The sequence below is a fragment of the Epithele typhae genome, assembly GCF_022376455.1.
Source record: "Epithele typhae strain CBS 203.58 chromosome Unknown BXZ73scaffold_58, whole genome shotgun sequence".
NCBI classification, from domain to species: Eukaryota; Fungi; Basidiomycota; class Agaricomycetes; order Polyporales; family Epitheliaceae; genus Epithele; species Epithele typhae.
In genome coordinates this window covers 1-102,073 of record NW_025954249.1, presented here as the reverse complement: position 1 = coordinate 102,073, position 102,073 = coordinate 1, and the positions used below count along the sequence as shown (strand labels likewise).

The following is a 102,073-nucleotide window of genomic DNA, read 5'->3' as shown; positions in this document are numbered from 1 at the left end:
TTGAATTTATGTACTGGCCAGCGCGCGCCACAGGGGCCGAGCACCGAGTCCGCGCAGCCCGTGCCGCCTCTTTTTCTTGCGCGGCGGCGGTCGTGCGAACTCTGGGCGCGGTGTTCGGGGCGGTTCGCGCTCCGACGGAAAGAAAGCAGGCGTACGCGTCCATGTGGAGTTTTCGGAAGTGCGTTCTGAGGCGGGCGTACGGTGCTGGGGTGTCAAACCACCGGGTGACGATTCGTGACTACGTACGCGAGTCGAACGCCCTGGGCGGGACCGCGGACAGCGATCAGCACAGGGCGATGACGACGGACGGCGCGCCGATCGAACGGCTCGTGTGCTGGAGCGTGAAGCTTTGAAGCGTTGGACGTTGAAGACCGGCATCCCGCCAAACGAATCGTTTTGGAGCAAGCGATGGGGCACCCGGGCGAGGCCTTGCGCGCGCGCGACGACACGTACGGCGAGATCTCTGTCGACGTCATCGCGCGCGATGACGGCCGCGGCGGCACCAGAGGGGCCACTTGGTGAGACGTGAATTCACCGAGTGCGTGCGCGCAGGGTCGGCACCACGCTCGCTGGTCGCAGCGGGTCGCAGTGGTCACGGGGGCGGCCGTGCCGTCGGAGGGGTCGCACGATCGAGAAACAGCGCGACCGTCTGGACGCGCTACAGCGTCCGAGGGGGACGGTTCCGGCAGGTTACGCGGCGTTCAAATCGCGAACCTAGTCCTGGCGTCATGCGGTGGCACTTGTCCCATTGCGGGGATAATCGTGGGGTCTGTCGGCTCGCTGGCGTGAGGCGCGCGAAGGTTTCGCAGCCCCGGAGAATACTGAAGCAATCGGTGCTCACCTGGCACGGAGGCTGCCTAGTGAGAGGGCACGGATCTGCGAAGCACGGTCCACGTGCACGCGCGATCGAACGTCCTTACGAGCTGCCCGGCCGGTTATAGCGACTTCGTGTGCGAGAACCCTGGAAGGAGAAGCTGCATAGAACGAGCGGCCGCGCCAGGCGACGACGCCAGACGACGCCACTCTCCGTCATCCCTGCCCGCGTTCGTCCTAGTCGTCATTTTGCGCACGGCGTGATGCGTGGGCGCCGTGCGTCGCGGAGATTCATCCTGTCGCTAGCTCCCGAAGCTTGCGTAGCGCGCCGTCGTGGTCGATCGGGCTAAAAGCGAAGCTTGCAGGTCGTAAGTTTGTCGACGCCCCGTATGGTGTCTCACCAATCCAAGTCGCCGCGCCGCAAGGTGCAAACCTTCGTCCACGCAGACCGTTCGGCTGGTAGTGCGCGATAGCATCGTCATCAGCATATCGCCCACCATCGACCGGGCGACCGTCTGTGTTTCCACGGCCCAAATCTTCATACGGTGACACAACCCTCACGGAAGCTTTTTTGCCTGGCGAGCCAGGCACCAACCCTCCCGAGTCCCGTCGTCGAGGTCGTCCTCCTCATTTTCCTGCGCGCACGGCAACTGCTCGGGTCCGCGCCCCGTCCCTGCGCGGCATCCAGGAGCATCCAGGGCTCCCGCACACCGCCCCGTCGCCACGCGACGTCGCCCACACGCGCGCGAGTGTCGGTCGTGCGCGGTTGGTTGCACCCTCGCCCGGGCGTGATGGAGGCCAATTACGCCTGTGATCGCGGCGGTGGATGGGCTGCGTTAGCACGCGTGGCTGACCGAGCCCGGCCGCGCCAGGCCGCCGGGCGGATGCTTCCGCGGCAGGGGGGGGGCGCGGCGCGCGGGCGTTGCCGGGCGACCGTCGCCTGCGCCGTCCCGCCGCGGGGTTGGGACACGGCTGGATCACGTCGTCGGGGCGGCGCGCGCGCGTGAGGGCGGGGGACGAGTGCAGGACGGCCTGAGCTGGGGTTCGCGCGCGAGAAGGCCCTTGGGTCCCCGGCGCGTGCGCGCAGACGGCCCTGCAACGTGGTCATCTGGGGCGCGGGGGCTCGGCCACACGCGCACCATATATGGAAGGCGCGGCCCCGGGCTTCGCGGGGGTGCACGAGCGGCGGGCGCACAACTCCCGGGCGTGGGCCGCGAGAAACGACGCGAGCCCATGCCGTACTCCCCCGCTGCGTCCTGTCAGCAGACCGGACTGACGTGCGAGACGAGTCTTGACTCTTGCGCCGTCCCCGCGCGCGCGTGCGGTGCTGGGGTGCGAGCGTATGCGAGACAAGATAGATCTTATGCGCGAATCGGCGCGCGAGATGGGGTTGAGACAGGAGCCCACCCCGGGATGAGGGCCTCGGAGCGGGGACGGGTGGCGATCATGCTGCGGTCGGAGGCAAGGTGGAGGAGAGTGGGAGGCAAAGGATAGCACATCGCCGTCACGCGTAAGGGAAGATGAGGGAAGATGGGCGCGCAAGGGAGACATGTGCATGAGGTCCATGGTTGTCGGTCAGGGACGGGCGTTGCTGGAGGCGGTAAGATGCGATACCAAATGACAACCTAATCCAACGTGGCGGGGGCTGCCGACGGATGACAACGGGGCGGGAGGGGCATGATTCGAACCTAGACTCAGTCTGGTGAGGGGCAGGATCGCGGGTCAAAAAGGAGTGGAATTGGACATTTGCGGTGGAAGAAAAGCTTACAGAGCGCGAGACAACGCAGGTTTGACATTGACCACGGACAGGGCGGCCACGCGGAGAGCTTCGCACTGAGATCGCTGGCGCACGCGATCAGATACAGTCGAGCCTGGAGGCGGACTGTCCAATTCCGAAGCGCAAAGGGCAGTTTGGGTCCTCCGCGAAGACGCGCACAGGCTGCGCTGGAGATCGTGAGCATGTAGCGAGCCTCGCCCATCGAAGAACGCACCCTGCAAGAAGCGGCCGGGGTCTGAAGGTAATGCTGAGGCTTTAGGCCTACCAGATACGTGCCCGATGACCCCAGAAAGTAAGCCTGCGAACGCGGGGAGGCATGTGAGCTGCCATGTGCACGCGGGAGAACGAGCATTCATGGGCGCGGCGGGAGACGTGCCTTGACAGTCAAGGTCGGGGGTCGTAGTCAGTGCCCCGCCGGGTTCTCATGAACGTGGAGGGAAACGCGCTGGGGAGGGCTTGAGGCAGGTGCTGGATTGGGAGTCGGAGCGCCGTAGGGTCTTGTGATGTCGAGGTTGGGAAGAGGACATCAGCGCGTGCGGTAGCCGGTGGCACGCCCGGCCTGGGCTGCGAGGACGCGCTCAAGACCCGTCTGTCGGACCAACGAACAAGTCAGATGAGAGCAGGAGAGGCGAGGCGCAGTGGGCATATGCTCACAGACATGGGCGTCCGTGCCCCGATCGTGGCCAGAGCATGGGCAGCAGACCTCAAGGCCCCAGCCTCAGTGCGCAGGCCTTGAGGCGAGTGTCAAGGCCAGACGTGCCGCGGGCGCGGGGGTGTTGTGGCCAGCTGAGTGTGGGCAGCTCTGGTGGAGCGGTCGAGGGTGTGTTATCGTAGGTTGCCGGCAGGGGTGGAAGAAGTGGCAGCCTGATTGGGGAGGTCGAGTCCTGTTCAGATTCCGCGACTCCGCCCGAATGAGCCAATCACCAGCAGAGGCACGAATATCAGTATCGGAGGGGGCGATCTGAGCGCCCGGCCTGCGTGCAGAGACGTCAGATCGCGACGCGAGATCGCTCGCGTCCGTGAGAGCCGAAATAGACCCTCGCTCTCTGCGCGGTCTGGGCCCGCTCGCGTATAAAGCTCCCCGCCCTCGTCTCTGATCCCTCTCATCACCCCGTCTCTCTGCGGTCCTGCACATTCTCCCCGCCGTACAGACTCCCTCCTCGCCTCCGTTCTCTCTCCCGCCGTCCCCTTCACTTGGCCCGCGCTACCATGCCTTCCCAGAAGTCCTCCTCCTCCTCCGCCTCATCCACGTACTCCATCCCTCCTCAGCAGCTTGTCGCGCTGCCCAGTCTCGCCTCCTCGCTCTGTTCGCTGCCCCAAGCGAAGAGCATCGACAGCCTCTCTCTCCACCCATCCATGCTCGCACAGCGCAATGCCGAGTCCCAAGCAAAGGTGTGTTCGGTCCCTACTTCTCATTGGGCGCGTCGTTGACATGGCGTGATCTTTTCCAGCTGCAGAAAGCTTTGTCAAAGTCATCAACGAGCACCAACCTCGCATCTGCGTACGCCGCTCCCCTTGTGCGTACCTGAACACCTGTCTACTGCGCGCATCGGTGGTTGACACGCTGTCTGCTCTGCCAGCCACCGACGCAGTACTCTTCCTCGAACAACTCGCCACCATTGATGATGCGGAAACCCGTAAGTCTTGGTGAACGCGTCTTGACTTGTCCAACAACTGACCTTGTCATCGCAGGCAAAGTCAAAAATTCAAGTCTAAGCGAAACCCCTCCCCCCGTAGACTTGACTTCCTCCACACTCCGTTCTAGGACTTTACAGTACCTACCCCGTCGGCTCGCTATCGCGGCCAAAAAGCTATCCGTACGCACTCGATCTTGCTTTGCATCACTAGACGATCCCTCTCCTACTCTTATTCCCCACATGGCATCGATATCCCTGCACTCTCTCAGCATATCTCTCTGTCTCATCGCATACACTCGTCGCTCCCTCATGCTCGCGCACTCTCGTATCCACTTCGCATATGGCTGGCGCCTTTGGGTTTCTAATCACCATCCTGTGACAGTACGCTCTTATGAACATTACACTCCGGGATGCCCGTGGCTAGTCCTTGAATACATTATACAATATGATTTGCCTCCGTCTCTCGCGCGTGCCACCAGTGGGATCCCGCCGCGACCGTCGCGAGTCCAACCAGGGTTCGGTCTCAGCGCTCAGCGCTCAGCCTTCTCCCGGAATTCCCGCCCCCGCCCGACCCTGCAATCGACCGTCGCCCGTCGCCTGGCCTCCCGCGTCTCGCGCACCGCCGCTGTCTGGCCACGCCATCGCGCACGCGCGTGCAAGCATTCCGCGTCGCGAACACCCGCGTCGGTCCAGACTCGCTTGTGCGCCGTTGACCTCACCGCCGCCCCGCCGGGCGCTGCACCGGACGCCTCCCCCGCGCGCTCCGCCGGCCAGGGGACGAGGGCGAGGACGACCGCGCGCACCTTGCAATAAAACACCACGTCCATTGCACGGTGGCGGGCGACCGCCGGTGGCGTCGACTCGGTCCCGCCGCTCGCCGCGCCGGTCGAGGGTCTCGGAGCCTAGAGCGTCGCCGGCCGCGCCCTAGATCGAGCACTGAAGGCGAAGCTGGAAGCTTTGGATCGTTGAAGCGTTGAAGGCTGCAGGTTGCAACGCGCGGAGCAGCGCGGGCTGCTCGCAAGATCGCCCGGGCGGACGTACTGCGCGCGAGGTGGTTGGCGGCGGCGGCGAGACCGTCCGCCGTCGGGGACGGGACGCCCCCGATTCGCGCGCCGGGTTGGCGGGCGCGGTCGAGCCTGGGCTGAGGACAGGACACAGGACACAGGACGCAGGGCGCAGGACACAGAAGCTACCCACAGAAGCGACACCCAGAAGGCAATCCGAACGAGAGCGCGAGCTTCCGATCTGGCCTTATCTCGCCGTCGGACGCGTCCGTACGTACGCCCTTCGCCTCGAGAACCCACCCACGGCGCGAGAGCCCTGCGGGTCGAGTCGAGAACCGGGGAGCCAGCTGGGGTCTGATCTCTCCGACCCCCCACCTCCGACTCACACCCACCGCACCCCTCGTGGCGGCGTGGACGCGCGTGAGGGCGAAGGCGCGCGCACACACACGAAGCCCTCCGCGCGCCCGTCTCACACAGCTAGCTCGACGCACGCACACACGCGGACGCACGTCCGGGCGAGTGCTCTGTCCATCTATGGCGCGCTCTGTGCGGGTGCTGGGGCTTATCGACGCCGCGAGGCAGCGGGCAAACGCCCACGCCCGCCCGCGCTCGGGCGCGTGCGGCCGCTGCTTTGTGTTTGCGTCTCGTCGTGCGGCGTCGTGCGGGGGTGCAGACGCGCCGGCGCCGTGCGCGCGATTGGACGGCGGAGGTGGGGAGGAGGCGGCCTGGGCCCGCGCGCACCCATGGCGCGGCGCGCGACGGCACGCAATGGCCACTGCGCACGTGGAGACGGGTTCGGGTTCGAGCGCTGCGACCAGTGGGACCTTGGACGGTCGGCACGTCCGGGCGCGGCGGCGTGCTCGGCGCGTCGCGGGGGTTGCTTGTCAGGCTCAAGATTTTCATATGAAGTAGCTATGCTGACGCGTCGCTCTCGGCCGCCGTCGAACGGCCCTGCAATGCGCGATAGCGTCCATCGCGGGGTGCGTGCGTGCATATTGCATTTGCCCCCGTCTCCGTCGTCGCGAGTCGCGACCCGGGGCGGGATGGCGACGGGACGGTTTCCAGCCCCGACGGGGATCCGCGGACGATCGCTGGGCCCTCCGGCCCGCGTCCGAGTGCACTTGAGTCTTGGGCCACCGCACGCCGCGTCGACGTCGTGTGCACCGCGGGCCCTGGCGCGGGTCCGAATATACGCCAGAGCTGTGGTGAACGATCACCTCGTCGCGAGAATCTCCGCCGCACGCTGCGGCCTGGTGAGGGTGATCAGGCCTTCAGGCCTCAGGGCGTAGGACCGCCCACAGATGGACAGATGCAGCGGACCGCGAGGCGTTTGAGTTTTGTGCGGACGACGCGAAAAGCCACGAGCCGGGGTGGGCGCGTGGCGGACGCGGCGACGTCAGAGCGAGACTAGGAATGAATATTTGAATGGGCGGACGCCTCGAGCCGCCTCGCGTCGGGCGGCGGGCGACGAACCAAGGCGGTTTGACGTCCTCCGACGCGCCCGGGCCCGCGGCGCGACGTCCTATCTCTAGAGAGTCTGACGGCGCGTTCGTCGGGGTCGCGCATCGCGCGCTCTCGTAACGACGGACGTGCGCGGTGCCCCGGTTGGGACATCGTCGCTCGCACGCTACCACCCCCGGCCTCTCAAGTGGGTCGCGCGCCCCGGCGCGGGCGGTCAATGTCGCTGTCAGCGGCTCGGGCAGGCATGGGGTTCCGTGCTTATCGCGCGCGCGCGCGAGCGCGACGGGCCCGGCATCATGATGATGATTGGAGCGCGGGCGGGTCGTGCACCCTCGAACGCGCGCGGCGCGGATTTTTACGGGCCATTTACGTGAGTTTATGCGCGGCCTGGTGTCCTGCGAGGGCTCGTGTCCGAGACCGACGCACCTGAGCGTGGGCGGTACCTGGCTCTCGTCGGAGCTGGAAAGTAGGTGCGCAACCTGCAGGAAGTAGGACGAGTCGGTCAATCAGCAGCGCTGCGGTCAACATCTGCATTCGATCAATTGGATTCGCAACAAGGAGGCTTGTGGTGCGGCGTGGACTGCACCCTCGGAGTACATATTCCGGAAACAGAGTCTGTCTTGTCAGCTTACTCCCACTTGCTCCTGTACTACAAGGGATGTGCTCCTGGGGTGATCGCGAGAGTGGGAGGAGTGTGCGTCATGGAACCTCTTGTTTTGTCGCAGCGCGCGACCCCGATCGCCATCGTGTGCTCTCCAGAGACGGTCGGAGGAACCCTAAATTACTGTTCGAACAGAAGACGGGCGCCTGCCCCTGGCGATTCTGCCGGGCGATGCGGGGAACGCCGCGCGCTTGACTCGCTCCAGACGCCCGCCACTGCTTGCTCCCAACCGCCATCTCGCGGACGATCACCCGGATCGGGCCTGCCTCGCCACGGGCTCGCGCGCTGCTCGTGGCCCACACGCGCGTCGCCCTGCGTCGCCCTCGGAAGGGTACGCCGGACCCCCCGAGGGCGTGGCCACGGAAGGCTTCTGGAGCAACCGTCCAGAGCTTATAGCTTATGGCCTCCCGGCTCCTTGCAAACGGAGCCTATGCTCAGCGATTACCCGAGCCCAGCCCTTGCACCCACCCACCGAGCTCATCCGTTTTCGTAGGCTTGCCCCCCGTCGCCCACCGGGACGGCCGCGTCCACGGGCGACGCGCTTCCAGAACGACTCGCCCCCTCGGACGCGGAGTTGAACGTCGACGAGCTGCGCGACGCGCACTGGACACGTAGCTATAGGACGACGCGGCTGTTCGCGGGCACGCCGCAGCTTCCAGCGCGCATCCCTCGTTCGCCGCGGCGAGCGCTCACAGGAGCTCGGTGCGGTCCTCCTGGCGAACGTCCGTCCTTCAGCCGCCGCAGGGCTTCTCTCCTGGCCACCGCTGTGCGCGTTCTGGCGCGCGTGATCGCAATCGACGCACGCCGGCGAGAGAACGAGCAAACGTGCGACGCGATGCGCGACCGCCCCCCGTCGTGCGCCCTCCACCGCGCTCTCGTCGCGCGCCGTACATCCTGCGTGTGCCCGTTCTCGCCTCGGATGCACTCTGCACGGGTTCTAGCACCTCCCGTCACGTCCAGCACGACCCATCGCGGCCGCATTCGCACACCAGATGTGCACGGTATGTCTGCGGATCGTATGTCGAGGCCCCGCTGACCCCCGTCCTGTCCCACCACCGCTCGTCCGCCCATGCGATCTCGGCGGGAGAAGCACGGGGGCGCCCGGGCTGCCGCGGCCCACGTCCCGCTCCTCCGAGCGCGCGTCCGCCACCGCAGCTATGCGTCGCCCGCTTGGGGGCATGCGAACATACCGCGCTCCGCCTCTCGCCCTCCCAGACTCTCGCCTTATCGGCCGCCGCCCGCGCCGCCGCCCTGCAATCTCCGTCCGCCCTCCTCGCGGCCAGTCGAGGCCCGCCTTGACGTCAGCGCTCGACGCTGCTGGGGCGCAGGGCACGGCTCAAACCGCGCAGAGCGCGTCCACCCTCGAAGCTTGCGCATGCGACCCGGCCGCACGACGACCTTCGCTGATCCCGGCACCCGGGCAGGACCTCCCTGCGTCGCGTCGTGGGCTCTCGCTCTTGTTTTGCGCCGCGGGCGGGTCACGAGGGGGCGGTGCGGGCAGGTAGTCGTTCGTGCGCCTGGGCTGGCGACGCCCCTGCACTCAATTCTTCCCTTCCTTCGGGACTCACTCGCGGCTGAAGCGCCGAAGTGTGACCAGCACGACGTGTGGAACGGAGCGGAGGACCGTATGTCCGGGAGATGTGACTCGCGCGCGACGGGCGATGCAGCGACGCGTCTGGGCGGGCAAACCGCGACCGGCGTGCTCGTTCGGTCATGCAGGGCTGCGACGCGACTTCGCCGCACGCTTCTCGCGTCAAGCAGCCGTAACCACAAAATTTCTGGTACAGGCGTCAGCAATGGCGTCCGCGCACAACGGGCTTCCTCGGCCATACCAGCTCCCCAGCATGCAACGCTCGAACTCGCCGAGAACGACAGCTTCCTCGTGAGTCATTCACGCTCGAGGAATACAGTCTTTGACGTTCTCCGCCTTGCGGTCCGGCGATGACGCACACCTCTCCCATGTCGCCATCCCGCAGCTTCCTCTACGGAGGCCGTCTCATCACGCGCACAGGCATCTCCCAACTGGACAACACGTTCTCAGTGTCGCAATCCATTCATGCAATGCACTCCCCACACGTTCGCATCACAAGCGCAGACCCTGCACGTACGCGCAGCACCCAGTGTCCCGAGACTTCCGCGCGCACCCTGCACGAGACAGCCAGGCCCCAGAATAGCCCGACCGACTGCAAGATCGGCGATGAATCGACCATGACCTCTCCTCGGCAGGGCAGGCTCCAGGCGCGAAGTTCCAACGTCCGGGACTTCCAGCGGACGCAAAACTTGCGCTCTGGCCCGACGATCCCCCGCACGAGACGGAGGTACACACGAACCACACAAGTGCGCGACCCGGCGCGAACCTTGGCGCGAGTTCTGCAATGATCCCGAAGATTAGCACGCCACTTCGAGCGCAGCGTTTGATTTGAGCTTCAACTTATCCGCATGCGGGCGATCGCCTCTGGGTCCTCGGAGCGTCGCGGGCCTTGAAAGCGGGCCACATGATTGCCTCTTGCTCCCGCACACAGCGCGAGGCCGCAGCGGTGCGGTGGCGTACGGTGCGCTGGGCGCACGACCGGGACCACCGCTGCCTGGTGGCGCGGGCTCCGCGCCCGCGCTGCCGTACGTCGCCCGCGCGGCGAGTCACGGAAATTCTCCCAGCGTTTTCGTATCCCCGGGGCTCTGAGTCTGACTATTGGGGAAGATCGCGCATGCAGCCCACCGGCGTCGTGCAGGGTCGCACTTCCGGTCGCGCGACGGCGGACGAACGTGCTCGGGGCGCCGCCCTAAGTCCCAGCTCGGACCGCACTGGACGAGCGCGGCGGGAACTCCGAGCCTCCTGCGAGAAAAAAAAACGCGCCTCACGTACGCACGCCTTCCCAGTCCGCGCAGACGACATTGTCGCGGCTGCAGATGATGACACACGCCCACACGCACGCCCCGCCGCCGCTCGCGGAGGCATTTCCGTCAAAGTCGAACCCAGGCTGACGGCAGCACTCCATGGGGCACGCCTCGCGCCGCCGCGCATTCGAACGTTCGCACTGGCCCGGATTGCGTGCGCCGCCCGCGTCCTTACGGCCGCGCGAGGAAGGCGCGTTGCGGTCGCGCATCAATGCGTCGCCGCGCGAAGACGGCGGCGAAGCGTGCGCGTGCGCGGTGCGCGTCGACATCGATGCCCCTTCCGTTCTCGGCCACCGTCTTCGTAATTTTAGGTTCTGCCTCTCCCGTTCGAGCGGGGCCTGTACGCACGCCTCCCGCGCAGAAAACTCCCGAGAACCACGGCTGCTGTGTGCGGTCGTTTCCGGCTCCGCCGTCGGACGTTGAAGAGATAAACCGTCGCCACGATCTCTCGTCATATATAATCATGTATTTCTGATCTCCTGCCGCGACGCGTTACCCAAACCGCGCGGTCGCGTGAGCGCGTCCAGACCAAAGTTTCCGTCCCTGCGGTCTCGCGCCCAAACAGGCACTGCGCCCGGCAACCCACCCGCCAATCGCGGACGCCCTGCGCCCCGCGCCCGTCCGCCCGCCTGCGACGCGTCCGCGGCTAGAACCCCTCCGCGGCGGCCGTCGCGCTAGGTACGGCATCGCGCGCGATGGACCCCGCCGCCCGCGGGCTCTCATCGACATCCAACTTCCCATCTGAAAACGGCTTGCGACTTGGCCAGGGGCCCAGCGGTCGCAATTCTCCGCGGCGCGAGTTCCCACCGCTCAGCCACGCGGGCCACGCGCAAACGCTAAACCCTGTCGGCTCGCGGCTCGCGTCGGCCCGCGGCGCGGCCCTCCCGAGGGCGCGGGCGTCGCGTATATTGGGGCGTGATCGCGCGCGCAGGGACGGGCGGGCGCGGAAAACATACGCGGCCGACGTTGTTCCGCGTACTCGAGGCCCTGGGCGGGGACAGGCCCTCGGAATATGTTGTCTCGATGGATGCGGTCCGGCTCTGAGGGACGAGATGGCGACCGGGACGATCGGGGTTTGTCTGGTGCTTGTGCGTGCGCGATCGTGATCACGTCCCAGTTTTCCGGGGCTTTCAAATTGATGCGGTCTGAACGACTCAGACAGAGTGGCGGTTCCTGGGGAGCCTCACAGGAATAAATCACCGAGGTGTTGACTTGTGCAAAACCAAGCGACAGACACGTCGGGCGTGTGTCGGGTATATCCATACATACATCCGTAGTCCATAGATCGCAACGCACCAGTAGATATGCCGCACAAGACCGTCTGATCCCACCGTCCCGGTCATGCCTCTGGCCACATTGCCACAACACACATCCGAGTCGGGTTTGATTCTAAGTCCGCGCCCGCGCCCCCCTGCGCGCCTTCCTCCGTCGCAGATCCTCCGAAGGCGGCAACCCCGAACGAAGACGGGGCGCGGGCGCGGGCACTAGAGAGGTCATGAAGACGTGCACCCGTCCCGCACTCCCGAAGCCCGCGCGACGTCGTCCGGCGATCAACGGCGGCCCGAGCGGCACGCCTGCGGGGGCTTTATTGCTTCTTCGTCTTGCCCGCGGCCTTGGCCTTGGACTGGCCGTTGAGCGCGCCCACGATGTCCTTTCCGAGGACATAGATGATGTAAGATGGGAGGATGAGCCACAGGCTAGAAGCGGCGCGGAGATTGCGAGGGCGTTATCGGTGGATGGCACAGGCGTGTGGGAAGGCCGCGGCGGAGGGCAGCGGCAGGGCGCAGGGCAGGGATGACAGATCGTTCGAGGCCATCATGCGACGACGTCAAAGGTACGCGGGGGAAGGAATAGAGGTTGCTCGTCAGACGGGAAGGCTTTGCCATGAGGCGGCGTAAACCGTTCACTCACCCGTTCGGGACGATCCAGTAGATGAAGAGGGTCTGGAGGTCGTTGTGGCCAACCGCGCATCCGCCACAGTAGTATTCCTGGAGCCAATACAGAACGGTCTTCGAGAGCGTCATGACGGCAGCGGCGAAGCCGAGCAGAGGAGCACCGGGAGAACCGGAGACATGAGCGAGGTAAACGTAACCAATGTTCATCAACGTCTCGACGATGTTGAGGGCAGCTGGGGGCGCGAGGCGCGTTAGGAACGCTGTTGGCGGGCACACGTTACAGAACTTCAACGGAGATGCACGTACACTGCGCGTTAGTGAAGCCGCTGTTCTCTTCCAACGCTTTGAGACCATAGACCTGGAATGGTTCGTGATTGGTGCGAGACCAAGACGGAGATGAAGAAGCCGGACGCACATAATCAACATTTTGGTAGATAGCATAGGGTTTCCATATCCAGTGCAGGTCGCCACCAACCATGGAACGAGGACTAGGTGAGGAGTTTCCACCTGCGGTTAGACTATGCACCCCCTCGTAGCGCGAGGGGCACTCACCGAAGGAAACAGTAGGACGCATCCCAGAAAATTACTGGTGCTGTCAGGATGAACCTGAAGGGAGGCGAAGGGAATGTGGGGGTAGGGCAGTGAGCACGTTATACTGCTGACCGTTCTCTGGGGGTACGAACCAGAGAGAGACGAGAGTGTGGGTCTTCACGGCCATTCTTGCAGCGAGAGAGCGTCCTATTCGACGGGCTTGGGGGGATTGAGGATGGGGGAGGGAGCAAAGGAAGGGCGACGACGCACCGTGCGACACGATCACCCCCGTCGTGCGACTGCCCGCCTGGAACCCCAGCCGAACTTCATCGACATCCTCGCGTGACGCGTGAACACGTCGGCGCTTACTCCCAGGCTGTGGTCGCATCGAGTTCGAATCCGCGGCCGCGCTCCCGTCCGCCTTTGTCCTCCGCGCGTCCCCGTTCGCCGCCGTGCTCGTGCTCGCGGCCGGCGAGGGCGGGTCCGGCGCGGGCTCGAGGTAGTAGCCCCACCCCGCGCGCCCGTTCTCGTTGTAGAAACCGCGTCGGAGGAGCATCTTGGGCTGTGTGTCGTCATGTTGTGTTTCTTGTCGCGACTGGCGGCCAGCGTCTTGGATTTGTGCGGAGTGCGCGGCGGAGAAGAACAGCGGGCGGTGTGGGTGCGAGTGTGAGGTCATCGAGGGCCAGGTGGGCAGGGAGGAGGGAGGACGCGGGGAATAAGCGCGGTGGTGGTGGGTGTCCGTGGTCCATAGCGTTGCCGGGTAGAGGTTGTCCGCCACACGAGGAGCGAGCGGCGTGTAACCCACGACCCTCACACAGCGTCTATACCCTTCTCTCCTCGTCCATGACCGCCCTTCGTCCTTTGCCTCGCATGCTCCTCGCCGCGCCCACAAGCAAGAGGAGTTCACAAAATCAGTGCGGGTTGGGTCAAGCCAGCGTCCGGAGGGCCGGGCGCGCCTGAGAGAGTTCGTGATCCCAATTTGTCAACGGCAGTTATACAGCCACTGCGGAGAACCGGGGGGTTGAAGAGAGCAGACAAGCGGGATGCAAGGTGGGATGTGGAAAAATGACTGTCCAGAGAGGGGTTGCCCAATATGGTCTGTGATGCTCATCTAGTTGGACGCAAGGCCTAAAGACCCGCGCTATCGCGGCAAACGTAGTGTTCGTTCCGCAATGAAATGTGCTTCCTCCGCACAGATTGTCTACGTGTTGAGTTCAGCGGAAAGGCATTCTTTGTGGATCGATATGTGTGTTCCAACATTTCCTTAAAGATCTCTAGGACGGGGCGGGTTCGGGCCCCGGGGACTTGATTGCATACAACGTAACGGACGATCAACTATACTCGGTGCATGAGAACGAGGTGCGGTAGTCATAGGTGTAAACAGCGAATATACGGTATCGATAAGGGAAGCTCTGCGAGGGGACAGGAGGAGCGCAAGGTATTTCAAAGCCATAAGGTTGTCCATAAAATACACCAGAGAGGCGGCGGTCGACAAGAGGCCGCAAAGATGTCAATAGCCGGAAGTGTTCATTGGCTTGTATTTGCCGTACGTTCCGCTTATTTTGAACTCACCCGTGTCGGACCAACGCACGTTGACATGGCCGCTCGTGATAAATAGGGTGTCGTATCTGCCGAATGCAATCAACAACTAGGCATCAGTGTTTGCATCGCTGAATGCCCACCGTACGGAGCCCGTGATCTCGCCCATGCATTTCTCGAAGTCCTCCAGGGGAACCTTCTTCTGCTTGAAGGTGGGTGGGCCACCCAACCCCAGCAATACCCCGAATACTTCAGGGTCGGGGCAGATGCCGTCGTACAGCCACTTTGCACTGCCTGTTTTACACGAAGGCTTCCACTGAAGAACGCGCAGAATGCGATTGAAGCACCGTCAGTGACTACCGAGACGGAGACGCCAGACTGGACGCACCGACATCTGCTTCTTAATACCACTGACCACGGCTCTCCTCAGCTTCTCAGCGTCCGCCTCGAGTTGCGCTTTGGTCTTCGCGGCGGGCGCGGGCGCGGCTGCCGACTTCTTCTTGGCTGCAGTAGCACTGCTGCCCGCGACGGGACCGTCTACCGCAGCGACTTGCGTCTCGAGCCATTGCGCGTACTTGGCGAGATCGACCAGCGACTTGCGCACGACGTCCTCGTTGGCGGAGATGGGATACCCCTTGGGGTTTGCGAGGATGGATTTGAGGAGCGCCTTGGTCGTGGTGTGGGCGCCGCGGGGCCTTTTCGTGGAGGTCTCGGGCGCGTCGTCGGAGTCGTCGGCTGCGCGCTTCATGATGGATTTGTGAGAATGCTGGCGAATACGGTGAGATACTGGTTCTTGAGAGTCGCGAAGCAGGGCTTAGAATGGGCGAGAATGAGTACAAGTAAGGTAGAGCACAAGGTCTGTGGGGTTACTACGTATGATAGCGCGACGCGTCGGGTCACAATGTCACATTTGTGCGTAACAATGGTACCGTGACACTACGCTTCAGCCAACTCGACGTCCTTCAAGGGCCCCTCGACGTTGTCTCCTCTCATCATGGCGATCCCCGACACCTCTGCACCCGACTCAGTCCCATTATTTGATCAAATAGGCAGCAACTTCTGCACTATCGTTGATGTTCATCTGGCGCCAACTGGAAGTTTGCCTCATTAAAATGACTTCTGAACCTTGGGCTGATCCCAATGCTCACAAAGGTGTGTGTGTCACGTATGGGCTTGGGTATGATTGAAAGCCCAGGGCATGCGCGTTCACCAGGAACATGTTCAACAAACCATGCTCCCTCGGACCAAGATATGATCACATGACCGCGCACACACGCATTCCATCTCGTGGAAATCAATAGACTGCATACAGCCGGCTTACGTGCGTATCCACATGGTTGCCTGCGCGGGAGTGGCGCCAAAAATATCCCGTCGTCGTCACTTCACGCTTGCGCCCCTCTGCCCCACCCTGCCGCGTTCTGAGGATCATGGCTTACGGAAGAAAGCTCTGTTCACTTCCTCACCACCACCACCACCACCACCACCAACATGCCTTGGGATCTCATCAAGCTTAACGACGGTGATACTTGCAGTATGCGCAAGTTGGCAATGGACTGACGCGTGCGCCATGCGTTCTATAGGAGCGAGCATTCCCAGCATCGCCTATGGGACCTGGACGCTGGGTAACGGCGACCAGGCCACTGGTCACGTAGACGAGGCCATCAATGTCGGATTCTCGCACGTCGGTGAGCGGCCCGTTGTCGTCCTTCATACGCACAAGCCCAATGTCCTCACTCGCGATCGTCGTCAGACACCGCGCAGTCGTACAGGAATGAGGTGGAGGCGGGAAAGGCCATCAAAGACAGCGGTCTGAGCCGGAAGGACATCTTCATCACCACCAAGTACTCGGGCGTGGACGGGCTGGACATTGAGACGTCTATCCAGAATAGCCTTGACAAGGTGCGCCCCGCGCGTTATCTAAACCACGAGCAGTCGAGGGACTCACAAGCCATGCCAGCTTGGGGTGAAATATGTCGATCTGTATCTCATCCACCATCCTCGCCTGGCTCAGCCGGACATCCCGACTGCTTGGGCAAAGATGGAGAAGCTGAAGGACGACGGGCTTGTGAAGTGAGTCTCGTGCCTCGGCCGTCGTGAGACTCCTTCCTTATGTATGCGCGCAGGAGCATCGGCGTGAGCAACTTCGGCGTGACGGAGCTCCAGACGCTCATCAACTCTGCGAAAGTCCTCCCGGCTGCCAACCAGGTGCGCACCCTCGCTTTGTTCCAGCCAACGTTGTGCGAATCCCCGGTTCCACACACCAGATCCTGCTTCATCCATACGTCTATGAACGGCAGAAGGAGATCATCGAGTTTGGCAATAAGCACGGTATCGTCAGCGAGGGCTACAGCACCCTCATTCCGATCACTCACCAGCCGGCGGGCCCGTGGACAAGCCGCTGCAGTCTATCGCGGACCGCCTGAACGCGAAGCCTGAGCAGGTCCTCCTCGCGTGGGCCAAAGCGAAGGGTGTCGTCGTCGTCACTTCGAGTTCAAAGAAGGAGCGCATGGAAGGATACCTCGACGCTGGAGATCTTGGTGCGTGTTTTTTTACACGGGGGCTAGCTCTGAGGCTAACCGTCGCAGCCCTCACGGTGGAGGACATCGAGGCCATTGATGAGGCAGGGGCGAAGGGCATGCGCCAGATGTCCGCGAGGACGTTCGTGCGCAGGGTGGCCGTGGTCGCACTTGCTGCTGCTGCTGGATTTGGCGCGTGCAGCTTTCTCGGGATCGACCTTCTTTGAGATGAAGGTGGAAATATTCATGTAAGTTTGATGTGTAGGGACTTGTAAGCTTTCTTGTACTCGTAGCAGACAGATGGTTTATGAAATCCATCAAATTTGTGGGTTCGCATTAATTGGCCAGTGTACATCGTTCTCCGACACTTCCGGATGACTGTACAGCAAATCAACAGGAAGAGCGGATAAACAAGAGAGAAATAGAGCATAAGTTAGAGCACCGAGGAGCGAAGATGGTTCTTTGGGTGAGGTGGGATCATCTCCAAGACGCATTGACCGTCTGCGACGAGGCCGAGGTTACGGTGTAGGAGCGGTTGGGGTCAGACTCCCAGACGACCTGCGCGGACGAGTCTGTTGTCAGCCGTGCAACGGTGCGCTCCAGTCACAGAACACTCACGCTGCCGTTCGTCTCCTTCCTGATAAATTTGAACTCGAAGGAGGTCCCCACCGGCAAGCTCAGCGACACGGTCCACGCTGGGTACGACGCCGACGACAGCGATATCTGGGCAACGAAGCAGCCCGTCAGCCTTCTTGATCGCCATCCCCGCATGGTGCGAGACGTGCTCACCGAGTTAGTCGCGGCCCAGCTCCCGAGCTGCGCGATGCTCCCGACGAGGTAGATGTTCTGCACACATGTACACATCTCAGTCAGCCGCGCCCCACCCCTGGCCCGGCCGCCGACGAACCTCGCCGAACGTCGTCGTCGCTGTCTCGGAGAAGGTGACGGTCGCGGTGCCGCTGCCCCCTCCGGTGGACGAGCCGGACCCTTTGGCCCCGGTGTGGATGGCGAGCGCGTCGAGGGGGTTGATCGTCGCGCTGAAGGACCCGCCCGAGACGGTGACGGACGCGCCGGCGCACGTCCCGTTCGACGCGGCGCCGGAGTGACGTCGCAGTAGGAGCCGTCGGGGAGCAACGTCGAGAAGGTGCCGGACCAGGTTGTGTTCGCGTTGTTGATCGCGACGAAGCCGAGCGCGCCTGCGTGCCGTCGAGGAGGACGAGGAGGGGATGGGGTTAGATGGGGAAAACACGGCGGGTTCGGTAGGAAGCGCGCACCGCGGCCGAAGGCGATCTGCGAGCTCTGAGGTGACTGCCAGTTGGTGAGCGCGGCGCTGCCCACGTTGTTCCGGAAGCCAGTCATGCCGGAGACGGCGACCCAGCGGTGCTGGCAGAGCCAGCCGTTCGCGCCGCTGGGCCGGAGCAGGTGCCGACGTTGTTGTTCGGCGCGCCGGCGTCGGTATTCGTGAAGCCGTCGTAGGAGGAGAGAATGGTGGGGGTGCCGAAGGGGTGGGCGAGAGAGAAGACCATCGCGAGCACGTATGTGTTTGAGGGCGAGTTGTTGTTCAGGGAGTTGCCGTTCTACGTAGGGCAAGAAAACGGTCAGCGTCCACCCGTCACGAGTGGTGTCAGCAGCTTGAGGAGGGTGCACGTACCCGTTCGGTGTCGTGGTTAGCCACAAAGACGTTCGCACTCGAACTTCCCACCCAGCCTGCAAGAGCATTTGAGTAATGCGCGTGGAGTGTGGATCAGCTTGCGTACCAAGGTTGTCGAAGCTCTGGAGGCTAGATATGTTTCCGCCCAAGAACGCGTTTTTCAAGGCGGTTGTGTAGCGGAACCTATCGGTCGCGTCAGAGACTTGAGACGAGTCCAAAACCAGATAGGCCGACTCACTCTTGCACGTCCCCTACAAGCCGACGTCAGCGATAGCTGGGAACAGCGACGATGTGACGTACCATTTCCGGTGTATTCGTTCGGCGTGATGGGTTCACCGGCACCGTAGATGACCTCTTGGGTGATGTAGGGTGTTGAAATCAGGCGAGACAGAATGTTGGCGATATCAGTGGCAGGGATGTCTGTTAAGACAGTCAAGTAGGAATAGAGTATCGACAAAAAAGAGCACTCACGCTTGGAAGCGTCAAGACGGAAGCCATCAGCGCCAAGCGATAACAGATCGTTGCCGTACTGAGCCAACCGTGCACGAATAGGCTCGGTATCCGTGGCGAGACTAGTATAAATATCAACCAGACATGTGTGGAGCGGAGGACGCGGACACTCACTCCGCAAGGTTTTCGAGCTCGCATGTTTGCACTTCGAGGCGATTATCGTAGTTGACGATGTCGTCGCCAGGCTCCAGCCCGCAATGATGGAAGCTTGAGTTATCGTAGATTCCAGGATAGTTGTAATGGGTGTATGATGAGCCCGCGACTCCCGTGCCAGAGTCCAAACCCGACATGTGGTTCCAGATAGTGTCTGGATGTGCAAAACGCCACGAAGATCATCGTTATGATACGGCATGCGTATAACCCGCATGGATCACTCACCAACAATGACGCCGACACCAGCGCTGTGGCAGGTAGATATCATGCTTGCAAATTGATCGCGATTCCCTCGTTTGGAGGTGAGGATGTACGACACGGGCTGATAGTCCGTCCACCATTGACTACCCGCCACGTGTTCGGCGGGAGGACTGACTGTTGATATAAGCCGCATAAGAAGCTGGAGCGCGTAAGAACAAAGTCTCGACGAACCTTGCACGTAGCCATATCCTGCTGGTCCCAAAAAGTTGGTGCATTCTGCCGCCACACTGTCCCAAGACCACTCAAACATCTGCACGACGACTGAGTTGGCCTTTGACGGAGAGCGTGGAGAGACATCGAGGGGGTGTGAGACGGCGGTGAAGGGGAAACCGAGGAGGACGGCGAGTGCGCCGAAGGAGGATAGATGGGCCAGCATGTTCACCAGAACGGAGGGAGAACACGGAGGTGTGGAAGAGTGTGGTCAACGACCCGATATATGGCTGCAAGCATATTCCTAGGCTTAAACTCGGTCGAAGGACCGGTCAAGTCTGTTTATAGTAGACGACGTACGGACCCGTTGGGAGTGAAGCGGGTCCGAGTCGGACGATCGATGACGGTAAAAGGACGCATCGAGCGAGTGGGCGGATCAGCCGAGATATTGTTGTGCTGGGGGAAGGAACGAAGATCAGCAGGACTGGTCGAATAGCGTCACCGGCCACTCTTCTTGTTGCGGACCGCGTGCAACATCGTCAAGTGACGACAAGTACTGGGTCTGCAACATCTGCACAGCTCGCACAGTCGTGGCATGCAAACGGACATCGGTGTCCCCGTGTCCAGCAGAAACGGGGCCTATTTCTTATCGAGCGAGTGCCCGTGATGAAGTGCATGTTCGGAGCGCGGTCAGTCCCTCCACCTAGAAAATGAGAGCCTTTGGTTGGGCCTCACCAAGCAAGTGAAGTTCCAAACCAGACGGATCTGCCCTGTTCTGAGCTGCGCAGGGCCTGGGAGAAGTGCCTGGTGCCAGTCGTTGGTGCAGCCCAATCTGGCACTGAGCATTCAGCGTTCGAGCGCCCAAGCGGCCGTGGCCGGCGTCTTCCATCGGCTGGTCCCGGGACGCGCGCTCGGCCGGATGATGGTCACGTCTAGTGGGAAAGCTTCCTCCTCGCCCGTGCCGACTCGTATGTACGTACTGGATCTGGGGCAACCGCTTCTACAGTCTACGCGCGTACGACTGCGGGGCTGTTGATCAGTTTTAAGCGTTCTAGCAGATACGAGCAACGTCGGCGATGCCAATAGCTCGTTCCTCACTTCAAATTCTACCTCTACATAAGGAAGACGCCCACTCATTTTCGAAACCAGTATTCTATCCACACGCGTGCCGAGGCGAGAAGAGCGAGAGGCCAATACACGAATCGTTGGGTTAGTGGACTCCGACTAGGACTGACTCGAGATGATTGAAATTGAAATCAAAATTGCACAAGGCGATCCACAAATCCAATCCGAGGGGTTCGAAGCACCCGAATGCAAATGCGCGAGGCTCAAACGTGAGCAATCCCCGGTCGGAACACACTGACGCGTCCACCGCGACTTCGGCCGACGGCGACTCTGGGCGACTACCTCCTGGAACTTGAAACAGGCGGACACCGACTACTCGGAGTCGGTAGATTCATATTCCCGACATCCGGTGCATTCGTGAACGTTGCTAGCACTTTGAGCTATGTACCCATTCCAACCTTGTCGTCGGGCTAGCGGTGGGTCCTCGATGATGTAGCAGGCCATAGCGAACCCATCGAGCGTACATAAACCACTCGTGTGCGTGCTGCCATCTCCATCGACCTACGTTTCCTCTTCAACTCGGCTCAGCCCACGCAGAGCACAGTCTATCCTACCATCTCTAGCTTTCAAGTCTCCCTCATAATGTTTTCACGCCTCACCACGTTTCTCAGCGTCGCCATGCTGCTGCCATCCGTGGTGCAAGCCTCTCCAGCCATGGTCAAAAACAGCTACACGGCCCGACGTGAAGCTTGACAAGGCTACAATCATCGGGACAACCACCGGCAACGTAACGAGCTTTTTGGGTATTCCGTTCGCACGCCTCCGTACGTCCCCCGCACTATTGACTGCACCTGCGGCAGGACTGACATCGTTTCGTTATGTAGGGTTGGCGACCTACGCCTTCGTTTGCCGGTACCGGTCGAACACTACTCGGGTACCATAAATGCCACACAAACTGCGGCGCAATGCATACAGCTCGTCCCTTTCCCCCGCCAGGACGAGCCTGCGGAAATGCAGCAGCTGATGAATGCATATGCGACCGCCTTCTCTGTACCTCTCCCCGAGAGTGAAGACTGTATGCTATTGCTCCCGTCTTATGGCATCGATGATTGACATGAAAATACAGGCCTCACCGTTGACGTACAAGTCCCTGCTGGGACGAAGCCGGGGCAGAAGCTCCCTGTCGTCGTTGTGGTGTCAATGCATTATTTCGTGTTTTTACTCGCGTGAACTCACGTCGGTATAGATGATTTTCGGGGGAGGGTTCACCATCGGCTCTTCGGCGGCGTAAGTCTCATATTTTATGCTGAACGCGAGATTTTGTGCTGAACCGCTTGGATAGAAACCCCGGCAACGCCTTTATCGCGAGATCCGTTGAACTGGGCGAACCCATTATTTATGTTGCCATGAATCACCGTTTGCACGGTATGACGCTTTTGCCAAACAGTTGCGCGATGTCAAGTGCTAAGATATTACTCACAGCTCTCGGTTTTCTGGCCGGTCAAGAAGTAAAGGATGCAGGCGTCGGGAACCTTGGTCTTCACGATCGTGCGCACAAATATTCTATGCATAACTCCTGTCATCCCTGACGACCTCCGCAGAACGCGAGGCACTGCGTTGGGTTCAGAAGCACATCTCTGCATTTGGTGGCGACCCTTGCCGAGTAACTTTGTACGTGCAGCTCCCTGCTACATACTACGCGAGACGGACTGCTTACTTTTTTGTCAGATGGGGGGCCAGCTCCGGCGCAATCTCCATCGGACTGCAGATCGTCACCAACGGCGGCGACTCGGAAGGACTCTTCCACGGAGCAGTCATGAACGCTGGCTCACCGATCCCACTGGCGATGTCACGTTGTACCAACCCTACTATGACGAGATCGTCGCGAACGCCGGCTGCGCTGGGCCGCCGACACGCTCGACTGTCTTCGCCAGCTCCCGCTCGACGTGCTGATGAACGCCACTGCGCCGCTGCCGAATCTCTTCGGATACCAGGGGTTGGCGACACCTTGGGCGCCGCATGCCGACGGCGTGTTTCTCACAGCACCCCGCAGCAACTGGTGCTGAGGGAAGTGTGGCGAACATCCTTGCTCACTGGGGATGCCCTCGACGAGGGTACGATCTTTGCGACGGGCAGCTTCAACGTCACGTACGTTCATGTCCTCCCTCGCTAATACGCACGCTGACTTTATGCGCGCACTTATTCAGGACTGAGGAAGCTTCCAGAGCTACGTCTCCGAGCTCTTTTTCCCGCAAGCTCCTGCGGACAAGCTCGCTCCGGTCTTCGAGCAGTACCCGAACGACCCCGCACAGGGCTCGCCCTTTGCACCGGGGACGCGAATCAGCTCGCGCCGATGTACAAGCGCATGGCTGCGTTCCAGGGTGATATCATCTTCCAGGCCCCGCGCCGCTTCTTCCTCGAGCAGCGCGCGGACAAGCAGCCCATGTACTCCTTCAGTGCGTCCCTCGCCCTTATCTTTCTCTGCAAGCGGCTGACATCGAGGTCTGCAGTCAGCTCCCGCGGCAGCGGCACGCCGCTCGGGGTCGCGCACGGTTCCGACTTCGTGCCCGCGCTCAGCCAGGGCGACGAGCTCGCGGACTACATCATCAAGTTTGCCGCGACGGGGAACCCGAATGGGGCGTCGAACCGGACGATCGAGTGGCCGCGGTACGATAAGGTCGAGCGGAAGGTCCTGTCGCTCCTGCCCAACAGCACCCTGGAGATCGGGAACGACACTCTCCGCCTCGAACCCATGACGACTTTGATGAACCTTACTGTCCAGTTCCCTTCGTAGAGCCCATATCCTCATAATCAGTACTATCCACTCGTTTGGGTTTTCAAGTATCGTACTCTAGTCACTCCTAATAATGAGAACGTGTGGTTCACCATATTCTGGAACTTTGAAATGCATTTGTGTGTGTTAATCAATGCCTCTTTACATGATGGACGTACGCACAACCGTGAGGCTGGAGAGGGCGAACCAAAGTCTACACCACGTAACCTTGATTTCCCAACGTTGGCGTCTAGCGTTCCTAGCGCCCAACATTTGCGTTCCTGACTTGCGTTCACCCGAGGACCCTCCTTGTTTGCTTCCTTACCGCTCCCCTCATCCCCCTCGACACATCCTAGGACGAGTCTTTCATTGCACTTTGGAACTTTGGGATAACATTTGACACAATGGACTCCAACGACCTCTTTTCATTCCTCGAGGACGCGCCGCCACAACCTGCGTCCCCGCCCGCCGACGAAGATGTCGTTATGAAGACCGAGCCTACAACACAACCAAAACCATCCGCCAAGAAGCGCAAGGCTGCGACCCCCTCGAGCGCCCCACAGAATGGCGCGAGCGTGCCAGAGGCCAAGGACGAGAAAGAGGCAGGCCCGTCGGAGCCCAAGAAGCCCCGCCTGGACTCGCCAAAGCCCATGGTCGTCGACGAGGCCGAGATCGAGGCGAGGCGCGAGGTAGCGGCGAGCGCAGGCCTGACGGGCGGAGTCGACGCGGGGTCGAAGTTGGAGCTGCGGCACCAGGTGCGTCCCGCCCGCCGCCGCCACACTGCATGCTGCTCACACGTCCGCGTTCGCATTCGCGCGCGCACAGGTGCGGCACCAGGTCGCGGTCCCGCCTGGGTACCCGTACGTACCGATCGCGCAGCACGTCCCTCCAGAAAAGCCCGCGCGCGAGTACAAGTTCACGCTGGACCCGTTCCAGCAGGTGTCGGTGCATGCGATCCAGCGGAACGAGAGCGTGCTCGTCTCCGCGCACACGAGTGCGGGAAAGACGGTGGTCGCCGAGTACGCCATCGCGCAATGCCTGCAGGCGAAGCAGCGTGTCATATACACGAGTCCAATCAAGGCATGTAATAGCACTTTGTGCATACCTCCGAAAATATATCAACCCGTTGCCCCAAACGCAGGCTCTGAGCAATCAGAAGTACCGTGAGATGCTTGCTGAGTTTGGAGACGTCGGTCTGATGACCGGAGACGTCACCATCAACCCAAGCGCAACATGTCTAGTCATGACCACAGAAGTAGGTTCTTGTAGCGGGCCACTTCCTTCCGTCCACGCGTACTCATGCTCCATCCTCTAGATTTTACGCTCGATGTTGTACCGCGGCTCAGAAATCATGCGAGAAGTCGCATGGGTCATCTTCGACGAAATCCATTACATGCGCGACAAGGAGCGAGGAGTCGTCTGGGAGGAGACGATCATCCTACTGCCCACACTGTCCGATACGTCTTCCTGTCCGCCACCATCCCGAATGCCATGCAATTCGCGGAGTGGATATGCAAATCTCACGAACAACCATGCCATATCGTCTACACAGACTTCCGCCAACTCCCTTGCAACACTACATGTTCCCAGCAGGGGCGAAGGCATCTACCTTGTTGTGAACGAGAAGGGAGAATTCCGCGAGGACAACTTCACGAAGGCGATGGGGATGCTTCAGGATAGACTGGGAGACGACCCAGCAGACCCCAAAGCTGGCGGGAAGGGCAAGAAGTGGAAGACAAAGAAGGGCGGTGAGAAGAAAGGTATGCCTGGTGTCGATTGTTTTTTGCGCATTTACCGACCAACCATGGGCAGGCCCGTCGGACATAGCCAAGATTGTGCGCATGATCATGCTGAAGAACTACAATCCCGTCATCGTGTTCGCGTTCAGCAAGCGCGAGTGTGAGGGTCTCGCGCTCCAGATGTCCAAGCTGGAGTTCAACTCCACAGAAGAGCAAGACTTGATTACCAGCATCTTTACCAACGCCATGGAAAACCTCTCGCAAGACGACCGACAGCTCCCCCAGATATCAAATCTCCTGCCTCTGTTGAAGCGTGGTATTGGTATTCACCATGGTGGTCTCCTTCCCATCCTCAAGGAGGTCATCGAGATTTTGTTCCAAGAGGGTCTCATCAAGGTGCTCTTCGCCACGGAGACATTCTCCATCGGTCTCAACATGCCCGCGAAGACGGTTGTCTTCACCAGCACGCGCAAATTCGACGGCCGCGAATTCCGTGACCTTTCGTCTGGCGAGTACATCCAGATGTCCGGACGTGCTGGTCGTCGAGGTCTCGATGACCGCGGTGTTGTTATCATGATGCTCGACGAGAAGCTCGAGCCCACCGCAGCGAAGTCGATGATCAAGGGCGAGGCCGACCGACTAGACTCTGCGTTTCACTTGGGTTACAATATGGTCCTCAACCTCATGAAGGTCGAAGGTATCAGCCCGGAGTACATGCTCGAGAGGTGTTTCTTCCAGTTCCAGAACAACGCAGAAATCCCAGTTATCATGGCCGGTACGTCGTCAGCCTCAGGAATCGCGAAGTCCCTCTTATACCATGACTTGTACAGAAATGGAGAAGGAAGAAGAGCAAGAGGCCGCAATTCAGGTGGAGGATGAAGAGCTCGTCGCCACCTATCACGATTACCGCCAACAGCTCGACCAGATGGCCGCCGACTTCCAGGAGGTCATCACACATCCAAACTATATCCTGCCCTTCCTTCAGCCCGGTCGTCTTGTGAAAGTGAAGCACCAAAAGTTCGATTTCGGTTGGGGTGTGATCGTGAACTACCAGAAGCGTGCCAATCCAAAAGTAAGTAAAGCATTGAGACTCAAACCCGCATGGCTAACGACGCACGCAGAACAAAGCAGAACCGAAAGTTGAGGACATCCCTGCCCGCGAGCAGTACATCGTCGACGTCCTCCTCTACTGCACCAAAGACTCCAGCCTGCCCAAAGACCGCAACACCACGACCCCCACCCCCGGCGGCATCCAGCCCTGCCCCTCCGCGCGCGGCGGCGAGCCCCTCGTCGTCCCCGTCCTGCTCTCCACCGTCGACTCGATCAGCAACCTCCGCATCTTCATGCCCAAAGACCTCCGCCCGCTCGACGCGCGCACGACGACCTTCAAGACCCTCCAGGAAGTCCACGCCCGCTTCCCCGACGGCGTCCCGCTCCTCGACCCGGTCAAGGACATGAAGATCACGGACGGCAAGTTCACCGCGCTCGTCGCCAAGATCGACGTCCTCGAGCGCAAGATGTTCGCGAGCCCGCTGCACGCGGACGCGCGCCTCCCCGCGCTGTACACCGCGTACGCGCGCAAGCTCGCGCACCGCGCGCGCGCGCGCGAGCTCCGCCGCCGCGCGCAGGCGACGCACGACGTGCTCCAGATGGAGGAGCTCAAGTGCCGGAAGCGCGTCCTCCGCCGGCTCGGCTTCACGTCCGCCGCGGACATCGTCGACATGAAGGGCCGCGTCGCGTGCGAGATCAGCACCGGGGACGAGCTCCTGCTCACCGAGCTCGTCTTCAACGGCGTCTTCAACCCGCTCTCGCCCGAGCAGTGCGCCGCGCTCCTCAGCTGCTTCGTGTTCGCCGAGAAGGTGCGTGGTCCGGGCGTCGGCGCGTAGGACGGATGGCTGATGACGGGGAATGAATGGCACAGAGCGAGCACGCGACGCGCCTCAAGGAGGAGCTCGCGGCGCCCTGCGCGTGATGCAGGAGGTCGCGCGGCGGATCGCCAAGGTGTCGCAAGAGTCGAAGCTGACGATCAACGAGGACGACTACGTGAAGTCGTTCAAGGTAGAGCTCATGGACGCCGTCGTGCAGTGGTGCCGCGGCGCGTCGTTCTCAGAGATATGCAAGGTGCGCATTGTGTGCTGAATCTGCTCATGGTTGAGACGCTGACGAGGGCTCTCGCGTGCTGTAGTTGACAGACCAGTTCGAAGGCAGTCTCATCCGTGTCTTTAGGCGGTTGCATGAGCTCATCCGGCAGATGGCTCAGGCAGCGAAGGTCATTGGTAACGAGGAACTCCAGCAGAAGTTTGACAAGGCGTCGGAGATGCTGGGGCGGCCGAACTCGGTCATCTTCTGCTCGTCGTTGTACCTGTAGACTTCGACAGTTTTTCCCACCTATACATCGCCATTCTTTGGCTTGTTAATTGAAGGAGTGTTTGGGCACTGGAAGCTATTCAACAGCAGACGCAAACGTTCGAGGGAGAAAAATACATGTTCATGGAATGCAGAGGCGTAGTTGCGTCATAAACCGTAGAAGAGTACAGGCGAACATGCGACAGTGGTGGGGACGACTCATACGACAGTACCTGCGTTGGAGGCGATACGCGGCCAGAGATCCGCCTAGTGAGGGGACGGTTGAGAGGACGCAAGCAAAGACAACGCGACAAGACTCACGCATTCTTTTGCGACCGGGCCAGTGATGGCGGAACCCTTCATCTCGCCCTTGGGGTTGACAATTACACCGGCGTTGTCCTGGGCACTTGTCAACGGGAGACGAGAGCCATAGAGAGACGACGTACCTCGAAGTAGAGGAAGACACCGTCTCGCCGACGCCATGCCTTGCGCTGGCGAACGACAACGGCGGCATCGCTGAAAGGCGCAGAGCGAACAAATGTCAGCGTTTTCGCTCTACGCGCAACCCAGTCGCGCCCCGTCTGTATCTCGCCCTTCCTCCACGCCACATCTGTTATCCAATCATGTACCGTCCACCTCGCCCTCCGGCGGCGCCCTCTGTTCGCCATGCTCCCTTCCCGCCAATAATGCTAAAGGGCAGAGAGACTCACTCTTCTTCCTCAACTCGGGCTTTCCCTTCTTGACGGACGCGACGACCATGTCGCCGACACCGGCGTCGGGGAGACGGTTCAGGCGCGAGCCGGTGCCGAACGCCTCGATAACGAAGAGCGACTTGGCGCCGCTGTTGTCCGCGCAGTTGAGCACGGCGCCGTGGGGAGACCCATGGTCATCCGGAACTTGTTGCCAGAGGCACCTCCGCCTGCCGTCGCCGATTTCGAGAGCGGGTTCGTTAGGACATCGTGGGCGGCGTGCCGTGGTGGGTCGGGGAGTGAACAGGGTTGCATGGGTGGGCAGGGAGGGCGCGCATGGGCAGACGGAAGGGGGGAGATGAGTGGGGCAAAGTCAGTTTCCCCGCATCCTACGGACGATGGAGAATACGAACCTGTGGGCCGGAAGACACGCAGTCAGCATCTCATCCATACACGCACGACGGAGGGGGACGTACCGCGTTGAGCCATTTTTTGCTTGAGGGACTTGCTGTTTGCTGGGGTTGCTCGACGGTCTACTGCAATCCACCACCAAGGCTCCCGGTCGGCAGTCGCCGGTGGTACTGTACAGTTCTCAGCCACCTTCCAAGCCACATGATAAACGCCGTTGTATCCGCGCCTAATGTAGGGCTGCGTGGGCGCCTCAATTGCGTCATGGCCGTCACTACGCGTGAAGACGCTTGCCGTTCAAGTTTACTTATTCATCTGATGCCGGTGGAGAACGCGCAGGCACTCGCTGACGGGCCAAACACACACGGCTAGTTTTGTGAGCCTCACTTGCAGTGCGAAGTGGCAACTGCTGGCAGGCAGCAATGTGGTGGGAACACGATACGCTCACGCGGCGATGTTTTACAACTCTAAAAGTACATATGCGACAAGTTTGGAATCATGCTACCTCCCCATATAATGCCTCTCAGCGATGACCACACATTGCAGGACCTCGTCTACGCCGCACGGCACTTGAAACGAATCGCCTCGGCCGCGGACTTGACCTTAAGGGGCGCGACCTTCGGCGCACCGATCTTCTCAGCAACACGGTCGGAGAGATCCTGGGACACGGCGGCGAAGACGGCGACTGCAACGATGTATCCATAAGCACTGGTTTCTCTTTCAAAAGCAACAAAACACGTACGCTGGCGGGCCTTGACCTCGGCGCTCTTCGCATTCCCAAGGTGAACCGAGAAGTTGTACACAAGGTGCTCGCGGTCCGTGTCGTTGAAGACCTTGGTCCACAGCGCGCGGGGCTGCTCGAAGTCGAGCTCGGTGATCTCGCTCAGGTCCGCCTGCGCGGACCCAAGGAAGATCTCGTGGTCGACGCTCTCGTACACCTTCGGCTTGTACGCGAGCGGGACGATACTGCTCTGATAGTTCGGGCGGGCGCCCTGCGAGTTGAACGCCATCGCGCCGTCCCGCTGGAAGTTCGCGACTGGCGCGACCGGCGCGTTGATGGGCAGCTGGTTGTAGTTCACCCCCAGGCGGTGCCGGTGCGTGTCCGGGTACGAGAACAGGCGGGACTGGAGACCGGGTCCGCGGAGGGCTCGATGCCGGGCACGAGGTGCGAGGGCGAGAAGGCGGCTTGCTCGATCTCGGCGAAGTAGTTGTCCGTGTTCTTGTTCAGCACGATCTTGCCCACGGGCCGGAGGGGGAACTCGGAGTGCGGCCAGATTTTGGTGAGGTCGAGGATGTTGTACCGGAACTTCTCCGCCTGCTCGGGCGTCATAGTCTGCACGTAGACGGTCCAGGACGGGAAGTCGCCCTTCTCGATGTCCTCGAAGAGAAGCTGAATGCCAACGTCAGGGTTTTCGCCCGACATCTTGCCGGCTTCCTGGTCGGTGTACGTCTTGCAGCCACCGTCCTTGCGGATGTGGACCTGAGTGTAGTGGAACTGGCCCTTCTCGTTCACCCACTTGAAGGTGTGGCCGGAGTAGCCGTGCATGTGGTGGTAGCCGACGGGAGTGCCGCGGTCAGAGAAGAGGATCATGACCTGGTGGATGGACTCCGGGTTTTGGAGAGATAGTCCTGCACACGAACCATCAGATGTAGGTATATGTGCTCGAGCCGTACTGCGACTCACCCAGAACATGTCCGCATCCTTGAGGTGCGTCTGCGGGTCACGCTTCTGGGTGTGGATGAAGTGGGGGAACTTGGCCGGGTCGCGGATGAAGAAGACGGGGGTGTTGTTGAACACCCAATCGAGGTTGCCCTCCTCGGTCTTGATCTTGATCGCGAAACCTGCAGTCCCAAACGTCGCTCAGCAGACGCGCGGTGGGCAAGCAATCACGAGTGCGCACCTCGGGGATCGCGAGCGGAGTCCGCGGAACCCGACTCGCCACCGACGGTGGAGAAACGGATGGTGAGTGGCGACTTCTTGCCGATGGTGTTGAAGAGCGCGGCGCAGGACAGGTCCTTGACGTCATGGGTGACCTCGAAGAAGCCGTGGGCACCGGCACCCTTGGCGTGCACGACACGCTCTGGAGGAGACGGGGAGGGATAGGCGCGATAAGCACATCTAACCACCCGGCGCACGCGGCAAGGCACGGTACTCACCCGGGATGCGCTCGCGGTCGAAGTGGGCGAGGAGATCGATGTGGTGGAAGTCTGATCAGCGCGGATCAGCCATCCATCGCGTGCATGGGGTCAATAGCACAGCGGGGTTGTGGGGGTGGGGTGCGCGGGAGGGTGTATGCGTACCTTGGAGGAGCAGAGGGCCGATCTTGCCGACGCGCTGGGCAGCGTACGGATGCGCGACGGGGGCGCCCGACGAGGTGGTGTAGGTCGCGTTGTCCTTCGTGCTGAAGACAGCCTGGGACGGCATGATTGCTCAGGTGCGGGGGAGGAGATGGGCGGAAGGAGAGAGTCGAGGGGAGAGACAGCTCGGGTGGGAGCGGGAGGGTTGGGGGAACGCAGCTATTTGTACTTGCGCAGACATGCTTGGGGAGCAACGAGGGCTTGTGCGGAGGGGCCACTGGCCTGGGCTCCACCGCCGCCACGGGCGTGCCCATGGGCGACCGCTCGCGCGAAGCACGTCAGCAGGTTCCGGAACCTGGCGATGCTCGCGCGCGAGGGGGCCGCCGCTGGGTAAGAGACCCAAACAGACGTGACTGCTTCCCCCGCACGTGCCGTGAATCAGCGGCCTCTCTCTGTCCGTGCGTTTGTCATTGGGGCCCGCCGATTCGACCCCGTCCGAGGCTCTCCGCCGATCGTCCTGGTGCGCCCGCCACTACGTCTATGACGCCATCGCGCCCGTCGCGGTGCATCCTCTGCGCCCGACACTGGCTAAGCTCGCAGGTCGGGCGTGACTTGCTGAGTGCTTCTGCAGGCCGCGTAATCAGCCTCGTGCGGATGAACTCTGGGGCGGTCGAGGGGCGCGGGGGGCTGCGCGCAGGCCTTCGAGAAGGCGGAGAGCGACCATGGCCAGCCCCGCGCAACCCTGCCCGCCCCGCACAATCACACAAGCCGGCGAACGGTTGGTAGCTCACAGGGTGAAGTCAGAGTCCCGTGTCCTGACCAGATGACAGTCCCGCCACCGCCCTTGACCAGATCTGCCCGCCCAGTGATCACGTTCATCTCCCCATCTCCATTTTCCCCCGCGTCCCCAGCTCGCGCCTCGGACGCCTGCGTGTGATGTGGGTTCTCTCCCGACCGTCCCATCCTATCTCTCCCGACCCAGGCCCATCTTCGCCCGGCCCGGCTCCTAGCTCGTCCTGGGTCTTCTTAATTCAGTAACCTCTGAGACCCGTGAACACCCTGCAATGTCTCTCCAGCAGGTGGGAGCGCAGAAGTCGGGCCGTCTATTCGCCATTCTGCCACGTTCACATTGAAGACGTCCATGTGAGAACAAGCTCCGTCTTCTCACCATCGTACCTTCTTCCAGCGCGCGCAGCTATCGGATGAACTGAACGCCATATCGATCTTCGTAGTGGACATGTATACCCTACTATCCTCGTGAGAACCATTCACCCACACGGCCACGACCGTCGGAATCGCACCTGAGAATCCTTCACGACAGCCGGCGGAGAACCCGCACTGACGTTCTCCCAAACTTATCGGCCACTTCAGAGGGCATCTCCCTCCCGTTGTCTGATGCACGTCGCGAACTGGCTTACCCTGCCGTCCTCTTACGTTGTCCGCGCGGACAACAATCGAAACGGATGGTCCAGAACAAGGTCCAGATATGCTGTAAAAATAGACAAAGCGAAGGGCCAGTACACGACCTTTGTGATCCGGGTTCCCCATCGAATGTACAGTCCTAGCCTGCAGGCACTCCGGTCAGTACCCCAAATCCTCTCAGCCACACTAACAACTCACCCAATCCCCTTGCCTTGCTGTTGCTGTTGCGGGCACAGCCTACTCCGCCGCAAGCTCGAGCTTCATCTTCGCGATGGCCTGCGCGGGGTTGAGACCCTTCGGGCATGTGCGCGAGCAGTTGAAGATCGTGTGGCAGCGGTACAGGCTCAACTCGTTTTGCATCTTCTCCTTGCGCTGCGCCGTGTACGTGTCCTGCGAGCCCCGCCACGTTAGGATGCATCCGAGGGAGCGGGAGACGGGGACGTACGCGAGAGTCGGCCATCCAACGGTAGGCAGCCATGAGGGTCGCAGGGCCGAGGTACTCGTCCTGGTTCCACCAGTAGCTGGGGCACGATGTCGAGCAGCACGCGCACAGGATGCACTCGTACATGCTACGACACGGTGCAGAAGTGCGTCAGTAAGCAGCGAAGGGTTGGAAACACAACCACGTGAGGGAAGGGGGATCACGAATACGAGTCGTGACGTATCGGCGAAAACGTATATAAACAGGGCCAAGAGAGGGAAACTACGCACCCATCCAGCTTCTTCCGGTCCTCTATCGACTGCAGGAACTCACGGCCCTCCGGTGGGTTGTCGTTCTGGAGGTAAGGCTCGATCGACTTATACTGCTTGTAGAACTGGGTCAGGTCCGGCACGAGGTCCTTGACGATGTACACTGTTCCACCAAAACGTCAGCACCGACTGGTCCGAGCACCCTGCGCCAACCCAACACGCCATAACAGCAATGGAGGTTGCATGGGACAGAGAGTGCACGTACTGTGCGGGAGCGGGTAGATCTTCGTGTCCTTCGCACCGCGGTCGATCCTGCACAGGCACGCCAGCGTGTTCTGGCCGTCGATGTTCATCGCGCACGAGCCGCAGATGCCCTCGCGGCACGAGCGGCGGAACGTGAGCGTCGGGTCGAGCTCGTTCTTGATCTTGATGAGCGCGTCGAGGATCTATCGTGCGCCGACGTGTCCCGCGCAAATAGGGGACGGAGCATCCGAGTGGACGTGGTACGAGGGTGCGTAGACATGCGGAAAGAGGCGGCGTGAGCACGGTGTGCACGCGACGGAGGAAAGCGGGCGAGACTGACCATAGGGCCGCACTGGTTGAGGTCGACCATGTACGACTGCAGAGTCGGCTTCGACGACGGCTCGTCGGGGTTCTGCGCACCCCCGACCACATCAGTCAGCTCTCTCGGGCTCACGCACAGGAGCCAGACACCTAACGCACCCAGCGGTAGATCTTGAACTCCTTGTTCAGCACTGGCTTCTGGAGGGGCGTCGCCTGCGCGCGTGCGGCGGACGAGGCGAAGCCCCGCACGGCCGAGCGCCTCAGTGTCCCGGTGCGGACGGCAGCAGCAGCGAGACTCTGCATCGTGTCGCTGTTGGTCGGATGAGGGTGAGGAAAGGAGTGAAGGAGGAAGAGAGAGCGGAGGTCGCCGCAGGGTCACCTTGCGCTTTGCACCGTGATTGCGCCGGCGAGTCCGCCAGCGCTGGCGGGCCTCCCCGCACTCCAACGGGCCCGTCGGCCGCGTTGCTCCGAGCCAATCATGCGCTTGCGATTTCCCGGACCGACGGAAACCCGATGGGTAGGCGCCCATCGTGGTGCGCATGCATACCAACTCTATGCAGCATTGCAGAGACAGCAAATCCGACCTGAGGAGCCCGTGAGCAGGGTGAAGCACACATGTGTTTCCGTAGAGGCGATGGATGTCCGGGGGATTATATTCCTACAATAAATGCATACTGTATCATGCCGCTCGTAATGGAGATGGGAAGGAGAAAACATGCGCTGCAAATATCCGAGCCGACGGAACAACGAGCTAACATAAGAGCACAGAAGAGCATCTAAACGCGTCCCAAGTACAATAAGATGAAGATTTACACGTCAGTTTCGCTGTGCGACAACGGACAATCGGCAATGGGTACAGCGGATAGCAGACGGAAGGGAGGTGGACGTTGGCAGAGGGGCTGGTAACGACTGCGGAACAAGGGAAAGGAAGGGACAGAGATTGGTATTGGAGGGAGTGAGACGCCTCGCGTGTAAATGCTACGGGAGGGCTGTCCAGGGTGTACTCAAGATGTAGTAGCGTGGATGGAAGGACTGTGAGCAAATGCAGATAAGAGGCATAACAAGGTGAGGATCAGATTCACCGCTTCCGTTTGCCGTGGAGGCCAGCATCGCCTGCGTGCCCGCTTCCGTCGCTAGAGCCTCCCTCGACCTCGACGTCGCCCTCACCAGGGTGCGTAACTGGGGACGCCGAACTCTCCCTGCCGTTCATCCCGTCACCAAAAACCTGCTCAACGGCAAGCATAGAGCTACTCTCCGGAAGAGGTGGCAGCGCAAACGTCTTCCATCTCCGCGTCGATGTCCTCGGCGACTTCATCATGCCCCAGATGACCATTCGCACTCGCACCAGGAACCGGGGGAGCCCGCCGTCGCGACGCTCCCAGTCTGTTTGCACCGGCGTCGGCTTCAACCTCGGTTTCCGCACCAACATCTCGGTCGTGGCCACGCTCGCGGCTACTTGCGTCGCCCGTGTTTGGCCGGTCCCCAGCGATAGTGCCTGCAATAGCGATCGCGGCGACATCCGCAAGAGAAGCCGTGTCGAGTTCGGGATCGATCTCGACCTCAACGTCCTCCTCGAGGTTGGCAAACGTGCGGCACAGCGGGCACGAGAATGCGGGATGGTGGTTTTCCAGGAGTGGGCGAATGCACTTGTAGTGGAAGGCGTGGGAGCAGGGGGCGATGAACAGCGCCTGATGGATGGTGACGCTGAAAAGGCCTGTTGAATCCGCATACAGCACCGATTGCGGAGCAGAGACAGGGACGGCGGATCGCTTGGGATCAGCACGATCCAGGGCAACAAGAGGCCAAACGATACGCACAAATGCAGCAGTCGGGAAGGGATGACTTGGCGGCCGCTTTCTTGCCCTTTGGGGCCCCTGCCACCGCAGCCCCTGCGAGCGGGAGGGCGATCGACTTGAGTTGTTTGAGGGCATTCACGCTACGTGACGATCAGCAACTTTGGCAAAAATTCGGAGAGGACTTCCAGGAAGACTCACTTGAAAGGATTGCTGTGGTTCTGCCACTCACGTCCGACTTCGATCTTTATCTTGACGCACTTGTAGATGTCCTCCGTACCGCCCTGGTAGTCCACTCCGAGTTGCAGCATATCTCCATCCTTGATCTCGTGCGCCCGAGATTCGTTGTTCGCAGTTGAGAGCCGGACGTGGTTGAGGAACGTGCCGCTCGAGGACTTGGTGTCGCGAATGAAAAATCGCCACCAGACTCGACCCATATCTCCGCATGCGCACGGGACACGACCTTGCTCTTGAAGGCGAGCTTGTTGGAGCCGATCGCGTTCGCGGCTGCGATGCCCATGCCCGAGCGGTCCGTAAAGCGGCCGATGCGCAGCGGGGCGTCGCCCTCGCGGACGTCGCGCGATATGGGGTCGAAGCGAAGCGAGCGGCGTGAGTCGAGGTGGGGGACCAACCTGATGCGGTGGGCGGGGCCTGTGCCCGCTGAGGCGGCCGTCGAGCCTGCAGGGCCGGTGACCGTGCGGGCGACGGCGACGGCGGGGGCGTGCGAGGAGTTTCCGGCGGCGAGGGTGCCTGCGGAGCGGCGTCTGCGGAGCATTTGAGAAAAGCCGGCGGCGGCGTTGGACTGGGAGGGGGCGGACTGGAGGTTTGAAGAAGCTGCTGCTGGGCGGCGGCGGTGGCCAGAGGGATTGTTGTCGAGGCCGGCGGAGGGAGGAGGGGAGTCGCGGGTCTGAGGGTCGTGGTGTGTGGTTGGAGAGGGATGTGACTGGGAGGTGCCGCGAGGTCTGCCGCGCAAGAAAGAGCCAAGGATAGACTGCCTGGCGGCAGTGGAGGAGTCGCCAATGGTCAACGGGTCCATCGAAGGGGCCGGGGCTAGTGCAGACGACGTCCTGGATCCGCTCGTCGTGGTCGTCGTCGAGAAAGACTGAGCTGGACGTCAATCGGGCCCTGTCTGTTTGGCGCCGTCAGCCGCTTCAGGCTTGCCGCCGCCCCTTGCCACTCCGACCACGGCTCCCTCTCCGGCGCTGCCCCTTTGGCCCCGCCTCGCCCCCCACCTCCTGTCCACAGCCGTCTCAATTGCCACTGTCGCCCCCCACTGCCCACGGCACGCCTGCCGCACGCTCCCGGAAGTCGCGATATCACTGTCAGGCTCCTCGCTCTCACACTATCACACTTACAAGTCATCATTCATCGGACTCGGGAGTTATCGCGCCCCGGTTCTTCGTCCCAGTCCATGTTCATCTATCCGTGTCACGTATGTACCCTCTCTTGGCTCGAAGCCAAGCCCTGCGATCTTCTCGATGACTGCAAGCGGTCTGCAGCAGATGATTGGACCGTATGCCGTACCATCACGAGCGACCACCTGCTTTTGCGCGAGCAACGTTCCTGAGAAGTTCCTCAATAATCGCGTCCTTGCCGACCTGCCGACGGCGTGCATCCATTGTCGCCTGTCGTGCTGCGCCGATCGCCTCTGGGCACGAGCATGTCGCGCGATGACCGCTTTCCTATGCTCCTTTTGGCTGTTTACTGCCACCGAGATAGTTGCCTCCGGGCTCTTTTGTCCAGCGGTCGCGGTCGCGGTAGCCTTGGCGCGCGATGCACAGTACATACTCCGACGGTGTGGTATGTCTTCATTTCTTCTCAGAGCCTCGTGGAGCCCTACGACATCGGGCAGCAAAACAGGCGCCCGTCGGTTGCCTTATGATTGAGCTCAGTAGCATCTCAAGTACTATCCAAACCCTTCTAACCTACTTTGCCGGCTCTTTCGTAGTCCCCTAGACGCACATCACATCTTTCCTACCTCTTTTGGTGTGAAGCAGCCCAAATGCGACGGCCCATGACGCAATAAGTCTGGTGTTCCTCCGAGAAGGGAAAAATGAACGGGTACGCGTAGTGAGCGCAAATGGTGGGCTTCAAGTGCACGATAATATTGTGTAAGTTTACTGTGTTGCTAACGCACCTCTTAGATCATTGCTAATGGCGGTCGTATGCAACGATCTCACGAGCAAGCTTCAGTGCCATCCGGGAACTCACAGACGTGTACTTACGTGAGGCGCTATGACAATCAAATAACCGTAGTAAACCGTGGGCCCTCGAGCGTAGAGCGTAACACCTCTCCGAGATGCGGCGCAGTACCTTACATCGACTTGCAACAAATCTCTGAGACACCTCGACCCCTGCCCTGAAGGCCCGACTACCCGCGTTTCTCCTGAAGTCCCCACCAGCAGAAGTAACCCGCGGGAGACTTCACCCGAATGGATGCCGCTGACCTGAAGTGACTTCTGGAGGTGGTTCCCCGGAATCGGTGAGCTGCGGCTGCCTGTGAAGAGCGAGGCTGACCGACCGAACGAACAGACGCACGCCGCAGTGTCCAAATCTATAAGAAGCCCTCCCAGACGGCTGGTTCATCTTCATCCTCGACCACCCCTTCGACCGCCGTCATCCTCAAGGTGAGTCTCCTCCCTCCCTCCCTCTGTTCGCTTCTAAGTCTCCTCCCCTCAAGCTCAGGAGTCAGTCACACGCCGCGCCCCACCGAAGACTCACGCGCTCGCGTCGACCCGCCAAACGTGCTGCTCTCGACGGGGTTCAGGTTCCGGCTTCAAGTCGTCCACATGTGCGAAAGGCTCGCTGCTCCGGTGTCGGGCAGGGACATCAAGAGCGAGATTGTGGCTCAGGTACGCGTGCAAGTCTGACCCCACCGAACGAAGCCGAAGAGGCCCGACGACGATTGAGCCTCGCGACGGTGACCGCACGACCTCACGAAAAGGTAGGCCCGAGGGAAGCGGGCGCGGCTGACGCGGCCCGTCCGGGTGCAGACCTTTTCGTGGTCCTCGGGATAAGTACCTCCGGCGCGCGCGCCGGACGGGAAACCAACATGCACCTTAATATTCTGCTCGTTCTGTCGTCATACTTGATTTTCATCAGCATTCGCTCGTAGTCTCGACGCCACAATATGTGAAATGTGTTGTACTTCAGCGAACTGGACAGACTGCGTGCCCAGAAAAACCAGTCATGCGCTTCCGATGGCTTTCATTGGGTATCAAGAGTCATTTCGGAGATACTAATACACTCGCCGTAGGTACCCATAAAACCTGTACACAGCGGTGAGTCCGCCCAATCCCTTTTAGCCAACAATAATGCTCGCGCATAGGCGCCCTCCCTCAAAGGTCCTTCAAGGTCCGCCAGAAAGCGCAAGCACCTTCGCGACGGCCTGCTCGGCTGTGGAGAGAATCATACCCGTGGGGTTCCCATGGCAGTGCCGGCACGATCGACGCATCGATGACGAACTGTGTGGGGACCAAGGTCAGCGCTGCGCAGTGCGATCCGAGCGCGGAGGGTGCTCACGAGATTGTTGTGTTGAACACCTTGACGTTCTGGTCCACGACCGCGGTCGACGAGCTCGTCCCGATCTTCGCGAGCCAACCCAGTGGTTGGAACACATCGTGCTCTGCGCCCGCGCCGGTCAGCGACTGTCCACAGCGGGGCTGCCCACAACTCACCGGGTCGTACGAGTCCACGTAGGCGTCGATCGTCGTCGTCACGTCCGGCGTGATCATCGTCAGGTTCGACACCGAGCTCATCGTGCTCACGACGTCGTGCAGCGCCTGGACGAGCACCTGCTTGTCGACGGGTCCGTGAACCACGGGTTCGTGAGCGCCGTCCCGCGCAGCGCGGCGTCGATCCCGATCCGCCCGCGCGAGGTGACCCCCTGGGAGAGGTACATGGTGATCGTGAAGATCTGGCTCGCGTTGTACGGCAGGTCGGTGTCGATCGAGGCCGCGCCGGACGGACGGTGCCCTGCGCGTAGCGCACCTTGCCGTCGGAGCCCCCGTATGCACGCCAGAAGTTCATCCTGGGAAGAGCGGGGTGAGTGTATGCTCCTAGCGATGAGGGAAGGAGCGGAAGGGACGCACTTGGGTGACGCCCCAGCGAAGACACCAGAGCGGTTGGCGAGGTACTGTGCGGCGTCAGCGGAGCGCGGGTTGGTGAAAACGTTCGCCCAGTTTTCGTAGGCGTCGATACTAGGATGCGTGAACACGAGCTGAAACGGCGGCCGTCAGAACGCACGCTCGACGCCGAAAGCCAAGAAGACAGACTCACGTTGATCGACGGGTTGTCAGAGACGCCCATGCCCACGGGGAGGTTGATCCACTGGCTCTGCGGGGGGAGGTTCGCCGCCGCCTGTGTGTTCCCTTGCACGACCTGGATCATGTCGTTCGGCCCGATCCCGCTCTGGAAGAGAATGCGCGCCGTGCCAAACGAGCCCGCAGAGAGGATGACGCGCCCCTTCGGGTTGAGCGGGATGACGCCGTTGGGCCCGAGCGAGGTGTCGTTTGTGCGCACGCCGGTGATCGTCGAGCCGTTGCGGACGACCTGAGATACTAGCACATAGTCCTTGTACGTGAAGTTCGGGCGCGCAAGCGCGGTCTGAAGGTACGTCGCGACGGGGCCCGCGCGCTCGCCCTTGAGGAAGTCGAACGCGGAGTAGCCGTATGCGTGGTCCTTGTAGTTCGGGTTGTCGTTGATCGTGATCTGGGAGTATCCCTGGGGGGTGAGGAGCGACTTGACAACTTGAAGGATTGTTCAAGGTAGCGCTTGCCGTCGGTCGAAGGGGCGTCAGTGCTCGGTAGCCGTGCTTTCACTTTGTTGGTGTATGGGGTGTGGTTCTGCCACGTAGAGGCCAGCCGTTCCGGTGGAGAAGTCAGAATCGGGCGGGTACCAGTAGAGACTTGAATGCCATGTCAAATGATCGCCACGCTGGCGTTACGAAGAGTACTCACGCGCCGTTAACGGAACCTCCACCGCCAAGAAGACATCCAGCGAAGTACGTGATATCCTTGCACCACCAGAATGCGTTGGGGTCAGTGAACATGGACTCAAATAGTCCAGGAACGTCGAACTTGGTCAGCTGAGAGGGGCGTCAAAAATGCTCCCGACGGAGATAGATATTTGTCTCACGTTCGCAGACGCAGCCCAGGACGCGTCGTAAGTACCACCTGTTTCCGCCGTAGATGGGCCCCCACGCTCAAGAAGAAGGACTTTTTTCCCGCCTCTGAAAGACGGTCTGCAGCGATGATACCACCTGGGCCTGCGCCAACGATAATGTAGTCATAAGGCGTTCCCTGCAAGAATCCGCTCAATATTGAAGACGATCGCGAACTGGGCATAGCTCACAGTGGCAGTGGGGCCAGTAGTGGTCGTAGTCGTGGAAGTAGGGCCGGTTGTCGTGGTCGTGGAACCAGCGTTGCCGTTAAGGTAGTTCTGGTAGTTCGCGTTCTGAGCATCCGTGAAGCTGATACCGAAGAAGCCGACTGAAACAGTTTGGCGTCATCGTCCGGAAATTGTAAGGGGAGAGGAAGGCGTACAGTCGGTGTGTTCCTGGAAGTCGCTGGCCGGGTCGGAGGGGTCGTCCACCGCGACGGAGGAGTACGCCCATGCGAGAACCCGGAACCAGTGGGACTAATGCTTCCTCCACCCTGCCAGCCTGTAGGTGGTAGATGAGATGTTGCACGAAGCAAACGTAAAATGTACGCACTCGTGCAGTTCTGGCAGCGGAAGACATACTTCCAATGCGTCGAGTTGACTAAACTCTGGGGTAGGGTCGTCAAGGTCGGGCCGTTGTAGACGCTATGATGCGAACATCAATGGGTGTCCCGCTTGTCGACACGTGTGTACTCACGTAGGCTGCGTGTACCCACTGCGGCACAACGTCAGTCGAGGCTTCAACATGCATGGAGGACAATACTCACGTTGAGTAACGAGTTGAGGAGACAATTTTGTTGCCGTTTGGCCACGCCACGACAAGGAGGTCGCCGATCATGGCGCCACCGAGAGCGATACCGACCCATTTGGCGGCAATGGGCGCGACAATCTCTCCGATGAACTCCGTGCTGGTGCTCGCGGAAGGGAGAGCGATACCATACGTAACGCTGTGGACCGGGTCGGTGACACCGTCGAAGACGAAGCTGTTGTCCGGGTCCTTGTACGGCGCCGCGGTCTGCGCGAACGCTGAGGCGCCCAGATGCAGCTTGTCAGCTGCGCTCACCAGAGAAGAGAAGAAGGTTCGCACCAGAGCCGGCCAACGGCAGCAGGGAGAGGAGGAGGTTCTTGACCTTCATGGTTGGCGGTGGTCGTTGCGTCGCGCTCGCCGACCAACCGAGTTTTCCGCTCCTTTTAACAACGAATCTTGTGCCCGCTACGCAGCCAAGTTGCGAGGAAGACCCGAGGCTGTTGACGGCGGAGGACGACTAGCACATCCAGGTGGGTGCCCCGTGGGTCATGCATGACCAAACGGGGTTCATCCTTGTGCGTGTGTGCGGAGAGACGAGCGCTGAGCCAACAGTGGTGCACAGAGACCGCGCACGCGACGGGAAGACGTCGGATGGCCCAGACCGCTCGTGACCGCGAGGCGCGTTGGGAAGAAGTCAGACAGAGATGCGAAAAGCCCGAGATTTAACAAGGCGGCATGTGTCGTGTTGCGCTGTACCCCATGGAGGGAGTGCCAACGAGGGCAATGTCTTCTGTCTGTGCGACCGAGTGCGCGCGCGAAGGATGGCCGAGAATGCGCCGATCGTATGTCCGCCCGAGAGCGGAACTGAGAAAAGACGACCTGCGGCATACGGTACGTCATTCGAACGCGCGATAGAAGGCGGGAAGCAGGATCCGTATAAGCTCACCTCAAGAGTCTGTGCCACATACAATATGCGGGGCAACGCGGTCCCGTACCCCGCCCCCGCAATTCTTCGGACCATCCTATCGCAATACTGTAGTAGACCAATCAGCGATACCTTTTAAACATAGCGTATAGCGACGTCACCAATAGTCCATGTGGATGACATACCATTCTGTGTCTAGCGACGGAGAAACTGGGTCTATAGAGGGCATGCCGGCGCGGTCGATGTCTTCGGAAGCATTGTGGATTTCCTGTGCCTTGCACCTGCCTGTCCTCCGTGGACTTCGTTGAAATCAAAGAAGCGCTCGCCCCATCTTTTGTCCCTTGAAGACGTGGAGTGGTCGGACCCTGGGACGAAGGCGTCACGTTACCGCGTTGAAGACCTTCGCATTGTTTTAGTGAACGGGGCAAGCACCGCCCGGCACATTCTGGCCTGATGATGTATTCGGGTGGTCGGAAGATTTAATTTCAATGTCGTCAGGTGGAAAGGGTGGGACAGGACATATCAAGATGAAGTGGAAGCGGAAGGGAGAGGCTCAGGGCGGTTGTTTGGCAACAGCCTCAGCAGAACACGACCGTCCCCTACAAAGCCACGTGGCCGCCCCTGACGCTGAAGTGTTCGAAGATAGTTCTCATGCCAATGCTTTTTTGCTCTCTCCATGGTTTCTTCTGGAAATCTTGCACATACAACTGCTGTATCTTCCACATCTATGCACGGTTTCCGTATGACACAAAGTCGACACCTTTGTGACCCGGACACGCGTTCTCCGCGTTTTAACGTTGATGCTTGCCACTGCGCCAGCCGTGGTCAATGGATCATGATCAGGTCGCGCAGGGCGAGGCTTCGCAACACGTCGTCAGCATTCTGGTGCTACGTATGATCTCGGGTCAATGCTGCAAAAAGGATGCTGAGAGACTCTGTTGCTCTGCGACGATGGCCACACCCATATACCTGCATTTGTCGGCAACCCTTGTTTCGGTCTCCGGGTGAAGGTTGCGAAAAGGCACGAGGCTTTGACCGTTCTCCAATATTTGTCTCGGTCTATGGTGGTAGCGTCCCAGCATGGGCGGTGGCGGCTTGTGCGCGTGCCTCATCGGATGTGACTCAAGACGGATGTTTGTAGGATTTGGTAGACGAGCATTGATTGTGACGCGAGCAACTCGGCTCGCGAACCAACCCACACATTCTAAAATTCCCCACGCGCGGTGACGCATCGTCTATCGTGTTCCCACCTGCGTGTAGAGGGCACTATTGTCTGTGAGACGACGTTCGAGCCGAGCGTCCTCTGAGCGCCTGGCAGTCGGAGCGAGCGCCTGTTTGGTATCCATCTCTCGCGCCGGCTGCGTGTTCTCGACTCTGCTGTTCTGCCTGGCTGGCGTCCATCCACTCAGGTTTCCCGTCGGTGGGCCGTCTTCCTTCACGCACCCGTCCTCACGCTCATCGAGCGACATAGAACGCGACCTTCCTTCCTTCCTTCCTCTCTTTTCTCTCTCTCTTCCCGCCTTTCCAACTTCGAACCAACTACCCGTCCGAGTCTCCTCGAGTCCCCCGCACGGGTCCGGCTGCCGCCCTCTCACCCCCGCCCCCGCTGCACAGCGCATCGTGGTCCTCGTCTGAGTTCCGGCGCACCCGCTTGGCCCACTCTCGCTCCTTCCCCGCTCGGCCTCTCTTCCCTTCCCGCTTCCGCCGCCCCGTCCCGCCCTCTCACTTCCTCCTCTCCTGCCCGCGCCCGGCACATGTCCGCGACCGCCGCACAGGCTTCCCCGACGTCCGCCGGTCCCAGCAGACAGAATAGCGAGAATGGCTCGGACCAGAACAGGTGTGTCTCGTCCCTTCCCGCTGATTGCGCGTTCGCCGGCGCGATCTCTGAGCCTGCGTCGTCTTCCAGCGTCGTCATCAAGGTCGGCATGCTCGGAGACTCGCAGATAGGGAAGACGAGTCTCATGGTGAAATATGTCGAGGGCCACTTCGATGAGGACTACATCCAGACGCTAGGTGCGATCCCTGTCGTTGCGGCACGGCGGCATCTAATCCCTCCTGTTGCATACATCCATCTCGTCCCGTCCATGACCTATGCGGATGCATACACGTACTTGAACACCTTTCTTCCGCTCTGGATACGTCTCCGTCACCATCTGTGTCGCCTCGGCCCCCTCGGTCCCTCCAATGGCCCGTGGTTCAACTCGCGTATTGGGTCCGACGATAAGGCGTCAACTTCATGGAGAAGACCATCACCGTCCGGCGAACATCAATCACCTTCTCGCTATGGGACTTGGGCGGACAGCGAGAGTTCGTGAACATGCTTCCACTCGTGTGCAATGACGCGGTGGCAATCCTGTTTATGTTCGACCTCTCCCGGAAGTCAACACTGAACTCTGTGAAGGAGTGGTATCGGCAAGCACGAGGTTTTAACAAGGTGAGTCTTCTCAATCCAGGATGGAGAACTTTGCGGGGCATCATGACCGCCCTTCTTCATGTCGTACACGTCTACTCTTGTTGGAACCCCGAGCCTTTCGTCTGCCCAAATCCGGCGGCCCAGTTCGTGCTGCCATATGGAGTACTGATAATGGTGGGTCTCGCAGACCGCCATACCATTCCTGATCGGCACGAAATTCGACACGTTTTCAACGTTCCCTCGAGACGAGCAAGAAGAGATCACGAAGCAGGTGCGTGCTGGCTTACATAACGTCCCCAGAGTCTTTGCTCATCCGGCCTCAGGCGAAACGCTTTGCAAAAGCGATGCATGCCTCGTTAATCTTCTGCTCGACATCAGCGTCAATAAACGTGCAGAAGATCTTCAAGATCGTGCTGGCCAAAGCGTTCGACCTGAAATGTGTTATTCCAGAGATCGACGGGGTGGGCGAGCCGGTGTTGATGTACGTCGACGTATAATATCCCGAGGAGGTGGAGTTCAGAGTTCGAGGTGTGGACTGGGTCTCTGGCGGGAAGCGCAAAAAGGATCAGGTGCGTGAAGCCGTCTTCTCGCCGCACACGCAGATCCTTAGGGCGTTGGTGCGGCTACCAGCTTGCTGTCATGCGGCATCGGCCCCAACCGACGATCTCAAAGGAGACATCTATTCTGAACAACGCCACGGGCGAAACATATCGGCAACAAGGAGCCCGGAGGACGAAGAAGAAATGGACAATACGGTGCACCCAGTCTGCCCCCCAAGCTAGTTTATTTCTCCAATACTTGCCACTTCCCCGCCCCCAATCCTCTCCCTCGTCTCTCTGAGCTCCGGCTCGTCGTTACCCCCCGACATCCCTTTCCCCTCCGGGTTTTGGGTTCTGGTTTGCTTGCTTTCCTCTATCCCATCCATCCATCCCCCCTCCCCTCGCTCGCCCCTACCCCTCTGTTCGCGGTCGGTCCGCCCCCTCACTCCCCTCCCCTCCCCCGGTCTCCGTCACGTCCCGTACCACGCGCTCGTACACTGTTGTCGTTTTGTCCGTTTGCTGCATTTTCTATGTCACCGCTTACTGCCCTCGCTCGTCCGCCCGCACTATCTAACCTCCTCGCATGCTGCCCGCCAGATTCCCCGACCCAACACAGCCCAGCCACCACGCCCTGACGACGCCCACAACCAACCGCTGCCCCCCGCCGCAGCCGCTCTGCCAGTCCGTTGTTTTTCCCCGTCTCCGCGTACACATACCAGACGACCCCCGCGCCGTACTCCCCCTAATCCGCCCCCGCCGGCCTTTCTACCGCGTATGCCTCCCCCGTTCCGCCCGTTCGCGTCGTGTAGATATACCTCCCCCATCCCCCATCCCCCCTTGACGCACTCTGCTGCCCAGGTATGCCCAACACCCCTAACGTACATAACTGGCCTGGCCGGCTGTTCGCCGATTGATGGACGGTGCGCTCGTCGAAATGTCAAACGTGTTAAACTCGGAGCGAATCGGCCTGTGCAGTGAGTTCCGAGGTTCAACGTTCATGCATCATGAGCAGCCGCGGCCCGTGTCGCAGACGTGTGAGAGCGATTGTGGCGGCCAAAACCGACGTCAGCGGTACGATGCTCACCCGCGACGTCGCGACGGGGCTTTCAGTGGCGCCACCGCCCTCCGCTGACTCGACATAAACACAGTGGTGAGAGCTGCGCCAAGGATACTTGGAAGAGCGCGAGACGATCACGAGCGATCATAGATCTAGCATACGAGAACGAACATATCATTACTCATGCAATACATACTCTCCACATATGGGCACAGGCACGAAGATACAGTACACAGTCTTTATCAGACTAGACGAGGCGGGACAGGATAAAAAGCATCATAGGGAGTGCCAAGACGATGGAAAGCCGAGGGTTATGCGCTTAGGACCGCTCACCACGGAGACGGCGGGCAAGGGACTGAGAACGTGATGTCAGTTAAAGACGACAACCCCGAGAGGCATGAAATGCTCACAAGGTCCTTCGGCTGGATGGTGACACGCTTGGCGTGGATGGCAGCCAAGTTGGTGTCCTCGAAGAGGGAGACGAGGTAAGCCTCAGCAGCCTCCTGGAGAGCCATGACGGCGGAGGACTGGAAACGAAGGTCCGTCTACGAAGCGACGATGTCAGACGTGACGACGACGACGAGCAATGCACAGAGCACACCTTGAAGTCCTGGGCATCTCACGAACGAGACGCTGGAAGGGGAGCTTGCGGATGAGGAGCTCGGTGGACTTCTGGTAGCGCCGGATTTCACGGAGGGCGACGGTACCGGGCCGGAAGCGATGGGGCTTCTTGACACCGCCGGTGGCAGCCTGGAGCAGAGCCAAACACAAACAAACAACAACAGGGGCAATCCGGATTGGAAGTGCATGGCAACCCACAGCGCAGTGGCCTCGTCAGCTTCCCCCCCGCTGTGAGAGAGGGTGGGCACGTACCGCCGTCGCCGTCTTCCTAGCCTGCTTCGTCGCGAGCTGCTTACGCGGGGCCTTGCCTGAGAGAAGGAGTATGTCAGAAACCCGTTTGCGCCCAGAAATCCGCTCGAGGGCGGCTAGAGGTGCTCACCTCCAGTGGACTTGCGGGCGGTTTGCTGTTGGGGTCGTCGTCAGCAACGGCGTTGAGAGCAATGTCAACCCTGTGAGAGCGGCTACTGACCTTGGTACGGGCCATGGAGGGCGGTTGATAAGCGGATGGGGGTGTGTAAGATGAGAAATACGAGGGAGAAGTGCGACCTCTTGGAGGGTGCGGTGGTGGTTGGGGACGACGAGGGGCGGGGAGACGGCGGGGAGAGGAGGCTTGTTGAAGGTCCGATGGCGTGGTTCCCACGCCCGAAACTTCCGAGACAGCAAAGCCCCCAACGCCTTGCGCTCGGGCCAGCTTCTGGGCCCAAGAGGGAGGAAGATGGTCATTTTATTCGTTTTTACCCCCGTCCCTGCTCTTACCTCCGCTCAAAACACCTGGAACACTGTCAGACACACCTCTCTGATGGTTCTGCAGCAGTTAATGGGGAGCTACTCAGCACACAATCACTCTGGAAGCTGTGGAACGTGGAGTGGCGGATGTCGGATGGGCGTCTAATTCCAGTCGCGCGTGCGACCACCTTGCATCGGAACTTCCAGAGGCGATCTCATCTGGGCCCTCTGCTCTCCTCCGCTTATCCCACTCCGTCCCCAGCTCGATAGGTGAAAAGACCATCTTGTTTCTTTCTACCGGTGTCTGCTTACATGCCGCGCGCAAATAAAAACGCTCAGGTCCGCCACGGCCTCCGTTGGAACCCTCCGAAGACGTTGGGCGCTTCCTTCATGTTCCTGTAGCGTCTCAGCGGCCCACGTCGCATTTCTCGGATGTGTTGGGTCCCGCCGCCGCCGCCGGACGCATGACGGCGGCAAGGATGTCATGCTATCTCATGGACTTCCGTCTGCGCGGCGCACCTGGGTGCCGCCCATTCCGCAGCGATACCAGCCTCTGTCCCACATGGTGCAAGCATCAGTTGATCGTCCCGGTGAGCTTGTCGGAGCCTCTTCCTTGCCTTTAAATTCACAACGACCAGACGACCGACAGATTGCACATGTGCACTCGGCCGTACCTTCCATCAATATTGGCCAAAAGCTGTCGCCGAGCCCCGGCGGACTAGCGCACGAACATCGCAGACTGTGGCTGGAGTCTGTCTGCACCTGCCGTAACCGAAATCCAGCCCGTGTACTTGGTCTAATCCAAGGCTGTTCGTCGAGCACTCGCGTGGCTATCCCGCCGTCGAGCACTTGGCCGCTCACGTGCCAATGCTACGATCACTGTCTGGCTGCAACTCTACAACGAAACACGACGCAAGGTTTGAGGTGCACAAGGTCAATGCTCGATGATGGTTCTGCCTTCGATTCCCCGATAAGCCTATCACATCTTGCCGCCTCAAGCCCATCCGCCCCCGTCGCATATCCTTCGCCTCGCATCAAACACAATGCTGCCGCCCGAACCGAGAATTCCGAGGAAGCACGCTGTCCATGGCGAACATCCCGCACCGCATGGGTCCCTTCCGTTTCTGCCTCTCGGCGTCCTCTTCCTCTCTCTCCAGGCGTCCCCTGTTCCCTTGTGGCCTCCTCCGGCTAGATCATCTGTGATGCTTCTGACGACGACACGCGCCTCGTCCCTGGTCATCGGTCCTCGAGCAGTAGAAAAGCACGCGTACCTCGAAGGTCGATTCTTTGGACCCCCTTCCCTCTCCCCTCTCCCTCCTCCCCTCTCTCCGCTCCCCGACACACCACATAGCCACCTCGGTTATCATGGCTCTGTCGGCACCCTCAAGCGCGCCCTTTTCATAGCCGCCATCGCCCTGGCCGCTCTCGTCGTCGTCGATGCGACCCAAGTCATGCAGCGTCCTGCGGAGTACAAGGACTCGCCCAACAAGTTCTCTGTTGATAAGAACGCGAAGACCAAGGTCGTCCACAAGCGTGCGGGCGAGAAGACCTCCGTTGCCTACTTCACTAACTGGTGCGTCTTCAAGTCGTGCGTGTGCTCCTTCCTGTACTCATGTGCCTCTGATTGCAGGGGTATTTATGGCGCGAACTTCCGTGAGTGATAAGCCTCCGCGTGCAGCCTCACAACGCACTTACTCACATCACTGTAGAGCCGAGCGACATCAACACCGCCACCCTCACCCATATCCTGTACTCCTTCGCGGATGTCTCACCTGACACCGGCACCATCTCTCTCACCGATTCATACGCTGATGAGCAGGTCTGTACTCCGTCACACCAGTGGCAGTGCGCAGTGCCTTATTGCTTCTCCCCTTCTAGAAACACTACGACGGTGACTCATGGAGCGAGTCTGGAAACAACCTTTACGGATGCCTGAAGCAGATGTACCTGATCAAGCTTGCTCACCGGTCCGTCTCCCTTTCATGTTCTCGTATGCGTCCTTATAGGCGCTTGCCTCTCTCAGCAACATCAAGGTCCTCCTCTCCGTCGGCGGTTGGACCTACTCCCAGAGCGGCCACTTCAACTTCGTCACCGATGCCAGCAAGCGTGCGACCTTTGTCTCCAGCGCTGTCAGCATGGTCGAGAACTACGGCTTCGATGGCATCGACATTGACTTCGAGTACCCCTCCGCGACTGACCTCGCGAGTGGCTTTGCGTCCCTCCTCACTGAGCTCCGCACTGCCTTCAACACCCTCCAGAGCCAGAAGGGCGACAGTACACCATACCAGATCAGCGTAAGGATCTACCATCGCACCACGGATAGTCTGTGAATGAGCTCGGGTTTTGTTTGATTTAGGCTGCTGTCCCGCCGGCTCGGTCAACTACAGTTGGCTGAAGATGGCCACTATGGACGCCGCCTTGAACTACTGGAACCTCATGGTACGTGCACTTACGTCCTTCCTACCGGTCACGTCGTCTCATGGCATTCTTATCCCATCTCAGGCCTACGACTACGCCGGCTCCTGGCTCACCTTCACCGACAACCAGGCCAACCTCTACGGCGGCGCGCGCACCAACGTCTCCACCGACAAGGCCATCAAGTACTACATCGCCAACGGCGCATCCGCCTCCAAGATCAACATGGGCATCCCCCTCTACGGCCGCGCCTTCGAGTCCACCACCGGCATCGGCGCCTCCTACAACGGCGTACGTGTCCCTCTCTCCCTCGACCTCTGCTTCCCTTCCGACCGTAGCACCCTCCCACGCACACGATCTGACCCCGCCTCCTCCCCACCCAGATCGGCCCCGGCACGATCGAGGCGGGCGTATACTCCTACTCGGCGCTGCCCATCGCGGGCGCGACCGTGATCGAGAACCTGACCGACGTCTCCTCGTACTCGTACGACGCCGCGAAGCAGGAGCTCGTCTCCTACGACTCCCCGCACATCGCGACGATCAAGGCCCAGTACGTGCAGTCGAACGGGCTCGCCGGCTCCATGTTCTGGGAGCTCTCCCAGGACAAGGGCGACGCCGCGTCCTCGCTCGTCTCCACCGTCGTCGGCGTCTACGGCGCGCTCGACAGCACCAAGAACCACATCAGCTACCCGAACAGCAAGTGGGACAACGTCCGGAGCAACATGGGCCAGGGCGGCGGCAGCAGCAGCACCACCGCGACCTCCACCTCCACCGGGGGCTCCACGCCCACGACGACGACCGCGGGCACGACCCCCACCAAGGGCGCGTGCACCGTGTCCGCGTGGAGCGCGACGGTGAGCCCCCCGTTTCGCGGACGCGCCCCCGCAGTGCTGACCCGCGACCGGCAGACGACCTACGTCGGCGGCAACCAGGCGAGCTACAGTACGTCCGGTGTGATTCTGCCAAGACCGCGCGAGCTCACCATTTCCCCCCCTCGCAGACGGCGACCTTTGGACCGCCAAGTGGTGGACGCTCGGCGACACCCCCGGCGGCAGCGGTGCGTACATGCGCTCTCCCGTGATCGTCCCCCGACTGACGCGCCGTTCCTCAGCTGGTGTCTGGACCGACAACGGCCCGTGCTAGATGCACGCCCGCCCCCTTGTGGAACACCAACGCAGCTCAGAAGGCAGCTGCGATTTTGCGATTGCTGCGACGATAGCATAACGCACACCAGTCATGGGATGCAACATCCATGTAAATACTCGACCAGTCGATGATAAATCAAATACCCCATGTTGCACCACTACCATCTACTTTGTGAACTGTGCAGTGCGACGACTCGACCAAAAATGAGGATAGGTAACAAGGTGATCTATATCAACAAAAATGTTGATCCAATACTCTCTGGCGGGGAATCGAACCCCGCTTTCGCGCGCACCAGAAATGACAAGCGCGTGTACTAACCGATATACGACCAAAGAGTTATGAGTTGCCTAACACCAATGTATATAGGTCTATTGTTCTTCGAGTCGAGCCCATCCCTCCCGACCTCGAATCTCGCACGTTTTGTAGATATTCGATCTTTGCATGTGGGGTGCACAATGGGCGCGTATTGGCCACCTCTCCAGCTTTTTCAAGGTAATTCCTGCAGATAATGGCGAGAGCGGGGAGTGTCTTTCTTTTGCTACAGACCTCTAATCCGCTTACTAGACGTGACATATGCGCCTTTTCGAGACGTTCATTGAACGGTAGCCAAGGAGTGGTCAGTGACGTCTGTCTGTCGAGTGCCCGTCAAGTCCAGCTCTCCCCGTCTCCCGTCCCTCTGATCCTCCTCATGTTTAATAAATCTTGAGTCCCAGATCGCAGTTTCAAGCCGGGAGCCGAACCCTTTCGCGCAATGCTACCAGACACCCGCAGATAGTAAGTCATACATTGTTATAGCATTATGCGGTCGTAGAGCGTGAATCGTGTCCAGAAACTCGACCTCAAACAAATCGTCGAAACACAACTCCGTTTGTCCCTGCCACAAAGCTCCGCAGCCTAGGATCAGTTATCAGCCACCACCCCATCCTGTACAACAGCGCCCGCCCCGCCCCCTCCCTGCTTCGCCTTCACAATCCGGACCCCGGCGAGCGCAGCCTTCTTGACGGGTGCCGCACGCGTCGGCGGCATCGTCGGCGGCGGAGCGGCGGAAGCAGCAGCAGATGCGCCCGCCCTGCCAGCCGACGCCCGCCCGGCCGCTGTGGGCGCGAGCGGGCCCGGATTCCGCGTGACCACCGCGCCGCGCCCCAGGAGCCCGGCGTTGTGCTTGAAGCCCGCCGGCGGGGCGAGCGGGAGCGCGGGGAGCGCGGCGGCCCTGTCCCGCGCACGTCCACCAGGAGCCGCTGCGTAGCCGTTTGTGGGTGCGCCGTGCCGCGTGCCGGCGTGGCCCCTGCCGACGCCGACGGACTGGGCGACGGGCCCGGCGCTCCCGCTCGCGGCGGCGGCGGCGGCGGACGCGGCGGCTGCGCTCGCGCCGAGCGGCTTCGCGGGGAGGGAGGGGTGCGCGGGTTTGCGTGTGGACGAGGAGGACGAGGATGATGCCGCGGGCGCATCTGTGTGCTCGAGCTGGCGCAGCTTCGCCTCCATGCGAGCGATCTTCGTCCCGGTGCTGTGGCGAGGGAGGCGTCAGGACGGGCGGCGAGGACACGACGGAACACGATGAGCCGAGCTGAGGACGCGGGCGCAGAGACAGATGCGGTGGGGGAGTGTGTTCCGAGTGTGATTCCGAGCGCACGGAGACGAAAATGAAGATGACTTACGCATCTGAGGACCGACCGGCGTTCGCGCTCTTCAACAGGCTCAGCGTGGTTGGCTTGCCGACCTCGCTGACCATACGGCGGTTCCGCGCGCCGAGCCCCAACCCTGCCGCCGAGTCGAGCGGGGCCTGGTTCGCGTAGGTGACTACGAGCTTGCGGCCGCGGAGGATCTTGTCGTTGGCGCGCGTGAGGGCCTTCTCTGCGTCCTACCAAACGGATCGGAAGAAGGGGCGCGAGTGAGCTCCGAGATCGGGCGCGGGGTCACCTAACGGCCGCATCCGCATCCCCCGGGCTGCGGCTGGATGGACTGCACACTACGCACGGACACGGGTTGGAAGGGACATGCGCCGTGCCGTCGTGTGTGGGTGCGAGGCCATGCAGGAACAAACCCGGGGTAAGCAAACGGCCGGAGAGGAAGGAGAAAGAAGGGACGTACGGCTTTGTCGGAGTACTCGACGAAGGCGTAGCCTCGGGGCTTCCCTCTCAGCGGCCCGATTTGTGGAAGAGGTAGTCAAGCTTGGCGATCTTGCCGAACTTGGAGAATAGCTGGAGCAGGGTGTATCTGCGTGGGTGGGTGGCGGCGGAATGAGTCGTCCGAACGGTTTTGGACGAAGCGCGCATGTATGCGAGATACGGGTGTAGGTGCACTCACTCGTCCACGCTGTGATGCAGGTTTCCGACGTACAGCCTCTCCTTGAGGATCTGGCGCGGTTGTGGGGGCGCAGCAGGGGAGGTGCTGGGCGCGAGAGGCAGTTCCGGGGCGGGGAACGACAGGTGCTCGTTGAGATGTTCCGCCGCGAGGGAGCGGTGGGCGCAGGCTCCGGAGTGGGTGATGAGACCTCGCCGGCGTCGATTTCCATAGGGCGCTGGTGATAACGGTGTGTGGTAGAGGAGAGACAGATAGAGGCCGGTTTGGCTGAACGGGGTGGCAGTGGCTCCGACGATGGCTCGCAAGGCGCGCAGCGCTGGCTACACTGGCGCCTCGAGGCCGACGGGCGGCTGTTCCGTACGTGAACGCTTTTCGCCAACGGCGACGTCGTACTCTCAGTGCACGGTTATGTCGCCTCTCATCGTCTCACTCATCTTCGCACAAGGAGTGGTGCGACTAGGATTGGGCCCCCGGAGACCGTTCCATCGGAATTAGGCCTGTTCAGTGGGCGCGGACATGCGGAAGCTGGAGCGAGCCTCCGGGTCCATGGACTAGCTCTGCATGGACGACGCCCTTCTTTTGGGGTTCTCGACATGGATCGCGGCGTAAACTGCTGACCTGCGCGGTCTGCTCATCAGCGTCGGTAAGGTGCGGCAAGGCGTGTTCCAGAAGACGCGCGAGCCAGGGGTGCGGGGCAACCAGACGATTATCTCCCTCCCCGAACGGCCAAGCGAGGAGGATGAACGTGCGAATGACCTCGGATGGATCAAGCTTCAAGCCGCAGAGGACGTAAGGCGCACCGGACAAGCCTCGAGGCCCGGCATCAAAGTCGGAGGAGCGCGCGCGGCTGCGTTCCTCGACGCCAGCAGTCGCCGCGGACGAGCCCTTTACCGCCGCGCGCGACCGCCCGCCGAGGGGCCGGAGTATCACAAAAGGAACGGGCGCGCACGCGGCGAAGCTACACACAAACCACATTCGAAGCGCGGCCCTGCTTCGCCCGTCCACCACATGCCGTGCGCGCGGCCGGGAATGGCTCTGCGCTCCCCATGCCCTCGCGCGCCGGGCCTCCAGAGCAATGCCTGTCCCCCGCCCGAGCCTCCCAGGCCGCAGCCCGGGTGGGCTGCGGCGGCGGCCCCGGGCCCGCGCGCGCACTCTATTGTCCTCCCTCGCCCCGCCTGCTCGCCCACGCTCCCCCCGCGCGCGCCTGGTGATTGCGTTCCGATGCGCGACGCCCGGCCGACGTCGCTCGCCCCGCCCTCGCGGCCTCGCGCCGCCCCATCGCGCCCCATCGCTCGGCGGACGAGCCGCCGCCGTCGGGCGCAGGCGCGCGCGGTCGCCCCCTCGCGCCATATCGGGCCCATCGACGCCCGGCGCGCGGCGATCCACCCGCGACGCTCTCAGGCCGACGCCACATCGAGGCAGCAGACGCCCTCGCGATGATCCACGCGCGCCGCGCCGCGCCGCCCTGTGCCCTGCTTACCCTCCGGCCGGCGTCGTGCGCACGGGCGAGAGCTGGCGAGAGGCATCGTGCGCAGATGATCATGCGAGCCCGACCGCTGGGCCCGGCCCCAAGACGCGCGGGACCCGAACTCACTCGTCCGAGGGACCCCGCGCTGTAGGCTCTCCAGAAGCCCGTTGAGTCTTTTCGCGCCCTCGCGTGTGGCGAATGGCACCCGGGAATAAGTGTCTCCAGTGCGCGCGCGCAGAAACCGCCGGACGAGGGCCGGGGTGCATGGGCTTCGAGCCCCGAGCGCGGCGGGTTGCGCGCGCGGCACGGCGGCGAAGCCCGCCCGATGCGGTAAACAGTCCGCCCGGGGCAGTCAGAACCGGGCTTCGTGCAGATCCTGGCCGTGGACACGCCCTGGGGGCGGGGATGAAGACGGCAGAGATTCGCCCGCGTCGGAGCTGGGAGTCCCGTGGTGAGCGCGGGAATGGGCGCTCGCTCCGAGCGTGGTCGGAAGAAGCGCAGAACGCGAGCGGTGAGACCTGGTGAGACTGAGGGCACACGGCGCGCGGGAGCACGGGGGTTCGAGCAGAGCGGGCGGAGAATACATTCGGCACGGGCACAGGACGGAGAATACACGCGGACATGCGACAGGAGGGAGATAGGTACAGGACGGAACGCACGGGACAAAGCTATGGCGGGACACGGAACACTGGGAAGAACAGGAGTGAAAGAAACACAAGCGAGTCCGATGAGCAGAGAGAGAAGCGCGGAGGAAGAGAGGACAGAGGAAAGGAGCAGCGGAGGGGAGCAGAGGAGGGAGAGCGCGGAGGAGGGAGAGCGCGGAGGAGGGAGAGCGCGGAGGAGGGAGAGCGCGGAGGAGGACAGAGGGAGAAGGAGGAAGGGGAGAGTGTCGGACCACCGAGAAGAGAGGAGCCTCTTCACGGAGAGAGGGTAGAGGCCCTCTCAGAGAGAACAGGATCCTCGACGACACACGGTTGTCAAGGAGGAGAGAATGTCGTTGAGAGCAGATGGGGCAACTTTGCACCAGTGCCATATGCCCCTGCTCGGGAGAGCATCACCGAGCAGCTGGGCATCGATGCCGGTCATCGACCACATGAGTCTACGGCACGTCCTGGAACCAGGACAGTGCTTCGTCCTCATCGCGTCACCAAGATTTGGCCGCGCGCCGCGCCTTCGCTGACTTGGTCCGTCTCCTCTTCACCGCGGGCTTGGACCCCAAGACCTCGAGAAGTCCTTCACATCCTGTCTCGAGGAGGTACTCCCTAAGAGCCGCCGGTGGGTCTTGAATCCGCCGAACGAGAACGAAGTACGTAGATGAAAGCGTCAACTTGTGCGAGGAGTGAGTGTGGCGTTGGAGGGCGTCCGGTCGCGACATAACGCGGTCGCAAACCGGACAGGTGACCTTCCACGCGACAAACTTCCCCTCTTTGTGTACGGTCCTCTTGTGGCGCTCGAGGTCCGAGCGACGGCTCAGCTTCCAGTTGCACACGCCACTCGCGGAGGTGTGGTCACAGTAGTAGGGCCCATCTTCGTCACCCTGACCGGCGACGGGTCCGCGCTTCGTTCGACGCTTGGACTTGGAGCCCGGGTCCTTGTACTCTTCGTCGCCGTCTTCGTCTTCGGCGTCGTCATCGTCGTCGTCGCATGCCTCGCCATCTCTGCTGGGGACGTAGTCGGACTCGCTCGGGTCGGATTCGGCGTCGGCGTCGGCGTCGGCGTCGGCCTGCGAGTCCCAGGAGCCACTAGGGTGTACCGACGTGGGGGCAGAACCGGCGCGGGCGCGGGCGCGACGGGGGGCGGAAGCCCGCGATGACCTCCGCGCGGTGGTGGGGGCAGCGACGGGCGTAGAGACCACGACATTTCGGGCGCGCGTTGCGCGTTTCGGAGCGGGAGAGGCGTCGGAGTCATCGGAGTCGTCGCGCGCACGCTTGGGCGCGCGCGCGCGAGACGAGGCGTTGACGCGTGCGGGAGACGGGGCGGGAGACGGGGAACGATGCGCCGAGAAAGGATTCGGAGAGGGAGCTCGCGAGAGAAAAAGTGGCGAGGGAGGTGCGGAAGGATGCGAACAGGGGGACGGGGAGGGATAGCAGTGATGCTGGGAGTGCAGGGCTGCGACGATCAGGGCGGGCGCGTCCTGGCTGCCCTCGCACTGAGTGGTGTCGATGACCTCGTCCAATCTCAATTCGGGCGGAGGGCAACAGTCCTTGGGGTCAACACACTGCGTGAACAGAACGTGTGACTCTTGGAAGGGGGAGTGCGGGGCGGACGAGGAGCAGCTGCTGGAGAGATCGTCTGAGGCGGGAGATGGCATCGCCGATGCCCACAAATCGCGCTGAAAGCGCAGTTAGTCGAAGATCACACTGGAATGAGGGGGGCGATCACATACCGCGGCGTCCGTGATCTGTCCGGGAACATAGAACTGCTTGTCGCCAAACAGATAGGATTGAGAGTCGTACTATTGCCCATGTCAGCACCCGTCATGGCAGTGAGAATGAAAGAGAAGCGCTGACACTTAGTCTCCCCAGAATCCCAGCCGACCTGCAGGGGCTGGTGTGATACAGGCCAAACCGGGACACGCTAGGGCGCATGTATTGAGGAAGGCAGTTCGGGTATGACTGGGGATAGCGCACCTGCGGGGGGTAGATGGCTCCCCATACAAGGGGTAGCCCTGAGCGACTTGCGTCGGAAGGTCGATGTCGAGGCCGAGAGAGCCGCGCCTCGGGAAGTGGGCATCGTAGGGATAGAACGCGGATGAGGTCATGGCGAGGAAGGGCGGGAGGCGAAGGCACGGTCGTGAGGATCGAACTCAAAGCAGGGCCGCCTTTAAATCCCTTCTCGCCTGTGGATCCATAGCACCGCCCATAGGCGCCGGACGCCTCAAGGGGGAGTGCGGTCCATCGACTCGGGTCCCGCCCTCGCACCTGGCAGCCGGTCCGACAGCGAGCAAAGATGGGATCGGGACTATCGCAGGCGCCAGCCCGGCAGACGGACACAAAAGGCGTCCTTCAAGGGGGCCTGAGAATACAATAAGAAGCGTCCAGATCTGGGCGCGTTCTGGTCGTCATGATTTCTGTGTGCACCGTCGATATTGAGTGTGTGCACACTCACCGAGCACCCTTCAGATGAGACTGGCATAGCCTTGTCTCGCCATCATTCTCAAACGGAATGTGCTCCAGATGCAGGAAGGCGACGGAAACGTGCGAGGCGATGCGGGTCTCGCTGGACCGCCGAGGAAGAGGGACGAGCGTCCGAAGCGAGACATGGTCGATAGATCGAGTGCCCAGATGTCACCCTCGGTGTGAAGAGGTCGGGGTAACGGGCGGGTGGAAGACGGGAGGGATCTGTGGGAGCTATCAGCATTATCGCACCATGCAGGTCATGCGCGTGTTCGGAGGTGGCAGGGGTCACAGAACTAACCGCGGCATGCGCATGAAGGGCATAGGAAGCATCCGGTGAGAACAGCGTCTCGCTTCAGACGCCCGCCATTTCCCCGCGCCAGTCCGCGCCAGCGGTCCACGCGCGCCCTTCCATCTCTCCCCCGCCCTCCGACTGTCCCCTGATCTAGACCGTTTATTCGCCCTCGGCCCCGGTAGCGGGTGCACGAGGACACGAGGGTCGGTGCGGCGATGGCATGGTGCCTTGAGGCGCCAGCTGAGGCTCCAGTGCATATATCCGGAAGGATCGCGGAGTAAAAGCGTACCCGGAACCCACCCAGCTGCCCCCCGAGTCAATGCAATCGCTCGCAATGACAGCAGGGTAAAGGGCTCACGATCGATGAGTCATAAAACCCAGGTTGGGGTCCTCTCCCGTAAGTCCACTAGGATCCCGGGTATGTGCGATTGTATCTGAGGCTGGGGATTCAAGACAGGACGCGATTGCTCGCTCGTTCGCAGCAAGGCTGGGTCGGAGTCGACAGAACGGCTAAGAGCGGCCCTCGCCTCGGGCCAGCTCACAGAGTGATTATGTGAGCATAGGATCACATGATCGTGAGCGGCGCCTCTTTGGGGGCGCAAACAAAGATGGACCCACACAATCAAATGGTTACGTCATTTCCGCTTCCGAAGGTAAATCTAAACGAGATCGGGCACCGGGCCGGCTCGGAGCAGGACACGTGCACGAGCGCTTCGTTGACATTATGAACCGGCTGCCAGCCTGGCACGGTCTACCTTGTTCCTCTCCGTACCGTATCCGACTAGTTCCGTTAAAAGAACATGCCGGGCTTAACAAGGGACAGCCAGGAATTCTAACGGCTCGCAGCTCGTTCTTCAATGGATCACACATCCATCAGCAGCCCTCTGATCAAATTTTCGTCGGAGTTGAACACAGAAGCGGTCGTTAGACTGGCGACGCTACAACTCCGCTGGTGCTCTCTCTTACACCAAAATGTAGCAGCTACTAATCCCATTGTCTCAGCCGGACGTGGAAAGCGTCGCATGAACCGCCCCGAATGATCACTGTGAGTGCTGTGGCCTTCACTCTTATCGCACATACTAATTCGCAACCACGCCACCGTGGCCCGAGCCCCGGTTTAGAATTGACTCAAACATGCCGCCAAGTGGGCATCGCCCCAAAATGCTCTATCTTATCCCAAAGGTCTCTCCAGACCGCAACCCCTGATCCTTTTGGGCCATTTGGGCAGACCCCGGCCTCAAGGATCTTCGGAATACAACTACGCCTCTGCCTCTTCAGCCCTTCGCCTTGAAGCTTTCGGAGAGCAAATCCCTGGGTCCTAGGATGAAGAAGCGAAGGCACTGTTCCCATCTGAGCGTCCGTTGTTTTGTCACCACGCGAGTCCTCATTCGTCTATCACGTCCGTTTTTTTCCTGTTGGGAGTGAAGCACACTTCCAGCCGCAGAGCGGCTAGCACCGCATCCCTGCGCCTTATGGATAACAGCAAGCACCGCAACGTGCGCGACTGCGACGGCTTCGAGCACAGGTCTGGGGCGATCATAGTGGACCAGCTCCTTCCCTTGGCGTGGACGAGCCGCTCCCGTCGCTTCATCAGCGCCCGCCACATGTGCTTCTCGCCGCCCAGCTGGGGCTGAATAGGGCCGCGCGTGCGGCACCCGGCCTTCTCGGTGGGCGGTGTGGGTGGGTCAGGGGGCACGTTCTTGTACAGCCCGCGACCCGTTGTGTATTGTGCTCGCTCGCTCACTGCGGTCATCATGAGCACTGACCCGATCCCTCACCTCTTCGGAGCGATAGCAGGCCGCGAAGCCCTCCTCCCTCCCGCGCGCAACTCCCAGGAGGCCGTACCCCCGAGCGACCGTGCGGGGCGAAGTGCGTCGCGTGCCTCCCGCGAAAGTTGGCGGGTGCGCTCCGCGCTCCCACGACCGTGCACGTCCGATGGCCCTCGGCTGGGGGCTCCAGGCCTGCCCCCCCTGCCGCCGTACGTGCCGCGTCTCTGGGATCCCTCGCCGACGTTCGCTCTGCAGACGGTGAAATCCGCGGACCTGGAGTTGCGCGGATGCTGGCGAGCGCGTGCCGTCACCGTCGGCGTGATGCACCGTGGGCATGATGAGTTTTAATCGACGGCAGCCGCCAGGGCCGCGTCCGGCTAGGGCGCGCGGACGTCCGATGCAGAACGGCGTGTAAGGGCGAGGGCGAGGGCGCGCGCGATTGTACGTACGCCAGCGGAGCGAGTAACATAATGGGGGACGCGGCGGATGGGAAAGCGAAAGGCTGAACGGCAAATCGGAGCCTGCGAGCATCAGGAGAATCCGCGCAGGGTCCCTCCCCTCGCTGATGCGGTACATGACGGATGATGGTCGAGGACGTCCCGCGTGCGTGGCTGCGTGGCACCTGTGTACTCACCGCCCGGCGCTGTGTCCGGCTGACGGCACGTCGAGCGACGGAGGCTGGTGCGTGCACTAGCCGAGGGTCTCTGCCGCAGACGGGCCACAATGAGACGGCGATGTGTGCGACAGACCGCGCGCGACTGGCATCGCGGCGATACCTCGTCGCTCTGCTGGACGCGGATCTGTTCGCGTGCGGGCGATGGATGGCAGCCGCCTCGGAGGAAGCGGAAAATGATCTGGAAATGATGAGTTTATTCCCGAGATCACGCGCGCGCGGCCCGGGGCACGCGGGCGGGCTTACGCGCGCACGGACGGGCTTCCCTTCCTTTTCGCCTTTCCACCGTCCGCGGCCGAGGCTCCGCGCGCGCGAGGCCCCGGGACACTGCCCCCCACGAGCCCGCGGTGCGCGAGTGGGAGAGCGACATGTCGCGGACTCCCGCTCGGGCGAGTGGCAGGACGTACGGCATGGACGCCATTGCCAGGCCGCTGCGTGGTGTGTTGGACGGCCAAGGTCCGCGGGCGGGGTGTCCAGCAGGGCGCGCGGTTCGACAGCGAAGCCTCTGATTACTGCTTAAGGCGGGCATCCTTGTGCCACCCGCAGCTGTTAGCCGAGCCCCGAAGCACCCCCCGGTTGAGATTGCCCTTGTGCCACCCAGATCCATCGCCGATGCCGATTGCCCGTCGCGGGACGGCGCGGCGCCCGCCGACGTCCCCTCCCCCTCCCCCTCCGCCTGCCCTCGGCCGTCCCCACGCCCGCGGGGTGCGCTGGCCACGGGATCCCGCGCGATGCCCCGGCTGGCGCGCTGCACGCCCGTCCGTGTGCCCGCCCCGGACTCCGAGCCGTGCGCGCGCGAAAAGGGCTCCCTGAGGAGCATGCAATCGCAACATCCAGTCCGTGCGTGGAATCAGCAGATCTTCCGCTCCCTCGCCCGTCACCAGGCCCCCCCCGTCGCCCGCGCGCAGAGCCGCGCCGCGGAGGGCTCGCTCCCTAGGAGATCACGCCATCGCGCCGTCGTGCCCCCGTCCGCACGTGTGCGTCGCGCGTCGCGCACCGGCGGTTGGGGCCCCAAAACGGCTACGCGCGGGGTTTTGCCGCGACGCTCGAATGCCACCCCCCGGGGCCTATAGCGGCCTGCCTGTTGCCCGTCGCCGGGCCCCGCTCCGCCTCGGGGCTGGCGTCGGGATTTAGCCGCCTGGAGACAGGTCCACAGGTCGGTCACAATCACGCCCGCGGACGCGTTCGCACCCGCGAGCAGTCCAAGCCACAGCCCCGGGGTCCCCCTGCGACGGACCGGAAGGCGTGGGGTGGATATCTCGCCCCGTCAAGTCTGATGCTCGTGGATGTGGATTCGTGACGGATCGCGCGGACTCGCTCAGCTGCGACGCTTGCCGCGCCGCGGAGCGTTGATCATTTGGGAAAGAAAGACAGAAGGTGTGAGGCGCGCCCGCCGCTAGATCTTATTGATGCCTGCTCGAAGGCGGCGAGACGGGGCTGTACGGGATTGTTGCAGAGGCGTCCGGCTGAGGCACGGGATTCGCGCGTTGGTGCGCGACGGCGGAGGGCGCGAGGGTGGGTGCGTTCCTGTTCGACATCATGTGGCTGGGATGCCGGCGACGGCGTGGGCGCAGAGACGGACCACCCAGAGGGCTCTTGGGCCGGCGGTCGCAGACGCCCTCAAAGATGACAATTGTGTCCGCGCATGCTGTGAATAAGGAAGGACCGGTAGAGTTGGATGGGCGGCGAGTTAGAGCTCGGGAAGATCGTCGAAGGTTCAAAACACTCACCACAGATATGGCGCACACGGTGTGGCGTCCGCATGCTTAGCTAGGCTGAAATGCAGGACAAAGGATCAACCAAAGTCACCGTCGGACAAGACAAGACACGACTTTTATGTGCAGAAAGGGCCCGCAAAGTGAACGAGACAGCAAGCAGACGGCAGAGTCGTCTCCGCGCGGCGACGGCCTTCGCGCGTGCGCACGCCCACCCTGCCGTGCGCCCCCGTAACCCGTACCCCACCTGTACTCACCTTTGGTGGAGCCGTCAGCGGGACCACAACCTTGCTGCTTTCTCGGCGCACCGCCCTCCTATCTAGTGTAATATGTGCGCCTAATGTGCGCGAGCTCGGAGGTGAACGGTCCGAGTATGAGCGAAGGTAGGCGCGGGGCGGAAGACTATACACGGCGGTGTCAGTCTAGTGTGATGGAGGAGAGTAGCAAGACTTGACTGGTACCAAGGGGTGAGGCAAGTGCCCTGCCGGAGTCCCAGAATCGCAGTTCTGGCAAGAAACGCGGCTCTCCATAATAGACTCGTTATTGATCCCCTCTGCGTAAATATGATCTTCCCTGATGCTGCAACCCGTCCCCGACTCAGGATCGGACATGACAATCGGAAATGAAAACGTAGCTCACGTCTCCTTTGCAGGTACCCGTTTGCGGTTGAAGGTTCGATGTGGCTTATAAATATGGTCGGGTCGGAACGCAGTGTTGCGACCCCAATGCGGAAGGTGAGAGAACAGCTGCGCCTGCACACAGAACCCGGGATGCACCGGGGTCCATGCATTTCCATGGGTCGTTCTGCTCGGCCTGAGGTGCTGGAAAACAAAAGGGATGCAACATGGCGACCGGGGGCGGGCACGGGTGTGGGGAGACGTGGGACCGAGTCTCGCCTGCCTTACGGAGCGGGTGCATTCAAACCACATAGCTCATCTTAGCGCCATCTTCTCCGCTGGGAATTGGAAGGCAGCCTGGACTTTGTCCGTCTTCGCGATAAGACTGTGGGTAAAGTTGGACGTGTGCCGCGAGGACGTCGGAGGCCCGCCCGCCTCGTGCACTCAGCTGCAGCAACCCCGAGCACCGCGCGGACGGCGTGTCGCAAATCAGGCAGGTCCGAGCAGCCGAGTCGGATCCTAGGATTGACGTGTATCGTTGCTCCCCGGGCGAGATGCTGGGTGCGTTTATGTAAAAGTGACCCTGGGCGCGCTCGAGGATTGTGGTCGGAACAGATAGGCGAGGCCATTGGTGGCTGTCCGACCCAAGGTTAATGGACACCAGCAGGCAGAAGGGAGTGGTTCGAGGGCAAGGGGTGTCCCGCCCGTCAGCGCGCATCCTCCGGTTCCCAAAATCTCCTCAAACGGCAAGAGGCCAAAAGAGTGTCGAACGGGCGCTTCCTGATTTCGGGGTGTTTCGCTCTCCCCCCTCCTCTCGGCCTCGTCTAACGCCACCCATTCGACCGCATCCCTCCCTCCGGATTCCATCCCCTCCTTGCACACTCCGTTTTGGATCTTTGACTGCTCCCCCGCAATGCCAGAACCAATCTCATTCTCTATTTCACCCCGCGATGTGCCAATGCCGTCCCTGGGGACCGCTGTCTCGTTGACCCTCAAGGTCTCAGTGCCCAACTTCAAAGACCCATCCGACTACATCAGCGGGACATGTGGCTGTATGAGGAAGTGATGAGTGCCGCACTTGTGAGCAACGGATTATCATGGCACATGGCGCCACATCGTGGAACATGGTGAGTTGGCATCGCCAATCGCGGAACTAGTCAGCCGCTATGTCACGATAGATCCCCTCGTGGCACAGTGATACACTGGTTTATTGGGCGTGAGTGTCGATGGTATGTATATGCAGGATATGCGTGGTCAACGCGAGCAGCTCGGTGAGCTCGTTCCACTCCAACGTGCTGCATTTATGCGCAGTGTGGATAGGATCCTGTCATGGCATCGACAGTGGAACCTGGTTTCCGCCAATTCTCCTGCTGGATGAGCTCCACGATCCCGAGCAAAGGCTCAATGCGTTTGCATCCATGCATTATGTAGTCGACATGGCCGTGCTTGCCGTCGCGGTCGCGCATACACCCACTCATCCTTGCTTCCCATGTCGTAACGAGACGCACCCTTTTCATATCGGCGGGCTCATGGAATATACCACCATCCTTGTCACCGCGGATGCATACATCTCTGTGAAAGCCCTGAAAAGCGACTACTAGTCTAAATTGTCGCCCTCGACACCGGTAGGTGTCGCTATATATCTCTTCGAGTCTAGCTAGTCCTGATGTACTCTAGTAGGCCTTGCGGTGGATCCAGTTCGCCCCAAAGCTTGTCGAACTCCTCTCTGGAGAGATAGCAGTGATCTTCCCAGTGGAAGCCGGGGAAGACGACTTCGGTGATCAAGCAGCCGCAGTGTTCCTCCGCCTCAGGGGTCGACGCCCTCTTCAGGTCGTCTGTGAGCAGCCGCGACATCTTCCACACTCCGCTCCCCACCAAAAGCTGCATGGTCTCCCCGGCGTGGATGTTCGGACCCATCACCTGGTGAGCGCGTTCTCAGTATCCGTTATCGACGACGTTTTCCTGTCAACGTACCTTGCGCTCGATCCTCGGCGGACTACCGGGAGTTATCAGAGTGTACTCGGCACGGCCTTGATGGAGAACGTGCATCGTCTGGAGCCGTGTCAGTTGGTCGTCGGACTTGAATCTAATGTTTCGCTCACTGCAGACTTGTTCATGTGGAACACTCCATTGGGTTCTTCAGGCGTCAACAGGTAGTAGATCGACGTTGCGAGCGGTCGGAGTGCCTGGTCTGGGATGCGCTCAGATGCAGCGAGAGGTCAGCGGTCCGCAGGTGGTCACCTACCGGCGAAAGGGGACGGTATCTGTTCGTCCTGACGATCAGTCTCTACAAAATACCCTTATCGGAGGGTGAGTATGGGGATGACAGGTGGTGCACAACAACTCACCTCCTTCAGGGTGGCGCTGCAACTTCAGCTGCTTTGTCAACGCTGAGTTTGGTATGGCATAGGACGAGTACGTCGGCAGCGGAGTGACAGTCATGGTGTGCTCGCGATGGAGTGCCATCGACGACGCGAAATCTTCCTCGGACGAGGGGACTCGGGCTACAGGTGGCTTGATCCTGCGCACACGCTTATATATATATGTATATCTCGTCCACGTGCAGTGGCGTGACATGGGAGTGAATGTTTCAGGTTTACCCAAGTCCAACGCCGCTCTTGAATTACAATCACAAGCAGAGTTTATCACGGGCACGAGGCTCTTGACAGAGCGTCGGCTAGTGCGAGAAAGTGTTGATAGTGTATCTACTTACAACAACACAACGGTACATTGAATGGAAAGGGAAGCCAAGGGCAAGGATAGCGAGCGCAGTACGGCTCACGACCTCCCCTAAACGACAGCTTCTCCAGAGTCTCCTCCGCGCCACGAGCCAGTGCCAGCCGCCGCCGCCATCCGCTACGTCCGCGTCGATGTACCAGCAGATGTCCTTCACCCGCCCCCGCCCGAGCGGTCGGACGGCGATCGAGAACGGCTCAGTGCTGTCGCGCGAGACCCCCGCGGCCAGCGCGGACGACCGGGGCGTGCACCTCGGCAGAAGCGGGACGTGATGCAGGTGGCACGCGAACCCAGTCTCCTCAAGCACCTCGCGCGTCGCGGCGGACGTGTGATACTCGCCTCCGTCCTTGCCGCGGCCCTTGACGGCAGCCGCTTGTCGCGCGCGGCGTGGTGCACGAGGACGAGGCCCGCAGGGCGTTGAACTGGAAGGGGAAGGAGGACGAAGTGGGTAGAAGGTAAAGTTGGGCTGAGGCATGGAGCCGTTCTTGTCAATCGGGGGTGGGTTTACCGAGGAGTTTGGCTGGGGTTGGAGTGGACGTACTGGTCAAGCGTGTCGCTGCGTAGTAGAGCGTGGGGCCTGCGACGAGCGCGGCCGCGACCGCGACCCAGACGGACAACTTTGCAAAACGACGATAACCACGCCCAAATTTAGAACGAAAGGAGTCATTCACATAGCCATTCATCTTGAAAGCGGTCGACCGCCGGAGTCTGCAGGTTGTCCCCCTCTTGGTCTGTATCCTCGAAGTTGAGCAGCTTTGGCCTCTGTACTGGGACATTGCACCTTAATTTTTCCCATGCGAGGAAGTGGATGGTTGAGACAAGCTGGCATGAGGTGACAAACGGAAGCATGGAAGTTGAATGGAACCACGACTCCCTGTGGCTGCCAGTATCAGTGGAAGTCACGCATACTGCACGTGATTCGACGCGTCTGGTCAGTGGTCACTCTCCGCGACTGACGGACTCCCTGGCTGCCACTTGTCTTACAATGAGACGGCAATCTGTACCTCCTCTTCCCCGGTTTCGAGCTCCTCTGGGGATGTGAGGAGTGCTATTGCAGACTCTCATAGCTCGTCGCTGCGGTGCCTCGAGGAAGAAGACCCAACAAACTGGCCATCATGTCCATGTTCCGCACTGGCAGCGGCAGCACGAGTGAGCGCAAGGCATCGCGAGGATGTTACGCAGTCGCTATAGGCCGCAAACCTGGCATATACGCAGAGTGGTGAGTAGTTTATGCATTCTTGCACCTAGGCCCTCGCGTTCGAACTCAACATCCGCGAGGTCTGCCTGCGAAGCCCAGGTCCTAAACTTCATGGGAGGCAAATACAGGAAGTTTCTCGAGCTCAAGGATGCCGAGGCCTGGCTCCGAAAGAACAATCCATCTGCTCCTCTCACTCTCCGACAAGGGCCATCCGACTCTATCTCCTCTCACCTCGCCGCTGCTCCAGCACCGTCCATACCGTCGAATGTACCCCCAACCTCACACTCGGCAGACTTTTCAAGCATCTCAGCAAGTATCCCTCATGCTCGGGTCAATGAATATGCCAGGCCTGCCGCAATCGTTCAAACTCCAGTAGCTGTTGCACCCACTTGTGTACCTCCAAGCATCTCTGCTCCCCCCGCCATAACATGTTCTGCCGACTCTCAGCCTTTGGTGATCTATACGGATGGATCGAGCAGAGGGAACGGGACGGCCGGATCGAGAGCGGGTGTGGGTGTCTGGTGGGGAGACCAAGATCCACGGTAGGCCTCTCCATTACCCCTCCTCGTGCGAAGTTGGCTACAACAAGGGTTTCCGCACAGTAACCTTGCTGAGCGGTGTCCCGGGCCTCAAACGAACAACTCTGCGGAGCTGAATGTGTGTACGTTCGCCCCTCGCACCGATTCCCGACGTTAAACGCACGTGTACGCAGGCGATCATCCGTGCTCTTGAGACTGCGCCAAATGACCGACCGCTGATCATCAAGTCAGACTCGGACTACAGCATCAAAAGTATGTACTTTGCTCGGAGCTAAGTGTAGCTGGAGCTCAGCCTCTCGGCAGGTCTCACTGTCTACCTCGCAAACTGGAAGAACAATGGGTGGAGGACCGCAGGTGGCCAGCCCGTGAAGAATCTAAACCTCATCAAGTACGCCGACATCTTGATCACGGAAAGACGTCGCGTGTACCAGCAATCCGTGCGTAGTCCACCTCCACGGCTTTTTTCACAACGCAAACTTATCGTTAAACCCTTGTAGATCGAGCTCTTCAAAGTTGCTGGACACTCCGGCGAAATGGGCAATGAAGGCGCGGATGCGCTCGCGAACGCCGGGGCCGTGAAGCCGAAGTACCAGACCGCGACTGGGAAGGCCTGATCAGACGCACCACCGAGCGCATGAACGCCGCTCTGCAACACAGCTCGACGATGACAACTCGCAGCGCTCCTGCGATGACGTCGGCGCCGCCCCAACGAGCCGCTCCTGCCGCCCCCACCTTCTCCAGGACCGCAAGTGCCCCGACCGTATCTGCGTCGACTAGCGGGACGACGTTCAGCACGCCGTCGTCTTCACGGTCCTCCCGCCTCAGGGCGGCCATCGAAGCGACTCTTGCCGCTTCGCCAACCCCTCCGCCTCCCGCTCGCATCGGCAAGCCTACACGTTGCTGTTGAAGAGGGACCGATAACCCACGGGAGACCGGACGTCGTCATTTCGCATCAAGAGCTTGAGGTACGTGTCCGTCCGCCGTCCCTTGTGTCTGTACGTCCGCTCAATCCATGCTCAGCGGTACGCGGAATGTCTGCTTCCTACAAGGAACTCCTTCTCGAAGCGCAAGAGCAAGGGATTATCTGAGCCACTCGTCTCTTTCTTGAATTACATAAAATGATATGGTCACGTTGGATTTGTGCGTTCTCGTGGACAGGAGGAACTTCTCTCGGATATACTTATATTACCCAACCCAAACGATGTACGGATGTTTCCCAGATGGCATAGCTCGTTCATTCAGTTTCAGCTCGGCGTGGCACAGGAACAGTCCGTTCAGACGTCGGAATCATCAATATTAAATTTCGTGATCTCCGCATGCTAAAGTCCAAGCTGCTACTATCCTCGAAACTCTAAAACCCATTCACAAGCCCAACACAGCAAGCAACTTGTCGAAATCCGGCGAACCCAGCCCAGTGACCTGCAAAGAACGCAACCCGTCAGCGAGTGACCACACGCGCAGCCAGACGAGAGACCACCGGGTCCCAGCCCTCCACCGCGTCGAACCCTCGGGGCTCCGCGTCGCCCGAGCACTGGATCGAGCTGTTCCCAGCGACGACGTCCGTGAACGCCCCCCGCGCCTCGCCGTACAGCCACGGGTTGAGCCACCCGAGCGGCGGCCGCCCCGCGCTCGCCAGCCGGTCGTTCAGCAGCGCGACGATGCTGGACACGACCGGCGTGGACGCGCTCGTGCCCTCGATCGCGAAGGGGCCGTCCTCCTCGATCAGGTAGAAGTCCGCCTTCGCCGCGATGTCGGGGAACCCGCGCCCGCTCGCGTTGAACCGGCCCGCGTTCGGGTTCGGGGAGGAAAGGTAGGCGGACACCGCGGCGTCTTGGAAGGCGGGGCGGGCGTAGTAGTTGGAGAAGCCGCCGCTGGAGCCGGTCCAGGCGTCTTCGGGGCCGCGGCGCCCTCTGGGTGCCGCCGACGGAGGTCACGCTGATGAAGGGACGGGATGAGTCTGTGAAGCCAAGGGGAGGGAGGAGGGGAGAGAGACGGACTATGGGCAGTTGGACGGGAAAGTGGGTGCGAAAGCGTCAGTGCCGGGGCAGCCGACCCCACTGTCGCCGGACGCATACACGATAGAGACTCCGCGCGCGCCGAGTTGCGCATACACTTGACAGAGTTTGCTGCGTAAGGTCGTCTCAGCACTATCCTTCCGTGAGACGTTCAGCAAGAATACTCACTCGGCGATTTCTGGCGTAAGGGAGCTCTCTGGCATGCCATAGCTGGTGGAGAGGACTCGCGGGGGTTCATCGAGACTGAGCAAATAATTGGCCTCGTCGAGGAAGCCCTCCAGAGGTCCATCCTGGAAGTGGAATCCAATGAAGTAATACACGACAGGAACCTCGGTGGCGAGGCCCACAGTGTACTGGATATCGAGTTCCTGGGGATTTCTAAGCACAATGCAAACGGTGTTAAGCAACAGAACTCACCCCCTCAGAAACGGACGGCCCCGTTTGGGTGTTGTTCCCACCGTCGATACCGACCGACGTGAAGTTTGTGTTGGGATCCATGTCCGGGCGGAATTTCACGAGGAAGTCATGGAGGTAGTCGTAATGCGCGTTGTTCCCATATAAACCGGTGACACCCAGGAAGAGGTCTTTGTTCACGGCAGGCGTCAGCGGGATGTTGTAGAGGGCCTGCAGACACGAGGGGAAGTTGTCTTCATCGCACGAAGGAGTGGAGTGGCGAGGGACAGGGGTGTGGAAGGCTCGGCGACGTGTCGCTGACTTGGCAGAAGGCTCAATGGTGTTAGCGACAGGGAAACTACAGGGTATGAGCGCGACGTTATGACACGGCCAGGCAATCGCTTACACGACAGTGGGGTGGATGATATCAACGTGGCCCTGCAGCTCGTCCGGGAGAGTGTACGACATGGTCCGCACGGCTTGCTTTCCCGTCGCTTCGTTTGTGAATACCGTGAAATCGGCGTTAAGCAGCTGGTTTGCCTTGCTAACCGGGATATCCACGCTGACCCAGTCGCCAGTGGGGGAGATAGACGTCGCAGCGAGACCACTCGCAGTCAGCCACGCGTTAACAGCTTCCGTAGTCTCATTCTTTGGCGCGACGAAGGCTTCAACCTGATTAAAGGCGCTTAATGTGGTTTCCATACTTTACAATGAAGGACTGACCTGCGCCTTGGTCAAATGCTCTCCATACTGCGGGCTTGAGGGATCGCTGACGGCGTAAAGGGCGTCGACCAAGCTGCTCGAGTCGGCTTGCGCGAGCGCGAAGCGCAGCTTGAGGGTTGTGTCCGAGGGCGCAGGTCCTAGAGCAGCGAAGCCCACGGGTGTGGAGTCACGCTTCTCGTGAGTAGGTCTTGAAGGAACAGCAAGAGTGACGCCGACGAGAGTGAGCGCGAGGAGCAACTTGAACGAGGACATGATGGACAGTAGGGCTCCTTGCAGAAAAAGATGGGGTCTCCTTAATCATGAAAGACGACGGGCGAAGGCTGAAGTAGTGCAGCGAGCGGCTGAGCGGCTCGGTCATGTCTTCCCGCTTGTGCACGCAAGATCCGGGAAATCTGGCGAATTTCATACACTCGAGACCTTCAGCAGCGGACTGGCATTCCCGGCCAGAAAAATTGGCCTACGCACAGAAGGAGGAGTGAGTGTTACGCGATCTACAATAGACTCATCCCAGGACTTACAACGGCGATCGTGGCTGAGTACAGGGAGGACATCATAGGAGGAACCGTTTATGCCATCCGCCACGATGGGGGAGCATCACGCGTTGCCTGGGAGCTGTCGGTATGTAATTGCTCGCACACGTCGCATCACATTAAGTCCCGGTTGCAGAGAGTGAGGGCAGGCCCCTTGACTCGGGAGGGTTCCCGAGTGTCGGCTTGGAAGCCGAGAGTATCCGTCTCGGTTTAGCAAATTGGCGACGACAAAATTGTCTGCGCAAGGACGACGGCATAAAGAGCCCGTACAGTCGTGGTCGATGAGAATTGGTTGGGAGTTGGAAGGTCTTCATGAGTCAAGAATATGCGAGATTTGCAAATGGCATACGTACAAGACGCAGACACTTTTCGGCCCGCGCAGGGGTCCGACAAGAGTTCAACATCCTTGAGTTCTGTGAGGCAACTTGCATTATTTGCGAGGCGGATGATGCATAGGCGCACTTCTTGTTCATGAACCTTTGAATGCCAGATGCCAGGAGGCTTGGGATGGGGCAAGCATATATAGGATGTTGATGGAGGTTGTGTCTGAGGGACTCGGCGCCTGCACAGTGCAATCGCTCGAAGTTTTGCACGTTTACTCGCTCCTTATCGTCGTTCTCTAGATCTGCGACACCGTCTCCCACCTCTTCCAGACTCCTTCGCCCGTCCTCCAAACCCAATCCCACCTGCCCACGCACTCCTGCACGCCCTCCTCCGCGCCGGTGGCCTCGCGTTCGCTCGCGCTCCCCGGCACGTTCTCCGCCTAGGTCGACCAAACCCAGGTGGCACCGCGCATGGTTCCTGGCGCTTGCTGGCCCGCCTCAGCCGGGCACAGGCCCATACCACCACCACCACCACCACGTACGGTTACTGCGAGACAGGCATCGCACTGGAATTTCGCCCCGATTAAGCATAGGTAAGCATTGCGCTGTTGCGCTTTCGTGGTTGCCGGGAAGATGTAAAGCCCCCCGAGCCAACAGTCCATCTGTGATTGGCCACCGTACACGATACTAGTAAATGATGTAGCAAAACATCATGTATCCGATCGACAAATACGAGACCCAGTGCTGCGTTTCGTGAGATAGATGAGAAAACTCGATGTCGCGAGTACACCGTCAAGACAGACGAGATAGCGGGCGCATATAGAGACAGATATCTGCTTAGCATAAGAGACCGTAGAAACGGATGCGGACGCAACCTGCTCCGGGGGACAAGGAACACACTGCCGGTTGGCAGAGCGGGCGACGGAAGCAAGCGGTGTCAGAGAGTATCTTACCGCCGGAACTGGGACGCGCGGGGTAGGACGACCATGAGGGCGCGGGTGAAGGTCTGCAGACTTTAAAGTTAGCGCCAGACCCAAGTAACTCGGTCCAGGACACTCACATAGGAACGGCGGGGGACGCGTTCTCTTTGCCGTCCCGCGCAATGAACGTGCCGGTGATGCCCTTGCACGCGGACTTGCACGACTCGCGCATAGGAGGCTGGATCCTGTCGAACTGTAGGGAGTAGCCGGGGGGCGCTGCATCGACGCGAACGCAGGGGGGAGCATCGACCACAGAGGCAACAGAGCACCGCCGGACGCCGCCGCCGCCAAGCATCTACAGTAAGCATTAGACTGAATCAACGACGGCGCGCTCATCGTGATCATCGTGTCGTCCTCCTTGACTGGCTGTGTTGGCTCGCCTCGCTCATGATCGACAGCGGACCAAAGCACTGGCCGCCGATGTACCGACCAGTGTCATTCCCTTCTGGATGCTGGAGAGGAATCTGCTTGGAGGTGTCGCCGCGGGGTCGGCCCTGCGCTCTGCGGGAGAAGCGCGGCGCACGGCGGGGGTCTTGTGGTGTGACTGCATGTACGACGGGTCAGCACCGAAGATGGACTCTGCGAACGAGCTGCGCTTGTTGATCTTGTCAAAGAGCGAGTCGTCCAAGCGGAGCGTGATTGATACCGAGAGGGATCCATGATCGAGGATCGAATCCCACAGCGTCCAGATGATCTCCTCCGGCTCGCCTTCCAGGGACGCTGAGATCGCACTGGGCAGCGCGTCATGCGCGGTGTCGGACATCTTGTCTTCGAGGCCGGGGCGCACGGCGCGCCGCTCAGAGTAGTCGTTGAAAATCGAGTCGAATCTGAAGTCGCGCGTGTGCGGGTTCCAGGGGTTGCGCGAGCTGTTGCCGTGGCCCTTGACTGCCGCCCGCACCGTCCATCGCGTACGAGAGTGACGGGAAGTGGAAGCCCAAGGCATCGCTGTCCACACGGAGATGAGGCTTGTTGTGATGGATGAAGGAGAACGTGTCGTCGACGGTTTACGTTGAGATCGAGATGTGATCCATCGAGGGCGACCTGTTGGGCTCATCGCGATCGAAGTCGAAGGGATCTTGAACGCCGTCCCGGACAACCGCGCCGTAGGATGAGACTGAGGCGATGCTGAAAAGGGATATGTCTCGCGAGTGCTTGGTGGGACGGTACGTTGCGTTCGGGGGCGGGTGGAAGCTAGAGCGCTGGTCATGGAATTCGAAGCCGCGGCGAACCTCGTCGAAGGAGTTGCTGCGCTGTTATTGAAGTGGACAGATATCTGGGGGCGATGCTTCGACTTCATGTCGTTGTTCTGGGACGGCTCCTCTGGAAGAATATCGATTGTTTAGACCATGACAGGCGGGGTGATGTCGGAAAGCGTGAGCAATGGCTTCGCGATGTCCGAGTCCGTCGTTTTATCCGGAGACGGCTTGCCGCCGAACTCAAACTGCGTGTGGAGGCGCCAATCGGACGGCTTCGACTGACGAGCGCGTTCCGGTGGGCGGGCGAGGCCATTGAGGTGTGGACCGTGGCGACGTAGACGAGCGACGCGATCGCGGTTACGGTGAACTCGTCCCTTGTCGCGCGCGGCCAGATCGGTGAGCTAGACGTTCGATGCGCCGTTCGTTGGGGCCTTCAACGCGACGGGGAACCACATGGCGGAGCCTTCCAACGGGCCCGGGCTCGAGGGAAACGTCGAGGCAACCGTTTCGCATAAGATGGGGAACACGAGGTTCTTCGCTTCCGTTGGGGGCGGTAGCAACTTCGCTGTCGCGCGTATCTCGCCAGACGGCCATCTGTATAGTCCCAAGTGGGTGTCGAAATCGAGCTCTTTCGCCGTGTCGATTGGGGTTTATCCGAAGCTAATTAGGAGCATGGTCGGACCACAGTATCGTCGGCCTCGGGAGGGGTTCCAGCGATGCCCGCGCGGAGGAACTGCAGAGGCGCATCATCAACTCCCAAAATCTCTTGCGAGTAAACGAGGCCGGAGATACTCCGCCCCAGGAGGTGAGCTTTTCTCGCACCGCGTCGCGATCATCATTGACGGAGCTTCAGTTCGGACTGGTTGAAAATGGTTGGATGAATCACAAGCTGGGGCGCATGGGTTCATGAGCACGACTCACAGCTTGGTCCGACAGTACGGAAAGGCTCACATGGAGGTATTCTTCTGGCACAGCGTGCAGTGCCGCTCGCGCGCTTCCTCGCCTCCTTGATCGCGCGCGCGCAGATCCTGCAGAACTTCCCCACTGGCGCGCGCTGGTCGAAGATGACCGATCCTTCGGGACGGTCGGCTCCGGGCGAGATCAACGAGCTGTTGTGGTCATCTGGCAGCAGCCGCACCCTTTGGTCTTCGCCGAGTCCGAGTTCCGCGCCACCAGGTTCCGCGCGACGCTCGACAAGTGGCATGACGTTGGTGCACGCGACGAACTGGATGGATCATGGCAGTGTCCCTCCGCCGGAGCGCGAGCACCGGTTTCTTCAACCTCGGACCGCCGGTGTACGTCGTGAGCGAAGACGCGGAACCCAGCGCGTACTGGAGGTTCGGCTTGGAGCATGCTGCGATGTGGATGAAACGGCTAGCGGATGAAGTGCCGAGCGCGGAGACGGGGGTGCGGGAGAACCTAGCGCCACTGCCACCGGATGATGGGCTGTATTCGGGTTACGAGGGTATCCCGAGCGACTTCTGGGACACGTTGACGTACAGGAATGACCACCCAGCATTGGTTGGGCTGGCTGCCGCGGACAGCGAACGTCAGCTTGGACGTCGCGAAGGCGACCGCCGAAAAAGTGTAGACGCACTGAAACATCAGCAATCGCGGGGGAGAAGTGCCAGCAAGAATTGTGTCCTGAGCGCGAATGGTGGCTGGCGTCGCGGAAACAAATGCAGGTGGGGTTCCGATGTCGGCAATGTCCGCTGCGCGGCGGAGAAGGCGATCGAGTGGCAGTTGCATACATCCGCTTTTTGAGGTGACGATATAGGGATACCAGTGGGCGAGGTGCCGACGCCCTATTTTCCTGGGGTGGGGTCGCTGCTGTTTGCAATGCCCATGATGACAGCTGGCTGGGATGGGAGTGTCGGGAGTGCGCCGGGATTTCCTGGGCCTGAAGCGGGGTGGAACGTGCTTATCGAAGGTCTAAACCGGGCGATGTGAGGTGGGTTGGCTGGCCACGCGTTTGAACCGTGTGCGCATTAGAATCTTTTTCACTTCCTGAGCCTCCTGCGGGGAAGAGAGGCTGCAGCGTGATTTTCTGGAACTCCGATTGCAGTGCAAGACGCGTGCAGAGATAGGGTGCCTGTCAATGGGTGAGTATATGCGGACTGAATGCGGGCCATGTAACAGCTAAACCTTAGAGAGCAAGACGAGGTGATACTGACTGACTGTTGCGAGGACAGCATGAACGTATGCATTTGATGTGAGACAGAAGCAGTTGTAGGCAAAGGGACCGTCGCGACGGCAGACGCGCGCCGCAATCACTTGCACCAGTTGCCGTCATGGATCACGTCTTCGTGGTGTTCGCACACACGCGCTTTGCGGCAGAGGGCTCGATGGAAGAGAAGACGGGCGGTCCTCGAATAGATGGGTGTATGTATCCGGATGTCGAGCATGAGGAGGGTGAGGCGAGGCGAGATGGCGGGACGTTCTCCCGGCGGTGTTGGCAGGCGGTGTGCGAGATTGGGTTTCGTTCGTTGGCCATGGCGATGGGGAACCGGATGGTCGTCGGTGTCCGGCGCCCGCGCCTTCGCGGGGACACCCATCCGCGGCGCACGACAGCGCACGACGCCTTCACGATTTGTAGTCTGCAGCAAAAGGGTGGAGGGCAGTGGTGCGCGAGGGTAGTCGTGGATAAGGGTGTGCGCTGAGATCAACACTGTGCCTGGGTCAATGACCTATGGCCACGGGCGCGTGCCCGGACTATATCCACCTCTTCCTCCATCTCCACCACCACCTTCTGTACTCCTGCCCCCCACCATGCCGACGCTCGCCCCCGAACCCGCCCTCTCCTCCCTCAGCACCGGCGCCGACGCCCTCCGCTCTCTCGACGCGCCCGCTCCCAACCACGGCCCTTCTGCCGCCGAGCTCCGGCACATCACCTCCACCACCCACCTCGCAAGCCCTGCTCGCGAGCGCAAGCTCTCAAATCGCACCTCGGGCCACTTGCGCACCCACCGCCTTGGCTCGCGTTCTCCCGCTTCCATTCCCTCCTCCCCAACCTCGGTGTAAGTCCTCTCATCACCCATCCCCGCGATCGGTTTTGCGCCGTGCTCACCACGATGCCCCAACAGCCACTCCTCTTCCTCCGCAATTTTCGAGCGCGACATCGAGCCCATCGCATCCCCTCATTCCTACTCCTCTGACCCCCACCACATCCCTCGCGCCAAGTTCACCGAGGAGATTGAACGCTCCGTGCCCTCTGTGCTTGATAGCGCCGCTGCTGTCCTCGCCTCCAGCACTGACGATGATGACCTCGACACCATTTCTATCGTCACTCCTGCCCCATTGGAGCCTGTCGGCTACCAAAGTGGCTTCACGAGTCCCATATCAAGGTTGAGCAGTCGGAGCCCCAGTCCCTCGGGAGGCAATCGCCGTAGTTTGCTCTTCAGCAACTCTCTTCCCGGTTCTCCGCCCAAGCCCATCCAAGGTTCGCCCCCTCCCCGCCCCATGGTCCAAACCGGCCCTGTACCCCTCGCACATGTGTCCGGTCCGCAGTCTACGGTTACGCCGACTCCGTCGTCAGCGCACTTCTCCGCTGCATCGGATTCGGAGTCCAACTCTTCCTCTCCTACGACTGCTACCCACACCGAGCATCCCCTGCACGGGCTTAACAACCTGTCGGTCGCGGTTCCGGCTGCTTTGGGCTCGCATCCCCCTTCACCGAAGAATGTTAACAAGCGGCTTTCGTTCATCTCGTACATGGACCTTCTTTCCTCCACTCCTGCCTCCGCCGTCCCGTTGTCGACTCTCACGTCCTCCGCGATCGTGTCGGAGCCCCCTCCTCACATCCCGAGCGTGATCGGACACCCGCAAGCACAATATGCCGCAAGCTCGAGCGGAGGCAGCATTCACGGAGCGCCGACATATGTCCTGGAGCGCGACGGCGTCTCGGGAGTGATAGATGACGTCGGTGGTGAGTGGGAACGGGAAGGCCTCGGGAAGGGTCTCGAAGAGCGCCTTGAAGGCCTCATGGCGGCGACCGCAGTGCCTTCCAAGGCCTAGCCGTCGAAGCCCCCCTCGACAATCGCCACGACGCAGGTGACGGGCGATGCGGACCGGGACATCCGTGATGTTCTGCGCCCACTCGCTCGTCCGCCTCTTCACGACTCTCACGACTTTCTCCCGACCCGGATGATTCACAACGACTTCCCTTGGTCTTTGGATGAAATCAGTCGCCTTCGGTTCTACGGCCTCCCCCAATTTTCGTCGATGTTCGATCATGATCAGCACGACCTACCTCTGGACCGTTCGCCAACAAGCTACGTTACCTTCCTCTTAATTGTTCTGTTCAGCCAATGGTTTTGTGCTTTATCCACCTCGCCTCCCCGTTATGAATCCCTCCACCGTGAACCATGTCCTCTTCACGCGCATGTCGCTCGTATCCTTTTCCCACTCTTCGCGTCCTCCACGGGACCTCAGCACAAACTCCATGGCTTTTTCATTTTATTTATTCCTCTTTCAAACGAATCAACGCCAACGTTACATGTACATCTAATCTCAATGTCCCGGATCTCGTGTCCCACTTCTCTATTTCCGCAGGGTCTCTCCTGATATGCCAAACTCCTGCTCAACGATACTGTACGATCCTGATACGGCCGCCAAGTAGCTCGCTGTCCTCCTAAAACTCCTGCCCGTCCCCCCTCATCCTTGCCGTACTCGACCTCTTCGTCCCCCTCTGCCCTTCGTCTTCATCCCCCGGAGCCTTCAAAGATGCGACAGGCGGACGTCTTTCCGTCCCCTTCGACCCTGAAATTATGCCTCCCGCTCCTATACTTTTCTCCTCGTTATGCCCCGACGTCCCTGGATGAAGTGTATTGCTTGTACGTTCTCCCCCTGGCCCCAGCATTTCGTAGGGATAAACAATCCAGTTATTGTCACGAGAGCTCTGCCTCCGCCGCCACTTCCGTTTCACCGCCTCACGTGCAGCTTGCCGGATGATCCTGTTTCCTAGAGTCCTGAGGCCTGAACGGCATTCCGAGTCGGTCGCGCTCCGCCCGCGGGCGTTTTGAATGGGAGCCTTGTCACCCCGTGTGTAAGTACGCCCTTGTTCATCATGACGGCACTCGCTCACGAGCGTGCGCTGGGATTCGCGGCGTATTCTTGGACGCCTCGCGGAGGCGGAGATAAGGCCGCGGGTCGCCGGGTACTCACATATGCAGGATTTCAACACGTGCGGCTGGTGGTCGCCGTCGTGACGGCAAGGGCACTCGGCCAGCCTCCCCGGACCGCGCCCCCCATGCGGGCTTGTCGGCGGTAGAGAGGAGGAGCACTGAACACTTGGCGTTTAGTGCGACGGCGAAGAGGACGAGGATCTAGTAGAACGACTTGATCGCTTGGGATAGTGGACGTCATCTGCAGATGACGACGGGGAGCACGCGGTGGTATGAAAGCGTATGATGTTTACAGACATGCAAAGGTCGGGGGTACATAATCGTGAGTAAGTACCTGGACCAACAAGTATACACCCGAAGTCTCATCGCGACACCACCGAGACCAGTTGAAGTATAGGAGGACACGGAGAGGAGGCCGGTCGGGAGGAGGTGAGTATCGTATGACGTAGCCACGCCCACGACGCTCCCGTGCCATCAGATCCGCCGCAGGTACGACCAGGCCAGGGACGCGGTCAAGTCGCCGAGGCCCGACGTCGACGTCGGCGTCAATCGAGACGGAGGACGGCTTGACGTCCGACAGGCACGGCCGCACTTCGAAGGCGCAGCGGCGGCGGCGCGGACCTCGTTCTCGCAGCACACCGCCCGGTGGGCTGGGGGCTCCGTCGAGACCTTGCACCAGAGGCTGCTGGTGCTCGGAGAAGCCATCGGACCCGGTGCTCGCACTCCGTGGGCGGGCGGAGAGTAAGACGTTGGCATCCGGCGCCTGAGGGCGGCCCGAGCGTCAGCTGCAGCCACGTGGCGCGGGCCGCCGAAGGTGACAGGTGTGCCTCAGGTGGGACTGGGTCAGCCTCTTGTCTGGACTCTGACTGGTGCTCGGAGGAAGCCGTTGCGGGAAGGTGACAGCGCGCGAGTGACGGCCATCGGCGATGGGGGGAGGAGTTCCGGTATATCGTCGCCGACGTCGCCGAGGGTACCAGGCTCTTGTGACGGTTCGAATCCAAGGTCGTGGTTTGGGACACCGAGGGCGGCGGTGTGAAGGTTGAGGGGCGAGCGAGCAGCGGTGTTGAACTGGACGATATCACGGGTGGTGACGCGACTTGGAGGATACCTCATTGCATGATCATGCAAGCGACGACCGTGGGGTCAGTATCTTGAGAAGAGGGCCAGTGAAGAGCGGTAGTTTGCTTCTGTGGATGATATTGCTAAGTCTAAGCCACCTCGTCGGAGAAGATCAATGTGATAGAGGATCCCCACAGTGCCGCCACAAGACCTGCCTATCTACAAAGAAATTGTCGGCGCAGAGGCTATAGGAGGCTGGAGTCGCAAGTTCGGTTACGGACCAGGTGAAGGGAATCCGAACGACGAACGTCCTTGATTGGCTGCAATACTGCTGAGAAAAGGGGGTGGGAAGCGTTGGTGAGGAGAAAGATTTTTCGTGGGTGTCAGATTTGCGTCACAAGTCCAAAGAGCAATCCATGTACGCTGTAAGCATTGGCGTCAAGCTTTTGGGCCGGCTTGGGCCCGCCGAAAGAGCGGCTGGGTTCATCAAGCCCGGGGCGTTGATGGGTAAGTCAGCCCGGTAAGAAATGGGTCAAAGATTCCTCCGCAATGGTGAGCCGCAACGCGGATGGGCGCAATAGGACTGGTACGCTGCTACAATCGGACCGCAGAATTTCCGGTAGGTAAAAAATACCTGCATAGTTTGATAGGCGAAGTGAGCAGCGGAAGCTGTAGGCGGAAGCGGAAGCGGAAGCGTACCGTGTGGATCGCAGTATTCTTGAGTGACTGCAGGCCAGGCGCAGCCCTAGGCTTGCGAAAGAAGGCGCACGAGGCATGGCGACAGATGCTGGGCCGTGCGCGCGGACTCCCCCAGCCCGCCACGGTCCCGAGGCGCTGAGCTTGCGCGATGGTGACACATCGACTGGCGGGTGACAGTGCACGGTGGGAGCGGTGTGTTGCTCGTCTTCCCGTTGGTTCCCAGAGCAAGATCAGCGAGCAGAGACCGCGCAGGACGGAGGCTGGCGCACGGCTGGCTGGTGGGAGGAGGGAGGATCGAGGCACGGCGCGCGTCTAGCTATAATGGCCAGGAAAATGGCCTTGGCGCTATGACAAGACTGGTACCGAGGGAGGCGAGCTGACCCCGGCCAGGACACCTGCCGCTCCCCGTCTTCCTCCCTGTCAGGCTCTTCTCTCCACCCTCATCCTCCCCGCCGACCCGCCCCCCGCGCTCGACGCCGTCCCTCCGTCGAGCTCGCCCTCCCTCCTTGTTCCCGGCACCGCCATGTCCGAGCACTTCCCGTCCTCAGAGGCGCCCGACACCCCGCGCTCCTCCGAGTCGCGCTCGACAACTCCAGACGACGCCGTCCACCCAACAAGTCCCCACACACCCTCCTTCGACTCCCCCCTCCTCTCCCCGAACTCAAGGGACCATGCCTTTCCCCGCGCCCAGGCCCAGGCACGGTCAATCTCCGCCGCATTCACTTCCTCTCCCCTCAATCCCAACAGTCCCATCGGCACACGCTCCCGTCCGGTCTCTCGGGGGAGCACCTACTTCAATCGCATCGCGTCGGAGGATGTCCAGGCTCTTAGCCAGTATGGCTCTTTCGGTGCGGGTACCCGCGGCTCCATGGTTCTTTACCGTCTTGCCTCCGACGACACGGGCACCGAGGCCCTCCTTCCTCCCAAGACTCCCCTCTACAATCGGGACTCGGTAGTCTCCTCCTCGGGCGACTCCGTCTTCTCTCTTTCCTCGGATTCAAGGTTCCCCACAGGTCCTCCCGCACAGCGCGGTTTCGTTCCTTACGCATACGACCCCGACATGGAAAAGGATGTTCCCGATGACGACGACGACGACCTCCACAAGCCTGAGTACGGGCGCGGCAAACGTTCATATTGCTCTCTTCGCGGCATTCTGAACGTTACCGTCATCATCATCCTTATCCTCGCCCTCTTGACCCTCTTCATCTGCTACCCGATGCTCGACTTCTTCCAGAACGAAGCGCGCAATCTGGCTATCACTGCCAACACTGCGATCAACGGAACTGGACAGTCCGCAACGGATGTTCCGTCGTGAGTGTCTTCTGTTGATCCATGAGGGACGGCAAGGTGACGATGAGCCGTTGTAGTTTCAAGATACCTAAACCCATAGACGACGACACCCCGGAGGACGCGAAGTCGCGGACTGGGTTCGACGGAGAGCAGTACGAGCTCGTCTTCTCCGATGAGTTCAACCTCGATGGGCGCACCTTCTTCCCCGGAGACGATCCTTACTGGGAGGCAGTGGACATCTGGTACGGTGCGACGGCAGACCAGGAGTGGTATGACCCCAGGCAGGTCATCACAAAGAATGGCGCTCTCCAGATAACCATGGAGCAAGTGACGGACACCTCCTTGAACCACAATCTTCCCTACCGGAGTGGCATGCTGCAGAGCTGGAACAAGTTCTGTTTCACGAGCGGATACATCGAGGTGGCGATGACCCTTCCGGGTCCGACCTCCAGCACCCGGGCTACGTGAGTCTCCTCTCATCTCCGACCGCACAATGCTGACGGCTGGTTAGTGGCCGGGTGCGTGGACCATGGGCAACCTCGGCCGACCCGGTTACAGGGCGACGACGGACGGTACCTGGCCGTACTCGTGAGTGTTTTCGTTCGTTTGCTTCCTCAGCTTCGTGATGCGAATGCTATGTATAGATACGACTCTTGCGACGTTGGCACGTTCCCGAACCAAACGTTTGCCGACGGTTCAGGCCCCGCCGCCGCTTTGAACTCGGCGGCTTCGCGGACAAAGTACAACAACGAACTGTCGTGGCTCCCAGGCCAGCGTCTCTCGTGAGTTCCTCTCGTTCATATGGTCTACTGTGTATTCATTCAGCCTGCATGCGCACCATACAGTTCCTGCACATGTCCAGGAGAGGATCACCCTGGACCTTCCAACTCGAAGGGTCGTGGAGTGCCGGAGATTGACATTATCGAGGCCGAGGCAAACAAGACGAGTCTTATTGGTCAGGTTGCGTCTCAATCGGCTCAATTCGCGCCGTTCAGCCACGACTACACCTACATCAACGACACTCAAGACGCATGGTGGGTCTACGACGAGAGCGTTACACGTCCTAATGACTACAAGTGCGTACACGTGAATTTCTTATGGATGGATTAGTGGCTCATCATGCGTTTGTCTCAGGGGTTCGGCCATGTAAGTCGCGCAGAGAGCTGCACGGAACCTCCCGTTACTGACCTGAGACACTAGCCAACAAGCCGTGTCTGGCCTATCCAACCTACCCGACGACATGTTCCAAGGCTCCGGTGCCAACTTCAGGACTCTCGGATTTGAGTATTGGGCGAACCCGTCCCAACGGGACGAGGGATTCATCACTTGGCAAGTGGACGGCAAGGCTACCGTTCGCGTGGGAGCGTCAGCAATGGCTGCCGATTCTATAACTCAGGTCGGGCAACGCATTATTCCCGAGGAGCCGATGGTAAGCGTCATTGAGTGTCAGAATGCGGGCTCAGTATTCACCGATCCTTTCTAGTCCATCGTCCTGAACTTGGGTATTTCCAGTAAGCGTCCGCTTGATTCATGCTTGGCGATTGCGCTCAACCCCATTTTAGGCAACTGGCAAACGATCGACCTGACCACCATGGAGTTCCCTGCCATCATGCAGATCGATTACGTGCGCGTATACCAACGATCGGGGTCGACAAACGTAGGTTGCGACCCCCCAGATTACCCAACGAAGGACTACATCGAGAAACACCCGGAGGCGTACTCGAGTGCGTTCCGCCTTTCCCGTATGCCGAGCCTACACTCACCTGCCAACTCTCGCAGACGCGGACCTCTTGTCATGGGCGCAGCCATCACCAGCAGGTGCAGGGTACGCGTGGCCCAAAAACTCGGCAGTACGTATTGTGACATATCTTCATGCCATGACCTGACGTCATGCGTTGCAGTACGCTGGCAGTTGCTAGTTGATCGGACTCTTTGGAAGATTGGATCTCTGTGCTATCGTCTGGACAGCGTCATAACCTAACAGTAACAATATCCTGCCCTGTGTCACGAGCCTACTGGCACCCCATGTCCTATTTGTACACATCGCCGCTCCTTTACCCCCGCGCCCAAGCTGAGGGATTATCACTACGCTACTTGTACCGTCTCTGCACGGGCGACGTCCCCTCGCCTTGCTCATTCATCCGCATCCCCCACTTCCTCGAAGGTCTGCCCCACCCTTCACCTCCGCCTATCCACGCCACAGTAGCCGTTCCACAGCTTCCCGATCCCCTCCCCTCCCACCACATCTTGCTCTACTGTACCTATACATCGCAGGGGCTCGGCACCCAGGGACACTCTCTCCACCATCCTCGTCATCATCCGTCACTTCACGTTCGTTCTCGCTGACATCGCACCTCGATATATCCCTACGTACCCCACGCTCTAGTACGCTACACACGGTTTGGGTCTCTCTAATCCGTTCATCCACTGTGGACCCTCTTGGTACATACGCCCCCATACACATACGGGCGTGCACTCGCACTCGATCTTTTCACTCTCGCAGCCTTCCTCAGGAGCGGTTTTTGTTCATCGTCCACGACGTCCGAGCTACGTTCACGTTCGCGTTTGTGTCCAGCTATCGATGCGTCGACGGTAGGTTGACTGCCCGTTCCTCGATTCACTTTTGGTCCCCACGGCAGTCTCGAATAATTCACACGTTTGTATTGTACCCTCTGCGATTCCCCTTGCGCGCGCTGTCTTTTGTTTTGTTTTTTCTCCGCGCAGCACACATAGTATACCGTCGCCCGCTCTCTCCCTACTGCACGCCCGTCGTTATCGCCAGCCCTGAAACCCCGAATCTCTCGCACCCATCGCCTCTTGTCATGCTTGCCTTTTGAAGTGTTTTCCTTGCAGCTGTCTACTTGACCCGGGTATCGGTCGGTGCATACTTCAGATGCCTGTGTATGCGGCGTACGCACGGCCTGGTACTGAAGCCATGACTTGGCCATGACGGTCGACCTTCTAAGGATATCGAGAAAGGCATCTCAACTCATAGCGAGTAGTTGAAGGTTATCACCGGGGTCCGGGAGCCTGATATATATTGAACGTCACATAGAGCAGGGCTTACATACAACTACGCGGGGAGACTCCGCCGTCCAGCTCGTCGTCGCCCTTCTGATTAGCAGAGCAGGCCGACCCCAGCGGCCGGATGGGAGCGTTTAAATGTGGTGTTGTTCGGAGATGTCGTCGAGTAAAATTCGTCTGTTGAGAGCAAGAAGTGAGGACACGATGTAATCGTGTTCGCGTAGATAATCTTTGAACGTTGAACGTTGCAGAAGGAGATGAAGGTGCGGTTGAGCACCAATGTTCGACGTACGCCCCGCTCTGACCACTACGCCGCCGCATACTACGACGGTGCGCGAGTGGTACTTAATGGACATGCCGTTCAAAGACGGGACACCCCACGCGATGATGCCTGTGCATGAAGGTACCCACCTCAGACCCACATTGGATCGAAGGCGCAGGGACCGACGGAAGAGTACCATTCGGTGGCCCAGCTGCCGGGGTGAGCAGTAAGATTACGTAATACTTTCCCACTCGGCCCGACGATGTCTCTCATTCCGGGCCATCGACTCCAGGCTCCAGCTCGTACTACCCGCCACATGTTGTCCATGTCGTCTCTTAGCCTCATGGTCTACTCACTCGTCATGGAGTCCTCCAACTGAGCTTCCATGCTACCTCGTGGGGCACCATGAGACCAATTCCGCATGCACATAACGCGAACACATCTGCGCCTAAACATTGAATGTTGAATATCGAGCCGCCCAAGTGCGTATTGTTCATCCTCCACCAGGTGGTGCTCTACGGTGCGCATATGCCCCATTTAAACGCTCACCATCTCGTTCGACGCGCATGGCACACGGCATCACTGCCTTCTTCGGTTTCGAGGACCGGGTCGGGACTTACAATCAGGTCACGGACCCCGCCATCCCGGACGCGGAGCAGCGCGCGGCGTGCACTTGTCGCACTCCGTGAGTAGAACGAGGCCCAGCAAGGAAGCGACATGGGCGTGACCGTCCTGTGGACGACGCACGGGATGTCTGCCCTGACCAAAAAAACGGGCGTTCTACCTCGGACCCGACAGTTCACAAGGGGGATGGGAGGACGTAGAGGCGCGACTGCTCTGGTGCGATCGTTCCCTATGGACGGACGTGCGCGTGAGGTGCCAAACTGCTTGATGGCGGGCTGGTGGCGGCGCGGGAGGAGGGCAAGGCGGTGCGCAAAGTGCAGGCCGTGCACTTCCGATATGGTGCGTGACGTTGTCCGTCAGTTATAAACTTTCCACCACCCAATCTTCACTCTTCGAAGGCGCATTGGGGAGCACAACTTGCGATCGCGCACAGTCCCTCGCCGACGCTGCCACAATGTGCCAGCGCGGCCGGAGTCGGTGCGCGGCCCCGAGTCCATCACCGCTCCAGGGCTAGCGGTTTATGTTCACCATCTCGATAGCTAGCCGGACATTCTACTTACCCTGCACCGCCACGACTTATCCTCAGCCGATACGCCTGCTTCAGTCGCGCAATCAAAATGCCCTGGGTTGCTAAAGTCTGGCCGTATCTTGGCCCAGTATGACCTGGTAACGCTCGGATGTTGTGCTTCGCTCTCGGATGTCAAAAAACTTGTTCATATGTCCACGTACGTTATCTCGTTGCATCCTCCACTCTTGGCCGCTCTTCCTTGCATATAGAACGACCGGCCGACTCACACCCCGGACAGGAATGACCTCAGCACCGGGCCTGTTGCGGCATCTCAAGATCTCATCAGTCTTCTGTGTCGCTACAACGCTGCAGATCAGCGTCGCGCGGGGTGGTCGTCGGCGGCCATCGTGGGCGCTCTTCGTCAATGATCAAACAGGAGGGAGTGATCTGCACTGCTTCCAGGCCACAGGTCAGTGCATGAATCGTCCCCTGCTCACTGCATTTTGTTTCCAGCGTTTTGGCTCAGGCATTCTTTGCAGTTGTCGCCGCTCGGCATACATATGTTCTGAGTTGCGTAGCTGAACTCTGAGTCCGACGGATCAAACGGACGGAGATGTGGAGATCAGCCGGCAACAGGCGCGAATCCGCGCCCGGCGGTGAGCACGGGTACACGGCCGCATCAAACCATTTCGATATCCCTTCGCGACGCGCGCCAGCCTGAGCCTGGGGAGGTATATAGGGCGGTCAAATCGCAGGCGAGGACCCCCAAGGGCTGCGCCTCCGACCACTCACGTTCCACGACCCATTCCGTCTTCGTCTTCGTCTTTTCCCCGTTCTCGTTCTCTTCGCCCGGCCCTTCTTTTGGCCTTTTCACCCTCGAGGCGTTTTCTTTCGTCTTTCGTTCGCCTCGGTCGGACTGTTCTTCTTCGTCGCTCTTCAGCCAAAACACACTTCCTCTTCCCAAAACAACCAAACAAGCACTTTCAAGATGCCTTACGTTCGCTCCCGCAAGTTCTGCTGCTGCCTGCCCGTCCGGTTCGGCGTCTTCTGCGAGGCGCTGCTCGGGCTCGGGCTCGGTGGGTTCGCCGCCATCGCCGCGTTCCTCTCGATCCAACAAGTCAGTGAGTATCTGTTTCCGCTTTTTCTTCCTGTGGCGCCTCGGCGCGGATGCGCGACGTGATGCGGTCCGGAAACGCGGCTGACGGACGCGCGATTGCAGTGGCCGGCAAGCTCCCCGACGTATCGCACGACGAGCTGATCGCGCTCTGGATCGTGGCGGTCACGATGACGCTCTTCGCGTTCACCGGTCTCATGGGGTGAGTCCTCCTCGTCCTCTTCCCCCACGCGGCTGTCCCGTGGGCGCGGCGCGGCGCCCGAGCGCCCGTGCCCCGCCCGCACGACGGGATGGGATGGGACCGCACGTTGGGAACCGCCTCTGACTGACGTCGTCGCGCCCAGGCTGATCGGCTCGATCGGGCGCATCCGCGGGCTGGTGTCGCTGTACGCGAGCGTGATCACGTTCGTGACCGTCGCGAACGTCGTCGGCGGGATCTACGTCATCTACCAGCTCTTCCACGCCGCGGGCGCGGAGCAGGTCGCCAAGTGCGAGGCGGACGCGCAGGGCGGGAAGACGGACGTGAACCACTTCGTGTGCGACGAGGGCTTCAAGGTCGGCCGCACGGTCGCCATCGTCGTCTACGTCATCTTCTGGCTCATCGAGATCTGTGCGTCGTCTCTCTTTTTTTTCTCGGGTTCGAGAGCTGACGCGCACGTTGGGCAGACGGCTGCTTCATCGCGTTCTGGTACGTGTCGCAGCTCACCGAGGAGAAGGACGCGGAGCTGCTCGCGAGCGCGGCGGAGAAGCAGACCGCCGCGAACGTCACCGTCGTCGCCCAGCCCGCGTACGCCTTCTCCCAGACGCCCAACGCCTACGCCCCGCCCACGACCACGTACGGCGAGTACCCCGCGAGCCGCGTCTAGGTGCAGAGAGGAGGGGAAGAGAAAGGGCGAGGAGAGAGAGAGGGCAGGCTGGGGTTTTCTTTTTTCGACGCTCCCTCCGTTTGAAGAAGGATCGAGCTTGGACGGCATTGGCGGCGTAATTCCCCCTTGCCTCCTTCGGGTCGAGTTATGTAACTTATTGGACGTGAGACGGCCGTCGCTCGCGTTCGCCGGGCTCAGGAGCCGCGGTGGACGAGGGTGGCGGTTGGTGGTTTGTACAAATAAAGAGCAGCACAAGCCCCACACCTCCGTCTGGGGAAATTTCGAACGCATCCGCCTCCTCTGCTTCGCTACGGGACCTTGAGGCTCGGCCGGGGGCGCAAGTTCGTGACCGGACGATGCGGGCGGGCTGGTCTCCCCCGCATTCCGTTTGGTTGCACCACGCTTTGGTACATGGACCGAGTGCATCTCGGAACCCATGTGTTGGCATCACTACGGTGCGGCAGGTCATCAGGAAACCCGCCGAGTAAGACTAGCTCCTCAGCGTCGCGCAGTCACTAGTGGACGTCTGACGGAATTCGTCTGCTGGTATAGAGACAACGGAGTGCGCGCTTCAATCCAGCGGCCGCCGGCGAGGAAACAGGGCTGAGCGGCGACGGAGCCCGTCACGACGTCGGAGCCGACGGAAATCCATCGAGTAAATCATCAGCGTAGCATACACAGATAAAACGAAAAGTCCGTATGCAATATCTGGAGCAGAGTTACCACTGCAAAACCCCGAGAGCCTGCTCGTCTAAACGCGCTTCACGCGACGGATGATCATTGGCATCTGGCTGCCCTTCTCGGGCTCGCCCTGGATGATCGGCCGCTGGACGATCGCGGACTTCTTCTGAATACTCTCGGCTGGCACCGCCAGCTCGAACTCGAACGCGCGGATGAGCGCGAAGAGCAGCGCCTTCATCCTGTCGTCGCAGAACACCCGTCAGCCCAGCTTCCGCGCGCCGCGAGACATATATACGCACTCGATGAGCGAGAACCGGTAGCCGATGCACGCGCGCGGACCCCCGATGAACGACATGATGTGCGCCCACACGCCCGGGACGCCGGACACGCCCTCGGGCACGCTCGCCCACCGCTCCGGGCGGAACGCGAACGCGTCCGCGCCCCACAGCTCCGTGCTCCGGTTGATCGCGAGCACGGGCACGACGACGGGCGTGCCCTTCGTCACGCGCACGCTCGTCCGCGCGACGCCCGCGCGGTCGACGAACGGCTCCGCGAGCGGGATCACGTCGTCCTCCTGCGCCTCGCGGAAGATCGTCGGCACGGGCGCGTGCACGCGCAGCGTCTCGCGCACGACCATGTCCAGGTACGGCAGCGCCGCGAGCTCGTCCATGCTCGGGGTGTCCGTCGGCACGGCGAGGAGCTCCGCGCGGAGCTTGTCCTGGATCGCGGGTGCGAGCGCGAGCGCGAAGAGCGCCCAGGTCGTGGACGTGCTCGTGGTCTCGTGGCCCGCGACGAGGAACGTGGGGACCTCTGTGCGAGCGGGGCCGTGTGAGCGCAAGAGGGATGAGGAGGACGGGACACGTACGGTCGACGACCTCGTCGTCGGTGAGCCGCTGGCTGTCGGGGATGTCGGTCGCCATGTTCGCCTTGAGGAGGAGGGTGAGGAGGTCGCGCCCGCGCACGTCGCTGCGCGCGACGCCGTCCTTCTCCGCCTTGCCCTCCGCGGTCTCGCGCCGGATCGCGGCCTTCTTCTCTGCGATGAGCTCGAGCCCGATCCGGCGCATGACCGCCTGCGCGTTGTTCGCCTCCCTCATGCGGGCGTCGGGCTGGGATGCGGTTAGCGCGCGGGAGACGATGAGACGGCGCGGGGGAGACGCACGAAGTGCCTGAGGACGGGGAAGATGAAGCGAAGGATCTGGAGCATGGTGACACCACTCGGGCTGAAAATGGTGCTGAATGCTTTGCTGAGCTCGTTCGGCTCGCCGTCGCGGGGGTTGAGGGAGTCGAACTTGTAGTTGAAGCCCGCGAGGCCGATCACGTCGAGTGTCATCCGGCTGAGCCAGCTGAGGACGTCGAGTCGCGCGGACTGGCCATCGGCAGCGTCGATTTCGCGTGCCCAGACGTCGCGGAGCTAAAGAAAACCGTACGTGTCAGCAAAGACGTTCTGTCGCATGAGGGAGGTCATGTTCTGTGCAGGTATGGGACCACCTGGTCTTCTGGTGAGCTGGGAGGAGATGGTGGAAAGAGAACAAGCCGCGACCCGCAGGCGCTAAATGCTCAGCTGTTGTGGGCGGGCCCTCTCTCGACATATGACCCGAGTATATAGGATCGCCGTCTTTGCACTATCCCTTTGCGCTATGAAGATAGCATGGACCACGCCACGCTTCAGCACGGTTTTGTATGGCGAACCACACAACAAACCAGCACAGACTTGCGCAGAGACCGAGACCGCGGCAGGAAACCTAGCACGGTCATGGTCTATGGCTCATCCGATTTTGCCTATCGTGTCACGGGCCAGTATCAAACCTGCTGGGACATTGCGGGCACACGAACCTCGTTTGACTTGTCGACAAAGATCCCGGTGAGCTCCCGGATCTGGGCTGGGCCGAAGGCGGGGTTCATGATGCGTCGCTGCTTCCGGTGCGTTTCGCCCTCAGTGGCGAGCACGCCGTTGCCGATGATCTGGATAAGAGCCCCTCTTTGCTGGACCGGCTTTTGGTAGACGTTGGAGTGCGTCAGGACGTGGTTCACGGCGCGGAGGTCCATCGTCCACAGGCGGCCGACCTGTTGACATTGTCAACTGCGGTTCTCACGGGAAATCCCCTGGCCACGTACGCCGAGGAAAGCCTTGTAGGTGATGGTCTTGGAGTTGGCCTCCTTGACCCAGCGCTCCTGGGGGACAGCATGGTCCTCTTGGTCGATGGCACGACCGTTTCCGCGGAACCAGCTCTCGTTCGCGGGACCGGGAATGTGTTTGAGCGGGGAGTTGAATTCGCGGTAGATGATGGGAACGAGTTTCCAAGACACCAGCCGACGATAGCGAGAGCGGCGAGACCAAATAGCTTGGTGAGGGCAAGAAGTAGTGTGAGGTACATGTCTGGGTGTTTAGGTAAAGAGCGAAAGGAAACGAGGATGGATGTGGATGGACTTCGGAGGAGAGGAAGGTGAGAAGATATCTAGATGTATAGCAACTGAGTGTGTACGTGGCCGTGGCTGTACCTTCTTGAGACAGGTACCTGTGGTGAGGGGGCCGAGGATGCGTCTTCAGTTCGGCAAGGCGGATGGTTTATACCGACGTCGGTCACTTAGCGAGCAGCGTGATTGAGTGACTACTGCAAGCCGGGCTCTCGGGAAAGTGGCCCAGGTTTACTGCGGAGCGCAGCGGCCCGGCGCAGCGACCACTGCCAATCTGCCAGTGCCATCATCCGCACAGAACTAATGGAGGCAGGAATTCACTGCGCCTCGGACTCTGGAAGGTCGATGATAGGAGGGTTCGAGAACATATGGGCGTGGGCGGGGAAGGTGCCCGCTGACCCGGGCTGGTTCTGAGTAGACGACCGCTGGGAGGGCATCATCACCTGCTCGTCCACCTGCCCGTGCTCTCCACCCCCGGCTCAGTTCCCTTCACGGCCAACGCCCCTTTATAGTCCCACCGCCCTCGCGCGAGCCCCCTGCTTCCACCCACCACCACCAACACTTCCGCGTTTCCGTTCTCTCCGCTGCTCTCCCTCGGCTTTAAGCTTCACCACGATGGGTTCATGTGCCTTCCTCGAGCTTTCCGTAACGGCACTCCTCCCGGGCGACCCCGATTTTGACGCGTTGCCTGATGGACGCCATCCCGTCCTCCCCTTTCCCTCGACGTCCCCCTCACCGGCAACGACTCCGATCTGATAGGCTCGGACGCATGCCCCGTCGGGGGAAGGCTGGGGCCTTGTCGGGTTCGTGTGAGCTATCATCCTCATGTTGCCCGGCCTGATGAGCGTCGCCTTCTCAGCAGATAACTGCACTCTCATCCTAATGCGCTTCCATCCGTTTCCACAGCGGCCAGAAGACGCAGAGTGGAGTATATGAGCCCAGGCGAGGTCCAGACTACCGAGAAGGCGTGCGGTAGAAGGTTTCCGGGAGGAGGGCTGTTTGCGGGGGGAGGACCCAGACGCCAAGCACGTGCCGCCATCCGTAATCTGCGCCGCCGCTGGCCGGAACGCGGAGATCTGAGTCGCGACCGACTCCGGAAAGCGACGGAATCGCCGGGCACGATAGCCCAGCGTGCTCTGTTTTGCCAACCACAGAAAAAGTCGTGCCGACTCGACACCCGCAATCTTCGTCCCTTACCCCGCAGGTACTCCCCCACCCCCATCCTCACTCGCTCTCGGACGAGCAAGACCTGTCTCCCACCCCTCCGTACGTGTCGCAATGACGACCAACCTCCTTCCCTCAACTACGACATCCTCTCGTCCATCCTCCCTCTAGTCGATGCGAACGACGCCGCTCAACTTGCGCTGGCCTCTCGCTCTGCCTACCGCCTCGCACTTCCCCGTTTCCTCGCAGACGTCACCATCGGTGGACTATACCACAAGCCGGGCAACAGCGCCGTCACCCAGCTCACCGCATTCTGCAACTTCCTCCTCGGCCCCGCTCCCGCATGGCATGGCGCCCCCACCGCTCGCCTCGATGATCTCCGCACTCTCGAGGTGATGCGTGATGCGTGCGCGTCCGCCGCAAGGACGGCGGCTACGCCATCGACCAGTCCGCCGTCTCCCTTCTCTCCGCCGTGCTCGCGCGCGCGCACAGCCTGCAGCGGCTCACGCTCTGGGGCTCGGACGCGCTCTTCACCGCCGACCCCGACTTCGCGCAGGGCAGCAGCCCCTCCATCGAGACCCTCGTCCTCGGCGGGGACATCGCCCCGCTCCCTGTCCTCGCCAAAGCGTTCCCGAACGTCCGCGAGCTTATCTTCCTCGGCGTCAACGGGTCGTGTGCCCCCAACTGGGCGTTCTTCCAGCCCGACGCGAACAGCGACGCCCTGGGGCCCTGGCAGAACACTCTCGAGCGCGTCGACACGGGCTTCGCAGTCATGCCGCTCCAGTGCCCCGTCAAGCGTGTCGTCGTCAGGGAGCCGGTCATGGACGGGTTCGACCACCTATACCCGGCCCGAGAGTTCCTCGGACATGCTCAGCCCGTCGTACTCTCCCTCCTGTGAGCAACCGGTGCTCTCCCGAAGAGCTCGGAAGCATCCTGGAGCCGGCCGCCGCGAGGCTCAGGTTCTTGGAGTTGACGGGAGATCGGTGCGAAGGTCTCAAGGAGAGCGCAGAATGGCGAGGGTACGTCTGTCTTCCCGTTGCGCGGGCCTGCCAGTCTGATGGCACTGTGCGTGTAGGTCCGTGTCGTCTGCGCTCGCTCTCGTGCCGTTCCTCAACCTTCGCGGTCTGTCGCTCTCCGTCACCCCCGCCGTACTCCTACGTCTCTGGTGGAAGGCCGAAGGCGAGCGGCCTCCTGCGCCCCCCGAAGCCATACGAACCGTCGACTTCCATGCCATCGCACAAGCAGTCGCCGAGAGCGCGCCCTCGCTCCAATTCATCACCATCGACCTCACCCGTCAGAGGGAGCCCTGGATCGGAGCGTGCTTCGTTCTCGGTGCACGAAACCGGGCGGGTGACGCGGCGGGTGGAGCGGATGACCGCAGAAGCTGGAGCCGCAACCGTGGCGCGGATGCGTGCGTTCAACCAGTACGATTGAGGTCAGTGGGTGGTGTGTTTGCTTGCTAGATTTCGTCTTGTGCTCACGATGACGCACAGGCTCCTTTTCCACGCCCATCCTATAGACTTTCATACGGTTCCGGATGAAGGACCATGCATAGAATAGACCTGGCGGGTTTTAATGCCTATATAATCACCGCTAGGATGTGATTCCTCTCTATGAGTTACCCTTCGATACAGACTAGACTTCGATACACCACGCGGACCCCCGTGTGCCCTAGATGACCGTTTTCAGGCCTTTGGCTCTATTAATGTCCTTTGACGACTCGGGACGACTCGGAAGCGCGACAGCTCTACTGGCGCGGCAGCATTGTAGTTATACATGATTGTTTGCACTGCTAGTATGATTATGCGTACACGTCTTCCCTCCGTCTCTGTGCACCCTTCGGCCTAGTGCGCTCTCGTCTCAGCTCGAGGCTCAGGCCTTCCCGTGTTTCGGCGAGGAGCTCAGTAGCTAAAACCCTTTGCACCCTCGGAAGACTCGCCCACGGCGTCCGCAAACTACCTGGCGATCCCGTCGGACATCGCGCCGCTGTCCGAGGTGACGTTCACCTGCACGCACGGTCGGTCAGCTCCGGGGACGTCGCGCGGGCCAAAGCGGGGCCCACGCACCATGTCGAAGCCCTCCTTGGCGCGCTTCGCGGCCTGCGTGCCCCGGTGCAGTAGATCGCGCTGGGCACGCCACACACATACACAGTTAGTAACAGGGTTTGGGCGCGGGAGGGACCGGAAGGAGAGGCGGAGGGGGACGGACCACTTCTTGCCCGCGGCGTGCGCCTTGGCGAGGATCGTCTGGATCACCGTCTCCGCCTCGGGGTGCGGGTCGGGCGAGGGCGGCGGGAGGCCGAGCGCGAGCGAGAGGTCGTACGGGCCGATGAAGACGCCGTCTGCGAACGCGAGTCAGCGCTTGCATTACCCTTCCTTTCCACTCCAGATTCGACGGGGAAAGGCGGCTGGAGGGAAGGAGGGAAGGGAATGAAATAGAGCACGCACCGAGGCCGTCGACGGCGAGGATCTCGTCGAGGTTCGCGACCCCGTCGCGCGTCTCGATCTGGACGAGGACGAGGACGGCGTCGTTCGCGTGCGCGAGGTACTCGCCCGGCGTGACGTCCGCGCCCCACGCGTGCTGCGTGAACGGGCTCCCGAATCCGCGCACGCCCTGTGGGGGGAAGCGGGCGGCAGCGACGACGGACTTGGCCTGCGCCCCGGTGGAGACCTGCAGGCGGTAAGCACTCAGCACTCAGCACCCCGCAGACGGTCTCGCGCTCCCTCCGCCCCCCGCACGCTCCGTCCGCGGCCTCGTTCGCACGAACGTGGATGGGAAGCTAAAACGCACCATGGGCACGAGCACCCCGCGCGCGCCCTGGTCGAGCGCGTACTTGATCTGCCACCCCGCGGAGCCGTCCGCGCACGCGCCCGTCGCGGGGATGCGCACGATCGTGCTCGGCGCGCGGGGCCCGAGCGCGGCGACGGCGGCGATGCTCTCGCCCGCGCCGGGGTGGAGCGCGGTCATGCCGTGCTCGCAGTCGACGACGAGCCAGGCGAGGTGCGGGGACGCGGCGGCGGCGGTGCGCGCGGAGAGCGCGCCGGGGAGGGTGAGCCACGCGCCGAACGCGGGGCCGCCGGCGCGGAGGGCGTGCAGGAGCGGGTGGGCGAGCTTGGAGGCCATCGCGGTTTGGAGGACGGGGGAAGGAGGTGGGGGAGGGAGAGGGAGAGGGGGAGAGGACGCACCTGGGAACGTGGTCGTGGCTGGCTCTGAGAGAGTCAGTCCGCTCTGAGAAGGCGAGCTAAGACTGGGTCACGCGGGTGCGTCATGCGCCCGTCGCGTTGAGGCTTAGAGGTTCGCGGACTGCAGTTCTGATTGAGAGGTCGGATTTCAGCATGAACGACGCAAGCGTTGTCGCGGAGGATAGGAAGACGACAAGGAGCGAGTGCACGTGCGAGCAGCGCTCGAGAGCTTCACCGTAGCGGCGCTCGCCTCCGGCACACTTCCATCAACATCCGATATGCGAACCCCATCTCAAACCTCCTGGCATCCGCCATTCAAAGAATCCCCCTTCTCGCTATCAATGCAAGTTGCCCACAGAACTCTAGGATGTTGAGCTCTTGTCGGACCCCTGCGCGGGCCGAAAAGCTCCTGCGTCTTGAGTCACCACTTGCCGTCGTCCTTGGACAGACATTTTCGTCGTCGACAAATTGCTAACCCGGGGCAGATACTACTATGTTCGTTCCCTACCTTCTGAGGGTCTCCCGACACCATTCTAACCGTTGGAACCGAGACTAGTTCTAGGTCTGCTCAATAGTGATGCTCAATTCTCAACTTGCCCTCGCCATCACCAGGATGTACTTAGCACGTTCGCGTACTCGAGCGCCAGTGATGCGGAAATGATCGCCGGTGATGTGGTCTTCGGGCTGTTGCTTGCCTTTTGGGTACGACTTTGTCTCCTCCCACGCAGGCATTCCCAGCTCATCGGCCTCAGAGATGAATGGAGAAGATCACGACACATGCAGTCAGCGCGATGTCAGGCGTTGTAGGTGACGAATTGTCAGAGAGGAAAGTAGGAAACTTCAAAAATCCAAGGCGGCGCGGCGCCACCCCGCCGCCGCCGATGCATAATGCATAATATGCGACCACTCAAGCACCCGCTGAAGCGCGCGATTCGAGCATACCCGCGCCGGGTTCCTGGCTGCCCGGGCACGCGAACGCGCTATCGACAACACTTCGTCCATCACTCTCTGGCAGTCTCTGCTAATCTCTACAACCGGGACTCAATGCGATGCGATTTCCTCCCCATGCTCGAGGCTGTTGTAGCCACCGTCGCCATTGTAAGTCCTGGGATGCTTCTATGTAGCACTCACTCCTCGTTCTGACCGTAGGCCAAGACATCTGGCCGGGAAGTTCAGCCCGCTGCCATGGGGTTTTTCGACTGTATGAAATTCGCCAGATCTCCCGTGCACAAGCGGGATAGTATGCCCGAGCCGCCTAGTCGCCCGCTGCGCTACTTCAGCCTTCGACCGTCGTCCCTCGCGAGCCAGGAGACCCACCGTCGCCCATCATGTCCGTTTTCAAGCTTCTCCTCGCGCTCACTCTCGTCGGCGTCACTCTTGCGGCTCCTTCAAGACCTGTTGCCCACGAGAAGCGCGACTCCACACCCGTGGGCTTCGCTGCTCTAGGACCTGCCCACTCGGACACAACCCTCAAGCTGCGCTTCGCGCTCGCGCAAGCCGACTCGAGCAGCTTGGTCGACGCCCTTTACGCCGTCAGCGATCCCGCAAGCCCACAGTATGGAGAGCATTTGACCAAGGCGCAGGTCAGTCCTTCATTGTAAAGTATGGAAACCACATTAAGCGCCTTTAATCAGGTTGAAGCCTTCGTCGCGCCAAAGAATGAGACTACGGAAGCTGTTAACGCGTGGCTGACTGCGAGTGGTCTCGCTGCGACGTCTATCTCCCCCACTGGCGACTGGGTCAGCGTGGATATCCCGGTTAGCAAGGCAAACCAGCTGCTTAACGCCGATTTCACGGTATTCACAAACGAAGCGACGGGAAAGCAAGCCGTGCGGACGATGTCGTACTCTCTCCCGGACGAGTTGCGGGGCCACGTTGATCTCATCCACCCCACTGTCGTGTAAGCGATTACCTGGCTGTGTTATAACGTCGCGCTCATACCCCGTAGTTTCCCTATCGCCAAAACCATCGACCCTTCCGTCAAGTCAGCGGCACGTCGCCGAACCTTCCACACCCCTGTCCCCCGCCAGTTCACTCCTTCATGCGATGACGACAACTTCCCCTCGTGTCTGCAGGCCCTCTACAACATCCCACTGACGCCTGCCGTGAACAAAGACCTCTTCCTGGGTGTCACCGGTTTCTACGGGAACAGCGCGCACTACGAGTACCTCAATGAATTTCTTGTGCAATTCCGCCCAGACATGGATCCCAACACCAACTTCACGTCGGTCGGTATCGACGGCGGAGAAAACACCCAAACGGGGCCGTCCGCTTCTGAGGGGGTAAGTTTTGCTGTTCATAGCCATCTACACTGCGCTCAGAAATCTCCAGGAACTCGATATCCAGTACACTGTGGGCCTCGCCACCGGGGTTCCTGTCGTGTATTACTTTATTGGTTTCGACTACCAGGATGGTCCTCTGGAGGGCTTCCTCGACGAGGCCAATTATTTACTCAGTCTCGATCATCCCCCGCAAGTCCTCTCCACCAGCTATGGGATGCAAGAGAGCTCCCTTACGCCAGAACTCACCGAGTGCGTATTCTTGCTGAGTGTCTCATTGAAGGGGGATGCTGAGACGACCTCATGCAGCAAACTCTGTCAAGTGTATGCGCAACTCGGCGCGCGCGGAGTCTCTATCGTGTACGCGTCCGGCGACAGTGGGGTCGGCTGTTCCGACACCGACGCCTTTGCACCCACTTTCCCGTCCAACTGCCCATAGTCCGTCTCTCTCCTCTCCTCCCTCCTCTCCGCTTTACTGAATGATACCGTCCCTTCGTCAGCGTGACCTCCGTCGGCGGCACCCAGAACGGCGCCGCGGCACCCGAAGACGCCTGGGTCGGCTCCGGCGGCGGCTTCTCGAACTACTACCCCCGCCCCGCCTACCAAGACGCCGCGGTGTCCGCCTACCTCGCCTCCCCGAACCCGAACGCGGGCCGGTTCAACGCGAGCGGGCGCGGGTTCCCCGACATCGCGGCGAAGGCGGACTTCTACCTGATCGAGGCCGCCGGGCTCTTCGCGGTCCAGGGAACCAGCGCGTCCACCCCGGTCGTCGCCAGCGTCGTCGCGCTGCTGAACGACCGGCTGGCGAGCGCGGGGCGGCCGCCGCTCGGGTTCTTGAACCCGTGGCTGTACGGCGAGGCGCGGGGGGCGTTCAGGACGTCGTCGCGGGCAACAGCTCGATCCAGTGCTCGGACGACTCCGATCCGGACGGTGGTGATCCGGACGGCGGGGATTCGTCTGACAGTGAGTCCGACAGCGAGTCGTCGACAGTGACTCGGACGACAGCGACTCGGACGACGATGAGTCGGACAAAGGAAAGGCGGACAAAGGAAAGTCGGGCAAGGGAAAGTCGGGCAAGGGAAAGTCGAGCAAAGGAAAGTCGGACGACGCCGAGCCGGGTGAAATTGAGCCCCAAGGGTTTGACGCGGTAGTGGGCTGGGATCCGGTGAGTCCCTCGTTTGGCTGCGCGTGTGTTCGACCGCTGACGGGTTGCGCTCATTCTCAGGTCACTGGGCTGGGTTCTCCAGATTTCAATAAGTTGCTTGCCGTGTTGGGCTTGTGAATGGCGGACATCTACGGGCTTGAGGATTTGTATGGACATTAGCAGCTTGAAATTGGACATGTGGACTGTTGACGATTCCGGTGTCTGAACTGACTGCTTTCCGTACCACGCTGGGCTGGAAGCTGGAGCCATGCCGTCTGCAAAACATCCGTACATTGATTGGGTTGGGTGATACAAGTACATCCGCGAGAACTTCCTGCTTTCCATGAGAACGCACCAATCCAACGTAACCATATCACTCCAGGTGACTAAAAAAGTAACGAGTAGTTCACATAACCCCTTGCTCCTGTGCTTCGAGAAGGAGTTCATCGTCTGATAGCAGACAGTCAGCGTACCACTGTGCATGGACGTGAGCGGGCGTGCACACACCAGAAACGGTGGACGGAAACGTACCTCGAGCTCTTTCTGCAAAATGACGGCGTCCGGTCTCCCATGGATTCTCGGTTCCTCCTCAACTTCAACATGCGGGGCAGCACGTGTTGGTTCGCTGATGCGATTGGGAGGCCGAGGGGCTGGCGGAGCGGCGAGAGACGCTTCGATGGCCGCCCTGAGGCAGGATAACCGTGAAGACGACGACGTGCCGAACGTCGTCTCGCTCGTCGACGCAGATACGGTTGGAGCACTTGCAGTCCTGGATGAGGTGGGGGTGGCAGGAGCGGCTCGTTCAGGCGGCACCGACGATGTCGCGGGAGCGCTGCGAGTTGTCATCGTCGAGTTGTGTTGCAAAGCGGCGTGCATGCGCTCAGTGGTGCGTCTGGTCAGGCCTTCCCAGTCGCGGTCTGGTACTTCAGGCTTCACGGCCCCGGCGTTCGCGAGCGCATCCGCGCCTTCGTTGCCCTTTTCACCTGAGTGTCCAGCAACTTTGAACAGCTCGATCTGCAAGGGTTTGATGATAAGTTCGTGTTGTGCGGAAAGGGATACGCACGGATTGCTGGTACACGCAACGTCTTTCGGTGATCAAGAGGTCGGCGTACTTGATGAGGTTCGAATTCTTCACGGGCTGGCCGCCCGCGGTTCTCCACCCATTGTTCTTCCAGTTTGCGAGGTAGACAGTGAGACCTGCCGAGAGGCTGAGCTCCAGCTACACTTAGCTCCGAGCAAAGTACACACTTTTGATACTGTAGTCCGAGTCTGACTTGATGATCAGCGGTCGGTCATTTGGCGCAGTCTCAAGAGCACGGATGATCGCCTACGTGCACATGCGCTCAACGTCAGCAACTGGTGCGAGGGGCGAATGTACGCACATTCAGCTCCGCGGAGTTGTTCGTTTGAGGCCCGGGACACCGCTCAGCAAGGTTGCTGTGCAGAAACACGCCTGTTACAGCCAAGTTCGCGCGAGCAAGGGTAACGGAGAAGCCCACCGTGGATCTTGGTCTCCCCACCAGACACCTACACCCGCCCTCGACCCGGCCGTCCCGTTCCCTCTGCTCGATCCATCCGTGTAGATCACCAAAGGCTGAGGGTCGGCCGAACAGGTTATGGCAGGGGGAGCAGAGATGCTTGGAGGTGCACGAGTGGGTGCAACAACAACTGGAGCGTGAACAATTGCGGTAGGCCTGGCATGTTCGTTGACCCGAGAATGAGAGACACTTGCTGAGATGCTAGGGAAGCCTGTCGAGTATGGGGTCGTGGGCGCATTCGACGGCATGGACGGTGCTGGGGCAGCGGCGAGGTGAGAGGATATAGAGTCGGAGGCCACTTGTCGGAGGGTGAGAGGAGCAGATGGGTTGTTCTTTCGGAGCCAGGCCTCGGCATCCTTGAGCTCGAGAAACTTCCTGTATTTGCCTCCCATGAAGTTCAGGACCTGGGCTTCGCAGTCAGACCTCGCGGATGTCGGGTTCGAACGCGAGGGTCTGTGCACGAGAGGGCATAAACTACTCACCACTCTGCATATATGCCAGGTTTGCGACCTATGGCGACTGCGTAGCATCCCCGCGATGCCTTGCGCTCACTCGTGCTGCCGCTCCTGCGAGCGCTGCGGAACATGGACATGACCAGTTCGTTCGGTCTTCTGCCTCGACGGGAAAGCGGGAAACGGAGGGTAGTCGTATGTCGTCGCCTAGATGGGGCAGCACTCCAACCGTCGCGACTCGAAAGACAGGGGTAATTACACCAGACGCGACGACTAGTGCGTCCGGAAGGGGAGAGTGCAGAAAAAGGCGAAGGACCTGGGCGCGCTCTTACCTGGAAGGCGCTCCATCAGCAAAAGGTGTTTTCCACGGTAGCGCCCGATAGCACGCGACACTGCCATATCGGGACAGGTCGTCTATTGTCCGCGCGACAAATGATGGCAGTAGAACGGTAGCAGCTGATATTCATTCGGCTTTGATATGACATTTGATCACATTCCGTGGCCGCATACAGGATATGATGGATCTACTACAGGCACTAGTAGTTTAGACAAAAAGCTGCAGTCGATGATATGTTGATGATAGTAGACGATCATGCGCTCCTCCAAGGGTGATCCATGGCGCGCGCGGGGTGCATGAGAAGTCTGCATTGAGCTATACGGTTGGTTCGTGAGCGCGCGAATGGTGCGCGCGGCAGAGAACGCGGTGCGCGTGAGCCTCGAGGATATAAGTATACGGCCTCACCGAGTCACCGCGCAGCCACTCCACCAACTCTGGCTTCCTAGCGCAAATACAGTCCTGCAAACACGTTGGAACTTGGGGCGCTGCCGGCAGTGGTCGGGTGCAAGTCGTGCACGACCTTGCCTGTCAAGCGACGCCGAGCCTAGTTCGGCCCAGCTGCCAGTGAACTCCCAATAAGGAATGTTCTGCTCCCGGGCCCCATCCTCCTCGATATCCAATGATTCGACAAGCTATGACCTCTGCAGCTTGAAGCTCTACCAATGCGACTGGGAAGAGGTCTTGAGATAAGGCCGTTGACGTTAGACGATGGAAGATTGGCGTTGAAAGCGATC

At 60.7% G+C, this 102,073-nt stretch overlaps 28 protein-coding genes and 1 non-coding gene across 29 annotated transcripts; 13 read left to right on the top strand and 16 right to left on the bottom strand.

The window, feature by feature from the left end:
• Positions 1–3,799: 3,799 nt before the first annotated feature.
• BXZ73DRAFT_80337 (uncharacterized protein) lies at positions 3,800–4,306 on the top strand (the record flags this gene model as incomplete). Its single annotated transcript, XM_048023262.1, has 4 exons — positions 3,800–3,982; positions 4,042–4,107; positions 4,171–4,227; positions 4,283–4,306. 4 exons carry the CDS (start codon positions 3,800–3,802, stop codon positions 4,304–4,306), a joined length of 330 nt encoding a protein of 109 aa, XP_047874214.1.
• A 7,527-nt stretch (positions 4,307–11,833) lies between these two features.
• On the bottom strand, positions 11,834–12,861 carry BXZ73DRAFT_92065 (uncharacterized protein; the record flags this gene model as incomplete). The annotated part of the gene is made up of 6 exons (XM_048026227.1): positions 11,834–11,945; positions 12,160–12,376; positions 12,450–12,501; positions 12,559–12,631; positions 12,696–12,749; positions 12,827–12,861. 6 exons carry the CDS (start codon positions 12,859–12,861, stop codon positions 11,834–11,836), a joined length of 543 nt encoding a protein of 180 aa, XP_047874213.1.
• Positions 12,862–14,184: 1,323 nt separating this feature from the next.
• BXZ73DRAFT_52546 (uncharacterized protein) lies at positions 14,185–14,961 on the bottom strand (the record flags this gene model as incomplete). The annotated part of the gene is made up of 3 exons (XM_048020830.1): positions 14,185–14,302; positions 14,357–14,529; positions 14,602–14,961. 3 exons carry the CDS (start codon positions 14,959–14,961, stop codon positions 14,185–14,187), a joined length of 651 nt encoding a protein of 216 aa, XP_047874212.1.
• Positions 14,962–15,701: 740 nt separating this feature from the next.
• BXZ73DRAFT_104935 (Aldo/keto reductase) lies at positions 15,702–16,956 on the top strand (the record flags this gene model as incomplete). Its single annotated transcript, XM_048016076.1, has 8 exons — positions 15,702–15,732; positions 15,794–15,898; positions 15,964–16,112; positions 16,171–16,283; positions 16,337–16,418; positions 16,478–16,541; positions 16,589–16,750; positions 16,799–16,956. The coding sequence occupies 8 exons, from the start codon at positions 15,702–15,704 to the stop codon at positions 16,954–16,956; spliced, it is 864 nt and encodes a 287-aa protein (XP_047874211.1).
• A 250-nt stretch (positions 16,957–17,206) lies between these two features.
• BXZ73DRAFT_80333 (glycoside hydrolase) lies at positions 17,207–19,680 on the bottom strand (the record flags this gene model as incomplete). The annotated part of the gene is made up of 15 exons (XM_048023261.1): positions 17,207–17,287; positions 17,348–17,452; positions 17,519–17,575; positions 17,637–17,716; positions 17,809–17,925; positions 18,004–18,112; positions 18,160–18,306; positions 18,381–18,436; positions 18,487–18,563; positions 18,619–18,631; positions 18,681–18,800; positions 18,852–18,952; positions 19,005–19,197; positions 19,269–19,418; positions 19,476–19,680. 15 exons carry the CDS (start codon positions 19,678–19,680, stop codon positions 17,207–17,209), a joined length of 1,611 nt encoding a protein of 536 aa, XP_047874210.1.
• A 1,481-nt stretch (positions 19,681–21,161) lies between these two features.
• BXZ73DRAFT_92061 (alpha/beta-hydrolase) lies at positions 21,162–23,313 on the top strand (the record flags this gene model as incomplete). Its single annotated transcript, XM_048026226.1, is given in 13 exon segments — positions 21,162–21,212; positions 21,232–21,347; positions 21,404–21,594; positions 21,646–21,710; positions 21,766–21,806; positions 21,862–21,944; positions 22,002–22,067; positions 22,121–22,190; positions 22,248–22,372; positions 22,398–22,549; positions 22,573–22,667; positions 22,734–22,975; positions 23,030–23,313. The coding sequence occupies 13 exon segments, from the start codon at positions 21,162–21,164 to the stop codon at positions 23,311–23,313; spliced, it is 1,581 nt and encodes a 526-aa protein (XP_047874209.1).
• Positions 23,314–23,696: 383 nt separating this feature from the next.
• BXZ73DRAFT_92060 (antiviral helicase) lies at positions 23,697–27,399 on the top strand (the record flags this gene model as incomplete). Its single annotated transcript, XM_048026225.1, has 9 exons — positions 23,697–24,047; positions 24,118–24,389; positions 24,442–24,547; positions 24,608–25,052; positions 25,105–25,806; positions 25,862–26,103; positions 26,153–26,890; positions 27,009–27,152; positions 27,217–27,399. The coding sequence occupies 9 exons, from the start codon at positions 23,697–23,699 to the stop codon at positions 27,397–27,399; spliced, it is 3,183 nt and encodes a 1,060-aa protein (XP_047874208.1).
• Positions 27,400–27,596: 197 nt separating this feature from the next.
• Positions 27,597–28,267, bottom strand: BXZ73DRAFT_92059 (60S ribosomal protein L17/L23; the record flags this gene model as incomplete). Its single annotated transcript, XM_048026224.1, has 5 exons — positions 27,597–27,644; positions 27,699–27,776; positions 27,824–27,893; positions 28,084–28,218; positions 28,242–28,267. The coding sequence occupies 5 exons, from the start codon at positions 28,265–28,267 to the stop codon at positions 27,597–27,599; spliced, it is 357 nt and encodes a 118-aa protein (XP_047874207.1).
• Positions 28,268–29,028: 761 nt separating this feature from the next.
• BXZ73DRAFT_92058 (catalase) lies at positions 29,029–30,899 on the bottom strand (the record flags this gene model as incomplete). The annotated part of the gene is made up of 7 exons (XM_048026223.1): positions 29,029–29,159; positions 29,217–29,538; positions 29,607–30,080; positions 30,159–30,316; positions 30,376–30,555; positions 30,632–30,682; positions 30,776–30,899. 7 exons carry the CDS (start codon positions 30,897–30,899, stop codon positions 29,029–29,031), a joined length of 1,440 nt encoding a protein of 479 aa, XP_047874206.1.
• Positions 30,900–32,431: 1,532 nt separating this feature from the next.
• BXZ73DRAFT_92057 (succinate dehydrogenase iron-sulfur subunit) lies at positions 32,432–33,751 on the bottom strand (the record flags this gene model as incomplete). Its single annotated transcript, XM_048026222.1, has 6 exons — positions 32,432–32,584; positions 32,640–32,763; positions 32,906–33,047; positions 33,150–33,330; positions 33,468–33,539; positions 33,608–33,751. The coding sequence occupies 6 exons, from the start codon at positions 33,749–33,751 to the stop codon at positions 32,432–32,434; spliced, it is 816 nt and encodes a 271-aa protein (XP_047874205.1).
• Positions 33,752–34,526: 775 nt separating this feature from the next.
• BXZ73DRAFT_92056 (SMAD/FHA domain-containing protein) lies at positions 34,527–36,860 on the bottom strand (the record flags this gene model as incomplete). The annotated part of the gene is made up of 7 exons (XM_048026221.1): positions 34,527–34,727; positions 34,759–34,850; positions 34,872–35,217; positions 35,330–35,384; positions 35,443–35,636; positions 35,675–35,991; positions 36,836–36,860. The coding sequence occupies 7 exons, from the start codon at positions 36,858–36,860 to the stop codon at positions 34,527–34,529; spliced, it is 1,230 nt and encodes a 409-aa protein (XP_047874204.1).
• A 1,730-nt stretch (positions 36,861–38,590) lies between these two features.
• BXZ73DRAFT_92055 (cellobiose dehydrogenase) lies at positions 38,591–41,537 on the bottom strand (the record flags this gene model as incomplete). The annotated part of the gene is made up of 16 exons (XM_048026220.1): positions 38,591–38,705; positions 38,764–38,864; positions 38,919–39,003; positions 39,036–39,157; positions 39,211–39,271; positions 39,333–39,460; positions 39,520–39,989; positions 40,062–40,147; positions 40,200–40,327; positions 40,378–40,457; positions 40,481–40,541; positions 40,594–40,730; positions 40,850–40,903; positions 40,955–41,046; positions 41,169–41,427; positions 41,465–41,537. The coding sequence occupies 16 exons, from the start codon at positions 41,535–41,537 to the stop codon at positions 38,591–38,593; spliced, it is 2,052 nt and encodes a 683-aa protein (XP_047874203.1).
• A 2,291-nt stretch (positions 41,538–43,828) lies between these two features.
• Positions 43,829–44,984, top strand: BXZ73DRAFT_52552 (small GTPase; the record flags this gene model as incomplete). The annotated part of the gene is made up of 5 exons (XM_048020832.1): positions 43,829–43,911; positions 43,981–44,087; positions 44,300–44,508; positions 44,675–44,758; positions 44,811–44,984. 5 exons carry the CDS (start codon positions 43,829–43,831, stop codon positions 44,982–44,984), a joined length of 657 nt encoding a protein of 218 aa, XP_047874202.1.
• A 3,648-nt stretch (positions 44,985–48,632) lies between these two features.
• On the top strand, positions 48,633–50,988 carry BXZ73DRAFT_104926 (glycosyl hydrolases family 18-domain-containing protein; the record flags this gene model as incomplete). The annotated part of the gene is made up of 11 exons (XM_048016075.1): positions 48,633–49,003; positions 49,061–49,083; positions 49,140–49,249; positions 49,309–49,397; positions 49,454–49,704; positions 49,787–49,869; positions 49,933–50,136; positions 50,229–50,699; positions 50,754–50,787; positions 50,846–50,902; positions 50,957–50,988. 11 exons carry the CDS (start codon positions 48,633–48,635, stop codon positions 50,986–50,988), a joined length of 1,725 nt encoding a protein of 574 aa, XP_047874201.1.
• Positions 50,989–51,245: 257 nt separating this feature from the next.
• BXZ73DRAFT_t167 lies at positions 51,246–51,326 on the bottom strand. Its single transcript has one exon. It is a non-coding gene; the product is annotated as a tRNA-Asp (tRNA).
• Positions 51,327–51,891: 565 nt separating this feature from the next.
• Positions 51,892–57,521, bottom strand: BXZ73DRAFT_80325 (uncharacterized protein; the record flags this gene model as incomplete). Its single annotated transcript, XM_048023260.1, has 12 exons — positions 51,892–52,495; positions 52,647–52,849; positions 53,080–53,125; positions 53,296–53,612; positions 53,911–54,250; positions 54,773–54,804; positions 54,887–55,153; positions 55,733–55,871; positions 55,942–57,092; positions 57,147–57,215; positions 57,271–57,298; positions 57,391–57,521. The coding sequence occupies 12 exons, from the start codon at positions 57,519–57,521 to the stop codon at positions 51,892–51,894; spliced, it is 3,327 nt and encodes a 1,108-aa protein (XP_047874200.1).
• Positions 57,522–64,598: 7,077 nt separating this feature from the next.
• On the bottom strand, positions 64,599–65,387 carry BXZ73DRAFT_104924 (RmlC-like cupin domain-containing protein; the record flags this gene model as incomplete). The annotated part of the gene is made up of 5 exons (XM_048016074.1): positions 64,599–64,865; positions 64,920–64,997; positions 65,048–65,136; positions 65,191–65,244; positions 65,294–65,387. 5 exons carry the CDS (start codon positions 65,385–65,387, stop codon positions 64,599–64,601), a joined length of 582 nt encoding a protein of 193 aa, XP_047874199.1.
• Positions 65,388–66,796: 1,409 nt separating this feature from the next.
• On the top strand, positions 66,797–68,032 carry BXZ73DRAFT_80323 (ribonuclease H-like domain-containing protein; the record flags this gene model as incomplete). The annotated part of the gene is made up of 7 exons (XM_048023259.1): positions 66,797–66,900; positions 66,930–67,192; positions 67,327–67,387; positions 67,482–67,536; positions 67,592–67,670; positions 67,722–67,855; positions 67,916–68,032. 7 exons carry the CDS (start codon positions 66,797–66,799, stop codon positions 68,030–68,032), a joined length of 813 nt encoding a protein of 270 aa, XP_047874198.1.
• A 748-nt stretch (positions 68,033–68,780) lies between these two features.
• On the bottom strand, positions 68,781–70,801 carry BXZ73DRAFT_92051 (subtilisin-like protein; the record flags this gene model as incomplete). The annotated part of the gene is made up of 7 exons (XM_048026219.1): positions 68,781–68,837; positions 68,896–69,289; positions 69,416–69,544; positions 69,602–69,801; positions 69,851–70,184; positions 70,233–70,498; positions 70,550–70,801. 7 exons carry the CDS (start codon positions 70,799–70,801, stop codon positions 68,781–68,783), a joined length of 1,632 nt encoding a protein of 543 aa, XP_047874197.1.
• Positions 70,802–72,351: 1,550 nt separating this feature from the next.
• BXZ73DRAFT_104921 (uncharacterized protein) lies at positions 72,352–73,325 on the bottom strand (the record flags this gene model as incomplete). The annotated part of the gene is made up of 3 exons (XM_048016073.1): positions 72,352–72,415; positions 72,463–72,677; positions 72,813–73,325. 3 exons carry the CDS (start codon positions 73,323–73,325, stop codon positions 72,352–72,354), a joined length of 792 nt encoding a protein of 263 aa, XP_047874196.1.
• Positions 73,326–74,031: 706 nt separating this feature from the next.
• BXZ73DRAFT_80320 (uncharacterized protein) lies at positions 74,032–75,528 on the top strand (the record flags this gene model as incomplete). Its single annotated transcript, XM_048023258.1, has 5 exons — positions 74,032–74,186; positions 74,266–74,383; positions 74,502–74,754; positions 74,822–75,127; positions 75,356–75,528. The coding sequence occupies 5 exons, from the start codon at positions 74,032–74,034 to the stop codon at positions 75,526–75,528; spliced, it is 1,005 nt and encodes a 334-aa protein (XP_047874195.1).
• Positions 75,529–76,347: 819 nt separating this feature from the next.
• On the top strand, positions 76,348–77,592 carry BXZ73DRAFT_104919 (uncharacterized protein; the record flags this gene model as incomplete). Its single annotated transcript, XM_048016072.1, has 2 exons — positions 76,348–76,595; positions 76,662–77,592. 2 exons carry the CDS (start codon positions 76,348–76,350, stop codon positions 77,590–77,592), a joined length of 1,179 nt encoding a protein of 392 aa, XP_047874194.1.
• Positions 77,593–80,982: 3,390 nt separating this feature from the next.
• Positions 80,983–83,668, top strand: BXZ73DRAFT_80318 (beta-glucan synthesis-associated; the record flags this gene model as incomplete). The annotated part of the gene is made up of 11 exons (XM_048023257.1): positions 80,983–81,770; positions 81,827–82,213; positions 82,308–82,337; positions 82,394–82,531; positions 82,595–82,825; positions 82,884–82,895; positions 82,950–83,178; positions 83,233–83,260; positions 83,312–83,473; positions 83,529–83,599; positions 83,651–83,668. 11 exons carry the CDS (start codon positions 80,983–80,985, stop codon positions 83,666–83,668), a joined length of 2,094 nt encoding a protein of 697 aa, XP_047874193.1.
• A 3,487-nt stretch (positions 83,669–87,155) lies between these two features.
• Positions 87,156–88,147, top strand: BXZ73DRAFT_52563 (uncharacterized protein; the record flags this gene model as incomplete). The annotated part of the gene is made up of 4 exons (XM_048020834.1): positions 87,156–87,288; positions 87,387–87,483; positions 87,626–87,891; positions 87,948–88,147. 4 exons carry the CDS (start codon positions 87,156–87,158, stop codon positions 88,145–88,147), a joined length of 696 nt encoding a protein of 231 aa, XP_047874192.1.
• Positions 88,148–88,898: 751 nt separating this feature from the next.
• BXZ73DRAFT_80316 (cytochrome P450) lies at positions 88,899–91,530 on the bottom strand (the record flags this gene model as incomplete). The annotated part of the gene is made up of 7 exons (XM_048023256.1): positions 88,899–89,067; positions 89,128–89,638; positions 89,694–89,934; positions 89,988–90,239; positions 90,662–90,892; positions 90,944–91,170; positions 91,479–91,530. The coding sequence occupies 7 exons, from the start codon at positions 91,528–91,530 to the stop codon at positions 88,899–88,901; spliced, it is 1,683 nt and encodes a 560-aa protein (XP_047874191.1).
• Positions 91,531–92,175: 645 nt separating this feature from the next.
• Positions 92,176–93,841, top strand: BXZ73DRAFT_104915 (uncharacterized protein; the record flags this gene model as incomplete). The annotated part of the gene is made up of 6 exons (XM_048016071.1): positions 92,176–92,210; positions 92,448–92,799; positions 92,856–93,301; positions 93,367–93,426; positions 93,483–93,739; positions 93,792–93,841. The coding sequence occupies 6 exons, from the start codon at positions 92,176–92,178 to the stop codon at positions 93,839–93,841; spliced, it is 1,200 nt and encodes a 399-aa protein (XP_047874190.1).
• Positions 93,842–94,362: 521 nt separating this feature from the next.
• Positions 94,363–95,530, bottom strand: BXZ73DRAFT_80314 (Phosphoenolpyruvate/pyruvate domain-containing protein; the record flags this gene model as incomplete). The annotated part of the gene is made up of 5 exons (XM_048023255.1): positions 94,363–94,413; positions 94,474–94,533; positions 94,555–94,748; positions 94,855–95,077; positions 95,198–95,530. 5 exons carry the CDS (start codon positions 95,528–95,530, stop codon positions 94,363–94,365), a joined length of 861 nt encoding a protein of 286 aa, XP_047874189.1.
• Positions 95,531–96,917: 1,387 nt separating this feature from the next.
• Positions 96,918–99,150, top strand: BXZ73DRAFT_52506 (subtilisin-like protein; the record flags this gene model as incomplete). Its single annotated transcript, XM_048020823.1, has 8 exons — positions 96,918–97,172; positions 97,224–97,489; positions 97,538–97,871; positions 97,921–98,120; positions 98,178–98,306; positions 98,369–98,801; positions 98,998–99,033; positions 99,094–99,150. The coding sequence occupies 8 exons, from the start codon at positions 96,918–96,920 to the stop codon at positions 99,148–99,150; spliced, it is 1,710 nt and encodes a 569-aa protein (XP_047874188.1).
• A 268-nt stretch (positions 99,151–99,418) lies between these two features.
• BXZ73DRAFT_104912 (ribonuclease H-like domain-containing protein) lies at positions 99,419–100,942 on the bottom strand (the record flags this gene model as incomplete). The annotated part of the gene is made up of 6 exons (XM_048016070.1): positions 99,419–99,487; positions 99,544–100,026; positions 100,076–100,209; positions 100,261–100,339; positions 100,395–100,449; positions 100,512–100,942. The coding sequence occupies 6 exons, from the start codon at positions 100,940–100,942 to the stop codon at positions 99,419–99,421; spliced, it is 1,251 nt and encodes a 416-aa protein (XP_047874187.1).
• Between the last annotated feature and the right edge of the window lie 1,131 nt (positions 100,943–102,073).